This window comes from Mustela putorius, unplaced genomic scaffold, assembly GCF_011764305.1.
Source record: "Mustela putorius furo isolate JIRA1106 unplaced genomic scaffold, ASM1176430v1.1 tig00000275_pilon_pilon_pilon, whole genome shotgun sequence".
NCBI lineage: Eukaryota > Metazoa > Chordata > Mammalia > Carnivora > Mustelidae > Mustela > Mustela putorius.
The window spans coordinates 1,844,024-1,965,919 of record NW_025421341.1 but is presented as its reverse complement, the minus strand read 5'-3'; the positions used below and the strand labels follow the sequence as shown (position 1 = coordinate 1,965,919).

Sequence of the window (121,896 nt, the reverse complement as noted above, 5' to 3'; positions counted from 1 at the left end):
CACCCTTCAGCGAAGATAAACACTACTAAAAGCTTGTCAGCTCTTTTTGAGACAGGAAAAAGGATTCGTTCCTCTGCCTGTCTCCAGGAGATAGATGTGGACGTCGGTGTCCTTCTACAAAGCAGTCGATGAGTCTGAACAAGACGCAGGGGCAGCATGTTGATGCAGTGTGCTCAGAGGTGACGAGCTGTCTTGCGGACGGCAGTGTTTTCTTCATTATTCTGCAAACAAGACTTCAGAGATCTTTTCCAATAGGAAAAGAAAAAGAAAGTGCCAGGCCAAGGTTAGACATTAGGGAGGCATTGTGCCTTGAAGAGGACCAGCTAACCGATGAGGATAGAGTTTTCTTTTGCCTGAAGGGCAAGAAGCACTTTCTTAAAAAAAAAAAAAAAGAAAAGAAAAGAAAAGAAAGAAAGAAAAGAAAACAAAAAGGAATATCTTGAACATTAATTTAGATCATTCAGAGAATGAAATGTGCTTTAGACTGAATCAGAGTTCTTTTAAGAGCTATGTTACAATTCCCCTGGTGAAGAGTGAGCTGGCTAGTTCTTTGAACATAAGAGATGATTAGAGTTGTGAAAGTTTAAAAAAACATTATCTGGTCTAATTTCCTCTTTTAAGAGTGTAAGAAGATGAGGCCCAAAGAGAATTAATTAACTTCCTCCAAGTGACAGGGCAGAGCCAAGGCCAGCATTTCTATGCTCTACTGAATGTACACTATGGTAAACAAAATCACAGGACGTGTGTGTGTGTGTGTGTGTGTGTGTGTGTGTGTGAGTGTGGTGGGGGAGCAGCTGGGATTGAGAAGGAAACGAGTCTTCAGTCACCATGTAGTGGCCGCCATGTTCTTCTTTTAATGTTCCCTTTACTGTGTAATACTTAGGTGCGGCATCCTTTCCTGAAAAACACACGGCCACAATTTCCTCTGTGTCCTAAGTGGGACACCTCAAGGTGCCAATGCTGTTCTGTGAAGAAGGGTACTTCTCTACTCTTGTTTTCTCTCTTAAAAAAAAAAAAAAGATTGATATTTATTTATTTATCTCTAGAGGGAGAGAATGCAAGTGGGGGAGGGGCAGAGAGCGACTCCCCAGCAGACGCCGCGCTGAGCACAGATCCTGACATGGGGCTTGATCCCACGACACCCAAATCACTACCTAAGCCAAAATCAAGAGTCAGATGCTTAATCAACTGAGCCACCCAACATCCTTCTTTTCTCTTTTTTGCTCTTAAACTGTGTTTGATTGTCTAATGGACATCATCATCATCATCATTATTAATCTTATTATTTTATTTTATTTTTTCAAAGTAAAGTCTACCCCCAACATGGGCCTCAGGCTCACCACCCTGAGATCAAGAGTTGCATGCTCTACTGCCTGAGGCAGCTAGGTGCACTGTTATTTATTTTTTAAAAGTAATCTTTATACCTGGGTCACCTGGGTGTCTCCGTCAGTTAAGCATTTGCCCTCAGCTCAGGTCATGATCCCAGGGTCCTGGGATCGAGCCTTGCATTGGGCTCTCTGCTCAGTGGGGAGTCTGCCTTTCCCTCTCCCTTTGCCTGTCATTATCCCGGCTGGTGCTCTCTCTAAAATAAATAAATAGAATCTTAAAAAAAAATAATCTCTACACCTAACATGGGGCTGAACTCACAACCCTGAGATTAAGAGTCACATGCTCCACTGACGGAGCCAGCCAGGCAACCGTATTATTTTTTTAATAAGGTTTTTGACATTAACTAGCATGGTGCTCTGGCATCGATACATTGGACATTTGTTAGGAAATAGAGTGGCAGGTAGAATTGGCTGTTGCTTGTTGCTTGAGTGGCCTTTTTTCTTTTTTTTAAGATTTTATTTTTAAGTAATGGCTACACCCTAGAGGGGCTCATATCTACAGCCCTTGAGGTCGAGAGTCACAAATTCTATTGACTAAGCCAGCCAGGGACCCCTTGAGCGGCTTTTATTAATTTCAGTGGGTGCAAAGGGAATCCAAGGGCTGCAGCTGTACATCTTTCTTCTCTTGAAGAAACTTGAGCACCTAAGGGAGTCAAGACATTTGGTGAGAAATCTGCTTTGGTCCACCACCAGCAAGTAAAGCAGGGCACAGGGGTGGGTTAGGGAAAAACTCATTGCTATTTTCTTCACTTCTGGGTTCACCACTTACTTGCCATGTGACCCCTGAGCAAGTTACTTAATTCCTCAAAAACATAGTTTCTCCGTTTGAGACATAAGGATAAGAAGAGTGCCTACTCAAAGATCTGTTTTTGAACAAAAAGGAGACAATGTGTTAAGTCACCTAGCACCATGCTGAGTCAATAAATATCAGTGTTCTGCCCCTCCCAGCATCCCCCTCCCCCTTCCCGCAAACCCCGTGGCTCCCGGGTTGGCGCAGAGGTGGTGTCAGAAGCCAAAAGAGCTGGGGCCCCGTTGGTACTGCCAGTGGTGACCTTGTGAGCTGCAGCGTGTGGGTGGCTGTGGTGCACCCCCTTCCCCTGTGTACCTTCCTCTCCAGGAAATGACCCGCACTCAGTTGTGTCTGCAAGATTGAAAGGAGTTGGGGTGAGGAGAAGTTGTAAAGGTTTCTTGAAGTCAAAAAATGCTTCAAAAAATCCATGGCAGTTATGTGGCAGAGATTCAAGGAGATGAAATAACAGGAGTCCTTTGGGAGTTGATTAAAGAAAAATTCATTTTCCCCTACCTGGATCTGGATTTGCACAGCTCAGACTTAGGCATAAAGAATCACGATGCCACCAATGACTGGGTCACCAAGGCTGCGGCAGAAGCTAGAAAGAACTACGCTGGTGTCAAGTGTGCTACCATCAGCCGCGGTGGGAAGACGGCTGAGGAGGTCAAGCGGAAACAAATGTGGAAATCACCAAATGGCGCCGTCTGAAATATTCTGCATGGCACCGTCTTCAGGAAAGCTATTATCTGCAAAAATATCCCCCGGCTTGTGAACAGGTGGATAAAATCCACCATCACAGGTCGCCATGCTTAATGGGGATCAAGTAAGCCGTGTTGGTGTAGTTTGATTTTCCGTACTTTTTTTCATGACCTTTGATGGCTCAGAAGTTCTGATTTATATGTTTTATTCTTTTGTGTCTAGTCCCTTTAAGCGAGGTGCAAAATTGAGAGATGTGTATGTGTATATGTGTATATTTGGGTATATTTAGGTAGAAATAAGTATAAATAAACTTACAGATAAAAAACAAACATCCACATTAATATTCCCTACCGTTAATTTTAGTAGGAAGCAATAGTTAGGGCAAAAGGACTGGCAAGGATAGGGAAATTATTTATTTCCTTATATTTTTGGTTGTTGACATAGAGGCATAGGAGTGTTTAGACTGCTGATTATCTAGATTATTTTGAAAATTTTAGAGGGCAGTCAGGACACAAGCAGTAAAGAAATCAGAGCTGGCTTGGGGCAAGGGGACTCATGGTTACATATAAATCCAAATTTCCCCAGACTTCACCAGTTTATTATGGAAAGTGAAGTGAAATTGACATCAGTGCTCCGGTGTTGCTAGCTCAGTATGCCCACGGATGGGTCCAGCACTTTGATCCCTTGAAAAGTCCCTCTGGGTTTTAGAAGTCTTCGGAGATGTGTCACATCGCTCACAAACAAATTTGCTTTTCAGGGGAGCTGCTAGGCATTGCTGTGTCTGTTGGAGTCTTGTTTATTTCTGTAGGGCATTCTGGCATCAAGGTTCTGCTTTGGATCCCTCTGTAGGCCTCTGCCTTTAGGGACCATAAAAATAGCTCAGGTTGAAAGACGGTGGTGAGCAGCAGAGGAAATCATGTTCCCTTCATTTCGCCCATCCTTGTTTCCTGGTTATCCTTGATGAAAAACTCTTCTTCATAGTCTCTATTACCCCTATGCAAAGAAAGTTTTTAAAAAAGCTATTCAGAGATCTTGGAAATAGCTCAGCAAAACTCCTCTCCCTTCACAGCATGCCCGCGCGCACACACACACACACGCACACACACATGTACACACATAGAAACATTCAGGCTCATTTGCTTAGAGCTATAGGTCTTCAAAGACAACCTGTTTGTATTTACTTAAACACAGGGCACAAGCATGCGGATTCAAGTAAACAGTTAGATTATTTATGATTCTTGGATGACACAATTCTATTTAAACTGTAGCACCAATATACTGATATTCTGCCTTGGAAATAATTAAGTTTGTTGGCAGTAAAATAAATTTGGGCATGCGCTATTTCATTATCCACAAAAATTCTTACTCTAGCTCTGATTTTCCCAATGTGTTAGTTATTTAGGAAGGCATCCCAGAATATAAATCGTTTTCATATTCTTTCATTATCAGCTCATTTTTCAGATGTCTGTGTGAGGCATAACAGTTAAGGTATGAGATATGTTGATAGTGTTAAGAAATCCATTCCCATTCCAAAATGAATGAAACTGTGAGAGGGAGTGCAACAGCTTTTATCTGATTGATACGGATATACAGAATGATGAACTCTACTATTATACCATTTCTCTGGAAGAACATAAGCTGTTAGCTCAAGGGGTAGAAACCAATAACCGAACAGGATCATCTAGAAGAATATGACGTCTATGAGCATGAAATCAACCTTCAAATGGTCCGATTGTGCCCTGAACCAATAGTGATGCCTCCTTCCCTTCCTTTTGAGGATGGTATATAGATATACTCGTTAGAACCTTGTAAAACTGACTTCTGTATTTAACCTCTGTAGTCTATTGGAGGGATGACTTCTTTTTATACTCCTCCTTTGTTTTCGTTGGTTCTAAAACAAAGGTTTTAGGGTATTTTATCTAAAAATAATCTTAAAATGCAATATCCCCAGGACACCTGGGTGACTCAGTTGGCAAGCATCTGCCTTTGGCTCAGATCATGATCCCAGGGTCCTGGGACTGAGTACCACATCAGACTCCTTGCTTAATGGGAAGCCTGCTTCTTCCTCTGCCCGCTGCTCTCCCTGCTTATGCTGTTTCTCTCGCTGACAAATAAATAAATAAATAAAATCTTAAAAAAAAAAAAAAAAAAAAAGTAATACCCTCATTTTCCAGAAGAGGAAACTGAAGTCTAGCAGTCCCAAGCTATATACAAAAATCAGTTTTGTTTCTATTTACTAGCAATTAAAAATGGATAAAAACCAATTCTGCTTTGTATACCTGAAACTAATATTACACTGTATGTTAACTAATTGGAATTTAAATAAAAGTTAAAAAAACCCACAATTCTACTCACCATACCACAAAAAGAATAAAATACTTACTTCTAAATTTAACAAAAGAAGCATAAAATTTGTATACTGAGAAGTACACAACATAGCTGATAGAAATAAAAGAATAAAGTAATAGAGGATAATATTATGTTCAAGGATTGAATTGATTCAATCAGTTGTCCCTATTGTTAAAGGGACAGGTCTTCTCAAACTGATCTATAGATACAACACAATCCCTATTAAATTCCAACTTTTTTTTTTTTGTAAAAATGGAAAAACTCTTCCTAAAACATATGAAAATACAAAGGATATAGAAGAGCTAAAACATATTTGAAAAAGAACAAGTCTGGAAAATTTAGACTAACTAATTTAAAAACTAACTGGAGGGGAACCTAGGTGGTTCCAATTCTTGAATTCAGCTCAGGTCATGTTTTCAGGGTTGGGGGATCAAACTCCTCATCCAGCTTTTGCTCAGCTGAGAATGTGCTTGAGATTCTGGCCATCTGCTCCCCTCTCCACCTGCACAACTCATGCTCTCTCTTTCTCTTTCTAAAAATTAATAAATAAATCTTAAAAAAAAAAAAAAAACTAAGTGGAAAGCTAAAGTAATGAAGACGTAAGGATAAACATCAACAATGGAACAGAATGTAGTCCAGAAATAAACCCATAAATTTATGATCACTTGATTTTCAACAAAGGTGCCACAGTAATTCAATGGAGAAAGCGTAATTTTTCTTTTCTTTTCTTTCTTTCTTTCTTTTTTTTGAGAATGCATAATCTTGTATTTTATTCTTTCTGTATTTATTTATTTAAGTAGGCTCCACTGGGCATGGAGCCCAAAACAACCGTGAGATCAAGACTTGAGCTGAGATCAAGAGTTGGACATTTAACTGACTGAGCTACCCAGGGGCCCTGAGAAAGCATAAACTTAAAAAAAAATAATAACACTAGAACTGGATATTCATATTGAAACAAAATGAACCTAGCTTTCCTTGTTCACCATTAACAAAAATAGTTAAACTCTAAAGAATCATAGACTTAAATGTGAAGATTGAAACTATGAAAAAGCACAGGAAGAAATCTTTTAAACTTTGGATTAGCTAAAGATTTCTTATATATGATACTAAAAATCCTATCTATTACTAAAGAAAAAAAAAAAAAAGATAAATTGGACCTTAACAAAATCAAGGTCTTTTACTTTTCAAAAGACTCCATTACAAAAAGGAAAAGATAAGCCACAGACTGAGAGAAAATATTTGTAGATAACATATATGATTAAAAAGCCTTGCATCTAGAATATATATCAAACTCCTATAATACAAGAATAAAGAATATAATACAAGAATAAATAAGAATATAATACAAGAATAATATGAGAATAAAGAATAAATGACTCAATTGAAAAATGGTTTTGAGTAGACACTTCACTAAAGAAGGTAGACAAATGGCACATATAGTCATTGACAAATATAAATTTAAACAGAGTGAGATAGCATTGCGTACCATCTAGAATGACGATAATAAAAAAGACATAATACCAGTGTTGTCAAGGATGTGGAGGAACTTGAACTTCCATAATGGTGCTGGTAGGAATATAAAATGCTATAACTATTTTGGAAAACAATGTGGCAATTTCTTAACAAGTTAAATATATACTTTCCTAGAATCTACCCAAGAGAAATGACAACATATGTGCAGAAATTCTTTTCTGTAAATGTTCTGGCTGTATTATTTGTAATACGGAAACAAAACATGGAAAAAAAAATCTAAATGTTCATCAGCTCCTCGACATCTAAACAAAATGTTATGTTGCCATTTTGCTGAGTACCTCTCAGCAACTGTGCAATAAAAAAGAGTGAACCACTGACAGATGCAGCACCAGGGAGGAACCTCAAAAACATCATGAAAATTAAAGAAGCCAGATGCAAGAACTATGTAAGATTCCATTTATATGAAATTTCTAGAAAAGACAAAATTATAGCTTAAAAAAGCAGGGCAGATAGTTGTGTAGGAACTGAGACTATGGACCCTGGGAAACATTCTGGGATGACATAAATTTTGTTAAGACTGGACTGCAGGGATGGCTGCATAACCATGTATATTTTTTAGAATTCATTGAACTATAAGCATAAAATAGATGAATAATATGGTATGTGAATTATAGCAGAATAAAGCAGTTGAAAGCATATTTGAGAAGGGGATATACTGAGCATTGGTTGATTTTTTTTACTTCCTGGTATTCATTTCACCATATTTTAGTGCCCACATTGTAATTTGTTCCCTGTGGGGTGCAATCTGTGGACCTATCGAGTCACTCTCTGATCCCCAAGCCAAGTGGTAGACAGTATTCTCTTTTGGAAGAGAGAAAATTCTAGTTCAAACTCTCTTAAGAAAAAGTAGGTAGTTGGCAGTATTTGAAATCTACATACGATCAGATTCAGCTTTGGTGGTGGTGGTGGTGGTGGTGGTGGTGCTTGGGGTGGGGGACAAGGAAAGTCTCCCTGGAAACTTCATCAGAAACTGAGCCACTTTGAGTTTTTTTTTCTTCCTCTGGAGATATGTTGAGTTCCTGCTCAGTTTTACACGCCATCGTGAGGTACTGTTGGATGGGGACATTTGGATCTGTAATGTAAAAAAGCAGATAGGAGGTTACTGGGAAACTACAGGCTTCACTAGGGTGGACCGCCCTTGATTTTGGCGGCTTCACAGACTTCCACCTTTCGGTACTGGCGGTTTTCTTAGAGATCGTCTCTTTCTGTTTTGGAAAATGGGAACGAGGTGAGCATATGATTCTAGTTCAACTAATTAGATGTTTTGTTCAATAAATAGGAAATGAGTAGACTACAGAGAAGACTGTAATTGGTTTGAACAAATTCATTCAAGAGAGGGTGCCCCGCTGACTCCTGGAGCTCCCTCGGATCTGAGTGTTCAGCATCCCCATCAATTATATAAACTATCGCAAGTATTTCTAATAAATTCTGTTTTTGCTTAAGCCAGATTTAGTGAATTAGTAGCAAGCATTATTAAAATAAAACAGCCATTCTCTTGATGGAAATATGAACAAAAATAGATAATTGATGAAAAGATATGCTGGAAATTCTGCTTTTGTTTTTGGTTATGCACCACATTTGTGTTTGTCCTTCATGAGCATGTGCGAGAATGTGTATCTGTGTGCGGATGCACAATTATCATAGGTCAGGAGTGTAACTTTGGACATAGAAAATGGACACAGTGAGGGGTGCCTGGGTGGCTCAGTCGGTTAAGTGACTCTTGGTTTTGGTTTAGGTTGTGCTCTTGGAGTTGTGAGATCAAACCCCGTGCTCAGTGGAGTCTGCTTGGGATTCTCTCCCTCTCCTCCTCTGCCCTTTCCTCTGCTCGCACACCTCTTTCTCTCTTTCTCCCTCTCTCTCACTAAAATAAATAACTAAAATCTTAAAAAAAAGAAAAAAGAAAAAAAGGGGCACAGTGAGAATATCAGCAGGTAGTGCGAACCCTTTCAATACTCTGTATATTGTGAGCCTAGAAAGTATAGTTTGAAAAACATGATTATAGAGTTGTGGAAGCAGAATAACAGAAGCCCCTCCTTCGAAGAAAGTTAGATATCTTGGTTTAGTTATGTTAGTTAGATATGTTAGTTTGCTTTATGCAAGGAATCCACTTTAATGAAAAAGGAATTGTGGGGCCGAGGAGACCTAAAAGCAGTCTTTGTTGATTCAAGCCTTAATGTTGTTAGTCGCTTCTCTTTGATGATAAAGAAAACCATGCGAACAGAATCTATTAAGCCCAAAGACCCAAACAGAAAACTTCTCTTCTAACACATCAAGTCAAGACGACCTTTCAAGTAAGACTAAAACCTGGTTCTGCTCAGCAGTAATTGGCAGATTCCGGGGATAGGTTTCCATTCATTGTCAAAAACCGCAGACTCTCTTGCTCTCATACTGTTTCATCAGCCAACTAGAGCATCAACTTTTGTGTTGTCAAAATCATGAAACATATCTGGGTAATTATGAGAGAGCAGAAATGACGGCCGGCACAAATGAGGGTCCCGAACGTGTACTTCGCTTTCTTCAGACATAACCAAACTTAAAATTGATTTAAGCTAAATTCTTGGTTTTACGATTTATACACATTTGGAATAGACTTAAAAAAAAAAAAAAAGATGATTTTTTAAAAAAAATTCTACTGTCTCCTTTGGCCAAAACAAACAGGATATAAGTGCTTCTGATCATTTCGAAATCCAAAAGTAATCTGCACTTTGTTTGTGCTTCTACAATATATAGCCCTGCTCCTCTGTGGCAGGGGATGCAGTTATTTGCCAATTTTCTTCCTACCAGATGAGAGGAGGTGGAGGTCGGACCCTAGAGCAGAGCTCAGAGACCCCTAAAAGGCCACTGTTTGTTATGTCAATAATAAAATAATCGATGTAATTTTCATAGAAGACTTAATGAATTATAAAGTCATTTCTAAAACAAAAAATTAAGTCACTTCTATTCTGTCATCACTGATGAGATTTCACAAACAATAGATTTGCAATTGGAATTGCAAAGACCAGAGGAATCTTGGAGTTGGGATATTAATTGCATTTTAAACTACAGCCATTCGTTGCCTACCTATTGTGTGAAAATATCTAGCATATGGTTATTTGACAATACCTGAAATATAGCTGGATAATTTAAGTAGGGTTGTCGAAGTGTCAGCATCAGTAACTTGGTTTTGTTTTGTTTTTTATTGCAGAGGGGGACGGTATCAGTAACCTTTAACTAGCGTCCTCTTTCTAGACTAGCATTTTCCCAATTATAAATAAAAAGAAACTGTAATATTTAGGTTCTCTTGTTATAATGAAGAGGTGAACAATAATTCTCATATGTGTTTTGTGATAAGATGTGGCTCCTACTTGAGCCCTGCCCTTAATTTTAAGCCAAGAGATATACCTCTATGAAATGTCAAATCACTGGCTCTGAATCAAATTCTATCCAACGTTCCCCCATGTCATCAGCTGTCGTCCTCAGTAACAGGTGGGAGAGAATGCCCTACTTTCACTTTATCCCTGCTAGAGAGCTCCAGCTTGAGAGTCTGGCCAAGACTCAAGGACATAATAGGGAGTCTGGTTTCTGTAAAATAAAGAGATAAAATTCCTGCTTTGTTTCCTCCCTTTCTGCACCCCCAACTTGTCCTCTAACACATCCTTATTCCTCTCCTAGTCCAGTGATGTTTGCTAGAAGGGTGTCTTACCTTAGTGTCCTGTCTCACATCATTCAGTCTTATTACCATCCTGGCCTCATTAATGGGGTCATGCAGAGGTTTCATCTGCTTAGAGAGAGGAGTGAGTCTACCCAGGTAGCTCTTCTCTTGAGAATTCCAATTAACCTATTATCTTGATCCATCTTTCTATGTGGTTATTGGGTGTCTCCACATATGCTGATCCATTCTTTCTGTACTTGGTATGGTACCTATTTTTTTAAAGAGAGGGTTGCTTTCAATTCCCCAGATCTATTATATCCTCTTGAACAGATAAGTACAGAACTGTAATTTTTGGTTAGATATGCTTACCATATGAAACAGGACATCTTTGTATATCTGAAGAGAGGTAAAAACTCATATTTTGTGATTAGATACCTAACCATGTTAACAGTAATCAGCATTATAATGTTTTCATTGCTTGAGGACAAATATTCTATGAAGTTCTTTTCTTTCTTTCTTTCTTTTTTAAAAGATTTTATTTTATTTATTTGACAGAGAGAGAGAGATCACAAGTAGGCAGAGCAGCAGGCAGAGAGAGAGGGGGAAGCAGGCTCCCTGCTGAACAGAGAGCCCAATGCGGGGCTCGATCCCAGGACCCTGAGATCATGACCTGAGCTGAAGGCAGAGGCCCCGCCCACTGGGCCACCCAGGTGCCCCTGAAGTTATTTTCGCTGAAGACTGAAAATACATAAATAATTAAGAAGAACGATAGGCATTGTTGTTTGATGGTTTTAATGTAGTATCTCCTAGGTTCATGTAACAAACTGGATAACTCGCCAAGGTCCCTTTCACCTTTATAATGACACAGAACAGATGTTACTTTCTGGTTTTAAACAAGAAATCAAGTAAGACTCCAGCATAGCAGCAAAGAAGGTGTTAGTCTAATTTTATCAGATGAAGTTACCTTAATCTTTTTTGGTGGCCTGAGGTTTCACAAAGGGAACCGTAAAGTGCATAGTTTTCTATATGTTATTAAAGACATTTGAAAAGTTGATAGCATAAAACAGGTCAAGAGATAACAGGAGGACAAGAAGTAAGTGGGAAAATGCTGTAGGGAAAAGAAAGACCTAGGCAGGAACTTGCATGCTATTTTCAGTGAATACTGTGGTCTCAGAGATGATTACATTTCCTTAATAGGGGCTTCCCAGGTCCTACGGAGTTCAGGACAGGGCAATTTATTCTAATGAACAAGAAAGGAAAAAAGCATAAAAATTGCTGTTATTCAGTCATTTGGGAGAGAAGAGCATATTTTCAGTTTCCCCAATTCTTGGCGGAATGTTATATCTGATTTAACATATCAACTTGAGAATTGGCATCTGGCCTTCTATTCTCTCCTCCTAAGTTCCTTGCTCTAATTCTTTTTCAACTTCCCACCTTCCCTTGTTTGTGTGTTGACTCCGTTTTCGGAAGGAGCTGAGATTTGTCTGAAGCTTCTCTAACTTGATGTTCACCTTTCATGAGAGTCTGCCACCGAGTCTGGCCTTTTGGTATCTTCGGAAGAACCTTCCAAATGTCATTATCGGAGTGTTGGGAAGACCTTGTGTCTCCTGCGCCTCCTTTCTTTCCAAACCAATTCTCCCTGACTTAATTGCTAATGTCTGAGATTTTATCCTTTGAGTTTTGCTTCTACTGATATTAAAGTGCAGACACTCCTGGGAAGATCCAGTCGCTCACACTTTATTGTGAATGAGGCATGGGGGATGGACTTTGATAAAGAGGCAGAGAGCAAGAACTAGAGAGCCTGGTGATGGGTACAGCTGTAATTGCCACAGTGATGGTACAGTTGCTGAATGCAGGCTCATCTGCTGCTCTCCAGCTCTGTTAACATGGAGTCACTTTGGGGACGCCTGGGGAGTGCTCAGCTGGTTAAGCGTCTGCCATCAGCTTGGGTCACAATCCAGGGGTCCTGGGATCGAGTCCCGCACTAGGCTCTTTGCTCAGGGGGGAGATCTGCTTCCCCCTCTCCCTCTGCCTGCCGCTCCCCCTGCTTGTGCGCTCCCTCTGTCTCTGACAGATGAGTGAATGCAATCTTAAAATGAAACATGGAGTCACTTTGCTTACCGGAACCTCAGTGATCACATACAAAATAGAGAGTAATAATGCTTGTCTGATTTACCTAACAGGATTATTTGGAGGCTCAGTGATAGTATAGGTGTCACAAAAGATATGGAAAGTGCTCTGCAAAGTAGATACAAAATAGAGTACAAAAGTACAAACAAATTTTGTATGTACATACAAAGTACATACAAAATAGAGAGTAATAATGCTTGTCTGATTTATCTAACAGGATTATTTGGAGGCTCAGTGATAGTATAGGTGTCACAAAAGATATGCAAAGTGCTCTGCAAAGTAAAGATATTAAAGGACATGACCAAAGGGGAAGAGCAATGTGGTCAAGGCAATGTGAATCCTGGATACAACCGAGGTGGACCGGGGTGTCGCTTTGTCCAGGGTTCGTATGCTGCCTTCCTGTACATATCTGCGCTAAGGCCTGCCACTTCTCTTTTCTCTTTGCTTTTCTTCTCCAGGCCGGTCCATACTGGGTGAGAGAGGACGGCTCTTGAAGCACCAGTCACCCTTTGCCTTAAAGGTTTATCTTTGCCCAGAACCTGAATCTTCAATAAGAGAGAATTATTTAGGCTTGTGGAAAGCAGTAATTCTTTAGGAACACGCTTCTTCGAGGTCAAACTAGGACTAGAATCAGTAAAATAATATAGCAACATGGAGTGGTATAATACTTCAGAGAATACACTAACAGCTTCCAATGAAGAAGCCACCATGTAAACATGATCAGGCTGCTGAGGTATTAGTTATTCTTCTTTCTTGTTCAAGACGACCATTAAGCGCTGATAAATGAATAAATGCCTGCTACCACCCAGCCACGAGGACCAGACAGAGCTGTCCAGGTGTAGCAGGCAGAATAATGCCCCTGAAACACCCACATCTTCACTCCTGGAACCTGTTGAGATGCTATGTCACATGGCAGAAGAGTCTGTGCAAATGTCCTCAGGCCAGGGAGACAATCCTGCATTATTTGTGTCTGCCCAGTCTAATCACATGAGCCCTTAAACACAGAGAACTTTCTCCAGCGGGAGTCCGAAGAGTGAAACTGCGGTGAGAGGCATTGGAAGTGTGAGGAGGATTTGACATGTCATTTCTGGGTCTGGCATGCAAGGGATCATCAGCAAGGAACAGAAGTGGGCTTTTAACACGGGAGGGTGGTCTCTAAGTAGACAGCAAACCAAGAAATAGGGACCTACAACTGCGAGGAACTGAATTCTGCCAATAATCTGAATTCTGAACGGGCAGGGAAATAAAAAGTCTTCCCAGAGTGTCTGGAATAAGAGTCCAATCGACAGACACTTTGACTTTGGTCTGGTGAAATTGGGAGCAGAGAAACCAGCTGAGATGACCTTGCATTCTTACCCATAGAAACTGGGAGTCAAGCCACTGACATTTTGGTACCTAGTTATGGCGGCAGCAGAAACTGAGTACACCATGTGAGAGGCAGCTGGACGGCAAAACAGGGTTTGTTGTCTCCAATAGCCACCGTATGATCTTCCTTTTGGCCTTTATACTTGAATCATTATTTTTTTTCTGGTTATAGCATCTGAACACCTAACACATGACTCTTTTTTCTTAAGGTTTATTTATTTCAGTAATCTCTACGCCCAACGTGGGGCTCCTCTTCATGACCCCGAGATCAAGAGCCGCATGCTCTTCTGGCTGAGCCAGACTCAGCACGTGATGCTTTAAATCAGCGGATGCCTTGGTTTCAGATGTTGTAGACTAAGTCTGAATTCTTTTATTTTTTAGTAATTCCTCCTGAGGTCCCTCACGGTGAATTTTGTATACAGTTCTCTCTATAGAATGTTTAAAAAGTTGAGATAGAACATACGTTCAATAAAATGTTCTATTAACTGCATAACTTGATTTAAGTTTTCATATGTCGATGCCTATGGACCTCTACCTCGGATGGAGAGAGAGGATATTTCCATCGCTTCAGTGGGCGTGACTTCCATCACCACTGTTTAGGTGCGCCCGCTGAAATTCATGTAAATAGAATCATACAGAATGTGGCTTTAATGTCTGGCTTCTTTAGCTTAGCATGTTTTTGATATTCCTTCATGATGTTGTGATAGTAAAGTTTATTCTTTTTTTATAGTACAGTAGAGTATTCTACTATATGCATATAATGATGGTTATTTGGGTTGTTCCCAATTTTGAACTATTAAATAAAGCCACCATAGACCTTCCTGTACCCGTTTTTTTCCTTCTTGTTGTTATTTGTTTGTTGTTTTCTTGGTGGATATCTGTACTTGCTTTTCTTGGGTACATGGGTATGAATGGAATTTCTGGGTTATGAGGTTGATTAACCTCATAACTTCATAACCTCATAACCTCATGAGGTTATTCCAAACTCATGCTTCAAAATTGGTGAATTATGTCTAGCTGTTTTCATGGGATGTATTATTAGAAATAATTTTATTTTTACCAATAAACCAAGAACCTATAGGTATTGTAATATATGTATGCTGTCTGTATGTAAGTAGAATTCAATTTTTTTTTTTTTTAAAGTACCTACTCAGAAGAGCTGGGATTTAAAACAAAGCAGTTATACCAGAGTTTGATTTTTCAAAACAGAATGCTGCACTAAAGGCAATTTTCCTTGTCTCTCTATTACATTTGGCTTTGCAGCATTTTCTGGTCTACTCATCTTAAGACCTATGCTTCTTATCTGGTGAACTTTATTACCAGACATCACTCTTGGCATGAGGAAACACAGTGTGAGCATTCATGATTTCACCAAAAGTGCGATTTTCCCTTCCCTATTTCTGAGTGCTGAGGAGCCCAAACCTCTGTTTTGGAAAGAGGCTGGTTAAGTGCTCTTTGCCTTTGGGAAAGAGAGGTTGCTTTTACATCAGGCAGTTTGAATGGGCCTCCAAGAAGTCTCAGAGCACAAGTCACGGGCAACACATAGCAGCTGGTCATAGACACGCTTTAGTCTCAAGACTGCAGGTAATGTGGTTCTCCGTCTAGGTGATGTGAGGTGCTCCTTCAAAGGGTCTCCTCTGGACTGTGAATTGGCTCCAAAGCATTGGCCATCCTGCCAGAGGTTTCCCCAGACTCTTAGCGCTAACTCTGCTTCTTTCCACGCGCCTCCCCCGTCTTGCTCCATCCCCCACCTTCTCACATCCTCTTTATAATTCTTTATAATTCTTCTGTTGTAAAAGAAACTGTAGGTCTTACTTCCTTCAATCTTCCCTTTTGATCCTTTGGCAACATTCAGAAGTCAAAAAATACACATTACTGATTCTCCATTTTCTCCTCCTGGGGAGGAGAAAAGCAGAAATATTGTTACTTCATTTAGGTCATGGATTAGAGTTCTCTGGAGGAAAAGTATATACATGGTTGATTGTAAGGAATTTGTTCATAGAGTTATGGAGGCTGGAAAATCCAAATCTGCAGTGTGGGCTGGCAGGAAGGAGACCCAGGAGAGTTCATGGTACAGTTGCAGTTCCAAGGAAGTCTATTGGACCAAGAGTAACACAATCTTCTACATTCCTCTTGCTTGAGGAGGCTAGACTTTTTGTTCTATTTAAGAACTTAACTGATTGGATGAGGCCCACCCACATTGTGGAGGGCAAGATGATTTAGTAAAAATTTACTGACTTAGATGTTAAACTCATCTAAAGCATACTTTGAGTTGACAAATAAAATTAACCATCACATGTCATTATCTTCATGATCTCCAGGAACACACTGTAGCTAAACTGGGCTTTATCAATGCCCCTAAATGTCTCATTTTAAGGCAAAGACCACATTGTGGATTAAGATGATATGAATTTGAATCCCCATGATCCTTGGTAGCTGTGTCATTTGGAAAGATCTTTTTTTTATTTTTTATTTTTTGAAAGATCTTTAGCTTCAGTTATCATAGAGCAGTGGTTCTCAACTGTGGCAATTTGTCTTTCCTTCTACCTCCCCAGGAAATGTTTCATAACATGTGAAAATATTCTTGGTTCTTACAATCCGGGTGGGGGTGGAGGAGTTTTACCTGCATCTGGTGGGTAGAGGCCAGGGGTGCTGTTAAACATTCCCCATGAACAGTACAGGTTCCCAACAACAAAGAATCATCTGGCCCAAGATGTCAGTAGTGCTGAGGTTGTGAAAGCTTTTGCAGGAGGGAAGGTGATCAAGCTAAGATAGAATAAAGTTGGAGAAGACTGGAAAATGGAAAGGTTCGAAGACAAAATAACCAATAGAATGGCACTTAAATTTCAAAAGAAAATAGGAGCACACTGGATCTTGTGGTTTTTTTTTTTGTTTTGTTTTGTTTTGTTTTTTTCCCAGTTTCTAAATAGAATGTTAGGTAGGTAATACTAGAAGTTGAAAAAAACATTACTGGAAGTTAAGTTATTATTGAGAGAAAAGAGAGGAGAGCTCAAGTTACTAAGAACATAAGCAAACACATGAGGTATTTTATTAAATTCCTCCCTCATGTCATCGGCCCATAGGACACCACTAAGGTTTGATGCCCTGGGGTGACATAGCGAAGGTGACATCACTGTAAGCAAGTGTCACGGGTCAAAAGAGGGGGGCGAACCATAGTTAAGAAACCAAAGAGAATATTTTGTAAAAATATGTAAAAGGATAACTATAGTATGACTTACCAAATGCGTTAAAGTAATAGATTACTATTTTGTTAGTTCATAATTTATTCTGGCAGTCTGTTTAACCATATGCACAGTCTCCTGAATATGATTTAAATGTTAAATCCTAATTATGAAACTCTAATTCAAAACAATTTTAAGCAAGGCTGTTGAGAATTAATGTAATGCAAATCATGAAGTCACTCTCATTAGGGAAATGCACACTAATTTTAATTTTGGACCAGGTGTAAGCTTCTCTGAACTAATAACAAGGAGACCTAAATTAAAAATAAGAATGGTCAAAAACTTTAAAAAGATTATATTCTGCCAATTTAAGTTATCCAGGAATAGGCATTAGCTACCTAATCTTTCTTTCTTCATTTTAAAAAAGATTTTATTCATTCATTTTGAGAGAGAGAGAAGGGGCAGAAGTGGAGGGAGAGAGACAAGTAGGCTCCATTCCGAGTGTGGAGCCCAACATGAGGCTCCACCCCCCCACACACTGAGTTCATGACTCAAGTCAAAATCAAGAGTCAGTTGGCCAACTGATGGAACCACTGAGGCACTCCCAAAGATTTTATTTTTAAGTAATCTCTACACACAAGGTAGGGCTGGAATTTACAATCCTGAGATCAAGAGTCACATGCTTTACCGACTAAACCAAACCAGTGCCCCTACCTAATCTCTTTATAAATGATTCTGAGATGATTTAAAAATATATAGACTATTGAAGGCCTTCTAAACTTTTAGGACTGGTATGTTGGCTTTGTTAGCTTTTGTCTTGTCTCAATAGGCTTCCTTTGTACATACTGGGTTATTGTAGTCAACCAACTCAAGTCAGTGTGCTGTGAGGGTCACCACACATGCCCTTTCGTTTAAATTAATCATCCTCTGAACAAGAAGGAAGACAATTAATTCTATTGACTGAGTCAAAAAGAAAAATGAATATATCAAAGCAAGTGTGAAATTCTTTTCAGTTGGCATGCACAATGAATGTGGCTAATAATACCTCCTGAATTTTCTGTCAAGCAGATCAATATATCTCTTTATCCAATACAGTCAATATTGTAACATTTTTGAACCATTCATTCATTTTTCATCCACCTACCATTTATTGAAACCTTAAATTTGTGCTTAGTGATGGCTCTCCGAATGCTGTAGTCTAGGGGGAGAGATTCACGTTACAAGGTACGAATGTAACTCTCCTTCTATGAGATAGGGATTAGTGGTGGAGACCTGAAAGAGATGTACTTGGACAGGTAGCCTGGGCCAGAAGAGCGTGCTCGTAAATCCCTAAGGACATGGGGATTTAGTCTGAGAGGGGAGTGTTGCTTCATCAGAGTGGCAGCAGGGTAGTAGTGGGAAGTCATCTTTTCTGGATATATTTTAAAGGTAGAGCTAACAGGCTTGTGGATGGAATCAAAAGAGAATGGTTAAGAATAATTTTGAAATTTTAGCGAAAACAACTAGGTTGGGGTTGCTATTTACTGAGACTGAGACGATTGGAGAAGTAGTTTGGGAAGGAAATGTATTGGGTTTTGGACATGATGTGTGCCGTTCGATTTTCTGGTTGGAAATCGATTTTCTGGTTGGAGATTGGAAAGGGTACTTGGGACAAAATAAGCTTGAATTCAGGGGAATAATCTGCACTGGGCATTTACACTTGGAAATCTCAAGCTCATAGATGGTATTTAAAGCCATAAAATTGGGATAATTCCCTAATTAGCAAATGCAGAGAGCTAAGAAGGAGAGATGAGCTCTTTGGCAAAATCATGTGTAGAGGCTGAACAGATGAGGGATCATCTGTTCAGACCGGGAAGGAGGCCTACGAGGTTAGGAAGCGATTCTCCAGAGGGTGAGCGACCCACGACTCCAAGGGAAACAGTGTTGTGAGGACAGAATGGTGGCCTGGGGCAGAGGCGCCTGGCAGGTTTAGTAATAGGAAGACTGGGAATTAACCACCGAGCCTGCCAATGTGGATGTCACTGGAACCTTGACTAGAGCTTTGATTGAAGGGTTGGGATAAAAACCCGACTAACGTAGGTTCAGGAGAGAACGGAGGGTGAAGAAATGGAGAAAGCACGTGTAACCAGCTCTCTAAAGATGCTTCCTGAAGCAGCAGCAGAGAAATGGGGCAGCGGCTAGAAGGCTGGAAGTAGCTAGAGAAAAAAGTAGGGTCGAGTTTTCTTTTTTTAGTAAAGAATGGAGATGTTTTCACATGTTTATATGCTGGTGGGAATACAGCAGCAGAGAAAGGGGGAAAATGATGCAGAAGCAGGAGGGGCCATTTAGAGAGAAGTCCTTGAAAAGATGGGTTTTATTGCACAGATGGAGAAAGTGGCCTCACTGGGAGCAAAAATAGTTCACCTGCTGGAACAGGAGCAGAAGCAAAGTGATGGGTGTGCATAGCCGGGCTGGCAGCCTGGGTGGTGGGAACATGTTTTCTCCTCTGTAAGGGCAAGCATACGGCGCAGAATGCTTTCCTTTCACCTTGGTGGATTGTCATTTATATATTTTCTGTACTTTCCTGGAAGCCTAAAATGTTTTCAACCCTGACTGCCGTTTAAAATCCCACAGAGAGCTTTTGAAGAAATACAAATTCCTAGCCCCCCTCCCCTGCCCACCCTGGAGTTAATCAGTCTGGATACCAGTATTAAAAAAAAGAAAGAAAGAAAGAAAGAAAGAAAGAAAGAAAGAAAGAAAGAAAGAAAGAAAGAAAAAAGAAAGAAAATCTCTGAGCCATTGACAACCACTGGGCTAGATGATATAATATTCTGTGTAGAGTGAGTGCCTGGAAAATTGAGGGATTTTGTATGACGGTGGCATCTGCACCATAAGAAACGGGACTCTGATATTTTAGGAGGATAAAGTATGCCGCTACAGACTGAGTTCTCAAGGAAGCAGACCGTGAGACCCAGGTTAGTGTGCACATGTTCCTTGTGGAAGGAGAGGGTGCAGGATTGAGCTGAGGGGAAGTCAAGCTGCAAAGCAGCCCCATGATGTGCTCTGCAGACCCCGTGGAGAGACCGGGAGCCCAAATGCTCTGTCGGTGTTATCCTGCATCGGAGTGAAATGGCCAGGCCCACATAGATGGATCGGTCATCGGATAGGGATCTCCCTGGGAAGGATTTGAGCTAGGTAAGGGGCTCTCTGCAGCTGGGGCTGACCGTGCAGGAGCAGACAGCTAAAAAGCTCTCCTTGGACTGGGAGCTCGGGGGACAGCATCACAGGGTCCTCCACATATGCTTACGCCACAGGTCTACATACCTGGTTCTGGTCTATGAGACAGGCTGGTGGAAGACATGAGTGTCCCCTGTGAGTCCCAGGACGCTCATCCATAATGAGTCTTTCTGAGAAACACGTTTAGCTTTTTGAGTCAATATTATAAATTTTCTTAAAATTTTGTTACACGCATACACCAACATGGTTCACAAATCAACATTCTTTTACAAGTGCAACTGAAGAAATATTCATTTTTAAGTATACGGTTACTGGCTATGCTCAGCTCCACTTCCTGTGGTGTGTTCTCTGATAACAGAAGTATTGAAATTGCGAGGAAATTTTAGATGATTTTTTCTTCCTGTCAGTTAATTTACATTTTAAATGTGTAACAATTTAAAAGTATAAAAACAACTAGGAAGATGGATCAGTGCACAAAAACAGGATGCTTGGAATCCCTGGCAATGTTCATGATAATGAGGAAAGTTAAGAACCACCTGATATCAAGGAAGCCTGTTTTGTCCCTGAGGCACCAGCGAGGGTAGCAGAGATGAGCGCACCACTCCCACCAGCACTAGAAAAAGGCACAGAGAAACCAAGTGAAATGAGATATTAAGGGAGATATACTTAGATGTTTATTTAAAATTTGGAGCTTGTGATCGAGATGCAAATGTCTAAAATATGGTGTCTCTTGTAGCCATTACTGTTATAATCATATTTTTTAAAGTACACATTTTGAAGGAAAAAAAAATCAGAAGAAGTCTTGCAGTTAAATAGAGCCATCATAGCTAGAAGGAATGTAATGAAAAGCATAATCCCCATGCGAATGAAGACTTGCTTGATGGTCCCTTTGAGGTTAAATAAACGGAGAGCCCCTGCCTCATTGCTATGAAGCATTGAAAGGCTTCCTTTGAAAGCCACCTTTGGGAAAGGAGGAAGGGGGAAGAAAAGCCCTCAGGGAAAGGTATACTTCCAATCAACTGATATTTACTTGAAAGAGACTGTTTTAAGTAACAATATGTCTGTTGTCTTTACCTGGCGAATTTAAATGCAGCTTTTCCCTCCTTCCATCAGTGGAATTGGGTCTCATAATTCAATTTGTCATTCAATTTGTAATTCTGATAGAAATTAAGAAGACTACCTAGTTTTACTCTTCTGTGTATACAGTATATTAACTTTTTCATGTTGCAAATATATTATTTATTTTACTGAAAAAAGGAGTGATTCTCAAAGTGAGTTTAAATATTTAGTGTACATTTTTATGTGATGAAAATTACAATATTGATGATAAAATAAAGAATACCATCTGCCATTTTTATCCACTAGAAAAATGATTGGATAGTTTTACCTTTGAGAGGGAAAGACATTGTATCCTTGGCCATACAGATCCCAGAGATTCTACTCCTTACCAAATTGGGAGAGTTATAAAAATGTCCATTGACAAGGACCTAAAATTATTTTTTACCTTCCACCACTTTTGGCAACATTCTGGTAATGATTATTCTGACACAGCTCATAAAGAAATCAAAAAGCAAAAATGTTGCCATTTGTATCCACATACTTTTGTGAATCTCAGTTCTCAAAATATTGTGACACTCGTACCCAGAAGAGAAACTTACTGGGTGTCAAATCTGATATGTACAGCAGCAACAGCCTTTCATGCAACAGGATCTTCCCAAATTGTTAGTAATTTCATTAGTGATATATTCATGCAATAGCTTCTCATGTATTAATCGATGAGGAAGGTGGGAAACTTTCCTTGTTTTGTCTGATGGCAAGAAAAGTTAAACCTCCATGTATTAGTAGAAATTGGGTTATATCATGTAGGGGATAACAAGATTCATATGTATTTTAAAGATAAGGAAACATTCCAAATTAATTTCCAACTGTCTAGTTTTAAGTTAAAGCCCCCGAACTTTTTAGGAATAGTTCTCTCTAGCTTCTACTGTCAGTAGTCTTTTGATAGGGAAGTTTGAGAGACACTGAAATGGACAAATGGGATCCAGCAGATTTTTTATTTTTTTAAATAGGCTATTTTTTTTTTTAGAGTCGTTTTAGGTTTATGACAAAATTTAGCAGAAGGTACAGAGACTTCCCATAGAACTCCCCTGCTGCCACAGTTGCATCATCTTCTCCAAGATTGATACCCTCCACTCAGTAACACATTTGTTACAATTGATGAACTTATATTGACGTATCGTTATTGCCCAATATCTATAATTTCTAATAAGTTTCATTCTTGGTTTTGTACATTCTATGGTTTTGGACAAATTTATGTGTTTGGGAAGCAGAGTTGTTTTAAGGATTATTATTGTGATAGTCATATAGGCTGTGTTGTGAAATATGGTAGTTACTAGCCACATGCGGCCATTTGAATTAAAATTAATTAAAATTAAAAATTGAGTTACTTGGTTCTATAATCACAGTTCATGTGCTTAGTAGCTTAATTACTACCTATGGCTACTGTATTGGACAGCACAGATAAGGCACATTTCTATAATTACAGGAAGTTCGGTTAGGCAGGGCCAATACAGAGGATGGATTACAGAGAGGAAATCCTGGCAGCAGGAACAAAATTACACTTTTATTGATGTAGTAGTAGAGTATTAACTCAAAAAATGAGGCAAAAATTAATATGCCATAATGTTTTTACATAGTTCTGTTAGCATTTTTTCTTTTTAATGATCATAGTCTGTAAGGAAGAAGAAAAATGAGAAAGTGATTTATTATAAGTAAGTTGTAGTTTATTATTATTTTTTTAAAGATTCTATTCATTTATTTATTTTAGAGGGTGAGTATGGAGGGGTCGGGGGAGAAGGGCAAGCAGACTGCACTGAGCATGGAGCCTGATGCTGGGCTCCATCGCGGAAATCAAGAGTCGGCTGCTCAACTGACTGAGCCACTCAGGCGTCCCAAGAAAAGTTGTAGTTTAGGCTGAAGAAAGTATTTTGTTCTAATCATGGAATTCTAGTTAGAAATGACCTTTGAAATCTCCTTTCAAACTCTCCATTTGACTGAATCTACTTTAATTGGCTATTTGGTTTGTTTGAACACCTCCAGGAACTGGCGCACACGGTCTCCTGAGACATAACATTTCACCCGAAGTCCATTGCCCCTGAGGAATCACTGAACTGAGACTGCTGACTGGGAAGCTGTGCGTGTGGGAGGGTGGGGGTGTGATTCTAAGTGCAGAGTTCCAGTTAGGGTAGGAGCTGAGCCTGAGTAGCAGAAGGACGCCCGTGTTTTGTCGGAGCTCCGAACCTGAGAACACAGGCGGTCTCTCTTTCAGTTTCGCCCTCACTGTTAAGCAGGGGAAAAAATACCATCTGTAAGAGTCACAGGATAAAATTATATGGGTTAATGTGCTTTGAAAAATTGAAAGTGCTGTACATGTAGAAGGTTTTATTATTACAAAGCCCTGGGGAATTTTGGTGATACAGTCAATCCAGGAAAGCTGATATTATGGTGGGGAAACCCTTAGGGAGCTTAAAATTATTGTCTCACCAGGTCTGGCTTGCAAAAGAAACTTGTTAAAGAATAAGACACATAAAGTTATATAAGGTTTTCAGACCATGCATAAATGAAGGTAAATATATTCAAGGTCCAGGGGCTCAGAAAAAGTCATCTTCTTAAATATACTTCTTATTGGCTCAGGTAAGAACTTGAAAATTCAGGTCTATAAAGCAATGTGGAGAACTAAAACAGTACTATAAAACTAAATCTTGAATTTTTTTTTTTTAAATAAATGAATCCTCAATCCCTATGTTGATGTTTAAAAATTAACTTTGGGAGAGGCAAGATGGCAGAGGAGTAGCAGATTGAAATGATGTCAGATCCCAGGAGTTCAGCAAGGTACGTATCAAACCATTCCAAACACCTACAAACTCAACATGAGCTACAAGAGAAGAAGAGCAGCAATTCTAAGAACAGAAAATCGACCGCTTTCTGAAAGGCAGGATGTGTGGAGAAGTGAATCTGCAGTGACGGGAAGATAGACGGCGGTGGGAGGGGCTGGCTCCCAGCAAGCGGCAGAGCAGCAGAGCACAAAATCAGAACGTTTAGAAGTCTGCTCCACTGAGGGACGTCACTCCACAGGCTAAGCGGGGGTGGAGCCCTCGTGGGGACAGTGTGGTCTCAGGTCCTGCAGGGTTACAGAAAGATTGAGGTGTCAGTGCCTGGCAGCTATTGGAGTGGGGAAGCTGACTACAGAGTCAGAGTCTAGCAGTGAGCTTTCAGTTCGGCATTGCCTTAAACCATGAACCAAGGCACAGTGGGGCCACGGCTCTTCAAGCAGGGACCCCACAAGTGGCAGATCCAGGGAGACTCACCTTTCTCCTTCAGGAGGAACAGTGCAACAGGAATCTGCTGGGTTTAGAGACTCCAAATGGGGCTGTGTGCTGGAGGCAGAAATGCTTGGTCACAGGCTGGGTGAGCTCTGAGTGCGGCCAGAGACCAGGGGACAGGAGTGATTGCTTATCTCTGAGGGCACACTGAGAAGTGGGGCCCTGAGGTCTTGGCTCCTCTGGCCAGATATTGGGCAGCTGCCATTTTCATTCTCGTCCTCCAAAGCAGTACAGCAAGTGTTCAGGAAACAAAAGCTCTGACAGCAAATCCGAGCAGATTACTTAACTTGGTCCCTGGCAAAGGCAGTGCAATTCCACCTTAGGCAAAGACATTTGAGAATCAGTGCAACAGGCCCCTCCCCCAGAAGATCAGCAAGAACCTCCAGCCAAGACCAAGCTCACCGATCAAGGAGAACAGTGGAACTCCACAGCTAGGGGGAAACAACCCATAGAATTCATGGCTTTTCATCCATGATCTTTTAGTCTTACAAAGTTAAATTTTTTTTAATTTTATTTTTTTTCTAATTCTATTTTTTAACTTTTCCTTTTTTCTCTTTTAACATTTTAAACTAGTTTATCTTAACAATACCTTTCTTAAAAAAAAAAAAAACATTTTAATCCTTCATTGTTATAGTCATATTTTATCCCTTCATTGTATTTAACCTTATTTTTTGTATACATATAGGATTTTATTTTCTAAAAATTTCTGGGACACAATTTCTTTTAATAGATCAAAATATACTGTAATCTAGCATATGACTTTGTTTTAGTCTTTAGTCTGAGCACATACCCTTCTCTTTTCTTTTTTTTCTTTTTCCAACCAACTTATCAATTCCTTTTTTAGAATTTGTTTTAATTTTCATCTTTACAGTCATATTACATCCCTTCATTGTGTTTACCCTTATTTTTGTGTATATATCTATATCTATCTATATATGCATATATAATATATTTTATATATATGTGTGCACATATATATAAAAGTTTTTCTTTCTTTAAAATTTTGGGAGGTTGTTTCTTCTAAGAGACCAAAATATACCTAAAATCAAGTGGGTGGCTCTGTTCTATTCACCAGTCATATATATATATATCTATATATATATATATATTCTATATATATATATATCTATATATCTCATATATATATGTATCCAATACATATATATATGATTTTTTATTTTTAATTTTTATTTCTTTTCCTCCTCTTTCCTCTCCCCCAGTTTTGGATCTTTTCTGATTTGGTTAGCATACATTTTTCTGGGGTCTTTGCCACCCTTTTAGCATTTTATTCTCTTGTTCATGTATTCTTATCTGGATAAAATGACTGGGCAGAAAAACTCACCACACACAAAAAAAGTACAAGAGGCAGTACCGATGGCTAGGGACCTAATCAATATGGACATTGGAAATATGTCAGAATTAGAGTTCAGAATGACGATTCTCAAGATCTAGCTGGGCTCAAAAAAAAAGCATGGAAGATATTAAAGAAACCCTTTCTGGAGAAATAAAATACCTTTCTGGAGAAATAGAAGAACTAAAATCTAACCAAGCTGAAGTTAAAAAAGCTACTAATGAGGTGCAATAAAAAATGGAGGCTCTAACTGCTAGGATAAATGAGGCAGAAGAAAGAATTAGTAATATAGAAGACCAAATGATGGAGAATAAAGAAACTGAGCAAAAGAAAGACAGATGACTGCTGGGCCATAAGGGGGGAATTCAAGAGTTAAGTGATACAAGATGATGAAACAATATTAGAATAATTGGGATTCCAGAAGAAGAATCCCAGAAGGTGTATTGGAGAGAGAAGGGCAGAAGGTATACTGGAGTGAATTATAGTAGAGAATTTCCCTAATATGGAAAAGGGAACAAGTATCAAAATCCAGGAGACACAGAGAACCCTCTCAAAATCAATAAATATAGGTCCACATCTGTCATCTAATAATAAAACTTAAAAGTCTCAGTGACGAAGAGAAAATTCTGAAAGCAGCCTGGGACAAGAAGTCTGTAAAATACAATGGCAGAAATATTAGATTGGCAGCCGACCTACCCACAGAGACCTGGCAGGCCAGAAATGACTGCCACGTTTGGAGTCTGATTTGGAGCACTAATCTAGAAAAATATGCAGTCAAGAATACTATATCCAGCTAGGATATCATTGAAAATAGAAGGAGAGGTAAAAAGCTTCCAGGACAAATAAAAATTAAAAGAATTTGCAAACACCAAACCAGCCCTACAGGAAATATTGAAAAGGGTCCTCTAAGCAAAGAGAGAGGCTGAAAGTAATAGACTAGAAAGGAACAGAGGCAATATACAGTAAGTCACCTTACAGATAATACAATGCACTAAATTCAATAGTTACCCTGAGAGTAAATGGGCTAAATGCCCCAATCAAAAGACAGGTTATCAGAATGGATAAAAAACCAATGCACTAAATTCAATAGTTACCCTGAGAGTAAATGGGCTAAATGCCCCAATCAAAAGACAGGTTATCAGAATGGATAAAAAACCAAAACCCGTCACATATGCTGTCTACAAGAAACTCATTTTAGACCCAAAGATACCTACAGATTGAAAGCGAGGGGGTGGAAAACCATTTACAATGCTAATGGACATCTAAAAAAAGCTGGGTGGCAATCCTTTAATCAGATTAATTAGATTTTCAGCCAAAGACTATAATAAGAGATGAGGAAGGACACTATATCATACTCAAAGGGTCTGTCCAACAAGAAGATCTAACAATTTTAAATATCTATGCCCCTAACATGGGAGCAGCCAACTATATAAACCAATTAATAACAAAATCAAAGAAACACATCAACAATAATACAATAATAGTAGAGGACTTTAACACTCCCCTCACTGAAATGGACAGATCACCTAAGCAAAAGATCAATAAGGAAATAAAGGCCTCAAATGACACACTGGACCAGATGGACATCACATATATTCAGAATATTCCATCCCAAAGCAACAGAATACACATTCTTTTCTAGTACACATGGAACATTCTCCAGAATAGATCACATCCTGGGCTACAAATTAGGTCTCAACCAGTACCAAAAGACTGGGATCATTCCCTGCATATTTTCAGACCACGATGCTCTGAAGCTAGAACTCAATCACAAGAGGAATGTTGGAAAGAACTCAAATACATGGAGGCTAAAGAGTATCCTACTAAAGAATGAATGGTCAACCAGGAAATTAAAGAAAATTTGAAAAAATTCATGGAAACAAATGATAATGAAAGCACAACTGTTCAAAATCTTTGCGACACAGCAAAGGTGGTCCTGAGAGGAAAGTACATAGCGATACAAGACTTTCTCAAGAAACAAGAAAGGTCTCAAGTCCACAACTTAACCCTACCCCTAAAGGAGCTGGAGAAAGAACAGCAAAGAAAGTCTAAACCCAGCAGGAGAAGAGAAATCATTAAGATCAGAGCAGAAATCGATGAAATAGAAATCAAAAGAACAATAGAACAGGTCAATGAAACTAGGAGCTGGTTCCTTGAAAGAACTAATAAGATTGATAAACCCCTGGCCAGACTTATCAAAAAGAAAAGAGAAAGGACCCAAATAACTAAAATCATGAATTAAAGAGGAGAGATCACAACTAACACCAAAGAAATACAAACAATTATAAGAACATAGTATGAGCAACTATATGCTAACAAATTTGACAATATGGAAGAAATGGATGCATTCCTAGAGACATATAAACTATGAACCATAGTTCTGAACTATGAATGAACAGTTCTGAACTATAAATGAACAGTTCTAAACTGAACTGAATGAACCATTCAGTTCAGTTTAGAACTGTTTAGAAGACCTGAACAGACCCATAACCAGTAAGGAGATTGAAGCAGTCATCAAAAATCTCCCAACAGGGGCGCCTGGGTGGCTCAGTGGGTTAAGGACTCTGCCTTCGACTCAGGTCATTATCCCGAGGTCCTGGGATCGAGCCCCACATCAGGCTCTCTGCTCAGCAGGGAGTCTGCTTCCCTTCCTCTCTCTCTGCCTGCCTCTGCCTATTTGTGATCTCTGTCTGGCAAATAAATAAAATAAATCTTAAAAAAAAAAAAAAATCTCCCAGCAAACGAGAGCCCAGGGCCAGACGGCTTCCTAGGGGAATTCTACCAAACATTTAAAGAAGAATTAATACCTATTCTCCTGAAACTGTTCCAAAAAATAGAAATGGAAGGAAAACTTCCAAACTCATTTTATGAGACCAGCATTACCTTGATCCCAGAACCAAAGACCCCATCAAAAAAGAGAATTACAGACCAATATTCCTGATGAACACAGATGCAAAAATTCTCACCAAAATACTAACCAATAAGATCCAACAGTACATTAAAAAGATTATTTGGCACGATCAAGTGGGATTTATTCCAGGGCTGCAAGTTTGGTTCAACCTCTGCAAATCAACCAATGGGATACAATACATTAATAAAAAAAGAACAAGAACCATATGATACTCTCAATAGATGCTGAAAAAGCATTTGACAAAGTACAGCATCGTTTATTGATCAGAACTCTGAATTCAAAGTGTAGGGAAAGCCATCAAAGCCATCTATGAAATATCATCAAAGCCATCTATGAAAAACCCACAGTGAATATCATTCTTGATGGGGAAAAACAGAGCTTTCCCCTAAGGTCAGGAACATGGCAGTGATGTCTGTTATCACCACTGCTATTCAACATAGTACTAGAAGTCTTTAACTTAGCAATCAGACAACAAAAAGAAATAAAAGGCATCAGAATCCGCAAAAACATCACTCTTTGCAGTTTTCTTTTGTGGAAAACCCAAAAGACTCCACTCCAGAACTGCTAGAACTCATATAGGAATTCAGTATCATGTCAGGATATAAAATCCATGCACAGAAATCAGTTGCATTTCTATACACCAACAGCAAGACAGTAGAAAGAGAAATTAAGGTGTAAATCCCATTTACAATTGCAGCAAAAACCATAAGATACCTATGGATAAATCTAACCAAAGAGGCAAAGAATCTCAGAAAACTAAAAAGTACTCATGAAAGAAACTGAGGAAGACACAAAGAAATGGAAAAAGTTCCATGCTTGTGGATTGGAAAAACAAATACTGTGAAAATGTCTACTCTACCTAAAGCAAGCTACACATTTTAATGCAATCCCTATCAAAATACCATCAATGTTTTTCAAAGAAATGGAACAAATAATCCTAAAATTTATATGGAACCAGAAAAGGCCCTGAATAGCTGAAGGAATGTTGAAAAAGAAAACAAAAGTTGGTGGCATCACAACTTTCAGCTCTATCACAAAGCCGCCATCATCAAGACAGTATGGCACTGGCACAAAAACAGACCTATGGATCAATGGAACAAAATAGAGCGCCCAGAAATAGACCTTCAACTCTACGGCCAACTAATCTTTGACAAAGCAGAAAAGAAAGTCCAGTGGAAAAAGGGCAGTCCCTTCAACTAATGGTGTTGGGAAAATTGGACAGCCACACGCAGAAAAATGAAACTGGACTACCTCCTTACAACACACACAAAAATAGACTCAAAATAGATGAAAGACCTCAACGTGAGACAGGACCATGCACTTTGCCTGGTGCCAAATCCACTCTGTGGCAAACCTGTGATTAATGAACGAAAATTTCTTAACCTATTAGCTATCAGGGGACCACAGCTGGAGGTAGTAACAGACAAACACAACTTTTTTCCTGTCTTTCATGTCATAAAGGGCCAAAATAAGGGGAAAGAAATGAAATTCTCTGGTTCAAATGACGTAGTAGTGATGATGATGTGATTGTATCAGCTAAGCTTATCTAAAATTCATCTGATCATTCAACTCTGTGTGACATTTAAAACTTTATTTACTTTGGGATAATTGTAGATTCCTGTGCAGTCATAAGAAATAATACAAAGAAATCCCATATCTCTCACCTGATTTCCCCCACAGTAGGATAGCACAAATTGGAAACCAACATTGATGGAAGACACCAATTTTATTCAGATTTCACCAGTCTTGCATGCACACGTGTGTGCGTGTGTGTGTGTGTGTGTGTTATTTAATCCTATGCAATTTTATTACATGTGTACTTCATGGTCAATACAGAGAGCAGTTTCACCAAAAGGATCCTTATGCTACCTTTTAACAGTCACAGCCGTGCACCCTCAACCCTTAAGAACCATGTATCTATTCTCCATTTCATCATTTTTTCATGTCAAGAATGTTTAGTAACAGAATCATATAGTATGTGATCTTTTGAGGGTTGTTGTTTTTTTTTTTTTTAACTCAGTTTGGTTTCCTCAAGATCCGAGTTGTTTAGTATTTCAACTCCTTTTCATTGCTGAGTAGTGCCCTCTATTAGGATGCACCACAGTTAGTTTAACCTCTTGCCTATGGAAAGACAGTTGGGAGGTTTCCAGCCTTTGTCTATTATGAATAAAGCTGCTGCAAACATTCATGTGCAAGTTCTTATGTGAGCATAAATTTTTCTTTCTGATAAATGCTCCAGAGGGCAGTCTTTGGGTTGCATGGTGAGCACATGTTTAGTTTTGTAAGAAACTGACACATGCTTCCCAAGTGAGCACCAGCAGTGTGTGAGCCACTCAGTTTCTCAGCAGTGTTTCAGTACAAAGTGCTGTGCCTGGGGTAGAGCCTGTACTCTACAGAGGGGCTGGGTGGAGAAAGTGCGTCCTGGTCTTCAGGCTGAGTGCATCTGAATTTAGCCTCTGCAATAATGGATCTGGGGGAAGGAAGAGAAATACTGGCTTGCTCCTTCTGGGGAGACATCATAGCCCTTGACTGTGAGCCAGAGGGAGAGGGATTAATGTATTCTTGGCTGCACCCACTTAGAGCGGGAATTCTGCCATGCTGCGCTGGGAAGGGGCGAGGGGGAGTGGGGAGTGGGATGTAGTTTAAATGCCACAGATTCTTGCTGTTTTTACTAAATTTCAGTAGATTTTCCTTGAATAAATGTTCTTTCCAGAGACTTTTTTTGGGTAATTTTAGCAATTATGATTGTTTTTCTGAGCAAGAGTAAGTCTGTAGAACCCCTTGAGCCATGATTTTGAAGGGGAACCCAATACTATTGAGTTTTTACTAGATATTTATCCAAAGAAAATGGAAATACTCATTCAAAAAGATATATGCACCTCTATGTTTATTGCAGCATTGTTCACAATGGCCAAGATGTGGAAGCAAACTAAGAACCTCAGTGCCCACTGATAGATGAATGGATAAGGGAGGTATATGTATATAAAGAAATGTTACACAGCCATGGAAAGAGATGAGATAGAGCCATTTGGGGCAACATGGATGGACCTAGAGGGTATTACGCTAAGTGAAATTTGTCAGACTCAGAAAGACAAATGCCATATGATTTCATTTATAGGTAGAAATCTAAAAAAAAAAAAAAAAGTTACTAAAGAAACAAAAAGCAGAATCAGTCCTATAAACACAGAGAACAGATTGATGGTTGCCCAGGTTGGAGGTGGCAGGTTGGGCAAAATGGGCAAAGGGGAGTGGGAGACACAGGTTTCCATTTATGGAGTGACTACGTCACGAGAATAGAAGACACAACATAAGGAATAAATCATTATAACAATAGTGTAGCTACACTTCTAGTGAACATAGCATAATTTACACACATTGAATAACTAATTTGTACACCTGCAGCTAATTTAACATGATATGTCTGCCATACTCAAAAAATTAAAAAAAATACCATTGTGTGTCTTTTTTAAAAAAAAATTGATTATTGATTGATTGATTTAGACAGTGTGTGTGTGGGTGGGGGTAGGGGCAGAGGGAGAGAGAGAATCTTCAGATGCCCTGCTGAGCTCAGAGCCCCAAGCAGGACTTGATTCCAGGACCCTGAAATCATGACCTGAGCTGAAACCAAGAGTTGGATGCTTCACTAACAGAGCCACCCAGGTGCCCTGCTCCATGTTTTCTTCCTTCCTTCCTTTCTTCCTCTCTTTCTCTCTTTCTTTCTGCTTATGGATGTCTAATTACTCCAGCACCCTTTGCTGAAAGAGATATCTACCATTCTTCTGTTAAATTGCCTTTGCACCTTTGGCAAAAATCCATCAGGCATAATTATATTCATTTCTTTCTCTATTGTCCCCATTGTGTGTTCTGTTCCCTCGATGTGTGGTTTTATTCCTCCACCAGCACCACACTGGCTTCATTACCATAATTATGTAGTAACTCTTCACTTTGGATGGAGTGATTTCCTCCACTTTATTTTTCTTTTGCAAATTGGTTTAGCTATTCTAATTCCTGTGCTGTTTAGTACAAATTTTAGCATAAGTTTGTCCATATCTATGAAAGTATCTCAACCCTATTGAGAATTTGTTAGGAATTGTATTGCAACTATAGATCAATTTGGGGAGAATGAACATCTTTATGATATCAATCCACTTTTGAATTAATGGAACATTCATTTTTTGTTGTTTCTACAAATGTAAGTAAAGAATTGAGGTAGCTTCTGTCTAATTCATGGTAAAAACACATTGGCCTCCATTTACTCATCATTAAGTGAGAGTGCCTTTTTTTCTCCTGAACTGCTTGATTTTCCACATTAATGTTTATGAACACAACTTTTGTTTCTGTATAGACACAGGCATGGGTAACACAGAAGCTATGACTCTACCTCTAGTCAAACTATAAATAAATGTTTGAGTTTCTGGGTGAAAGTAGATTACTTAGCTAAATGACTCATGGATTGTAGCCCTCTAAAGAAGACTGTGAGCACATTAAACCTTCCAGAGCTCTTCAAGATGGGAAAATACGCTGCTAAGAAAGGATTTTTACTATACCTCTTCATTTAAATAGAGTCGAATTGAAATTGCTTACCTCAGTACCCTTTTCCATTTTGTTTTGCTGGTTATTATTACAGTCAATTCTATTTAGGTGAATGGCCCCACACAGGCGGAAGGGAAAATGGAGCTCTTGTGGCTGACAGTATTATTCATCCCAGCTGAAAGTTGGAATGCATGATAGCATTTTTCTTGTGGCTACATTTGAGGGTCACAGGAACCATGGATAGTTATGTATGCAGTTGTTATTATAGTCATCAATTTTTCTGCCTTAAGAATAAACACAAATCTCCAAGTTGATCTTAATTTTTTGCAGCTGCAGTTTGTTTTTTAGTGTCTTTTTATATTAAAACCTTCTCCATCAGCCAGTAGAAATAGCAATTTGATTCACAAGGTTTTTCTTCCTATGACAATTTATTGAAAGTTATTTTTGCTAGAGATTGGGGTAGAAGAAAGTACAGATGATTAAAACTCAGTCAGTAGGTTCCTTGCTTTAAACTAGAGCCAGCAAACTTGCTAACTATATTATTTGCATTGCTTCTAGTTTTAGCCTCTTTATTGAAGGCGGATGAATGTGAAAAGCTTTATTCTTGTGTGTTCAAATCACTCCCTGTATTCTATCACTATATTTGCTTTTCCCGGGTAAATTCACGGAACGCTCTTTGCAGTTGTTAGTCTACTTTCGGGAGTTTATAATAGAAAACTCAACTTAGTGCATTGACCTGGGTAACTGAAAAATCAAGGTGTAGACATAACTGGATCCAGAGGACCTAATAATGTCATAGAGTCTCAGTTCTTCCCATCTGGTGTCTCTGCTTTTCCGTTGTGTTGGCTCACTGTTCAGGCAGGCTTCCCTTCCGTGGCTGACAATGGATCAAGGCTTGTATTTGTGAATTTTCCTCTCCAGTTTCGTCCAGTAATGAGGACTTTGGTGTCCTGTAATAGATCTCATTGGACCATGTGTCCTTCCAGGAGCCAGTTCCTGCGGACATGGCTAGAGGAGGCTCTGGTTGAGTAGGCTGACTTCTGTAGCCAAGAAGGGTTTCCATTCTCCGGCTCAGGATGAGGAAAGGGTAAGGGAGTCAGAAGTCCATGTGTCTGGGGACGGATAGGGGTTACTGGATAGGCAAAAGTCAACAGTCGTCAACTATACCAGGTTCGTTAAAGAAATGATTGGATTATGCAACATAAATATATCCTCCTAAATTAACAAAAATGAGGAAAATTACTAAGGCATCTCAACAAAACCCATTTATACGGATGTTTAGTAAAGTGACAAATGTACAGCAGCAACGTAGGGAAAGGGGAGGTGAAGGGCATTTCCCTCTACTATTTTAGGTTCCCTAGCTGGGCTCTGTAGATCAGACCGGCAAAAGAAGACTAACGAGAGGAAAAAGAACAGAAGTGTGTTAACATGTGTGTCCCGCATACACATGGGAGCACCCACTGAATCATCCAAGGGGCTAGTTAGAACTTGTACTGATATACACCAGCTTATGCTAAATGAAAGAAAAGAGGTTTGGGGCTTTTGGGTGAGGGAGGCAAGTTCTGGGAAGGTGAGCAGGGAAAGTATGGCCCACAAGGGTTGTTTGGTAGGGTTTGTTAGGCTGATTAAAGTAGATTTCTTTTCCACTGATAAGTTCTTAAAGAGTCCTTCTCTTCCTGGTATGGGAGAGGAAGACCTTTTTACAAAGGACATTTCCCTTATAAATGTAAATTTCCTTTACAAAAGAAAAGCCTGTGGAGTCCCTGGGTGCCTCAGGTCATGGTGGGGTGGTGGGGGGTGGTGGGAAGCTCCCTGAATTAGCAGGGAGTCTGCTTCGGCCCCCCCCCCTTCCTTCTCTCTTCATCTCTCTTAAATACATACATTCATAAACCTGTACCCTGTTTTTTAGAGCTTTTTCTGTGTCTGCTGGCTCTCAATGGCTTTTAGCTCCAAATAATACATCTGCCAAAGAAGCTTTTTTGGGGTGGCATATTCTAGCACCTTCCAGCAACTTTTCCTCTCTGGGCCTTGATTTGCTCAAATATAAATGTAGGGGGTTGAGTAAATATTTCTTAGGTGTCTCAGCTCTAACACTCTGTCATTCCCTGATCAGCAGTCATCACTCCTGCTGAGAATCCTGTCTCTCTCAGCCTTGAAGGCTGAGGTGCATTGAAGGTAAAGATGTTGCATCTGTGAATGCCAGTAGCCTGAAGTATTTTCCACTTCCGTCAAGCGCTTCAGAGGACTGCACAGATATGCACAATTTGGAAAATATACAGCCCTCGTGTATAGCTTTAGGGCCCTTGCTTATTTATACACGGTGATAGGATCGAAGGTCCTATACGTTGACTTAAAAAAATATTCTGTTTGTTAATTCTCCGGTATGTATTTTGTTCAGAGGAATGTTAGATTATTGTAGGGCTGACTGTTCCTGTTTAGCTAATTTATCTTTCCCCGGCATTAGCTGCTAAACACTGAGATGGTAGGAGCCGGTTTTAAATGTAGGTAGGTCGTGATTTGTGAACACTTTTCTGAGAGAGCCATATCCCTCATTCATTTACTGAACAAAATATATATGGAGTGTGGACTACGGGCCGTGCATCATTTTAGGGAATGCAATGGCAAATAAAACGAATTCCCTACCCTTACGGAGCTCACGTCGTACTAAGGAAGATAAACAAATATGCAATAGAAGCCAGAGAGTATGATCCCAACTGAAGCGAGGCCACTGTTTGAGAGGGACTGGAGCGCTGTTTCATGGTCACTGGGAAAGACCTCTCTAGGAAGGTGACATTACAGCCGAGACAGAAGTTAAATGAAGAAGCAGGCCACGTCTCCTGGGGGGAAGGGAGAAGTGGAGAGGCGGAGAGATTATTCAGTGGAGAGTCCTTAAAGTGAGAAGGTGCTTGACATGTTTGAGGAACTTCAGACTGGCCGGAGCGGGGCGCGGGCCTGGGAGGAAGAGCAGCAGGCAATGAGAGCAGAGGAGCTGCCGGAGGCCCGATCACGCCAGCCCAAGTCAGGCCTTGCGAATTTTTCTTCCAAGTACAGTGGGCAACCTGGGAGAACTCTGAGGTGAGAAGCGACCAGATCTGGCGTGTTCTGTAAAGGACCTCTTGGGCTGCCTTATGTGAGGCAGGAGAAGCTGCTGTGGAAGCCCTCGCAGTGAGGCTGTCTCTCGCCTCCAAGGGGCAGCTTCCAGGCGCGCAGCCAGCCCTGTCCACTCCGGAATCCCCTTTGCTCTCTATTCTGAGCTTCTGTGAGCAGAACCAGCGGGTCCGCGCTTCTCAGTGTGAAGGAGACACAACGGTGTTTCTATCCCTACATGAGTGGATGGATGTGCTTACCAGTGTTGAAAGAAAAACTGAGGCATCTTACATTTTTAAGGGCAAAAATCAATTGGAATAGGGCAGCCAAACTGGAAGTGGTTAGGAGGGTACTCCACTGCCAGGAGCTGGGGAAAGACTTCTATAGAGAAGACTGGAAGTAAAGCAAGGAAATTATTTGACTAGCTATAATTTAAGCAGTTGCCTTATTTGGGAAAGTCTAATTGGCTTTTTGTGTTTGGTTGTCCTGAGGTTTTGATTTCTTTTCTTTTCTTTTTTTTTTTTTTTTTTTAAGATTTTATTTATTTATTTGACAAAGCGATCACAAGTAGGCAGAGAGGCAGGCAGAGAGAGAGGAGGAAGCAGGCTCCCTGATAAGCAGAGAGCCTGATGTGGGGCTCGAACCGAGGACCCTGGGATCATGACCCGAGCTGAAGGCAGAGGCTCTAAACCACTGAGCCACCCAGGTGCGCCAAGATTTTGATTTCTTATCCTTGGAGCATTTCAGGCTGAGGTTTTGTTTTACTGACATAGGCTACTGAGGCACTGAAGCCACACCACTCTCATGGCCTCCTTGTGTAATTCACTTACCACTATTAAAACAGCACCTTGCATGATGGCAGGATGCCGAGGTAAATGTTATTATGTTGTGAGTTGTATAAACTGACCTGGGATGTGACCACCACTTATAAGACTGGTTCTCTGGAGATGTCATTTCCAAGTTCAAATGAACTGATTTAAGAATTTTTTTTTTCTTAAGATTTTATTTATTTACTTTTAGAGAGGGAGAGAGAGAACCTCAAGCAGACTCCAGCTGAGTGAGGAACCTGATGTAGGGCTCGATCTCACCACCCTAAGATCATGACCTGAGGTGAAACCAAGGTCAGACACTTAAACGACTGCACCACCCAGGCACCCTGAATGCTTAATATCCTAAGAGTTAATTTGTAAGTTGATGCCCAACTTTTTTCAGAATCCAGTGCTGAGAACATTTTAGGAAAGTTACTAATACATTAGGGATTAAAAAGAACTAATGAATAACATGGGCATAAAACAGAAGTTAAGTTTTTTCTTTTTTGTGATAGAAAGCTATAATAATGACTCAAAACCCAGATGAAATCCAACTGATGTCTGCATAAGTCCCTTCTGAACCAAGTAAAACATTTTAAGAAAAGTAAAACTGAGGAACAAAATTTTTACACTAATCTTATAGTTAAGTATAAACCTTTGTTTAGTCTCTTTCTTACTCTCTCTGCTGCCCTGAACTAGGATGGGCCAGTGAGTTATATTACACTTTTCAGAATTGAACATCATTCTGTGGGTGAACATAGTGGGCATAAGTTCTCCAGTAGCCAATGAATTTTAGCAATTCTATTAAGTCTCTCATACGCTAACATGCTTGGTTGATGTCAGTTATGTTCTTGCAATGTTATACATGTAATAAAGACAATGCATAGTGGTTATATGCTCTTTGTTTTGGGCAAAAGCTCACTGGTAACTTTTTCTTTTACTCTTGTTGAATTACAGATGGAATGCCTTGATTAGTATCATTATGTCTGAACCAGATCTTTCAAAATAGTTCATGAGACTGTGATGTAGAATTGAATCAAAACCTTACTCAGTTCTCTGCATTCCATAAGGCATATAATTGTGATGTGAGAAAAAAAAACTAACATGCTTTTAATTAAATCTTGTAGGTTACTCAGCCCTATGGTTCTTATTTGGATAGCACCAAACAGATTATATCAATATCTCCCCAACTGTGAAAAGCATAGCTGGCTACTAAATTTCCTAGGGATACCCTGTTTGTTTTTCCAAGCCAGTGAGGGGGACTTCAAAATCTAGATCCATCTTTTTTAATACATAAGAATTTGAGTTAAACTGGAACTGAATGAAATATTTATTCACTTGATTATTTGACAGGAGAAATGACTAGAGAAGGGAAAAGAAATGCCAAGAGGTTGAAAGGCTACGTCTACAAGTACACCAGTCACACTTTCCTTTCTAGCTCCTCTTTTTACTACCAGGAAACAGTTGCTCTTGACTGTAGAATTTCATTAATTTCAAAAAAAATTTCATGAGGGTGGGCCGAAGTGGTCTAAAGTTAGAAAGAAATACAGATATCAAGTCTAAAAGCCTCTGACATTGAGAAAGGACAGAAATATTGTTCCCATATATAAGTAACTATTTTTTCTTTTTTTAAGATTTATATTTATTTGAGAGAGAGAGAGAGAGAGAGAACGCACACAAGTGGGAGGGGCAGAGGAAGAGAGAATTTGAAGTAGATACTGAGCTTCTTGATTTCAGAGAACATTTATAGAAATAGAAGAGTCATTTGATCGATATAAGAAAACTGTCATTTCTGTGTATTTACTTTTTTGGTAAGAACTAGGCTAAACTAGGTGCCAGACCATTGACCAGAAATGGAAGTTATGCTGGGGTGCCTGGGTAGCTCAATCATTTGAGTGACTGACTCTTGGTTTCGGTTCAGGTCATAATCTCATGGGTCTTGAGACAGAGCTCCGAATTGGGCTCTGTGCTAGGCATGGAACCTGCTTCAGATTCTCTCTTTCCCTCTGCCTCTCTCCACCTTTCTTTCTCTCTTTCTCTCAAAAAAAAAAAAAAAATTAATAAAGTAAAAAATAAAGATAAAAAATAAAAAATAAAGATCATTGTCTACATGTATGCATCCTGTAGTAGAGAGGGCGTTCACAGGGTTAACCCGATTTGACTTGTAATCACTTTTACTTGTCTCTTCAAGTTGTCTTATTGTTCCAGAACCATGGCATCATGTATTCCTATCGTCTTTTGCTTATGTTCACTTGTACAGTTATTTGACTAAAATTTTGGCAGCCCTGTTGAGAAAGAGAGCCAAAATATTCCAGACTCTAACACTTTTATTTCATCATGCGAAATACATTTTTGTCTTAAGATGAGACTTGGTTTTGCCTTTCTTCCTGAGATGCTTAGATAAAGTTAACCACATAGGTGTGTGTCTGTGTGGTCTTTTTCTTTCTTTAATTGTGGTTTTGAAAGAACTGATGCTAGAAATGTCTTGGTCTTCCTAATTTGTTCAGTGTCTTTTCTAGTACTATTAAATACATTGTCTTTTTCAAAATGGAGCCCATCTGTATCTGGATGATTCTTTGTTTCAGCTTGGAATCTATTGCAAGTACGTGCATGGGCAGGAAGAAGTCAAGTCTAAGGCTTCAGTCAAAGTGATACTACATCTTTAGGATAGAAAGATGTTAGGTAACATAAACCTAATCATTTCAGAGAAGATTGGGAGTTTAGAATTATGTAGGGTTTTGGTTTTTTTTCCATGTAGTTTATTTACTCTAAAACACCCTATGGCATGAACTTTGAGGAGCAGATCACCCTATAGTCTTTTTCATTTTTTCATCCAAGAATTTATAATCTGTTACCAACAGTGTGAATTTGGACAAATTACTTGAAATCTCTAAGCCTTGGCTAAAATTACAAAAATAATCATGTTTTTATAAGAATGATTTTGATAAGTATTCTTATAAGAATTAAAGAGTTGATGTACATAAAACATTTACTGTTATCTCTGGTACATAGTAACTTTTTAATAAATTAAATATGTTTAGCAATGAGACAATTTGGAATAACCCAATAATGGCTAACCCTCAGCAAACTCGGCCATAATACAGGTTTTTTTAAAAATATTCCTTTTTTTTTTTTTTTAAAGATTTTATTTATTTATTTGACAGACAGAGATCACAAGTAGGCAGAGAAGCAGGCAGAGAGAGAGGAGGAAGCAGGCTCCCTGCTGAGCAGAGAACCCGATGCAGGGCTTGATCCCAGGACCCTGAGATTATGACCTGAGCCAAAGGCAGAGGCTGTAACCCACTGAGCCACCCAGGTGCCCCGGCAATAATACAGTTTTAAGAAGTAAAATAATACTGCATTCAGATTTTGTTCCCTTGTGAAAATGAGTAATGACTTTGTTATTTTCTGTGTTGGTGTAAATACCAACAATATTTTCATTTTTCAAATTAAATTTTAGATGATTTATTATAGGCCTAATTCTTAGCTATTTTATTTAGAATTTTAAAGGTAGAATTATATTACATGCAAGCCACTATCTCTACTAATTTTATTTTTTTATATTGTACCAAAAGAGAGAAATTTACTAACATTGGATTTCATAATACATTTCTATCTGAACCTATCAAAGTACCATCACAAAGAAAGAACATGCATAAGAGAGTTATAGACTAGAATTTTTGTGTTGTGAACTGTAAAGAAATCCTAGTAGTTTCATGAAATTAAAACCCAGATCTTCCACTAGTTTTAATAAAAGACACATCTCTTGGTGAACCCATCTCTGATCCCAAGCTTACTTTTTCTGCAGTTTCTCTTGATTTTTCTACTGCTGCCACTGTCCTGACTTCATGGGGTTGGAAATTTATGGCCCTGCCTTCAAAACTCCAACTGTATATAACAGACCTTCTCTTACTTCTTCATTCTACCTGCCGTGAGAATGGGATATTCACACCACCTTCCTGGAAGCATCATCATACTTAAGCTTAGGATATAAAACAGGGGAAAGAAACAGTGTCATGAATCTTGTTGATCAGGCTTAAAAATTATGTGACTTTCTAGAGCCCTTCAATTCATAAGAGATGTTGGGGGGAGGTCCTGTCTACAATGTTGCAAATTCCCTATTTATCACCTACCAGTAGGAACCCCTTTGAGGTGGGTACTGTGATGTGTTGCCCAGACTCCCCTTTAGGATCAAGGCAGTTCATCATCACTGTTGGTAGATGGAGCATAGATGGAGCCTAGCATGAGATTGCAGTGTAATTGTTAGAACTTTCACTGGTGATAAATAGTAATTGTGATGCAACCTGGTAAAAAGGAATGGACTGGTAGGTATGCTAGGTAAGTATTTGAGAGGCTCAGGCAAAATTGTGATTTAAGGACTATTGAATTGGATGGCTGTTGCTGGGATGGATTGATAACATTAGGGAAGGACAATGAAAGCTAAGGTAAGGGTGAAAGCCAGAGGACCTCCTTGAGGTCATACACTCCAATGTTCTGCCAGAGTACGGAAATGGCTGATGATCAAACCCAGGACTTATAGGAGTGTCAGAATTCCAAAAAAGATTGAATTCTCAACCCTGGCAGTTCTGCTTTACAAAATCCAGCATGCTATTTGGGAAGGATTGAGATCTGGGATAGAGACATTTGGGTTGAAACACTTGCAAATCTTCAACCCTTACATTCCTTTGAACACGGGGCTTTTATCTTCTTTTCCAGGTCTTGCTTTAGACAATGTGAAGAGGCATTTGTTCACAGACAGCGTAGAGCGGATTTTTCCTTGCAAAAATGACATCTGCGTGTCCTCTCCACTCCCAGCCCCTCCCCACTCCCCACGCATTTACCCTGTGTGCCTCCTGAGCAATAGCTAGGTCAAATTATAACACAAAATGCCTGGGAAAGTGCTGGCTGGGTCTGCTAAGCAAGGAAGGGGACTAGAGAAGTTGCAGGACATAGTTAACATATACTGGTTGGAACTGGAAGAGTACATATGGGAGTGGGTTTTAAGGGTGCTGGTTCAAACGGCAAAGGAAATAAAGAGTGAAGGAGAGTTTATCAATAAGACAGAATTTAACATTCTGGCAAGGCCTCACAAATAATGGCCTTCTAGGTTGGATCCTGGAAGCTTGGAAAGGTGCATATTTTAAGAAGTAAAAATGCCAGAACTTCCATGACAAATAACAGAGGAAGCAATCAAAGGGCTCAGAGAATTTGGGCATATGGGAATGGACTTGTCATATAAGTCCAGGCTGCCCACCGGCTGACTATGTTCTGTGATAAGGGCTAGATAGCACTGTCTTTATCAAAGCGTAAGAGCATTCCGACTTCTGCTTAGGGTATCAGAAGCTGAGAAGAACAAAATTCTACTCTTATTACTACATCATCACAGTGGAAAATTTGTAAGATCACAACTTTTCTTAAAGACATGGGAGAGCTGAAGTTACAGGGTAAGAAACTAACCTGAAATCAGGAAATCTGTCATCTGTAAGGGGAGAGAGAAATTAAACACTGGCTTACCAAGGACAGGTACCGTCAGACACTTACAAACTTAAGATTACAAACACTAAGTAATAAATAATAGTGTTTTATTGCTGGGAGAGGGAAAGGAGCTTGGAGAGAGTTTCTCTGAGGCATAACCCAAATCCTAAAGCTGATGGTGGAACAGAAATTGAGTTAAATCAGGTTTTACCATAAACCAGCTTTTGCTCTAAACACAAAGTAATACTAGAGGAATTCTGTGCTGGTGGTGTACTAATAACAATGCAAAACCCAGCTCAACTTCTGGCCAGATTTACTCAACCTCCCATAATAAAGGCCTAGCAGAAAGAAAGGCATGCCCATTTCCCAGCACAAAAATAACTCACCTCCATCTTTCAACAATAAAAAATTACAACAGACACAAAGATGTAAAAAGAGTTAATCCACTGTCAGAAGACAAAGCAATCAACAGTAACTTTACTCAGATGTAACACGGGTATTAGAATGATGAATCAGTAAATTAAAATAATTAGGACCACTATGGTAAGGACTCACGTGTAAAAGGTAGAGAGCATTCATGATCAGTTGGGTAATTCTAGCAGAGTGATAGAAATTATGAGATCTCAAAACCAAATGTAAATGTTATAAATGAAAAAAATTTATAGAGATGATGAATGATTTTGATTGGTCCATCAATTGACTTGACACAGTGGAGAAAAGAGCCCATGAATTTGATGATAGCTCAATAGAAATTACAAAAATTCATATACAAAGATAAAAGAGAATGGGGAAAAAACTATCTCAGAACAGAGCAAGAACTATGGGACAATGTCGAATGGTCAAATATACATACAAGAGAAATCCTAGAAGATGGTGGGGAGGACATAAAACAACAATGACAACAAAATTGGGAGAAATAATGGCTGATACTTTTCCAAAACTAATGACAGAAACCGAAGATTCAATCAGACACCAGAACCAAAGAATATAAGCTTGATTAAAAACCAAACACATATACACAAACACATATACACACAGGAATCAAGATACATTACATAAAGAGGGACAAATATAATAAACTATATTTCTTATGTAGGAACTACATAAATCAGAATTCAGTTGACTGACATCTTAATCTGGTGCAAGAAAAAAACCCATAACCATAGTGTTACGATGAGTGTGGCACAGGATTGCTGAACTCAGTGGTGGCTCTCCTCTGTAGGTCAGGACTGGTGAAGAAGATGTTGCTATAGATCTGGGATCACTGATAACAAAGAGGATGAAAGAATCCTGAAATAGAAGTCAGGTGATGTACTTAACTCTCAGAAACATGGCCGATGCAATTAGTATAATGATCAAAGGTCAGAGTAGAAGCCAGGCATATCTGACTCACAGAGATAGAGCATGGCATTCCCAGGGGCAAAATAGATGGGTCATCAATAATGATATTTCACAATGTACACAACCAAAACAAATCAAGCATTGATGATCATGAAGCTAAGAGTAGCCACCCCAACAAAATGTCATAATCCCTTGCTCAGTTTGCAGACTTCAACCAATTCTCAGATACAGAACTCACTGAACAAAGGAAAGTCCAACTTCCTATGATGAAAGATCTTGCAACATTGACAGCACGTATAAAGAACAATGATTTCTCCAGTCCTCACCCAAAAAGACCCATGACAATTTATTTGGACAGCATATGCTTTGGAATGAGGAGTATCCAAACATATTGCTAATTTTTGGATATAGAGTCCAAGTTCACATTATTACCTGAGGACCTAAAGCATCATCTTGGCTACTCTGTTAGGGGTATGTGTGTTAGGTAGAATAATGTTCCCTCAGAGAGGTGCTAATTTCTAGAAACAGAATATATTGTGTTACATACTTTTACACCAAAGGTGTAAAAGTGCTTATTCTTCTATAAGGGTAACATTCAACAGAAAATAAAGATGGTTTTCCAAGAAGTCATATCTTCATATGCCAACCTTAACAGTACTCCTGGTTCTCAAGCACAGATTCTGCTTGTAAAGTCTCCTATTTTTATGGTTTCCTTTAGGGACATCTTCGTGGGAAGCTCATTATAGTGGCTGTTCTTATAGGGTCCTGGTGTTTTGCATCTTATCAAGTAGCTGACAATGAGCTCCATCATGCTTTGGTATCTGGGTAGCTCATCACTGGTATCATGGCAATTCATATCACGGTAGCTCTTGGTAGCTACCAAAGCCACTATTCATTTCCTCAGGAGAAGGTTTTTTTTGTTGTTGTTGTTGTTGTTTTTAGATACAATTATTTATTTTAGAGAGAGCATGAGCAGGAAGAACAGAGGGAGAAGGAGGGGCAATCTGAAGCAGACTGTGTTGAGGGTGGAGCCTGAAGAGGGGCTCAGTCTCACCACCTGAGATGGCAACCTGAACTGAAACCAAGAGTCCCATGCCTAATCAACTGTACCACCCAGGGGACCCTCCTTAGGAAAGGGTTTTTTTGCCTTTTTTAAAAGGTTTTATTTATTATTTTTTTAGAGAGAACACACGTGATAGTGGGGGAGAGGAGCAGAGGGGTAGGGAGAAGGGAAGGAAGGGGGGGTAAGAGTCTCAAGTGGACTCCTGGTGCTGGGAACAGAGCCAGATCTCAGGACTTGGAGATCATGACCTGAGTGGAAACCGAGAATAGGACGCTTAATCAACTGAGCCACCCAGGTGTCCTTCCTCCTTAGGAGAAGTTCTGATGAATTATGGTTTAGTAAACAAGATTATTATAAAGATCCAGAGATTGAAGTAAGGAGCAGGCCTTTTTGGTACCTATGTCAAACTTTTATTCACTTACAACCATTTTTCTCCTATGCTCCCTAAGTGTATCTAGTGAAAGTGTCAATGGTATAGAGCTGTGCTATCCAATATGGTAGCATTAACCACGGGCATATAACTATTTAAATCTGAATTGATTAGATTAAATTAAATTAAAAATTCAGTTATACAGTTGCACTGTCCACATTTCTCATGCTCAATAGCCACATGTATCTAATTGTTACCATATTTAATAGTGCAGATACAGAACATTTCCATCATCATAGGGAGAACTATGGGACACCACTGTTAACAAAGCTCGTGACTGTTCTCGTACGTGTTGGGGAACAGGAATTCCTGTCCCTTTCAACGTTCCTTTTAGCTGGACTAAGTGTCAAATTGACATGAGATAGATTAATAGGAGAAACTAAATTTAACAGGTGCACATATAGAGAATCCACATAGACATGGCACAAAGCACTCATTCACTTATGTGTCACACAGTATTACCAACAATTTTTTTCTATTTCATGTACTATGTAGCATTTTCGCCCTCACTTTAAAATTTAGACATGCACTTAACGTTTCCATCTAATAACAAGATATCAAAAGGGCTCAGTCTCTAAAGATCTAAGATGCATACTATACGAAAATATAAATAACATATGATTGCCTGTGATAATAAGCCTATTCTTCACTCTTAGAGGAATCATCAAATGCTTTTGTTAGTTGAAACTTTGTGTTCCAATTTCCTTAACTATCCCTGCCAATCTGTTTTTGTTTGTTTTTTTTTTAGCTCTTTAAAAATGTTGCAGAATTCTTTAAAAACAAGATGGATTTTTCTTCTAATAACCATTGTAATTTTCGTCAAGTACCGTTATGATTCATCTGCTCCTGATGGTGTGTCCGGCAAACCGAACTTTAAATGACCTTCTTGCCCTTATTATTCCGGCTCTCAGCCTCCAATTTTACACAGAAAATATAAAGAAAAGAGAATTTAAACCAGAGATTTTTACTGAGGCACACACAGCTTCAGCAGCTGCTGTTAAAATGGTATCATCAAATACCCAAACTGACAAAGACCCATGGGGTCTATTTTCTAATTCAGTCTTGGAGGAAATTTACAATAGTGAATCTCTATGGCGGTTGAGGTTGGCCAAGATTTAGATGACCCATTTCCCTTATCTAATGAATTCAGGCCTTGCAAACTTTGCAAAAGCTTTAAACTGACAAAATATCAAGAGAGTTGATGTGAAATTGAAAGACAGCTGGCACGGACTCAGAGCCTCTTGAGTTTAGTTCAGGAAGCTGCAAACTTTCACAGCTGCAAGACTGTCAAAATGAAGATTCTAGCATAAAGATAGTCAAAATATTGCTATTAGATGAAGAGCTTTATGCCTAAAGCCTTTACTCTACAGAAAAGATTCTTCGTTTCAAATAAAGAATGAACATGACATTTTTGCATTTCTCCTCATTTTTCTGAGAAAAATCTAAGGGAGAATGCTTCTATTGCCATGAACTTAGGTTTAAAAAAGTCTAATTAAAACTAAATTTGAAGAATTAAAAAAATTTTTAAATGATTTAATCTTATTCCAGGAAACAAAACCATGTTGCTGTGGTTTCCTTTTTCAAGCTGTCTCTTCAGTTTCTTGGTCTTGACAAGCCATGAGGGTAATTTAATACCGTGTTTTATTATGTGACGAGAAACCCATCAGGATGTTTCTAGGTAAGAGCACACTTAACAAATTATTAGGTAGAGAAACAAAGCTTGCTAGGTGTGGTGTTTTCAGGCAATAAACTGGATCATCAGTGATAATTTTTATATATCTCTTTCAAGCAAAGCAAAACCCAAACTGAATTGCAATTATGGCATAAATGAAGTTTTACTGTTGGGAAGATACTTCAACATTAAAAATATCGTTTGTTGAACAGTAATTACAAGGCTTATTGTTTGCATGAGAACTTAAAATTTTGGCTACATTTTCAAAGGATTTATATAGCCTAACATACTTTTAAAATAATTTAAATTATATCATGGATTAGCCATTTGTATTTGAAAAATGCCATTAAATTCACGCCACTAGTGAAATCTCATTGAAAAGAATGGTGTATGTAAAAGATAATATGAATGTAAAACTGAGGAAACTGGGGAGGGAGGTAGTCATTTAAGTTGTTTAAAATGCAGAAAAAATACATGTAGGCACTTGAAAATAATTTATTTTATTCTAGGAGTTGTGAGTCTTGTTTGGCTCTTGAAGTCTAAAAAAACATACTTCCTTTCAATCCTACTATGTATAATGAGAATCCTAAACTATGTGTAGTTCATATTTAATTTAACTACTTGTCAGCACCTTCATTTTGAAAATGGTTTTACTTTTTGTAATGTTATGGCTTTTGGGGTGGTGTAATCATAAAATGTTTGTTTATTTACTTATTTATGCAAACTAACATTCCTTTCTCCTTCTCTTCTCAAGCATTTTCCTACTTCCCTTAAGAACTTACCTCTCCCACCTTGTAAACAAGCTTGGTCAAAAGACCCTTGACTCTTCTTGGCTGGTGACCAAGATGGACTAATGACACTTTTCCCAGACTTCACGTAGGTAAAAGGACAAGCAGGGAAGTGGATTCATCCCAGTCGCGGTGCCCAGGCCAAACTGCCCACTCGGTCTTGCCACCCAGGTGAGAGCTATTCCGGCTCCTGTCCCGTCAGACTGGTTTATTCCTTGAGCTTCCTCAGGTTCTTCCTGCAAGTTCCTTTTCTGCTCAAATTGGGCGCAGGCCATTTGTGTTGCTTACCTCGAAGACCTGTCACTGACTCGTCGTCAAAGCATTCCTCCCTTGTTTGACTTTCAGCCACATTTCTACCTTACGTCTTGGTCAACTTTATTCTTTTTTACTTCACTCGGATTTTACCACCTCTCATAATGGCAAAATGCCATGAATCAGGGGAGCACAATTCTTTTTATTCGTTGCCAAATGAAGTCAGTTTTTATAATCTGAGTCTTGTCATGTTCAATCATCTTTCTGGAGTCCCTTCCACCTATGACACATATAAACTGCCTATTAAAATGTTTTTTAGCCATCCCTTTGCAAATCATGTAAATATTTTTGGAAAGACAGTTTTATTCCTCATTGCTGAGATAATTTTCTCACAGTTTAGAGATGCTTTTATAGGAATGAGCTTTCCAAAATTAGGAAGTTTATTTCTTGTGTTTCAGAAGAAAAAATAAACAAAACAATAAAAGAGATAGCCTCGCCTGATGCATTCTTATTCTCTGAGAGAATTGCAATCTATCATTTCTGATTTCTTCTTGGGAAACATGTCTCTGCAGAAAACATGGAGTTTTGTTTTACTTTGGGAGTATAGACTGAAGTTTGAAATCCAGGAACAAAGAAAAAAGTACAATTGTAGATCTCCTACAACTTTTACAGCATATTGCAAGGGCTTGAACTCTATCATAGTGAAAGAAAAATGAACATTATTTAGATGAAGGTTAAAAGGTAGAAATGTTATTCCGAGTGAAATTCTATAATAATTGAAATTTCGAGCTTCAGAGGCAAGTCAGTACTTCACCAGGTACTCTCCAAAAATCTTTTTTTTTAGGCTTTAAAATACAAATGCCTTTAGATTGTTAAACTTACATTTTTTTCAAAGGAAAGAAACCCCTTCTAGAATATTAAATGGGATGATAAAGGGGAGATTTTTGGCTAAAAGGAGATCAAATATTTTCTTTTATCAAAAGTTTGGCTCATTATTGCAAGTGAAAAGATCATGGAATAGCTATTTAAGATGACAAAGGGGCTGTGATAGCTTTAGTTAATGATAGCGCACAGCCAATTTTGTCTTCTGCCTTTGTACTTGCTTTATGAGAGGTCTCAGCATTGGTTTTCTTTTGTACTCTTCTTTTTGGGGGATTATAGAACTCAATTATTACAGGTTTGAAAATTGTAGAGGCTTTCCTCACATTACATCTAACTTTGTAAGGTAAAATTATGTACTGAGTTTTTTGAAAAGGCAAATGAAACTCTAAGATTGGTAATACACATCTGTGAAGTAACTTTTTTTAACCTTAGAAAACGTTGGAAGAACAGGGATGAAGGCTATCTGAAGAAACCTGTCTAGGAGGAGTGTATTAGTTGCCTCAGGCTGCCGTGACAAAGGACCCCAAGCAGAATGGCTTATGAGACAGAAATTTATTGTCTCGTAGTTCTGGAGGCCATCCGTCTTGAAATCAAGGTATTGGCAACAATGGTTGCTTCTGAGGGCTGTGACAGAAGGATCTGCTGCGGCCTCTCTCGTTGGCTTACAGATGGCCGTCTTCACCCTTTATCTTCACAAGACAGTCTCTCAGTGTGTGTGTGTGTCTCCAAATTTCCCCTTTTCGTAAAGACAAATCATATTGGATCAAGACCCCTTTAATGACCTCAGTTTAATCTGATTACCTGTCTCCCAATAAGGTCACATTCTGAGGTACTGGGGGTTAGGATTTCAGTATATGAATTTTGGGGTAAAGCAATTCAGCCTATAACAGAAGGCAAAGGGATGCTTAAAGAAAAGACTACAAATAAGTTTTTCCACGTGGCAGGAAAGAAGAAAGGTTCTTTTCTACATGCAATTTTTTTTGAATCTATGCAAACTAAGGGGCTTGCTGCTGAATGTTGTGGCCCTTGACTTTGCTCATAATAAAAAGTTAGAAGTGCTTTCCATCTCACTTGATTTATACCCTATGAAAGTTTCCCACTACTTTTTAATTTGATTTTAATTTTTTAAAAGATTTTAGTTATTTATTTAACAGAGATAGACACAGTGAGACAGGGAACACAAGCAGGGGAATTGGGAGAGGGAGAAGCAGGCTTCCTGCAGAGCAGGGAGCCCCATGCAAGGCTTGATTCCAGGACCCCGGATCATGACCTGAGCCAAAGGCAGATGCTTAACGACGGAGCCACCCAGTTGTCTCAAGTTTTCTACTATTTTTGTACTAATTTGGCAATGATCACAGAATGGAAATAGATCACATTGATTTCTTTTGTGTTGACTCAAGTCTCTGGCAAGAAGCAATGATCATACTGGGTATCATAGTATCATACACTTAAATAGCCTGTACCTACTGTGAATTTTCTTCCACTGACCTTTGTCCACACTTGGCCTTTTTGGCTTGGTTCAGCCAAGTGTCCTGGCTTGGGTTTGTTCTTCCTTGTAATTATCTTGAGAATCATCAACATGTGGTTTCCTCGGTGATGAAAGTAGAGAATCTTCTTCGGTGTGTAGCTGCTACTTTTATATTTTTGTCAGTGGAGCAAAGAGAACAGTAGCTCTGATTAAAGCTCAAGGAAAGGTGTATTCACTGTGACAGCTGCTGGGAAGGAGGGTACAGAGAATGTCCTTCTTCCCTGCAGCATGGCTGATAGTTCTTAGATGATCTGCACAGGGGACTTTTTTGGGTTTGGCTTTAGTGATAAAAGTGCCTTGCTGCAACTCCAGCTGACATCTTCTTTGACTAGATTGTGGGTTTAATTTGTAGTCGATAAGTTATTTGTACAACGAATAACCCCTTTTAAAAGCTATGAGATGAGACTCCTCCATTTTTAGAGGCTCTTAACTATAAACAGTCATTTTCTGAGTGTATGTTGCATGCTAGGCATCGTGCTAATAATGAACAAAATGCTGAATCCGCCTCTCAAGAAGCTCATAGTTCAATGGGTGAGAGAAGTTCAAACAGGAAATGAGAGTAAAATGTGATAGGGACAGTAAGAGAGGCATGTCCTGGAATCCAAATGAGCAGACTCCTTAGTCAAGTCTTGGATACTGATTTGGAATTTATCCACTCTTGTTTGGAATGAGGAGGAGGTGAGGAAGAAGGGGACTTCAAGTGGTCAGAACAGCATAGACAAAAGCCCCCAAACATGAAGACAGGTATGCTGGAGGAGAGAAAAAGACAGCTAGCCTGGGAGTTAGAAAACACCATGGAACGTACTAGGTGGGCAGGAGTCAGATCATGAAAAGCTCCTTGTGCATTGTTAAGATTGAGAGATAGAAGGCCTGGATCACTGCCTAGATTCTGTTCCCGAGTAGTAGTGTGACCTTGGGTAAGTTACTAAAAACACATCTGGCCCTTAACTTTCCAAAAATGGCTTGTAGGAGAGAGACTCCAGCTGTCATGTGGGCCAGGGCCTGTTTGCACTCATAACTGCTTACCTGGTGGCTCCCTCTCAATACTTGGAAAGATCTTAGAACGGTGTGACACAGCCTATGGGAGAGGTGGTACCCAGAAAAGACAGATTAAAATTCTTCTTTACGGCAGTCTGAAATATTGTGATTCATAATAAGAAGTATATATTTTGGTCTTTGTCTCCGTTTCTGGCAAAGAATTCCCAAAACTCTTGGAATTTCCTACCAGTAAGAGCAATAGGAGCATCTTTGTTAACATTGTTTGGTCTTCTGTCCTCCATTTCAGAAACAGCTCCGGAGCAAGGAGGTCAAAGAAAGAACTCATTATCCCGACAACTGACTTTCAACCACACCTGAGCTTATGTTAATGAGGTGACTTTTGTAAAGCTTCTAAGGATGGGAACTGGTTGCTAGGGGAACCAATCATGTGATTAGAGGGCTGGAGAGTTTAGACCCGCTCTTTGACCTCTGCGGAGGGCAAAGGGCTGGAAGTTGAATTAATCACCAAGGGCCAATGATTTAATCAGATATGCCTACATAATATAAAATCCCAAAAGGACAGGGTTCAGAGAACGTCTGGGGCGGTGAACAGGTGATGGTGCTGGGAGGGCAGCACCCCTGGAGAGAGCACGGAAGCTCCACACTACCCCCACACCCTGCCCTCTGCATCTGTTACGGGGCTGTTCCTGAGTTAAAGTCTTTTATGATCTACTGGTGATCTTGTAAGTGGATTGTTTTCCCGAGTTCTGTGGGCTGCTCTAGGAAATTTTACTAGAACCTGGCAGTGGGCAGGGGGACGGTGTTGAGGGAAACTCTGATAGTTAGTCAGTTGGTCAGAAGCACAAGTATCAAGTCTGGACTTGTGAGTGCCATCTGAAGGGGTGGAGCAGTCTTGTGGGACTGACCCTTTAACCTCCGGGGTCTGGCACCATCTCCAGGTAGAGTCAGGACTGAGTTAAGCTGTAGGACCTAGAGCTGGCATCACAGAATTGCCTCATGTGCGGAAAACCTACACACCTGGGTTCGGAAATGAAGTATGTTGTAGTAGAGAACCGAACGTGGAGGGGAAGGCAGAGCGTGTTTTCATTGAGAAGGTCTCAGAGCCAAAGATTGAATTATAAAAAATAGAGAAAGAGGATATCTCGCCCATTGAAGTGTCTCATGTCCCCTAGAAGTTTGAAATACAAACAGTGGTGCGTGCCAGCGCCGGCTTGTGCTGAGCCAGTTTTTACATTTTCAGGTATTTTGTTCGTTGGTTGTTAACAGAGCCATTATGAAATATTAAATGATATCAACTTACAATTAAATATACTGTATTAAAAACGAAGTAATAATTGCTCCAGACGACGGATCTCTTCCTATTTATTTCACTACATTTTATTATTACCTATATGCTTGATAGATCTATTTTATGTATATAGTATGATGCAAGTATTATAAAACGTTGATTTGCTTCACATCTCTTCTCAAGATGGTTTTCGGTGGGATTGTATACATAGCTTGAAATTGGCCATCGTTCAATCATTTACACCATGGGAATCTGCAAATGCTACAAACCAGGAATTCGATTTCTTTCTTCCCCCCTTTCTTTCCTTCTCTTCTTCCTTTCCTTACTCCTTCCTTCCCTACCTTTTTCTTTCTGAAAACACTCAGTAGCAGACCAACGAGTACAAGGAAGAGGAAGACTGACAAAGAAAGGTGACTAAACTGGGCTTGAGAAGGTCAGAAACAGGAAGAGAAGAGGTTCGAGGAAATGACTGAAAAGCATGGCTTATGAGACACCCAGAGAGTCAATATGTGTACTAGATGGTACAGAGTAGATTTTGCTAGGGCAGCCAGGATAGCTAAACAGGACAACCGACATCACCTGCATTCCAGAGTATTTCAGACAGTCCAGAATTGCCGTGGATGAAGTTAGAAACAAATTTGCTAAGCAGATCATGGATGGTTAATATATTGTGAAGGAACAATGTGTGTGTGGGCTAAGGGTGCGGTGGTCCCATTCTCTCCGACTTGCCATGCCTTCATTCCTTGGATCTTGCTGCGTCCCCAAGTACCCTTTCTAGTCTCACCTTCCCGCCCTGTATCTGAATATTTTACTGCGAGAGCTTTTGCTTTTGTTGCTGAGTGTTCTTAGAACTTTCCTATTCTTCTGTTCTTTTTTGCTTACTCTTTTACTCTTCTGTAAGTTTTCTACTTACCCTTTTCTTCTATGTTTTTTATGACCCTTTCCATGCACCAACTTCTCAGATCTCCTCTACATTGTCGCCATCTGTTTTCACCATCTGCTGTCTTCAAGTACTTTGAATCTCTGCTCAAAGTAGCAGCCACTTTGTAGCCGTGTACTCCTAATGGAGTTAACTTTGTGGAGCCTCAGTTTTCTCTTTCATAAAATGGGAGGGCTTTACCTTCCTCACAGATCATTTGTGAGATTTAAATGATGTATATAAGTACTTAAAAATTCTTGACACCTGGGGCACCTGGGTGGCTCAGTTGGTTAAGCAGCTGCCTTCGGCTCAGGTCATGATCCCAGTGTCCTGAGATCGAGTCCCACATCGGGCTCCTTGCTAGGCAGGGAGCCTGCTTCTCTGCCTACCACTCTGTCTGCCTATGCTCGCTCTCCGTCTCTCTCTCTCTGACAAATAAAAATAAAATCTTAAAAAAAAAAAAAAATTCTTGACACCTAAAACAATCAAGAAATGATAACTACTGTTTTACTAATGTTAGTCCAGACTCAGCATCCAACTAAAGTCCGTATCAGTGGCTGCAAACTCAAAGGCCTGTAAAGTCTAGTGGGACATAAATGAATGAAGTGGGTTGGGTTGGGAAGTGGCAAAGCTGGTGGCAAACTGCAACCTGTCCGAAAGAATCAAACACTTCTCAATTCCAGCCAGTTAATATCCCATGTAAATGGAAGCTCAGAGCCACCAGGTCTTTTAATTTTTCAGGATCCAGTAAAAATGGATATTTTTATAAGTAATTTCTTGATGTAAAAATAATGTTGTGCAGTATTGGAAAATAACACTTCAAAGAAAACAGGTCTATTAGCTATATTTGGCATGCTGTCCACCAGTTTGAAACCTCTGCAGGACATATTTCTTGAGATGTGTTTGAGCAGTTGGTTCCCTATTTATTAGCAGGAAATCCTGTCTTTCACACATGACGTAGCTGACTTTCTAGTAAGAGTATATTTGGAAGAAAATCTTTTTGGACTCAAATTCCATGGCATTTCCTAGATTAGTGTAATCTAACCACAGCCAGGCATTTGAAATTTTAGCAGCTTTTTAACCTCTTAGAAAAATCTTTTATTTCTTATCAGCTGTTCCATCTGGGTTATATTAGGGTGTAGATTGTTTTGAAAACCAGCTTTACTCAATTATAAGAAAAGTTGAGGAAGTTTGGGATGATAGGTTGGAAAGTTTAGTAGACCATGAATTTGATTGGACTTCATAGACCAATGGGCTAATACTTCTATCTTTGGCCGTAAGACATTAGGAAGTTACTTAACTTACATGGGTATTAGTTCCTTATTTGCAAATTAAGGGGCTAAGTGGACTAAGATTGACTTTACATTTCCTTCCAGAGTCATTATTTTGTAAACCAGTCTACTCAATTTTGGAGAAACTGATAACTGATTTGTTTAAACCTCCCCTAACTTTTGAAATATGGCATTTGTTAGAACATAGCTTAAGTTTTCATGTAAATTCATTTCAATTTAATATGCTTTCTAATTTTTTATTTTATCGAAGATTTTATTGAAGATAAAGAAGGGGATGGGTTTATTATTTGAGGGATCATAAGATAAGGAGTAGGTTTTCTTCAGAGATCTTGAAGTTTAGGGAAGAAAGAAAAAGTTACTGGTGGTAATAGTGGAGATTAAACCAAATAACTGTGTGACAGACACGTATTAGAGAAATGATAAGATAGATGAATTCCTCTTTACCACAAAGTAGGGAAAGGCTTTCTAACTGACTCACAATAAAAGAAACGAATGATAAACATGACTACGTAGAACACTCCCTGGCATGGCAAAAAATGCAATAAATAAAAGCCCAAGACAACCAACAAACTGGAGGAAATATTTAGATGTGCCATAAATAAAGGGCTAATATTTTCTAATATAGAGAGCACTGAGGCACAAAGGAACAAAAACCTGCTAGGAAGAGGAGACCATATATGAATACATAAGTCATACACACATGAAAAAACAAGATATAAAAATGGTCTTGAGGGCATTATGCTAAGTGAAATAAGTTAGACAGAGAAAGACAAATACTGTATGATATCACTTTTATGGGAGATCTCTTGAAAAACAAGAGAAAATTAAGGAAATGTCGTAGATTGGAAGCGTTTAAGAAAACATGGCAACTAAACACCATGCGGAAATTTGTATTACCCTGGAACACACACACACACACACACACACACTTGAGAAAAATTGGTGAATCTGAATGAGGTCTGTTCTTTAATTAATAGTATTGCACCAACATTACTTTCTTGCTTATATAAGGTGTTAACAGCAGGGAAAGCTGAGTGGAGGATATGTGAGAACTCTCTGTACTATTTCTGCAACTTTCTGTAAGACTAAAATTATTTCAAGATAAAAAGTTAAAAAAAAAGAAATACCATAAGGGCAATGCAGAAGAAACTGCTTGAAAGGGCTCCACAGAGGAGAGAGCCCATTCAGAAAGACTTCATGGCAGAGGTGGTACAGTACTGTGCTAGAGCTGCCATAACAAAACACCACGGGCCAGGTGACTTAAACTACAGAAATTTCTTTCTCACAGTTCTGGAGGCTGCAAGTCCAACATCAAAGTGCTGGCAGGGTTGGTTTCTCCTGAGGCTTCATTCCTTGGTTTGTAGCTGGCAGCTTTCTCACTGTATTGCCACATGGCCTTTTCTTTATGCTTGCTTTCTGTTGTCTCTTTCTTCTATATTAGGACCACACTCTGATGACCTCATTTAGCCATAATTACCTCTTTAAAGGTCCTATCTGCAAACGCAGTCACTTTGGGAGCTAGGCCTTCAAAATACCAGTTCTGGGGGAACATAATAATTGGCAATTATGAAGACTTTTGAAAGATAGATATTAGCAGTGTTGGGGAAATGTGTGGCAGTGATTTAGAGAAGAGCAAGTAGACTGGTGAATTAGGGTTCCCCAGAGAAACAGAAGCAATAGGCTATGCCTAGATATGTGGCTATCAGAGAAACAGCCTCTTATATTAGATTCTCTTTCAGAGCATGCACAGCCTTCTGGAGATTATTCGTACCAGCCCTGTAAGGGATTGCCACACAGCTGGTGCTATAACTGTGTCTTCAAAAGGCCCTGGCAGTATTTTTTTTTTTTTTTAAGATTTTATTTATTTATTTATTTGACAGAGAGCGATCACAAGTAGGCAGAGAGGCAGGCAGAGAGAGAGGGAGAAGCAGGCTCCCCGCTGAGCAGAGAGCCCGATGTGGGGCTCAATCCCAGGACCCCCGGACCATGACTCGAGCCGAAAGCAGAGGCTTTAACCCACTGAGCCACCCAGGCGCCCTGGCCCTTGCAGTATTTCATCGAGCTAGCTGTTCCCAGATGGTGGGAAACACGGTAAGACCACTGAATTCCATAACGCTCGGGCCCTTTGCTCCATTTCTTTTGTTAAGTGAGTTTCTTAACCAGAATCATGCTCTGTGAAATACTATGACAGTAGATAAGACATGCTCTAAGTCCACAGATGATAATTTTGGCAGACGTTTTGTGTGTATGGAAAGCAAATCTATATCCAGAATAAATATCTATTCTGGAAAGAACAAAACTCTGTTCCTTCCATGATGAAAGCAGTCCGATGTACTTGCATGCGTATCAACAGAACAGGACATCCTGTTCTCTTAATTATTAGACTCCTCCTCTGTTGATGTTGCCTTTGGTGAGCATTCACATGGGACACTAATGTCTTCCCATTTTTTGCCCATTCAGAGAAGTCTGTCCATATCCTTCTCCCACAGATTTCTTTGTCATCAATTTTCCAATCACGTTCTTTCTAAGTTCCTCACTATTCAGTGAAACCTTTGGCTACAGCCCATAAGTTGGTGTATGGTTGCACATCTGGCTATTTTCCCTTCTCAACTGGACATGCAGGTGCACCGCCCAAAGTTCTGCCCACTGGGAGGATTTCCCTTCACCACTGTTCTTCAGAGATGTCGCAGAGAAGGGCTGTAGTGCTATAGCGGTCTACTTTTGGATCATGTCTGTATATCATGCAGAACCATTTATAAACCAGGCCTGTGTCTTCTCTTCCTCTGTCAATGCTTCTCTGGGGCCAGAGCAGGCTGGGAGAGAGAAGCCAGTAGCAGGAGTGGGAACTATGAGTATTTGGACCACTTATCCACATAAGTTACTTGTACTTTCAGGGGCTTCTTGAGCCTGATCATGTATATACCACTTATATTTGATAATGAAGTCTTGCGATACACATCGAACTTTAGGGCTTGGTGGGCTAGACAGCACCTAGTTCATGAAAGGCAGCTTAGATAGCATAGTAACTTGGTGACCTGTGGTCAAGCTTTCAGTTTCTACTAAGGCCCAAAAGCAGGTCAAGAGCTGTTTTTCAAAAGGAGGGTAGTTATCTGCAGATAATGGCAAGGCTCCCAGATCGTAAAGGCTTGTGCTGCAATTCACCTACACAAGCTTGCCAAAGTCCCTAAATGGTATCTCTGTCTGCCACTGACATTTCAAGCATCGTTGAATCTGCTCCATCATATGGGCTCAGTGGGAGGCCAGCTTGTACAGCAGGTAGACCTGTTTCAGAGCCTTCTCTTCTTCTTGGCTTCACTCAAAACTTGCAGGTTTTCAGGTCACTCAATACATGAGCTGGAGTAACACACCCAAATAAGGTTGCCTTCAAAAATCTGAGGCCCGTGAGGCACTCTGCTTCTTTCTTATTATAGGAGGGTTCAGGGATGCAATAACTTCTCCTTCACCTAAAGAGGTACATCCCAACATGCCAATACCTTACAGCCATTGAAATTTTACTGAAGTAGAAGGCCTCTGAATTTTAGTCAGATTTATTTCCCATCCTCTGACATGCAAATGTCTTGCCAATAAGTCCAGAGTGGTTGGTACTTCTTACTCATTAGGTCCATTCAGCATAATACCATCAGTACAATGGACCAACATGATATTTTATGGAAGAGAAAGGTGATCAAGATCCCTGTGAACCAAATTATGGCATGCTACTACTCACTCCTAAAGTAAGACAATGATGGCATATTGCTGGCCTTGTGGACCCCTCTCCACTCACCCTTCCTGCCTTCTAACACACACAGACACAAGTGATAAATAAGTAGGCATGGTTCTTTTTTAAATGTTAGCACTCTTCACAACACAATCTTTACTCCGACAGTGTTCAACTATTTTATTTAAACACGGACACTGACATTTTATAGTGGTTCATAGCATCCCCTGAATTAATTTGATTCTTGTAGCTCATATGATAATTAATGAGAGAAATAGCACTTTGAGTCACTCAGTTGTGTAAGAGCAGTGTGTTTTATAACTTTTTCATCTCATAAAACAAAGCTAAATTTTTCCTTACGGTTGGATAAAAGCTTTAGACTGGAGTAAACCTGACCTAAGGCTCCAAGTTTATACGCCCAATTTTATTCCCTCTGTAAATTCATGGGACATTATGTGCATTCCCCCATGGGGTGTGAAATCTTAATCTAGTCAGGTGTTCATGCCTTTTCATGTAATTAAGTAATTATTTTTAGTGGATTAAAAATTTTAGAAGGCTTTGAAAAATGTTAGTAAAAATAGCAGTCTGCTGTGTTTACATCGAGTCTTAATCCTCGTTGTTCAAAGAATGTTTATCAGTTGAAGATATAGCAAATATTAGCATTTCTACTTTGCAGGCAGAGAAGTTATGTGATGCACTTGAAGTGATACTGAAAGTCAAAAGTGGGAGGTTTTTGTTTTTTACTGGAGCTTTTGTTAATTCTCTTTCTGCATTCTCCATTAACACCTTTCCCACTTTTTCATCTCTCCCAAATAAATCCATGGAAGTACTTTGGAGAAATAATATTAAAAAGGCGGTGGCTAAATTTTTAATTATCTTCAAAAGTGCTGTTTGAAAGCGGTGACTATTGCTATGAGTTACCAGTTTATTCTGTTATCAGCCAATTACTGACTCTTTTTATAATACATGCTGTGTCTTGCAGCCATATTTCACCAGCCTTCTTAAAATTCTATCAACTAAAACATATAATCTAAGTAAAAACAGTGTTTTTGTAACAGAGATACAGCTTGAAGTCAATTCCCTTGTCTCTCCCTTTTAAGGGGATCTTGTGTGCAAGATCGGTAGGGAGAGGTAGAGGGTGAGGGGGAGAGAGAGAATCTCAAGCAGATTCCCTGTGAAGGATGGAGACTGATGCAGGGCTCCATCTCATGACCCTGAGATCATGACTTGAGCTGAAATTAGGAGTTGGATGGAAACAATTGAGCTCTTATGAGTCCACGCCCTATAGGGTTAACAAGGTTAAAACCAGCAAAAAGTTTAAAGTTTACTTTTCAGAGAACTGTTTACCCCTAATCAGCTCTTGTGTCTTTTCAGACCCCACTAACAAACTCACTAGTTGTCACTGCGGACGTTTGGACTCAAGGTCAACTGATAATATTCCATCCTATGAACAAGCAATTTCTTAACCCAAGATAATGAGCCCAAATCTCCATCCAGTTTATATAAGCTCTTGGAGCATGCTCATAGCCTCTTCTCCTTGTCCTAAGATAATCTCACTGACGCCAGGGACTGAATTTTGTCTCATTCTGATGTTGAGCCTCTGTCTCAAAATGAATATGGGGTATATGGTACATATATGTTTGCTCAGTGTGCATTCTCCCTCTTCCTCATGAACGGTCCCAGGTTTCTCCACCCTTTTCATCAATATGTATGTGGTCTCAACCCTCATGTTTATAAAAAACGTGTTCTTTCCCCCCTTAGGGAGGTGGATTTGAGGCTTGTCCTTCCATCTCCTCCTTTGGCTCCCTTTCAAATAAACACTTTCCTTGGTATATGCCTGATATTTCAGTGATTGGCTTAGCTGCATGTTGAGCAGACACACTAGGGTTCTGTTACACTTAGATTAAAAGTATACTTGTGCAATGAGTAGGATAAACAAAAATCATTTATACCTAGTAGTAGCATAGTGAAAGGGAAAATGACATTTATAAATAGATAATGTTGAAACCTAAATGAAAAGAAAAGAAAGATTATTGTCAAAGGAACAATAATTAAACTGACATTAGACTTCTGTCAGTAATAGATGCCAGAAGACAAAGGAGAGTGATATTTTAAAAGCACTGGAGCTAAAGCATCATTCCAAATTGAAAGCAAAATAGGAGTCTTTTAGAAAAAGATTATATCGCTTTGCTACCCATAAATTTTTCTGAAAGAACTACTAAAGGATGTGCTTCAGTAAGGACAGAAGTAAACCTAGAGAGATGCAGAGCAAGAGAGAGAAATATATAATGTGAGCTGCTTGTTCTAGTCCCAAGAAACTTATCTTTTTAAAAAAATCAGAATTCTACAACACAAGTGGAGTTGCTTTTTGGACTGGTTACTATTCAGCTGCATTCAATTATAAATTAGCTATCAAAGAAAGCTCCTCATTATCTGGTAATTTGGAATGACTTTCATAAAACTCCCAGAGCCTCCAGTAATTCCTCTTCCAACTCCATTAACTTTCTAGTATTGCAATTAATTGGGAAGATCCATTTAAAAACAACTTGTTCATCACTTTTTGCTGAAATTTTCTGTTAAGATAGAGTATGGATGGATATAAAAAGATTAGCACTGAAATAACTCTGAAAAAATTAGGCACAATTCAATCATGTAGACTACTAGCTTATAGCTCCCCAAATTAAAAATAAGTAAAGTCAGTGTGAACGTAGAAGCACACACATACACACAAGATACACACACCGCATGCAGAGGATAAAACGGTGGAGAAGGGGACAAACAATTGATCCCGAATGTAGTTGGGTTTAGTTAAGATCACAAAAAATGAATGAGGAAAAAAGGATTGGCTCCGAGCAAAATGGTGTTTAAGAGATCAACAAGTCTTGATACAGCACAGTACCATGATTAAACAAACAATTCTGAACACTTCTGATGGTCTGCAACCTGTGTTAGGTGCTGAGGAGGAATTCAGAGGTGTGGAAAATAAAACCTATGGTCTCTAGAGGCAATTCATGTAGTGGGGAGACAGACATACATAAACAATTTCTCTAGTGTGGTTGAAAAAGGTGCTAAGAGAACGGAAGGAGAATTAATTAATTAATTAAAGAGAATTAAATTCTAATTAGGGGTGATTAAGAAAGTATTTCAGAGGAAATTGGTTTAAATTAGATCTTGAAGAATGGGTAAGAATTTTATATCAGGCAATGAGGACAGGCATTCCAAGCAAAGATACATAGGTAAGGAGCATGAGGAAAATCAAGCTCAAGATCCAGCTTTCCTGCTTACCTCCTTCCCAGGACTGAAGGCTCATCTCTGTTGGGGACTTCATCAAGTTCCCAGAAACAAGCAGATAGAAACATCTGAACAGAGGGGAAAATGAAGTGACCAGGAGTAAGACAACTCTTGAAAGAATGGAGGCAAGCAGAGAAATACATATGTATATCTGAAACTTCTGGTGTTTTAAAAATGTTTATAAGTGTCATCATGTTATATATATCATTCTGCAACTTTTTTCCCATTCAACTTTCTTTTTGTGACCTCTACATCTCTGTAAGCTCTGGTTCGTTTATTTTACCTTTTTGCTTACCCATGTTTCTATTTTTTTAAAGATGTATTTACTTATTTGAGAGAGAGAGAGTGAGCACCCGTGACTGGTTGTAGGGCAGAGGGACAGAATCTTCAAGCAGACTCCTCACTGAGCATGGAGCCCAACACAGGCTCAGTCCCACAACCCAAGAGATCATGACCAGATCTGAAACCAAGAGCTGGATGCTCAATCCACTGAGCCACTCAGGCGCCCCACCCATGTTTCTATTGATGCACCTGTCGTTTCTATTCAGTTTTTCAATATTATAAACAATGTTACTTGTATTGTAGAAATAACCTTCTACCTGTCTTCTAATACACCAATGCAAGTCTTTCTAGAGAATCTACCTAGAAAGGGAATGACTGAGTCAAGATGTATATGTATTTCCAACTTAACAGATAGGGTCTTTTATTCATCTATATCTCTTTCCATCTCCCTTCCACCATCTCTCTCTTTTCTTGCTACTCATGTGGTGGGTACGTAAGAGATATTCATAATTTTCAAGGTGGAAAGAAGAGAGAAATTTGCTGGGACCTAAGGTTTAAGAGGATTAAAATAAAATAAAAAAAGAGAAGTAAGACTGGCTTATCAAAACAAACAAACAAACAAACAAAAAACCAAAAAAAAACACAACAAAATCTTGCCATTTGCAACGATGTGGCTGGAACTAGAAGATATTATGCTAAGCAAAATAAGTCAATCAGAGAAAGACAATTATCATATGATCTCTCTGATATGAGGAATTTGAGAGACAGGGCAGGGGGTTCATGAGGGGAAGGGAGGGAAAAATGTAACAAAATGGGACCTGGGAGGGAGACAAACCATAAGAAACTCTTAAACTCAGGAAACAAACTGAGGGTTGCTGGAGGGGATGGGGTGGGGGTGGGTGGGCAGGAGTGTTAGGTGGCTGGGTGATGAACACTGGGGAGGGTATGTGCTATGGTGAGTGCTGTGAATGTGTAAGACTAATGATTCACAGACCTGTACCCCTGAAACAAATAAAACATTATATGTTAAAAAAAAAATTTTTTTTTCTCCAATGCTCAAACAAAAAACAGACAAACAAACAAAAGAAGTAAGACTGGCTTTAATTGATGGTCATTTGGCACCTGGAACACTGGGCCCCAGTCATTCAAGTAGCTGGTAGACTAGTGTTGGGGATAGACTTGGAGGCGAGGAGCATGGCTCTCCCTGAGAGATTGGTGAGTGTCCTTGGACTGGAGCCATGATGAGTGGAGTGTGCATGGTCATGCTCAAGGGCCCAAGTCAAACCTGGCTCTCATCAGGCTCTCTGAGTCTTTTGTTTTTAATTTTATTTATTTATTTGACAGAGATCACAAGTAGGCAGAGAGGCAGGCAGGGAGAGAGGAGGAAGCAGGCTCCCCGAAGAGCAGAGAGCCCTACGTGGGGCTCAGTCCTGGGACCTTGAGATCACGACCCCAGCCGAAGGCAGAGGCCCAACCCACTGAGCCACCTAGGTACCCCAGGCTCTCTGAGTCTTAATCTTTGGCTTAAAAAAGGAGGTGGCAATAAAAGTGATAGTAATACTTACTTCTGGATGCTGTGAAGATTTAACAAGAAAAAGTGTATGAAAGTGCTTCATACATGTACCTTATTTACAACTATTTGAATATGTTCGTATTGTGATCCTTTGCCTTTTTTTTCTATCTTTTCAGTGTCAGTCTCATAGATGTCATGCTATTAGTATTTTTTTTTTAGTTTCTATTTATTGATTGGAGACAGAGGGAGAGAGCATGAGCAGAGGGCGAGGGACAAGCAGACTACCCGCTGAATGGGGAGCTTGAGTGGGGTTTCAACCGACATCATGACCTGAGGTAAAGTCAGATGCTTAACCATTGGAGCCACCCAGATGCCTCTGCTATTAGTCTTAACATAATGTTTGTTTTCCTCTGAGTGCACCTTAAGTGTGGAACACAGAGCTGATCAATATACTCCAGGATTTGACCAACCATGTAGAGTGGGCCAAAATATCAATTTCCCAGTTTTGGATACTACATGTAATAATGCATTTTAATACCAGAACTATTTTGGCAGCCACTCCCAGTGTTGACTCAAATTGGGTTTAAAAAAAAAAAAGAAAAAAAAACAACAACTAAAACTTCCTAAGTGTCTTTGATACAGCCTGCTGTTAAATTAGATTTTTTCTATGCTATTATTAGGTACTTCTTTTTTTTTTTTTAATTTTGGCTTCTTTTTTTTTTTTTTTTTTAAGATTTTACTTATTTATTTGACAGACAGAGATCATAAGGAGGCAGAGAGGCAGGCAGAGAGAGAGAGGAGGAAGCAGGCTCCCTGCCGAGCAAAGAGCCCGATGCAGGACTCGATCCCAGGATTCTGGGATCATGACCTGAGCTGAAAGCAGAGGCTTATCCCATTGAGCCACCCAGGCGCCCCAGGTACTTCTTTTTTAAACTTGATTGTAATACTTTATAATTTACCCCCCACTTATTTCCATTAAACTTCCTTTTATTCAACTTAGACTTCTTGAGTTGTGGTTTGGACTCTGTTCTTCAATATGTATATTATTATTCTTTTTCTAAAACAAACTCCTCTGGATCATTATGTTTTATTCACTTAGGGACAAGCATGGAAAGAAATGATTATCTTGTTTTTGTCTTCTTTCTTTCTTTATTTTTTTTAAGATTTTATTTATTTATCTTACAGAGAGAGTGAGAGACAGAGACAGAGCGTGAGCAGGTGGGTAGAGGCAGTGAGAGGGAGACGCAGACTCTCCGCCGAGTAGAGAGCCTTTTTCGGGGATCATGCCCTGAGCTGAAGGTGGACAACTGACTGAGCCATTCAGGTGCCCCATTGTTTTCTTTCTTTCCGCCTCAGAGTCTGTCCTCCAGCTCTTCTCTCCTCCAGATGTCTCCATAGCCAACCCCTTACTTCTGTGGAGCCTTCCTTTAGTATTGGCTGCTATTTTCACCTTCACAACAAGATTTTCCTGACCACCCTGCTTAATACCGTAGCCCTCATCCTCTGCTGACCCCCATTTTGTTTCATAGCACTTAAAACCATCTAGTACAATATATTTTATTTTATATTAATTATCATTACTGTCTATCCCCATGCTTCATGAATACACGAATCTGCTTTGTTTACTGATAGATCCCAAGTTTCTAGAATAGTATTGAACACATTGTAGGCAATCAATGAATATTAATTGGCTAAAATGAATTTATTTCAGGTCAGTGTCGATTGTGATAAACCGATTTAGATGCTTCTTGAGCCATATTGATAGTGCCCATGCCTCTTGGATTCCCACAATCCATGGATCATCAGTGTTTAGTTTTTGATATATTGATAATTTGCTCTTTTTCACAGATATTTTGGGGAGAAGCTGAGAAAGGCTGAATCAGGGAATGTTAGATGCCATTTTATACCAGATATGTCAGATAGTCTTTAAATGTGATAAATCTCCCACCAAGTCATTGATAAAAATATTGATTAGCAGAAGCCAAAGATAGAGCCCTGAAGTACAGCTCCTATGATCTTCCCCTAGTCATTAATCTTTACTCTTTTGTACAGCCACTTATCCAGGTGGTGTTCACCTGATAGAACCATCTTTCATCCTGTGTTTCTCTCTGTGAGTCACACAGATGTGATGGTTAAAGTTGGTAAATATGGGATGCCAGACAAATGACAGTAACAATAAGGGCTAAAGTATATTGGGTACTTACTGTCTGCTGGGCACCGTGCTGGGTTTAGTATGCACCATATTTTATTTAATGGATTTATTCCACTTCTTTTCCTTTTTTTAAATGAGTGAGATCATAAAACTAGTAAGTGATGCAATGAGTATTTGACCCCAGACAGTCTGACTCCAGAGTCTAATCACTGACCCTATTACACTGACTTCCCTGACATGCATATTCTATGTGAATGTCCCTCACTCAACAGCGTAATTATTCTGACATCAAATATCTTTTGGAAAGTCTGCTATGTGCCAAGATGTGCACTAGGAAGGAGGGAGACAAATATGAATATGATTTGAATTCCCTGCAGAAGCTAAAAAGAAATTTAGAATTATGGAGTACGCTGCATGAATCTTACATCTATCTGCTGCAGTTATTTTGTTTTTCCCTTTTTTTGGTTGTTGATAATTAGTGATGACTTTCCCTTTATGCTAATTTGATACTTGGTTCCAAAAACCTTTTGGCAGCCAAGAGGCACAAAAATCCAGGGGATAAATACACTTCTCCTCAGAGGTTTCTAAAAAGCAGAAACTGGGGACACTTTCTTGATGGAGCCTGCTTATTTATAGTCCCACATAAATGCCAATCCCCTGAACCCTGAGAGGAGCTGTGCTTGAACAGATACCCCTGACCTGCTGCCAAGGTGCTGCTTTGATCTTCTGAGTCTTTCACTAAGTTCTCATGCGATCTCATCGCACTGCCCCTTAACTGAAAGCAATTTTCATGTTTTATATTTAAGCCTTTTGAGGCTCTGAGCCAGGTGGTGAATTAATTACATTTGTAGGTTGAGAAAAGATCCCAACTTTGTTGTTAAATTCAGCTAAAGTTAGAAACTTCTTTTGAAGGCTGTATTAATACCATTTAGCTTTTATTTCATAAAAAATCTATTTCAAAGGCAGTACATGGTTTAATGGCTGATTTTAAATGTTTTAGATAAGGATTATTATAATCATAGGTAAAAAATATGAAGGTTTGTTTTTTTTTTTAAAAATCAATCAGTGTCTTTTTGAGGCAATGACAAATTTTAGTGGAGGTAATATGGCTATGAGGTCTTCTTTTTGGAGGTAAAGGGGAAGTCATGTTTGAGGTTTATAGAATTTATACAGAGTGTTACTTCAACACACTAAACAATCTGGAGAGAATACAGTGCCAATAGCATTTTTCTGAGAGGGCGGGGTGGGGGACTTAAGAGAGCTCTGAACTTGAAGTCAGAAGAGCAGTTCTAAATCTTCTTTCCAGCACTTACTTGAAATCTTATCTTGGCAAACTCCTTAACATCACTGACTCTCAGTCGCTTTACTTATAAAATGGGAATAATGGTATTTTCTCATTATTGTTCTAGGATCCACTGAAATAAAGTTAATAAGTTGTCTGTAATGGAGTAGGTACTTAAATTGCTACAGGTATTTGAGCCTGCGACACTCAAAATACACTAAAAATTACTGTGGTTCTTGATACCCTGAACACTATTTTGCAGCTGGAAAGGAGAAGAGCATTACCCTCCTTCAGAAATGGAGAAACCCTATTTTAAATGACCTGAACCTCATCATTTGGAAAGAGGCAGAGAACCCTGTTTTCTAACAAATACCTTTCTTATGAGTTCCTGTTCAATAGCAAGCAATACAGTAGTAAAAGGAAAGGCCTCTCTTAAATCAAGTAGAATATATCTTCCTTGAGTGATTGAATGCAAACCTTGACTATGTAAGCATTTTCAGGAGAAGGTCATTGTCTATAGAATTAATTTTCATTCTTGGCTCAACAATGCCTACTGGCCGTCAGAGCTTTGTGAAAACCCCATCTGTTTAGTTAGGGACTGGCCTGATTGATGAGGGATTGACAGGAGTTGGAGGATAAATCCTGGCATCTAGAGATAAATTATTTAAGTGCCCTTTCATTCTGGGTAGAAACTAAGTCTCCTTGAAGACATATAATATAAAGTAGAAAGTGAAAACTTTCGTCTGAATATAGTAAATAATGGAAGCCCTAATAGATGCTCAATGAACTTTGTTAATTTTGTGATTTAAAATTTTTTTCTTTCTTGAAATTATTCAGATAGCTTTCATTTAATACATATAGGTCCAGTATACACTAAGTTTTAGAATTTCACTTTCTTACCGTTCTGTGTTTTATTCACTCTGTCTTCACATACATCAGCCAAGCCTGGTTTTGTATAGTTTTCATTCTAAAAATACATATAATATTTAAATCAGATTTATATTTTTAAACTATTCACATTCCACTCTGTGAGATGCTAAAATAAACTATCTCCTATTATCCCCAAGCCCATCCTTCAAGAATTTCTAGAGGTGTTTATCATTATTTCATATATGAACACATTTCATATCTCACATTGCCACTGTAGTTAATATATCTTTTATGAATTACTGTTAGCAAGCGATTCCATGACAAAGAGTTATACTGAGAGCACAGTCTAACATGTAAGGCCATCTATGTTTTAAATGATAAATATTCCAAAATTTAAATAGACTAAAAACCAATAATCATCTAAAAATACACAAAATTACTTGATTTTAAAGAAAGCCTACAATATACAAAAATAACAATTTGTTTCATTTCTTCTTAAAACCTGTGAGATGATTGCAGTAAACTATGTTGTATTTGATCGTTTCAACATGTCAACATCATATACCAAAAAATAATAGATAAATACAGTAAAATGCTATTTAACAAGCATTTATTTGGGTTCAGTAAAAGTAAGGAATCCTACAAAATATTAAACAAGAAGCAATGACCGAGGTCCTGGATTAACTGTGGCTGTCAGTCAAATGGGAAAGATCAGACACGAAGGGAAATAGTCTAAATACGAGGTAAAAAGTGGTAAGTATACAACAACGTGTTACTGGAGCTCAAGGAAAGAAGGATTTCTTTTTTTCCTTATGGAAGGAAGGAGAGAGAAGGGAGATTAAAGGCTCAGTGGAGGTGTTGTCTTCTGTGGTGGCCCACCAAGAAAGAAACAGAGTAGGAAATGTTAGTCATGAGCCTCTCCACCCATTGTGTACTCACCCATCTATCAGTCACCACTAAGCTTACTTCTTTTCCTTAGAGGCCAAACTTCCTCCTATTCCCCCAAACCTACCACACACTGCCATGCCCTTGTATTTTGGTACAGGATTATTTCTTTTCTTGGAATACTTTTTCTCCCCATTATTCTTTGCAAACTCTCACTCTTCCTTCAAGACCATCTAGAACTCTGCCTCCTGCTTCAGCAGTCTCTCAAACCTTGTCACTACTTCCTCCATTCCTTTACAAATTTTGTACACTCCCTTTTATAAAACTTAATCTGATTTGGCATCAGTTTCTTCATCTCTATTGGGAGATTCAAGAAACATGACTTATTTTATGTAACTATTGCTTATCACAATGTTTGGCACTGAGAAAATAATACATGTTATTTGAATAAATGAATGGGAGAATGTGTAAAATGTGTTGAGTGTGTTATATTATTTTGGTGCTAATTTACATGTCCTGATGAAAAATGAGGTTGAGCATCTTTACATGTGCCTACTGGCCATTTATATATTTATTTTTGTTAAGTGTCTATTTAAATTTTGCCAGTTAAAAATTTTCATTGACTTGCGTTGTATGAGTTTTCTATACTTTCTGGTTTCTTGGGATTTTGACTTAGTTATGGGGATTAATCAGATTGCAACCATGGTCACTTCCTTACTTCCTAGAGGTGGTAGATTGTGAAATAAATATGGCCCCAAATTTCTCCTTTCCTAGGGAGTGATATTGCCCTTCATCCAATCAAGAAAGAGATAGAGTCTACTTCTTCATCTTGAATTTTAGTGGGCCTGGTGACTTACTTTCTTTCTTTTTAAAGATTTTATTTACTTATTTGACACAGAGAGTGAGAGAGCACAGGGGTAGCAGCAGAGAGAGAGGGAGAGCTCAGCAGGGAGCCTGGTGTGGGGTTCGATCTGGGATCATGACCTAAGCCAAAGACAGATCCTTAACCGACTGAGCCCCCCAGGCGGCCCAGCCTGGTGATTTTCTACATTCCAAGAGAGTGTAGCAAAAGTGACATTGGAATGACTGCCGAGCCAGGGCATCAAGAAGCCTCACTTCCACCAGTTTCACCCGTTTGAATCCAGCTGCCGTGTGGAAAAGTCAAATCTTTGATGTAGCCCAGTTCTATCTCCTAGAGGATGCAGAGAGCAGTTTAGCTATCCCAGCGGAGACGCCGGAAGACATTCCGAGTCAACCTACTGAATCGTAACAAATTCCCAAGTAGTGGTTATTTGAAGCCACTGAGTTTTTAGGTGCTTTATCACAAATCCACGGGTAATGGATACACTGGGATTAAGATGCTCTCAAGAAGAGTTTCATTTATTGGGGTGAGTTTGGGCAAAATTAATGCTAAAGCATTTGTTAATGTAAAAAAAAAAAAAAAGATTGAATGGAAACTGAAACCTGTCTTATGACCAATGTTGTTTGAATTATCCACCCTATAGAGTGTACTGGGAGAGGAAGAACATACAATTTCATGATTTTAGGTAGTGTACAGACAATTGTAAGGTGCTATATTCTTCTTCTTCTTTTAAGATTTTATTTGAGAGAGAGAGAGAGAGAGAACAAACACGGGGAGGAGCAAAGGGTGAGGGAGAGGAACAAGCTGACTCTCCACTGAGCCTGGAGCCTGGAGCTTGGAGCCAGGAGCCTGACACAGGGATCCATCGTAGGACCCCGAGATTGTGTCCTGAGTTGAAGTCAGATGCTTCACCAACTGAGCCACCCAGGTGCCTTCTAAGGTGCTATATTCTAATCTCAGAGTAATATTTGGGATGTTTTTTTGCAGAAAAAAGTGAATAAATTAAAAATTTGTACCACATATATAGTGGTACAAAGAATATAGTATTCTTAGAAGCAGTCCTAAATATTATCAAAACACAAAAATGTTCATATAGATGCCAAATAAAATAAATTTTTCAAAGCCTCAAATGTTCTGACAAGTATTAATTCTCCTTTACACAATCTACAAAATTTATTAAGTAGATTTGCACACAATACAAGTAAGTTACCCTTGGGAGATAATAAGTTTTGAGAGAGTAAATTGTAAATAGAACCTCAAACATTTGATTGGATGAGCTATTATTTTTCCATGGGCCCTTCCTCTACTTGCTAACTCTATCATATTTAAATCTTATACATTTAAAAAATAGAAAATAGAGAAATGTTACTAAAAACATTTTTTTGAGTAAAGATGCAGAACTTTAAACATATATTCAAAGCATTTATCTAGGAAAATAGCCCCCCTGTGAATTACTGGTTGCATCACAGAGGTATTCCAAATAGCATCTGCGAAAATTCATTTAGTACAAAATTATGTTTCCCACCTACAAGACAATTAGAACCTAGTGCATGCATGGAGGAGTCTGGGAGGAAATTATCTATCAAGAATATCTCAAGGCAGTTGGCAAATATCCAGATTTTGGAGGAACCTAGTTAGTGCCTTGTTCTAACTATTGCAAAAGTAATTTTCTTTCTGAAATGGAAAATTAATGTAATGTTCCTGAAGGGAAACATTTAATAATAATCAAGTCAAGGCATAAGGCACCTGATTCCCTTCTGTGACCTTAGTCCTAATGTATTAGTAACCCTGAGGCTCTGCTCTTAACTAGATTGTGGTTCAGAGACTAAATCACTCAACTGTGAAGTTCTGATATTCTCCTTGCCCCTATTTCATATGATAATCAGTGTTGAGCTGATGGATATTGCTAAAAAGCACAATAAACTTTTCCCCATTTTTTTTTTTTTTTTACCAAAACTATGGTCCAGTAACATTACTCCATACTAAAAGAAAGAAAACACCTTAATGAGTTATGTTAAGATCATATTCTGGCTAATAAACTTTAATATATTTAAATCATCACAATTAATTAAATACCAAAACAGAGATAGAGAATATAGTTTGACATTTCATAAGAATGTTGTTTTGCAATAAAATATTATACCAATAGTAAAGGGAACAAATATAATTATAAATAAGTATATTAGATATTCAGAAAATTTGGTCACATTATTTTAAAATAAGTACTAGAAATGGCACTTAATAGAACTGAATAAAACAAATAGCCCTAAAACAAATAGCCCTTAATGGAAAAGATGGCATGTTTCAACTGAAGATATCTTAACAGCAAATTTTATCCTTAATTTGTTACTTTTTGAGCTCCAGTTCTATGGAATCTGGAAATCACCTGTTCCAACTTTCTACCTATGAAGGAATCTCTTCCACAGCATTAAAAAGAAATTTTATTTATTTATTTGAGAAAGAGAAAAAGAGAGAGCACAGGCAGGGGGAGGAGCAGAGGGTGAGAGACAAACAGACTCCCTCTGAGTGGGGAGCTCTATGTGGGACTCGATTAGAGGACCCTGAGATCATGACCTGAGCTAAAGTCCAATGCCCAACAGACTGAGCCACCCAGCCTCCCTTACAGCATCTTGTCAGAGTACTCATCCAATCTGAAATACGGTCACGGGCAAGAGAACTCAAGGATCCACTTCTTTATGTTACCGGATCCTTAACTGTTTGACAATTTAAATTTGCACCAGATTTTCCTACCAGAAGTCTTGGTTGTTCCTAACAGAGCAGATTTCTCTTACACAACATAGCCCTTCAAATACTTGTCAGCAACTATATGGCACGAGCAGATTTGTCTTTTAGAGAGATCACTTTGGTTGCTAGGTGGAGTAAACTGAAAGGAATAAGCTGAAAGAAATTTAAAAAGAACCTAGACTGACAAATTATAAGAAACGGGGAAAAAAAGAACAAGTTCTGGCTTCACATTCACAGGATGTCCAGTACACTATTGGGAATTTTATTTATGGTTGAGATGATAGTGAAATCGGCCAACAATTTTGGAAATGATTTAAAAATTATATTCCCACTACACACACACTAAAATGAACTAGAGACTAATTAAAGATTAAAAAAAATGAAACCATTAACATACTAGAAAAATTCTAGGACAATTAAAAAAAAATTCCTGAAATGGAAAAGTCTATCTTAGCATTATATCAAAACCAAAAAGATATATAAGAAAAGGGTTTTAATCTAATCATTTAGCAAATGTGAATCTTAGACTTCAAATTTGAATATATAGTCAACAAGACATTATTCCTTTAATTTCAACCTTCTAGCAGGTTATCAGAAAGTTCCAACCTTATTACAACTGAGGCCTTCTTCTATTCCTCAAAGTTGCATCAAAATCAGAGAAGCTTACGTGGTAGGTAAAAAATTAGGTGTGTTGCACCAGGGGATGATGGGATGCAAATGTCAACGCTTTGATTTTCTGTAGAATGTCTCATGGTGCCATTATCAATATTCAAGTCTATGTTTTGTCCTTGAAGTTGGGTAGCTCTCTCTGGCTTCTGTCTCATACAGGGATTTAGGGAACTAGCTGCCTTTGCCTGGATGCACATTCAACAGTCTCTGGAATCCTGCCACTTCCCCAGCATGAAAATCGAGGCAGCTCTGAAACCAGGCGTCTTGTCTCCAAAAATCGCTTTATAGTGGTGGAGAAACCCCCACTCTACCTCTTGTGTTTCTACTCTGCTTCTTCTCTCCTACCTGACCTCCCTCTTTTTATGCTATAACAGGCTTTGACAGTGCATTTCAAATCACTCAAATTATTAATAGTTGCAAAAAAGTTAATATTTCCTTAGGGACAAGGAAGAATTGGTCTTAAATTTTCTTAGGAAAAAAAAATTTGAAGAAAGGGAGGAAAAGTAGAAGATTGGTTTTCCATTTCAAACAGTTTTTGCATTCAAATCATACCTACAAAAAATTTTCAAACTTCTGTATAAGAAAAAATCATGTGAAAGAAGCCTTGGAAAAAAGCCTGGGGAAATTATTACAATGTATATGATAAACAGAGTTTTTACAAATCAAAATGCAAAAGACGGTATTTCATAAAATGTTGGCAAAGAACACAAACAACCAATCTAGAGGAAAAAATATAAATTATCATATTTTATACTTATGAAAGATTTCTTACCCTTACTAGAAATTTTAGAAATGCAAACTAAAGTAACAACCATCATTTCATACCAACCATATTGGCTTTTTAAAAAAAAAGTCAGTCTAAATACCCAAGGCAAGGACTATGGTAAGACAAGTTACTTGCCTCAGGAACAAAAAATTCAGTAATCAGAATAAATAAATTTTGATGGAAATTAATGAAAAAAATCTATGATGAACAAAATGTCAAAGTTTTAAATAAAGGCAGGATTCAGCCTTGCATTTTATATGACCTTAATCCTGGCCCTGCCAATAATGGTAAATATCAGGAGAAATCACACTCATCCCTACTATGAAAAGCCTACAGATTGGTGGGCAATTTGGCAATATATGTTCACAATTGAAATATGCATAGCCCTTAACATAAAAATTCTACTTTTGGGAATTTTTTATAATGAAGCAATATGATAAACAAATAAAGGTATCTGTACATAAATGCTCACTTAAACATTGTTTAAAGGAGCAAAACATAGAAAAGTGATAATTATCCAGATAAGTTATGCCATATCTCCTCACTTTGTCATACTACTGACAATTGAAAATGATGTGGGTATATATACTTTTACTTAGAAACTTGAGGCATGCTATAGAAGTAACTGGAAAAAAGGAGCTTTCGTTCTTTGTAGACAAATAGTTAAAAAAAAATGTTTAGGTTTATACACACACACACACACACACACACACACACACACACCCCACATCCATTCATCTATTTATCTATGTATGAAAGAAAATTTAGAAAGGTAAGCCTGAAGTGTTAACAGTGGTTTTCTCTGAGAGGGCAGAATAGAATTCTGGGTCTATTTTTTCCCTAACATCCTGAGTGATGAATTTTTTCCCTGATTTCTAAAGTTGTTTCTACCAAGTTGGAGGAAGAGTGAGAACTGAGACAAGAGAGTTTGCACCAAGGGAATAATTATAATACCCAAATTCCCATATCAGGAGAAAAACGTCTAAAAGCTGTGCAGCTCACTTATTGCCTCTTAGAAGATGGCATCTGAAAAAAATCTACTGTGGAACTGTAGCCCTTTTAGTCCCCAGGACTTTTCCATAAATCTTCTTATTTCCTTTTCTTTTGAACAAATGCATTTTCAAGTTCTGGATTTCACTTTGATTTTCCCTTGAATGCTGCAAAAATGCCACCCCAATTCTAAAGAAAGGGGGATTTCTTATGATTAAGGTGTCCCATGCTTATAGCTAAGGATTCTCCCATGCCAGTTCTTCAACCACAGTGGAGCACAGGAAAGGAAAATAAGCCAGCACCATGCATTAGAGCGTAGTGTCATGGGAGCTGGAGGAGAAAGTTTCAACAAATTGCTGAGCAAGGCCACATTCGGCAAAAATGTAAAGACGTGCAGACTAAGTCTTGATTGTTGGATTATGGAACTGAAGATCATTGGTCACTTTCAAGGGTACGTATAGAAGTAAAGTGTCAGGAGTCATCATGAAAGGATGTAAGAACAAGTTCGATGGGGTAAGAATGTGCTAAGAAGCTTTGGAAAGCATAATTTAAGTGAGAAGTGGTGGGAAGAGATGGACTTGCTTGACAAGATAGAGAAAAAAAAAACCCATCAACATTTAAAAAGACTAGAGGGAGGAAGATGTATTACAATGATGAATTACAGTGGAGGTACAAAATTAAATGAAAATAGTCTGGGGGATGTAGCACCTACTGGGATCCGAAACAAAATGTAAATGTGTACACCAATGTGTAAATGTGCCTGCTAATAACTGGGATCTTTCTGGTAGCTAGATCTTGATTCTTAGTTCCAGCATGAGCCCTGAAATTCTGCATTTTGAGTGAGCTCTGAGGTGATGCTGGTGCTTTATCTCCTCAGACCACACTTAAGAGAAGCATAAAGTCCAAACCCAGTGCTAAGCCTTGAAAGGAAAGACACCAACACCTCTTTCTCTGGGATGCCATCAAGGAAAGAGACATGCTGTAGAGAAATCAAATCTGAGATGACAAGAGATGAGGGAGTTTATACTAAATGACTTTAAGCTCCTTCATAAAGAACTGGTGAGCTCATTTGTTGGGAATTAGTGTGGAGAAATGAGGGCTTGGAAATGGTGGGGAAGTTTTGGAAGAACTGTTGTAAGACGCTTATTAGGAGATCCGGAAGAGATGAACTGTGTTTTTGGTGAGGTGCATTAATAACATAATTAAACCATGGAATGAAGTGTGGGCTTTAGGTAAAGGAAGTAAAGATGACTTTCCCCAATTAAAATTAATGAGATAAATTTCACCTGTGGTGGCCACAGTGCGCTTGCTAATAACTGCCTTAAAAGGCTCAGGAATGCAGTTCACCCCATCACCTACACGTGTGAAGCAGCCTACCCAACCCAACTGTTTCGATCTTTTCTGCTTACCTAATATTCAGCAATGAATAATATAAAAAACACAGCCTCTAGCTGTAATCAGGCTGCCAAGAAACAAACAACCAAAACAATATGGAAAAATGAGAGTCTCCAGAATCTTTAATGTAAGGGCAAAGAGCAATTTTAAATTTATCCAAGTTAATTTTTCCATAAGCAATTGTCTTTGTTGGCATTTACAGAGCATGTGAGCCCGACAATAATCCTTCAGGAGCAAATGGCCTAAAGAATCCCTAATGACCAGAAGGTCTCCTCGAGCCGGTTTGGCTCCGGGGTGCCTCATTTCAAAACCCACTTCCCCTGTCATCATTGCTTGCACAGCCCTCCATTGCTCTACACCCAGGACACTTTCTCAGATGTGGCCTTGGAGTTTGGTTCCAAGTGTGAAATGAACATTGTGAGAAATGAACCTCCCTTATGTGTTATTCGTTCATTAAAGATGGAATAAAAAAAGATTAAAAAGTCCCTCATTATTAGTAATTTTACACACTATGAAGTTCCCTGCTTTTCTCATCTTCTGATTATTTCTACCAGACTCATTCCCAAAACTCATCTGCCATATTCCTCACCAGGTCCTCTGAAGTCATTTTCCTCTTCATTGAATTAACCTAGTGATTCCCCTCAGATTACCAATCATCTCTCTGTTTTATAGTTATTTACATATCTTCTCTCCCATATTAAACTATTAGCTTCTCAAGAACAGAATTCATAGCTTATTTTGTTTCATATCCCCCTCTGCATCTAATTTTATTGTCGAAGGTTTTATCTGTAAGATTATTTATAAAGGAGTAATCCAGTTAGAGATTGACATGAAGCTAAAATAAATGGTAATTATGAAAATATGTTTCTATTTCAGTTCTGGAATTCTGTAAGCACACTCAAGGATACTATCTCAGTTTTCCCTATATCCTTCTATATTTTAACATCTAATTGCATGTAAAGTATGTGATATGCATTCCAAAAGACATTTGCAAAGGAACTAATCAGACCTATCTAATATACTTTTGATGAGTTAGATTCTGTCTCATAAACCCAAATGAAAAGTATTAAACATTACAGCACCAATTCCCCCCCCCCCCATCCTCAAACTACAGAGTGCAGAGATGGAGGAAAATGTTATAAATTTAAGGACAATAAGAACATGCAGAAAAAAAAATCATCCAGGTTTTTATAATCTTTTTGGATTTAGAAAAACATTCAGTGCATTTCGATAAACATAGTGAATACCATTTTGAATTTTATATGCAGGCATGCCTCATTTTATCATGCTCTGCTTGATTGTGCATCACAGATATTGCATTCTTTACAAATTGAAGGTCTGTAGCAACCCTGTATCAGTGCCATTTTTCCAACAGCATTTGCTCACTTCATGTCTCTGTCACATTTTTAAAAAAAGATTATTTATTCATTTATTTGACAGACAGAGGTCACAAGTAGGCAGAGAGGCAGGCAGAGAGAGAGAGGGAGCAGGCTTCCTGCGGAGCAGAGAGCCCAATGCGGGGCTTGATCCCAGGATCCTGGGGATCATGACCCGAGCTGAGAGCAGAAGCTTTAACCCACGGAGCCACCCAGGCGCCCCATCTGTGTCACATTTTGATAATTCTCACAGTATTTAAAAATTTTCATTATTATCGTATTTGTTATGGTGACTTGTATTCAGTGATCTTTGATGTGACCATTATAATTGTTTTGGGGCAGCATGAACTGCATTCACATAAGACAGTGAACTTAATGGATAAATGTGTGTTCTGGCTCTTCCCCCACTTCTCTCCCTCTCCTCAGGCCTCCCAATTCCCTGAGACACAACAATATTGAAATCAGGTCAATTAAGAACCTACAAGGGCCTCAAAGTGTTCAAGTGAAAGGAAGAGTCATAAATATCTCACTGTAAGTAAAAAACCAGAAATGACTAAGCTTAGTGATAAAGTCATGTCAAAAGCTAAGACAGGCTGAAAGCTAGGCCTCTTGAACCAGCTGGCAAAGTTGTGAATGGAAAGGAAAGATTCTTGAAGAAAACTGAAAGTGCTCCTTTGGTGAACATATGAAAGATAAGAAAGTGAAACAGCTTTATTGTTGATACGGAGAAAGTTTTAGAGGTCTGGTTGGAAGATCAAACCAGCCAAAATATGCTCCTAAACCAAAGCCTAGCCCAGAGAAAGACCCTCACTCTCTTCAATTCTCTGAGGGCTGAGAGAGGTCAGGAAGCTGCAGAAGAGAAGTTGGAAGCTAGCAGAGGTTGGTTCCTGAGGTTTAAGGAAAGAAGCTGTCTCTGTAACATAAAAGTACAAGGCAAAGCAGCAAGTGCTGGTGCAGAAGCTACAGCAAGTTCTCCAGATCTAGTTAAGGTCATCAGTGAAGGCGGCACACTAAACAGATGTTCAATGTAGACGAAACAGCCTTCTATTGGAAGAGGTGCCATCTAGGATTCTCAAAACTAGAGAGGAAAAGCTAATGCCTGACTTCAAAACTTCGAAGGACAGTCTCACTCTCTTGTTAGGGACTAAGGCAACTTGTGACTTTGAGCTGAAGCCAATGCTCACTGGCCTTTCCAAAAATCCTAGGACCCGTAGGAATTATGCTAAATCTACTCTGTCTGTGCTCCATAAATGGAACAGCAACATCTGAATGTCAACACTTCTGTTTATAACATGGTTTACTGAATATTTCAAACACACTCTTGAGACCTACTGCTCAGAAAGAAAGATAAAGATTCCTCTCAAAATATTACTGCTCATTGACAATGTATCTGTTCACCCAAGAGCTCTGATGGAGATATACAATGAGATTAATGTTAACACATGCCTGCTAACACAACATTCATTCTGTAGTCCATAGATCAAGCAGTAATTTCAAATTTCAAGTCTTATTATTTAAGAAATATATATGTATATATATATATATATATATATATATATATATATATATATACACATATACATATAGCTGCCATTAATAGTGATTCCTCAAATGAATCTGGGCAAAGCAAATTGAGAACCATCTGGAAAGGATTCCCCATTCTATATGTCATTAAGAACATTCATAATTTGCAAGAAGAGGGAAGAGGTCACAGTAACAACATTAATAAGTGTTTGAAAGACATTGACTCCATCCAATCCTCATGGTTGACTTTGAGGGGTTTGAGGCCTCAATGGAGGAAGTAACTGCCGATATGCTGGAAGTAGTAAGAGAACTAGAATTAGAAGTGGAGCTTGAAGATGGGACTGAAATGCTGTAATCTCACGATAAAACTTGAATGGATGGGGAGTTGCTCCTTATGAATGAGCAAAGAAAGTTGTTTCTTGAGATGGAATCTACTCCTGGTGAAGGTGTTGATATCAACAAAGGATTTAGAATATTACATAAACTTACTTGATGAAGCAGTGGCAAGGTTTGAGAGGACTGACTCCAATTTTGAAAGAAGTTCTGTAGGCAAAATGGTATTAAACAGCATTGTATGCAACCATCAACAACAAGGCAAGATTTCCCACCAGCAAAAAGATGGCAACTCGCTGGAAACTCAGATGGTGATTTGCACTTTTAAGCAATAAAGTATTTTTAAATTAAGGTATGTAGATGTTTTTTAGACATACTGGTATTGTATAGTTAATAGAGTTAACATAACTTTTATATGCACCAGGAAATGAAAAAAATTCATTTGATTTGCTTTATTGCAATATTTGCTTTAATGCCATGATCTGGAGCCGAACCAGCAGTGTCTCTGAGGTATGTCTGTATATTATATAGAAAATAGTTTTTAAAAATGTAGAATTGGGGGTGCCTGGGTGGCTCAGTGGGTTGAGCCTCTGCCTTTGGCTGGGATCATGGTCCTGGGGTCCTCGGATCGAGCCCCGCATCGGGCTCTCTGCTCAGCAGGGAGCCTGCTTCCCTTCCTCTCTCTCTACCTGCCTCTCTGCCTACTTGTGATCTCTGTCTGTCAAATAAATAAATAAAAATCTTTATAAAAAATGTAGAATTGACAGGACAGTTTGGGGTGAGAACAGTAATAAGCTCATTTTGCTGGAAAGTTCTAGAATAATTAATATAATCTCTTACCAGCAGCTTTCCAATATAACAGACTGAATAAAATTTTCAAAATGATCTAAAGCCTTTTATTTCATATGTTAGTATCACCTTACCACTCTACTGTATCAATAGTGGTGTGTCATTCTTTCATCACAGCTGAAGACATTGGTAATTAATCTCAAACATTTCTACTCTTTTTATAAATCAGTTCTAGTTTCTTGCCAATAAGCATAAGGTTTTCTTCAATGTATTAAAATACTACTGCTTTATCATAAGGAACATTTGAATTAAATTCAAACACAGTATAGCCCCATTCCTAAAGACATGCAAGTTTAAAAATATACAGTTGGCTAGATAGTCTCCCAATAGAACATACTAAATAAGGTTCACAGCATGCAATTTTTAATATATGGCATGTTGTTCCTAAAATGTTTTGGAAATCACTTCTCTGACAGGGGTAAATGTGTCTTCCATAATTATCTGTTATATGCCAGAAATTAGGGAATTTGTCTTGTACTATATGAATGGAATCAGGGTGGACTTATTTATGGTAGTTAAAATTGGAACTTGTAATTAAAAAATATGTGTGTCCTCAACCAGAAAAATCAAAGGCCATTTGCTGATTTGGGATTCTTTTGTGGACATATTATATACTGCATAAAATTTCTAACCTCAAAGTGTGGTGTGTTCATTGGTCTGTTGAAAAGTATGATAAACACCAGAAAGGGGAAAACCCCCACCCAAATTATTTTAAATACTATAGTTATTACTTTTCTCCATTGTTTCACATCTTTTGGTCTAAATTAACTTGGCATGATTAGGAGAGTAAGTCTAAGACTGTGATAACAAAAAAAAAAAAAAAAGGATTTTTATGAGCCAGATCTGAATGAAATATTATTATTACTTGTATAAAGTCAGCATGTGAGTTTTTAAAAATAATCTGAAATAACAATCTTAAGTACTTTTGCAGAGGAGTAGAATTTGTCTTTTTCAAATTATTTTCTGATATATAGTCATCATGGAGACCTTGAACTGTGCAGACAGTAACATTATCTTTTTGCTAGAAGTGTTACATCAACATGCCTCTATCTGTATAAGTGAATCTTATGCTTGGGGACATTAAGAAAATTATCAATTAAGATCATTGTCTTGAAACAATAGGCAAACTGCTTATCTTCTGTAGCAAGTGTAAATACTATCTTAAGATGTCTTGATAGGATCTGATCTTTTATTTCTCATCCATGACCATCCCAGGAAAGAGATTTCAAAATAGGAATCTTTCTATTTTTGTTCGCAGAGTCTGTACAGGCATTTGCTCCCACAGATGTTCCATATTTACACACAGGAAAGAATTTTCAAGCCCACCTCTGCTGATTAAAAAATGATGACGATACTAAAGAGCACTCTTCTGTTCCAGATGGAAGTCTTATTAAATGGCTCTAGATACCCATCCTTGTGAGCACTGGGAATATCTGGCCTAGAATTTTCTTTTGGTGGGCCTCCTCAAACTTTCCTCCACCTCCAGTCCTGCGGGACAAAGCTGTTCTGCTTGGTGCCAGAAATTTGCTAATTATTTGAAGACATTTCCTGGCTAATCATTAAAGAAGGTTTGTTAATGATGGTCTTAAAGAGGCTTAAAGCATCAATTAAAAGGTAAATAAAATTATTTTACTGACAGCTTATGTATCCAAAAATGATTGCTCTTTGTGAAATGGTAATGTTCAGGCACGACAAAATGATTTCTAGCGGCACAGTTACTTTATTGTTTAGTACTTAGGGGAGGAAAAAAAGTTAATTGAAATGTGAAAAATGTTTAGTAAGGAATTACTGTAATTTACCAAATATTGTTGACTCCAGTCACTTTTACAACTCGAATCTGCTGAAACACCTAGCAATTATTTATACATAGTAAAAAATTGTAGTGTTAGCTAATCAATAAAACATTCACCTCTTCTAGAAGCATTTTTAAAACTCCCAAGCAAAATATAAAAAGACTGTGAATACAATTGCACTGAATTTTATTTCTACTGAATATACAAATCCCATCAAGCATTTAGTTTTAAACTTTTATAGACTCTAACACTGTCACGAGAGTCAACATAAAATCAGTAATTTTTCTACATAGGAGTCCCTGCAGAGGGAAGAATGTTTCTCCTTGCTTGAAAGTATTTGCATGTCCTAAATAAATGGTTCAGACTCTGCTTGGTTCATTAACACGTTTACCAACTGAGCTGTAACTAATTGTGCAGTGAATTTAAACCATACCCTATAAACAGTAATGTATAAGAGCACCTAAATAGTAATTTAAATGCATCTGTTTCTGTAAAATAAATTTTAAATGATTTGGTTTATATTAAATATTCTGGCTCACCTGATTCAGCATCTCCCCATTATCATGTTTCTATTCCTGTCACTTTCATTACCAATCTTTCTCTTGTATATTATTTTTAAAGAAACACAGATCTTATTCTACATTATATGACCACTACATTATATGATCATTTTATAGACATGAGTGGCATGTTTCAATTGACAAAGGGAAAAATTCTCTTAGATTTTTCAAACAGGATAACCGTATTCTGTTAGAATAAAAAATGGCATGTTAAAATAAATCTGTAGAATAGTTGAATGAAGCTTTGAACAAGTTCAGGAAAGAAAATTTATTATTTAAGGGATTTTTTTTTCTATTGGTAGCTTTTAAATAATTTTTATTGTTATTTTTGACATTGTCTCAGTAGGAGAACGCCATTAGCCACATTTTACAAAGGAATGAAGGCTTGGTGTTTATGTGTTTTATCAGGAGTGAGCTAGTAATTCATCATTGTAGCCATCAAACCACTCTCATTAAAATTCTTCTCTTGCTGTCCCTCTTCTTCACTGTCCCATTCCTTATCCATGGTTACAAATGAGAATATAAGGATAAGCCCAGACTGCTTATTGTACTATTCCTTTCCTCCACATCTACTCCTTAGAACATTCCGCATATTCTCAAATATTGCTGAAATATTTCTAACTCTTATCACTCCCTATTTCAGTCCTATCAGAAATTTCCCAACTCCTCCTTTATAGTTCTCTTGACCTTCTCCAACCATGGGGCCACACGTGAAGCACGTACAGACCGCACTGCAGCGAGGATTACTTACACTCCCTCTGCCGGAGGTTCTAAGTCTCTTTACAAAAAGAAGATACACTGGATTTATCATCATCATTATTTATTTCTCAGGAACCCTTTAAGGTATATCTCAGGAAAAAAATTTAAGAATAATTTCAAGAAAAAGTTGAGACTAATTTTGGGGACCCAGGTTCCACAGAAAGTATGGGGCTAATTTTACATGAAGTACCTAAACTGGAGGAAGAAACTGTGTAGGGAGTGAGGTGAGGCCGACTAGGGAGGGGAGAGGGAGGGAGGGGAAGGAAGGAGGAAGAGACGTGTGTAAAAACACTAGTGGAAAGAGAAAAAAAGACAATATTTGTTCTCTTTTTTCAGGTTCTATTATTTGACAGAGAGAGATAGAGAGGGAACACAAGCAGGAGGAGTGGGAGAGAGAGAAGCAGGCTTCCCAATGAGAGGGAGCCTGACATAGAGCTCGATCCCAGGATGCCAGGATGCCAGGATCCCGGCATTATGACCTGAGCTGAAGGCAGACTTTTAACCACTGCGCCACGCAGATGCCCCTATGTGTTCCTTTTCTGTAAGATCCTCCTAAAAGTCATATGAAGATGAGCAATGTAGAAGCTGTTGCCCAAGTTGTGGGGTCAGAGTTGATGACAACGAACCTTTCACAACAAGATTTCAACTAGAACATATTGGTAAAAGTACACATACTTTGAAAGAGTCACTTATTCTCTGCATATTTTAAATCTATTTCTTACCCTTTTTTCGCACTTCAGTAATACCTATTTTAAGATGTGAGTTCTTCAAAGACAAGAAATACATCTGTTGTGCTTTCTTGGCATAGCACCTAGCACAGTAAATGGGGGTGTTAAATAAATACGATTAGAGGAGGAAAAAAATGGAGGAACAGTAATGATTGGTTAATCTCACATTTTGACCTATTTTTATCCTGTTAAGTTTTCTTTAATGAGACTAGGTGTAAACATGCTAGTTTATCTTACATAAATTCCCAAAGCTGATCTAATACACGCAAGAATATTCTGATTTTTTCCCTAGGTACTGATTATTGGCATTGAAGAACTGATATTTTAAGTGGATGAATCCCTTACCTTATAGAAAATTAGAATTCTGAACAACTTTGACCAGCTGAAAAGTAAATATAATGAAGCTCCTTTGGGATAAAAGATAATTTGATTTGTAAAGAAAAAATACGGCAAAAGAAAAATGCAGGAAATTTAGATATACAGAGATATCCATTAAAAATTATTGTTTCACTGGAGAAAATCATGGAAGCATACCATCTTGAGACAGTAAAGATCTTCTAGTCAAGTTGCTACTATGTACATGTAAGCACACTGGGGTGCAGATGAGTCAGATGACCTATGTAACTCAAAATAGCTAATAAAGTGGAAAGGGGGAAGTAGATACTAAATCTTCTGACTCCCAGACCAGTGCTCCAAAGATGGAACATTATGATGACAGATATATTTTCATAATAAATTATAGTGTTCAGTTTGTATCTCAACAAATTAAGAGACATGAAAAAATGAAGTGAACTTTGCAAAGATCCATAATGAATTAACTAATTTAAGGCTTGGGGATTTATAAAGAAGGCTTCAAGAATCATAGTGACTAAGTTTCAGGGGAAGCTTTACCAACTTTAGGTATATAATTTATAATATATAAAGATGGGTAACCAGATTTTTTTTTAAACTAAAGTCAGAAGAAGACACAAAACTGATGACAGCTACTAGCAAGGTATAAGATGGTTTCCTGTCTAATCATGTGAGAATTGGTAATTTTGGGGATATAAAATTCTATGCTAAATTTTATTTTATTTATTTATTTTTAAAGACTTTGAGAGAGAGAGATAAAGAGAGAGAAAGAGAGCGTGACATTGAGGAACAGAGAGAGAGGGAGAGAGAGAATCCCAAACAGACTGCATGTCCGGCCCAGAGCCTGACATGGGGCTTGATCTCACGACCCTGAGATCATAACTTGAGCTGAAATCAATAGTCAGAGCCTAACCAACTGAGCCACACAGGTGTCCCCTATGATAAATTTTGAACAGGAAAAAAAATTCTGAAAATCACTGAAATTAGATCATTTTTGGCATTACACTTTTAAATGTTAATGTTTGCTTGATGCCATTTCTAGACTTTCAAAAAAGATCATTGATTAATATATTTACAAGTTGTAACATCTAAACGGTAGTATATCTACTTTACTTTGGGAAAAGAAGATTTCCCTATAATGCTACAATAAGAAATATATGAAGATATCAAACTAGTGCCCTTCCCAAATTCTATATGATATGTACTTAACTAAGTGTAATATATTATATTAACCTCATTTTTAACTTCAGAAATTAATTCACTTCAAGAAGAGAAAATGGACCACTCTATGGAAAGGCAGCATAGCACAGTGTTTAAGAACCATGAGAGACTGTGGACTCTGAGAAACAAACTGAGGGTTTCGGAGGGGTAGAGGAGGGTTGGGTGAGCCGGGTGGTGGGTATTGAGGACACGTATTGCATGGAGCTCTGGGTGTGATGCATAAACAATGAATCTTGGAATACTGAAAAAAATAAAATTTAAAAACAATAAATACAAAAAAATAAAAATTACTAAACAATTCAGAAAACTAAAAAAAAAAAAAAAAAAAAGAACATGGATTCTAGAGCCAAATCAAAGCTGTGTCTTATTTCTGTCTCTTGCACTTATTATCTGTGCAAACTTGTGTAAAATACCTCATTCCTGCCTATGCCACAGACAGGAATCAAATAAGGATGATAATGGCAACCAACCTCTGTGGTTGTTATAAAGATTAAATGAGTTAACAATGAAAATCACTGAACTCTTTGAACAGTTCTTGGCACATACATGCCCGTTTATAGCAAAATCTTGGGGTATGGAAAACCCCATTAACAAAATTAGATACTTAGATTTACAAGTGTAAGGGTCTGAAAGAATGAAACTTCTGAAATGTTCATACACCAGAGAGTGGCACATGCTTTCAAATATGAAGAAAATCATGACAGATACTTGAAATTTGCCATTTTCATTTAATATTAAAAACATAAAATTCCCAGATTGGAAAACCTGTCTTTGAACCCATGCCCAAGGAATGGCAAATACAGTCCCAGCATGGAAAACTGGAACTTAGAGTATGACTCACACCTTCTTTATAACAAAACTGTCCCTTCATTTCCCCATACCCACCCCAAAGGAAATAGTTATGAAGACTTTGTCCTGAGCAAAAGAAAATATATTGGGTTATAACTTTAGTGTCTAATAAAGCAATAAAATGTTAAGAAGTTCTTACCCCCAAAAGAAACCAGAATTAATTCAGAGGACATTTTCATGGTTGATGGCAAATGTACAAAGGCCAGAGGTCATCTCTCTAAAAGATATCAGTCCACATCCTACTTTTATCATCCAAAAAACCACTGGGGTAATGGAGGGGGGGGGGAAGTGGGGACATTTCTTCTAAACAGTATCCTGCAGTAGAGTTTCAAGCAAACCAACTTTTCAGGATTTTCTGAGTATGTTTTCAGGATAATTTTTCCACTCTCCTCTTAGCTCCTCCAAATGGAGTGGGCTACATGGAAGTTGTTCCCTCTGCTTGGGATGAAGAAGGTGCCTATTAGGCAAAAAACTGAAGAGAGTGGACTTGTGAGTTTAGAGTGCTAAGCCACAAGGTGGGTGTCCAAAGGGTGTTTTGGAATTTACCACTATAAGGAGTGTACTTGCACAGCAAGGAAACATCTGGAGCCATTCCAAAGGCCTCTTATATAAACTGAACTGTATAATTTAAAATGTATAGCATTTTATGTCTATTATACCTGAATAAAGTTGATTTAAAAAGAAAATTTTAGTTTTTATTTTAGGAAAGATTCATATTAACAAAGTTTGAAATTAATCCAAAGTTTTGTTATCTCTGCCACTAGTAATGAGAAATTGTGCCAAATTAGTGTGGAAAATTCTTTCTCAAATGCCTTTTTGTATTACATGTCAAAGGAATGATATTTATTGTAACGTAATTGATGCTTCAATTGTACTACACAAAGGAAAATACTTCCTAGTTATATCAGTTCTAATAACAATTTGCATTTGCTCATATATACATACATTGTGAGATGTTCTGTCATGAAGGTTAAATAGGAGTCATGTCACAAATCATACATCAAAGGTTTTAAATTAGTCTTACTTTCCAAGAGTCACAATTCTAGGTTTTATATAATTTAGTGAAAAACATAGTGTTTAAGAAAATATTTCTTGAATTTTCCCAAAGCAAAATTGCACGATCTACAAGGAGAATAATTGCGTGAACAACAATTTTATTAGTCAAAATGGAATATATATTGTCAGAAAATACTCTTCAACTATAATAAGAATAAAAAATGACTAAGGAATAATTCTTTTGTTTTTTGAAGATTTTATTTATTTAGTTGACAGAATGAGAGAGAGAGAGAGAGAGAACAATCAAGGGGAGTGGCAGGCAGAAGGGGAGGGAGAAGCAGGATCCTTGCAGATCAGGGAGCCCAATGCAGGGCTCTATCCCAGAATCCTGGGATCACGACTTGAGCTGAAGGCAGACACTTAACCAACTGAGCTACCCAGGTCCCCTAAAGAATAATTTTTGATGTTATAATAGAAATTTATGTTTTCTTTTCTTAATTTATAGCCATTAGACTTAGTAACAATTATATTTTAATCTTGACAGACACATACTTGTATATAAATGAATATCCACACAATATATATGGATAACTGAAGCAAGTTTCAAGAAACAGTTATTTCTGTTTACTCAACACACTGGCATTTTCTATTTAATTTAGGTAAAAACGTTGGTTGGATTGATGCTTGATCAACACTGCTCTGGTTTTGGAGAAATTATTTGTAATTCCTTCAGAAGGTAAAGCAGAGGAAATAGCAGCAGGAAAGAATTCAGACGAAGAGAACGAAGACATTCTAGAATGTAATTAATAAATGTTGGTACTGTAATGGATGATCAGCGAATGTTCCATGAATCTTCAGAAGGACAACTGACAACTCTTTGCCCAGGATAATTCTCAACTGTAGATTTACCCAGATATGGTAGATGGACCAAATGACCTTCTGAGTTGCTTGCAGTTCCAAAAATATTCTAGAACTTCCACTTATTTAGTGATTCATGATGATTAGATAGTTCTGCTTTTTAATTATTTTCTATTGATTGGTGGTTTTGTTGTTGTTTCAGAATTTTATCTGCCCTTAAATTTATTCATTTTATCTTTGATGATATAATTTGATATAACCATCACTACGTGAATATTCACTTTCAAACAAGAGTTTTAAAACATATTCAGAGATTCTATTAGAGCATAAAGTACATATATATTAATTATAAATGCTTAAATTAAAAGGTTAAAAGAATATAGAATTTTAATCTGAATCATTACATATAATATATGGTCCAATAAATGAAAATGTATTAGAAAGCAAAGTCTAATTTTTATCTAAGTTATTGATGTCTAAGGATATTTTGACCATGACCTATATTTATGTCTCTTTATTTTCTTTTTTTATGTTATGATACTTTTAGTGTCCTTAATAGCCATGCCTGTAAAGCTATTATAAACTGCTTGAGACCCGTTAACAGCCCACTTTCATATTCTAAACCATACTCATGCCAAAACACGGTTTAATAAGGTGCTTTTGATTTTTCCCAATGGCAATTTGTTATATTTTGATATAACACATTTTCAGAAAATAAATATCCTGACTTGCTACCTATTTGAAAATATATTAGTTATTAGAAAGTAACAGTATTTCCATTCCACTGGTAAAAGTTGTTTAAATAATTTCATTAATCAGAACTTGTATAGTAAATTTGATCCCTGTTTTACTTGGCCATAAAATTGATAAGAATTAAATACAAGGGCATTCAAAACAAGTGAGGGCATAGCTCATAAAACTAAAGTTGACAATTCAAAAATAGCCTAGACTTTCTGATTAATCACCCGGAGTGGGATGCTGATAACTGCTGTGTCCTGTCAGTGTTTTAGAGGTGAAATCAGGACAATGGAAGTCAAGTGGCAAATGTTCCAGGCCACCTGGACAATGTGAATTATTATTATTTTCAGGTACAATGTTGTCTATGTTCCTCCCCGAGAAAATATCAGTTCTATTTTTTCTTTGTTTTGTTTGTTTGTTTGTTTGTTTTTTTCAGAGAAGATTATGAGTGAGGCATCTGGGGTTTTTCCCCCAATTAAATAACTCTGATTCTTCACTCCCATCTCAGGATGGAAAGAGTAGAAATCCAAGAAGGAAATCTATTTTGAGGTTATTATAAAAGTAAGTGAATTTTTCCCTTCATATTTAAAGTTTGAAAAAATGAGCAGAATATCACAATCGAAAAACACAAATGCTGAGCAGATACCTCACCAAACAAGATACACAGATGGCTAATAAACCTATGAAAAGATGTTCAATATCATAAGCTGTTAGGGAATTGCAAATTAAAATAACAATGAGATACAGATGTAGTGAAAAGAAGGACCACCTGTACCCCAATGTTCATAGCAGCAATGGCCACAGTCACCAAACTGTGGAAGAACCAAGACGCCCTTCAGTGGACGAATGGATAAGGAAGATGTGGTCCATACATACAATGGAGTATTATGCCTCCATCAGAAAGGATGAATACCCAACTTTTGTATCAACATGGACGGGACTGGAGAAGATTATGCTGAGTGAAATAAGTCAAGCAGAGAGAGTCAGTTATCACATGGTTTCACTCATTTGTGGAGCATAAGGAATAACAGGGAGGACATGGGGAGTCAGAGAGGAGAAGTGAGTTGGGGGAAATTCGAGGTGGAGATGAATCACGAGAGACTGTGGACTCTGAGAAATAATCTGAGGGGTTTGGAGGGGAGAGGGGTGGGAGGTTGGGTGAGGCTGGTGGTGGGTATTATGGAGGGCACGTATTGCATGGAGTACTAGGTGTAGTGCATAAACAATGAATTCTGGAACACTGAAAAGAAATTTAAAAAATAAAAATTAAAAAAAAAATGAGATACCATTATACACCTATTAGAACAGCCAAAATTCAGAACGCTGGCAATACCAAAAGTTGGTGAAGATGTGGAACAATAGGAATCTCATTCATTGCTTTGAATGAATGCAGCTAGAAAGCCACTTTGAAAGACAGTGTGGCAGTTTCTTACTAAACTAAATAAACTTTTACTATATAATCCAGCAACTGTGCTCCTGTTACCAGGGTCTTTGGCAGGTGTCTACCCTGCTCTCTGGGTGGACAGGACTGCCTCCATGACCTTGGTTAGCAGGGTGGTACTAAAACAAGTCTCCACTTCAAGGTCTTCAAGTAGGTCCTCAGATGGCAGACCTGTTAGGTACACAGATGGGGTTCCTCCCATTGAGTATGGTAAGGCTTCTGCTGAGTCACTGGGTAGGCCACTAGGTGGTTAGGATTTGCCCTGGATTGCATCTGAGAGGGGCTGCACCCGTCAGAAGCCTGCTTCAGGGTCCACGGTTGGGACTGAGGTCTATAGGACTCCCTCCAAGAGAATGGATTGGTGTGCACCTTGCTGGGCTTGTTGGTATACAGGAATGCCCTCAGACTGACTAGTAAATTTGGAGTTGGGTCACAGGGTTGATTCAGGATTCACGGCTGGATAGATATCAGTGGGCCTAACTTTGGGGGCACAGAAAAGCACGTCATCTGCTGGGTCCCTGTGTGGTCAGGACCACTCCCTGAAAGGGTATGGAGCCAAGTCACGGTACCATTTCAGGATTCATGGTGGGACCAAAGGCAGTTGATTTGCTTTCAAGGGGAACTGACAGGTGTGTCTGCCAGCCCATCCCCTGGTGACATGGACTCCTGGACCAGAGATGAAAGAGCAGGGTTTTGGGACACTTCAGCATTCATGGCCAGACTGAGTACTGAAGGGCCTATTATTGGAGGCAAGGGTAGGTGTGACTCGTCATTCTTCTTCCAGGGTCTCTTAACAGATGGTGCTGGTGGTAGGACCAAGGTCAAATGGGGGAGCAGCCAAGTCCACAGAGGGACAGTGCTGCTTCTGTGACTGTACTGGGACCTTTGTTGGATAGCCTGCTGCCTGGGCACCTGCCTGCTTTCTCAAAAGGACTCTCCTTGGTCTTGGACTCTATTGGGGTTTTGTCATCTCTTATGTGGATTCCAAAACTCCCACAAGAGCAAATCTCCAAAGTACAAAGGTACTTTTGACTGTAGGTGGCTACCAAATTATTGTCGCTAAGGCAGCATATGAGTGGGACCCTTCTATTCTGCCATGTTGCTGACCTCACCTCTCCTGAAAGGAATCTTGACCAGAAAAGTAGGTTTGGGTTTAATATGTTCAGCTCAGTGTATTTCATCATGCACCCAGTGAATTCGAAGTACAAATTTTACACCAGGGCTGTTACTCTACTCTCTAACGTTGCTTCTTCTCATGAAGATGGCTCAGCGGGACACTGGTGTGATCCCATGGAGGGCTGGGCTGTCAACCGGCTTATGCTCTTCTCAGCATCGTCCCTAAATTTTTTTGTGGTATGGTTAGTCTGTGCTGGCCTGTGGGGTGTGGGAGCCGGCACCTTCTGAGGGGTCACTTGCTATTATTGGTCACTTGGATAGCTGCTGATGAAATGCACGGCTGCTGCCACTTACTCTGGTCGCAAAGCTCCTGTCTTCCGCAGCCCCGTCCGCCGGACTCCTTGTTTCGCATGTGCTGCAGGTCTCTATCCACGAACTGCTGCGCAGGACGTGCCGGCAATGCGGGCTCAGGGTGCCCCTTCAGACTTACCCACTGTATCTCTCAGGGTTTTCCACAGAAATAGACCCAATAGGATGCACACTGCCTATTTATATCCTCACGTGCTTGTGGGGGCTGGCAAGTCCCAAATCTGCAAGGCGGGCAGGCAGTCTGCAGACCCACGGAAGAGCGGATGGTCTCGAGTCTGAAGACCATCTGGAGGCAGAACAGTTTCTCATCGGGGGACCCGGACCTCAGTTTTTCTCCTGAGCCTTGCGGAGGCTCGGAGGACGTGTACCCGCATTCCGGAAGGTCCCGGCTTCACTTAACGTGTGCTCGTCTCCGTGGGGACCACGTCTGAGGAAACCCCTATAGCAGCGCCTCCCTGGCGACTGACCTCAGAACTGGGCACCACAACCCATCCAAGTTGTCCTAGAACATTCGTCACCACATTCCTCTAGAACAGACACTTCATTAGTCGGTGCTGTCCTACCTCTGCCTCCAGGCTGGACACGGTGGGCGACGAGAACACCCGCGAGACGCTGTCCTATTCTGACTGAAACCTAATTGGGGTTACTTTGGCCCTTTTATCCTCTCGTACACTTACTCCCACTGGTGGCGACCCCGAGGGCTAGAGGGACTAGATCTTTCCCCGGGACCCAGATAACCTCACATCACCTTATCCTCTCCGAACGCCTCTTGTTCTCACTCTTTCGGAAGCACCACGGGCCAGCGGCGCTGGGTGACGCAGACACGTCACGTGGTGCAGCCGCAAACATCCGGGCACCCAGCCAGGGTGCGCGTGCGCCCTCAGGGAGACACCCGCGAGCCGGACTAGGGCGGAGAGAGTGCGAAGACCACGCTCGCCAGCCTCTCTGCTCCCGCCACGTGGGCCTGACGTGAACGCTGCTCCTCCGGCGGGAGCTCGGGACAAGCAGAGAGGCCGCGGTCACAAGAGTCGGGGTGTTTCGGTCCGCCGTCCTGGCAGTGCCCGGCGGCCAAGCATGGTCTCCCCAGTCGTGACAGTGCCGGGCGACCCCGGATCCCATGGCCCTCGGGCCTCGGACCGCGCCACCAGTGGGCATCTGCTGGTGCACAGCAGCCAACCCGGGGCGTCAGACGTGCGGAGAAGCTCCCTTCGGAGAGATACTAGTGCCCTGCACAAGCGAGAGTGTGGAGAAGGCGCCTGCTCAGCGGGTACGAGGGGCGCGAAGGCCGAGCATTAAAGGGGGGGGGGGGCAAAACAAAGATGGCGCCCGCGGAGGAAGTGTGTGAGGGAGGCGCGCGCCCGCAGGCAGGCCTCTGGAGGTGGGAGAGGGGGGCGCTCGCCCCTCAGGCCGACTTGCGGACGAGCACACGAGCCCCATTCACTCGGCCCCGGCCCTGGTGGCGCAGCGGCGGCCTCTGCTCGGCCCCGGCGGTGAGTTCCTGCGCGCGAGCCCTAAGAGCCGTCCGTTTCTCAGGTTGTCGGACTCCGGCGGGCGCGGCGGGTGCCGCTCTGCGGGCCGTCGAAGCCGGACGTCTTCGGGGCTTCTCTCTCTCTCTCTCTCTCTCAAGCTTGAGGCGTCCTATGTGGGGGGCAAACCCTTTGCTCCTCAGGGAGCAGCTCCTTGGGGAGAAGCTCGGGTGTGAGCGCCCTCCCGCCGGGGTTGCCCCGCGGTGACTTCGTGTCCAGTGTCCCCCGTCTGCGGCGAGGCGGCCTTGGCTGTCCGTCCGCTCTGCAGCCGTTGCTCAGGCCGTTGTCGCGCCTCCTGTTCCTTGTGTAGCTGCAGAGTTGGCGCGTGTGGGAGGCGGCGAGCCGGGCGTCGTCCTACGCCGCCATCTTGACCGCCACCTGTCGCCCGCAGGCGGGGTCGCCGCGCTCGGCTCCGTTTCCACAAAAGTCTAGTTCCGGAGGGTGGAAAACCCTGGGGTCTCTTCATAAACTGAGGCTAAGGGAAACTTTGGATTCACATCTTTATTTTGGGCTCAGAAGCAGAATGTACATAGGCTGTTTCTGCTGTGCAAATCCCAGCTCTCCCCCGGCTGTGGCTTCAAAGAGAGAAGAAGTTCCTACGCGAGCGAGTTAGCAAGAGAGAAGCCGCCTCGTGTGTTTAAAAATCATTTTCCTTGTCACACAACAAGGATGCGCTGGGTTTTGGAAGATTCAGAGTTTTATACAACTATACAACAGTTGGGGAAGCGTGGCCGGAAGACAAACAGCGACACAAAGAAATGTAAACTCGGGACGGGCCGCGTCCACAGTGGTGCCGAGGCCGAGCGGTTTGCTGTGCGGCCGCGGGGCGATCTGGGCGCCGCTTCCTGCGCCGGCTGTGCCACGTGCGTCTCCTCCGCCCTCCACTCAGACCCGCCCCCCGTGGCCTCCCCCTGCACCAGGCCCAGGCCTGCCCCCACAGAGCCCTGTACGTCGGTCTTCCAGGTCGGTTCCAGGCCACGAACAGGTCACTCTGAGGCTGGCACTGTTCCATCTGGGGGTTCGCAGTTGTTTGATAGGGAAAAGGCATCTTTGCAAGATCCATCCCGATGACTCCTCTACTTTGACCTTGGACTTCGCTGTGCTGATCTTTGAGGGACTGAGGACAGACAGATGTTTGGCAGCCTTTGGAGGATGCCACACTGCACCTCCGTTCTGAGTCAGAATAACGCTTGTAGGACTCATTGTTTAACTTTAAAATAAAACCAGTTTTTTTTCTTTTTTTTTTAAACTACTCACGGGCCCCCCAACCAACCTTCGCCATTTACTTTGTGACTTTAACAATGCAAAATGGATCAATGTGAAAAGTAAAGCAATTGTTGACAAAATGTCACAGTTATTCATTCTAATTCCTGCTGCATACAATAGGTATTCATCTTATGTTTGCCTAATCATTTTTGGAAACTTTACTTATTAATTAATATATATTTTTAGATTTATTTATTTACTATAGAGAGTGTGTGCAAGAGTGGGGTGGGGCAGAGGGGGAGGGTGAGAATCTTCAGCAGACCCCCTGCTTGGTGCAGAGCCTGAAGCAGGGCTCCAAAGGACCCTGAGATGATGACCCAAACCAACCAAGCATCCAACTGAGCCAACCGACTGAGCCACCAGTAAACCCATTCTTTAATATTTTTATTTACTTATTTAAGAAGATTTTTATTTATTTATTTGACAGAGAGAGAGTACAAGTAGGCAGAGAAGCAGGCATAGAGAGAGGGGGAAGCAGGCTCTCTGCTGAGCAGAGAGCCGGATTTAGGGCTCGATCTCAGGACCCTGAGATCATGACCTGAGCCAAAGGCAGAGGGTTAACCCGCGCAGCCACCCAGGTACCCGGTAATGTTTTTAATACAATTTTTACAGTTTGTGTATAATCACTCTCTCCTAAAAGTATAAAAATATATATAGATATTTCTTCAGCCAAGTGTGGATTGTGTTATTCTTCTTTGTATCTCCTAAGTTTTGGGAACAGGTGGGCATGTAGTGGATGCTGAATTTTTTAAAAAAATAAATTGTCTAGAAACAAAGTATGTTACTTAATAGTATTAGAAAATCTACATCTTTCTTTTCTCTGCAACACCAAATCCTTTCAACATTTTTATCTTAACCAGATTGACTAACTGGTAGGGAATATGAATACGGGGGAAAAGTGGGAAATCTGCAGTTTATGGAAGTCAGTGTGACTTAGAGTTTTAAATAGTTAGGTGTCACATTCCCATCTCATGTTTAAATGTTGTGGCCTAAGAACTTGTCATGTAGTCAACAAACTATGAAGACTGAACCCATGTAAATAAAATTTAGCACTGAATCAAATAAATGTTTGAAATGAATCTAACATTTATCTAATCTTAAGTAGTATTAGGCTATTGAGATACATATTAAGAAACTGTAAATAATGTAAAAACACAAGATTTTTAAACATTCAAATTAAGTGTTTCTGGGGCAAAGAGTAGAAAAGATGACCTTCAGTGGGGTAGGAGGGAGATAAAGTTTTCTTTTATCAGTAGGTTAGCCTTGCAGTTTTGTCTTCTCCCTTGTTCTGTCCAGTAACTTGACTGGAGGTTAGTTCATCAGCCTTCCCAGGTGAGTTCCTGGCTTTTGGGATATGAGCATAGCTCTCTTTCCAAAATGCCCAGTGCCTTTCCTTAAATGATTCTATTAAAGTGCTATGATTCCATTTATTCCCCAGCAGTAGAGCTTGTGTAGTTAGATTCTTTCATCATACAGAAAAGAGTAGTTATCACAACATGAATGATACAGCCGCTGTATTCATACATCCATATTCAGCGACGAGCGCATTAGCAGAGATTAGAGATTGGGCGTCTAATAATTTTTCAGTCTGAACACTTCTCAACTGCTCTTTATCTCCTGCTAATGTTGTTCTTGCCCTGAAGCCCACCATTCATTATATTGTTCTTTTCCTTGCTGAGGAATCCCATTACTGCTTGTTCCCATCAGTACATTTATATAAGACTCTTCAGAAAAATTACAAGGAAAGGGAACCACCGACACTTATGTCTTGTTGGCATGAACTTCTATCCACTTCAGTAGTCGTGTAAAAAAATATTGTGTATGAGGCCCATCCTAAATAAGTGCTCAGACATAGTATGAGTTCTGGGGAAAACAATAGTATCAAAACCAACTCTTCCTTCCAAACCCCGCAGAAACAGAAAAGGATATTCTGGGCAAGCATATCACCACTTGGCTGATTCTCAACATCCTAACACCCTTTCAATTTTCAGAAAATCCTCTTTCATGAGAAGGTAGGATGATCAAAAGTGTCACTCAGAAAATGCAATTAGTGATTTTCCTGTCTCAGCAGCTTTAAGATTACACACTAGCCTGAACTTGTTTCCTCAGCATATCTTACAAGCTTCTCGGCTGCTCCCGACCAATCCATAATTTTATAGTGGTGCAGTTGGTGTGATAGGCTAGTCCTAAATGGGTTTACTTAGAGACAATCTTATTTTGCTTCTGATGCCTTCCCTAGGTTATCTCCTTTTGGATACACATCCATCAAATTTTTTACTGCGATACTTCCTATGAAATTACAGCCCTCAGCACATAGCTTTAGGTTGTTTCTGATCAGTGCACCAAAACTGTAAGAAAGAACATTGAAAAAAAATGCATAGAGTTCAGTCTTCCTTTCAAATAAACATAATAGGATGAAATTACCTGCAGGGCCATTTTTATTCTGTATTCTCCCACTGTGTCAAATTCAGCTATATTGGACTTGGAAGGCTAAAGCTATGAAATGGTGACCATTTTTCTAAAAGTCATTTCTCTGGGCATCTCAGCGGTAGCCTCTAAAGTATATAGCGATCTTTTCCTGTCAAAAGGTCATTTCTCTCTTCTTTTCAATCTAATATTTTAACTGGTCACTCATTTGTTCAATGGTTGCAGAAGGTAGGACTAAAAGGTCTAAGTACTCACAATATTGAGTAAATAATACCATCTTATATACATGTATATGTGTGCATATGTAGTCATATTCACATACAAATGTAATATATATATATATATATATATATATATATATAAAGCTTCAAAGTACTTTAATTATCTCCTTCCATTAATCCTCAAAATAAAGGGGATGGATATTATATAAATTTTGCAGTTGCTAAAATTGAGGATCAAAAAGGTTGTGAGTTACACAGAGTTTTGAAACTAGGTCTTCTGGAAAATTTTTTTCTTTTTAAAAACAATATCACTTCAATTCTCAGCATTAGGATAACTTATTTAAAATAGAAGCTCTGGATGATAATTATGAAAATTCGTAAATGTACTTGGAATGAACTTACTATCATCCATGAATGTATGTATAAGAATTTGTTCATCAAGTCCTTGCCAGAAAATTGAGATCAGAGGAGGTGGTAAAAAGGAGAGCTAAGTTTTGATGGAGGAGAGGAAGCCCAGGAGCCCACTGGGACCAAATAGACTTGGAATGGAATGTCATAGACAGCATGGGGAATTTGACAGTCAGGGAGGGCTCAGTAAGGTTTTTTTTAAAAGCATTCGTGTCTTCAACTTATAATACCACATGTTATATATTGTAAACTAAGAACAATTAAATGATCATGTTTAAAAGTAATTAATTTCTTTTTGTCCTTGTTAGGATTAACTTATGTTGAAATTCTGAAAGTTTCTAAAATAGGACTTCATTTAGTCAGCAGTAAGTTATAATATATACTTAAAATCCCATACTACTGCTACTACAAAAATAGATTCTTATGAGTAAACCTTCCCCTCTACTTGCCCCTACAGGTAACACAGAATTCTGTGCTTTCAGCTTAAGGTGCTGTTAAGAGTAGAGAATTTGTTTATGGTTCTTTCTTTGCCGAGATAGTAGTCACGTTTTACGTTTTCTGGCAGAAGACTTTTCCGACACTAGTTAATGTGGCTTTGGTTTAGGTTCTGAGGGTCTATCTCAATCATTTTAGGCTGCTCTAAATTATATCATAGACTGGGTAGCTTAAACAACATTTATTTCTCACATTTCTAGAAGCCAAGATTAAGGTTCTAACAGATTTAGTTTCTTGTGAGAGGCCATCTTCTTTCTGGTTGCAGATGGCCGTCTTCTTTCTGTATCCTCACATGTGGCGGAATATGAGAGGCCTCTGGCCTCTTTCTCTTCTAATAAAGGCACTAATCCCATGAGAGGGGCACTACCCTCATTACCTCATCGAAATCTAACTACATCCCAAAGGCCCCACCTCCAAATACCATCACATTGGAGATTAGGGCTTCAACATAGGCTTTTTTTGTTTTTTGTTTTTTTGGTAAGGGGACACAAACATTCAATGATAAGCACGGTTACAGAATTAGACAAAATCTAATGATTACAAATTATTTTTTAGGGTTTCCTGTCTTACATTTTTGTTCAGAAATTCTTACCACCTTCAGTGAGATATAAGCCTTCTGAATAAAAACAAAATATAAATGCTTATATTTACCTTGTAAATATTGGAGGAGTACTAAAATCATTATTCCAGAAAAGTACAGGAAATGTATTGGAAACAAAGTAAGGTTGAATTAATTCTTTAACAGGAAGATAAATATCCTTGGGTAGGCAGAAATATCCAAGTTGTTCTAAAGAGTTTAAGATATATTTTCTAAGGCTGACACAGTGCCACTGTAATTAGAAACAGGTGCATATAAATTAGAAAAGAGAGAAGACTAATTGTTAGTAATGAACCTTTTAAAGTAAAACCTTTACTTAACAAAATGCATAATTAAGCATCAATGGCCAAAATGATGGACAGTCTTCTTTTATATGCAGTGGATTTTGGCTTAAGTTGAAGCCTAATTTGTCACTAGTCCTAAGAACATCATGGGTCCTATATGTTTATAAAAACAAACAAAACAGCGGATGGTTTTAGAATGCTGACTTTAATACGCATTAAAAAATGTGACATTTATTTATTTGAAAGTGAAAGGGAAATACTGAGAACCTTACGCCCAAGATTTAGTATCAGACAGCAATTACACGATTCCCCATAAGCAAAGAGGTCATCGCTCTATCCTGGAGCTGAAATTCATTGCAGGATTCACATCTTTTTGTATAGTTCCAGACATCTGCTGTTGCAATGATTATCAGCCTTGGTTTCACACTGAATTACTTGGGGGAGTTTTTAAAAATTCCTATGTGCAGGCTCATTCCAGGGTAATTAGTCTGAGTGTCCCTTTGTAGAGGTGGAAAGGCACTCAGAGACCCTGGAGGTACTGAGTCCTGGGAAAGATCATTTGTAGAGCTAGCTTGCCTGCTGGCCTTCTTTTCTTTGCCTTGCTTTTCTTTTCCTTTCTTTTCTCCTTCCCTCCCCCTTCTTTCTTTTCTCTCTTTTTTTCCTTCCTTCCTTCCTTCCTTCCTTCCTTCCTTCCTTCCTGTTTTCTAATGGATAATGTTCTCTCCTTTTCCCTTTGCCAAGAACTCCTTTGCCTGTCTTACTCTCAGTTACTTCTCCTTCAAGCCCAGCCCAGCCGCCACTTGACTGGGAAGCTTTCCCACAATTAATCAGTTGAATTTCTCCTCTGTTCTGTCTCCACTGTAGTTTGTAAAAAAATTATCATTGTCCTTAGCACATTTTCAGAGTTTGTAAATTATGCCTGTCTTTTGTCAATCCTTCAAAATTTTACAGGTCAGAGGAAAAGTTAAATTCAGGGAGCCGGTTCAGCATTGTATTCCAGCAGCTAGCAGAGCGCTTGCCCCACAGTAGGTGCTCAGATGTACATTTGTCGAAGTGTTTGATGGACTATCCTTAATGACCTCTGCTTCAGTTGACAAGTTCATTTGATTTATTCGTGTGATGGGTATATATATTCAGTAATTTTGCATATATGAATTCAAAATGATGCCATCTATGTATTGGCAGAGGTAATGGAGATGTGTTCTGCAAACCATGAACTTGTTTGACTCACAACCTTTTTTTTTTTCAAACTTGTGATACCTTTTAACCAGCTCTTAGCATCATCAAAACTTCTAAGAAATGTCTAGTGCTTATGACTTCAAACCAGTAATTTTCTGCTTGTTCTTTTGTGTTCTGTAAGCCATTGGGTAAATGATATATTTCAGTTTATGTCAGAAGTATTAACCACAAATTTCTGCTTTGGTTTAAAGAAATGTGTTTCATTTTTTTTTTCCCACTGTGAACATAAGCATTTTCACATTAAGAGTCAGCTATCCTGCCCTTGAGAGGGGATATGGTAATTTTCCAGAAAAGCACAGAGTTAATTTTTTTATTTCAATGGGAAATAAGTTGTCATAGACTAAAAATTTAAAAATCTCATTAGGAATAATATATTACTTGCAAATTATTAGAAAATAATTTTTCAAATTATTAAAAAACCCTCAACCATCTGATAGAGAATAATGGTACATCCATAAAATGGAGTAGGTTTCTAAAAATGTCTGGAGTAATCTATAAAATGTGCTATTTATTAAACATACCAGATGCATGGGTTGCCTGGGTGGTGCCGTTGGTTAAGCATCTGACTCTTGGTTTTGGCTCAGGTTGTGATCTCAGGGTCCTAGGATTGAGCCCTGCTTGAGCACGGAGTCTGCTTAAGATTCTTTCCCTCCCTCTCTGCACTGCACCCCCCCCATGTTCATGTGTGCACATTCTCTCTCTTTTTCAAATAAGTAAATAAATAAATAAAGACATCTTTAAATATATGTGCAGAAGAATGTGTAGGGTAAGTTTCTTCTTGGGTAAGAATATTGGCTTGTGTGCATAAGTATATACACGTCCCTGTATGTGCCGTGCTGATATTTTCAAAAAGAAACAGTGCAAGCATAAGCCAAAAACTAATAAAAATGATTATTTACAAGAATTTGAAGAAAACAGTAGGGAAGAGAGAGCAATGAAGGCTAGACCTTCATCAGAGTGCTTTGTTTTAGAGTTGGCTTGGGGACCATGTAAGCAATTTATGTCATTATAAACAAAATTAGGGATGCCTGCCTGGGTGGCTCAGTTGGTTAAGTGTCTGCTTTTGGCTCAGGTCATGCTCCCAGGTCCTGGGATCAAGTACCACATTGGGCTTCTTGCTCAGCAGGGACCCTGCTTCTCCCTCTGTCTGCCTGTCTCTCTGCTTGTGCACTCTCTCTCTCTCTCTGACAAAAAAAAATAAATGAATAAACATCTTAAAACAAAAACAAAATTTATTTAAAAAGAAAACAAATCTATCTAGAAAATAGAGACCAAACTAATGAACTAATAAACTAATAAACATAATTCTGTGTCTGTAAAGAATAAATTTCCAGTGATTTTAGAACACAATGTTTTAACTTTATAGCACTAGTGAGATATAAGGACAAAACCACGTGAAAATTTTAAACTGCTTTCAATGGTATTGCAGCTGGTAATGTTGGCATTGTTACTTTATTATTAACAGATGCATAGATAAATAGATAGGATAAAGCAAGTAAGTAATTATGTTAATGTTAGGGACCAGGATATTCACAGTAAGAAAAAGAAAATATAAACTCTAAAATCAAAGACGCTGAGTAAAATTCCTGTAACTGTTAACTTGTGAGATATATGTGCTTATTTATTTTTCTCAATCTGAAAATACCTGTTTTTAGGTTTGTACACTGAAAAGCCCTAGAAGCAATAGTTACAATGACTATTCTAGAACTCATGGGCATCTAAGTACCATTTTTCCACTAAAAAAACACGCCAAACCAAACAAAGAAGTCTCTTTAGAGAAATTACAGATTGTAGGTCGGGTTAGGAATCATACAAGAGGAGTCTGGGACATCTTGTCAGAACAGATAAGAGAAAGCTAGTCGAGCATATTACAATCAGGTCAAAATCACACAGGAGCCAACCTGAAGGGCCCCCCTGGCCAGAGATGAGGTGAAAGAATAATGAATCACAGTGCAGTGAAACACTTAATGATACACACAAACAACAGCAAACAAGCATAAAAGCAGAAACACAAAACCCTTTTAACAGCTTTGGAGGTAGCTAGGGCGTCAAATCCTTTTCTTGAAAATTGATCAAAGGGTGGATTCAGCTATTTCTCAAGCAGTTTTTCTTATGGGCTGTATTTCAGAATACCTAATAGTTTACTTATTTCTAGAAGAAACCGTTGCTATTAAATTCAGAAGGAATGCTAAATATTACCATTTTATAAGCCCTAATGGAATAACAGGTTGAGGCAATAATCACAAATGGCTACTAGAATCATTAAGTGAAAGGGTGATGGGGAACTTGACAGTGGATGGACCTTCTTAATTGTGGACAGTAAGTGGGCAAATGGAGGCATGTGCTTCCTAAAGTAAAACAATAATGAACATCTCCATGCATGAAGTATTCTTGATAAAAGAAAAAAAACCCAATTAATAAACTTGAATTAATAAGTCCTTTAATTCTAGGTTTTAGGAAATATAGAAGATAGAGAAGCATATTGAACATCATTATAAGGATCCAATTAGCTAAATACAAAATGGAACAATTCTATATACAATGACACAGTTTCTTTAACAAAGAGCATTTAAAAAAAAAATGAGAGGAGGGGGCGCTTGGGTGGCTCAGTCAGTTAAGGGTCTGACTCTTAATTTTGGGTCAGGTCATGCTCGCAGGGGTGTGAGATTGAGCCTGGCATTGTGCTCTGCACTTGCTGAGAATGGAGCCTGCTTGATTCTTTCTCTCTCCTTCTGCCCCTCACTCCCCCATGTTCTCTGTCCCTAAAAAATAAATTAAAAAAAGAGGAGAGAAGAATGTGATAGACTGAAAAATACTTTATGAGGTTTATCAACCAGTTGGATCTCAATTCCTGATTTCTACCAAAAAACTAGAAGGGCATTTTCAGACAATTGGGGACAATTTAATATGGGCTGGTTATTAGTTCATATTAAGAAATAATTGCAAATTTTGTTGAGTGTGGTAATGATATTGTGGTATGTTTTAGAAAGTTCTTTTATGATAGAGATATATGTTTATGAGTATTTATGGGTAAAACGACATGCTTTCTAGAAGTTACTTTTAACACACCTTAGAAGAAAAGGTAAAGGGATAGATAAAATTGGAACAGCAGAAAGTTAATAACTGTTGGAGATGGTTGCCTGATATGCACACCCATTAGACAATGATCTCTACTTTTAAAAAAATATTTTAAGTTTTCCATAACAAAAAGTTAAAATACATAAACTCAGAATGATCAATTTGCATATTATTCAAAGAAATTAGTAATCTCATTTAGACAAAAAATGACAGGTCATTCGCAATATAACATCTTTTATTGTCTTTTGATCATTACGTATAGCAAAACATTTTTTTAAATTAAGGAACTAAAATATTTTAAGGAATTATTATCATACGGTTATTTTATTAATATCAGTGAGAAGGAAATGAGTCACATTGAGCATTTTTTAGAATTAACCTTTGCTTTTACCATTTAATGGAGTTGTATATAAGGTTTCCAGACAAATTCAGTAAAAAGGAATGACATGATGAATGATGTTTACTCTGGGTGTGGGATGGTGGTAGCACTAGTAGTGTATTTTTGCCTTTCCTGGCTTATCGCTTTTCTCTGCTCCCAGGCACCTTCAACATTCATCATCACACGATAGGACATGTGATGTGTGACTATAGATCAGGACTAGAATTGTAAAGATGGATGAGGGTCTAGATATTAAGAATTTATAATGCCATCTCTAGTGCTATCTTGTTTATAATTTGAGCCAAATTACTTCTCTATTAACTACCATATATTTGAGATAACTTTTTTCCAGGAGTGACTTGAACTGCACTTGGGCAGGTTTTTTTTTTTTTTCCCCACCTATATAAAATGCAGTTGAGATCTATAAATACAGCTTATTGCCATGGGGGAAGAATAAAATGAACTGGAAATCATAGGACTCAAAGAGACCATTTTGGACTTATTATGGTTGAGCCTAGTCTAATCTAAACCAAATGTCCATAGGCACTCATGAATTAATCATTTCAAGTCCCCAAATGATGTGACATAACAGAGTTTAAGAACCCAAAGGATGAATAAAAACAAACTCTAAAACCTACTGGAGATTATATTAAGAAAGGGACAATTTTGTCGCAAAACTTCTCTGTTCTTCCCAAATCATAGTCTTTAGAAATGTACAGGTTGTTGGGAGGGTTGGTGACTCCAATTTATTGAAAAAAATATAATCAGTTTGAGTGACATAAAATGCATCAAATTTGGGGGAAAATGAAGCCTTATAATTGGTGAATTAAGATGGAATTTAGAAGCAAGACCATTTTATTTCTAATTCCAAACCTGTTGTGTGTCTGCTTCAGAGATACTTGGTAGACTTGCAGTTTAGGACGCTTTAGTTCTTAACAAAATGCAGTGACCAATTATATAACTTATAATTGCCTTACAGGTGTTTCATGGATAAGAAATGGCTTTCAAGTACTTTTGCTTTTTGAGCATATCGTGAAACTTGTATATCTTTAAAATTAACCACATTGAAATGAGATGATGAGTGAAGTGTGACCTGGAGATGGTTTTAGATGTGTGCCTCTCTTACAGCCCATTTTACTTTGTTGGTTGAGGTATCACTCTTTTAAATAATGTTTATTTTCAGTGAAATGTCAAAGGACATATGCATCATTTTCTGACCTTTTCTCTCATTTTGAGTAAGCATAAATAGAATTGCTCAAGCAGTTGGGGTATAATCTACAAATTTCTTATCTTTTACAGAACATAGAAAAGCAATTCTGTTTCAGTCATCTCTAAATTATGGCCACTTCTTGGATTTTAAATAATTAAAAGGTATAGAAAGCAATTCTTTATCATTTTTCTTTTACTTTTCAGCTACTACAAGTGTCAGGTTGTTATTGATTGTCTAAATTATCCCCAAAGGATACTATCTTCATACTGTACCTTATGTTTCTATTTAAAGGTGTATTCACACATCAGAGATTTCAAGGAGAGCTCGTAGAGCTGACTGCCAAAAGCTAAAATTGCTTAGCTCCAAAGTATGATTGTTGTAGACCAAATCCTAGAAGACCAAATGATGATGCTGTAGATGATAGAAGGGAACCAATATTTTTTGAGTACTAAGTGCCAGGAAATTTCCAACATCATCTGTCTCATATAATCTTTATGCTAATCCTGTGAGAAGGATACCAATACCCTTTCTCCTTCGCATGGGTCAAAGTGGGGACCTGAGAGATGAAGCTTAGACAGCTCACAAGAACAGAAATCCGCCTTCCTCATTAAAGTCTAAATGAAATACTGTTAGATGGATCCTTCAGAGACCTCACATGTAAGATATTTTGTGAAATCTGTACTCAGATATTAGAGTTGGTTGGCAGATATTTTTCATAGACCTGGGTATGAGTTTTCATCATTCTCCAGTTTTGTTCTGGAGGGGGTTTCTTTATTTTGATTTTTAAACACACATACGTATTCAAGTACTTGTTCATCATTCTCCTGGGTCATCAAGTTCTTAGTAATTTATATTGTGTATTAGTTTAATTTTTTAGAATCCTGAGCATAGTTTTCCCAATAATATAAAATGTGAAGCGTACACATTGAACATATTTTTCTCATTCTTCATCCCAGAAGGAACACAGTGCTTCAGTTTCTACTTAGGATTATTTTGTAGGGGATGACTGCCATTTTGTCTAATGAGAACAAAATAATGAACTAGGCAGCAGTTAAGGAGCTAGTCTTTTAATGATTATCTCCCTTATCGGTAGGAACTCCCCCATAGTCTGGAGCATATTAATACACTTCACTGAATAATTCCCAAGTCAAGTAAGCACCACCATACACCAAATGTTTCTTTAAGTCATTTGGAAAAGGCAGAAAGAGGCCAAGTGATTTCCAATGACTGCTTCATAAATAGTATGTACCTAGATTGATATTTTAAATTTTAGACTGCTTGAATGTATGAAATTCATTTATAAAATTTATAATGGTCTTTTAATGGGAAAAAGAATAACACTTCCACTTTGAAGGGATTAGTGCCTTTTCAGAAATATAAGTGTCTGATATATATGGATTTTAATTTAGTTTTAATACCTTTCACTGGAGTTAGGTTCTAAAGTAATTTTCCTAGGATCTAGAAATGTAACTAAAGTGAGTTCTAAATAACCAGTTCAATGTGCTGGTTATGATGGTGTGATTACTCACGAACCTCTGAGTTACCATGTTACGCTGATAAATTTTGTGGTTTGAAAAATCATTTCTGTACTCTAAATGAAAACCACTACAATTACTTCACCCCTGAGGTGTTTTGTTTTGTTTTGTTTTGCTTTGTTTTTGAACCTTGCAGCTAATTAATCTGACATGTTCCTCAGCTCTGTCTTTCTTGGTTGCCACACCCAAGTATCTATGTTCTCATATACTTCGCAGTGCCTTGTCCTTCCATTCCTTTTGGTCTGTCCTTTTGTGGCTGATTTCTTCCCCAACTCTTTCTATAGGGACCTGAGGAACTCCTTTCTTGGTAAATGCATTCATTGATCTTGCTTATACATTTAACTCAGATAATAACTTCTGGGCCTTCTGGATCCTTCTAAGATCTGGCCTACAAGAATCAGTTACCCTAGCGGGGCGGGTGGGAGGTCGGGGTACCAGGTGGTGGGTATTATAGAGGGTACAGATTGCATGGAGCGCTGGGTGTGGTGAAAAAATAATGAATACTGTTTTTCTGAAAATAAATAAATTAAAAAAAAAAAGAATCAGTTACCCTAATAACTGATACCTACCTTGATCCAGTGAATACTAAATACAGAATTTTAAGTTTTTTACAGGCTTACATTAATAAGCTAATTTCTCGAATGGAGAAGCTCTACGGGCTCTACAGTTTCCACATTCTGTGGTATGTTCTGTACTTTTTTCCTCTCTTTTTAAACTCTCCTATGCTATGTGCACTACATAGCAAAATCATTTCAAAACAATTGCTTTTCAATGAAGCTTCCCTTTTCTGCCATGGTGTTTGCTGACACTGTTTCCCTGCACTAGAGTATAATTCTCTACTTTTCCTTACTTTTTAAACCATGACATTGTTTAAGATCCAATAAAAATCTCACCTTCTCGGGGCACCTGGGTAGCTCAGTCGGTTAAGTGACTGACTATTGATTTAGGCTCAGGTCATGATCTCAGGGTGCTGGGATTGAGCCCCATGTCGGGCTCCACATTTGGTATGGAGTCTGTTTATGATTCTCTCTCCCTCTCCCTTTACCCTTCCCCCTGCTCGTGCTTCCTATCTCTCTCTAAAATAAATAAATAAAAAAAAATTTTGGGAAAAAAAAATCTCACCTTCTCTAAGAAGTCAACTTTCTCACCTTCTCTAAGAAGTCAACTTAGATACAACAAATTTGAACCAGACACCCTTCCCATGGACTTTGAGCATACTTTGCACTCTCCTGCATGGTCTATCTTGTATTATATTTGATATGTGCCTGTATTTGTTTTCCACTTGGTTGCAAGATTTTTAGGATCAGAGACTTTCCATAAGTCATCTATGAGCCCTTGGGATGATAATTCTGAACTGGAATCACAGTAGGTGTTGTAGGCAGGGGTATCTTGTTGTTAGAGAACAGAAAAGCACTGAGAAGTGCTCAACAAGAAGGGTATTGTAAGGACAACTGGTAAAATCGCACGGGAATATAAATACAGGCGCCAGAGTATATACAAGACCCTTGGGAACTGAACCTGGGAAAACATGAGAAACTAAGGATTTTGTTTTTTATCTCTTTCTCTCTCTCCCTCAGGGGATGCATGGCCTGTCTCATTTCCACCTCATGTTTTCTCTGTCAAACCAGCTTCCTCTAAATCTTATGGCACAATGCCTCCACTGTTCTCTCCTGGACCATACACAACTTGAATCTCTCAGCTTTTATCACTATCTGGCAATTTTTTCTATATTCTCTTAGTTCAGGTTTCCAGGGGGGAGTGCTTATAATTCCTACTTTAAAGCCCAGCTATAATTTATTGTGGGTTGCTGGGCAGACTAAGAACTGGGTACTTTTTTTTTTTTTTTTTAAAGATTATTTATTTGTTTATTTGACAGAGAGAGATCACAAGTAGGCAGAGAGACAGGTGGGTGGTGGTGGGGGGGGTGGGAAGCAGGCTTCCTGTGGAGCAGAGAGCCCGATGCGGTACTTATCCCAGGACCCTGAGATCATGACCTGAGCTGAAGGCAGAGGCTTAACCCACTGAGCCACCCAGGCACCCCAGAACTGAGTACCTTTGAGTCCAGTGTGGTCCCTTGTCTAAGCTGTGCAAGGAGAGGAAGGGTTGGGAGCCCATAAGATATAAAGCAGGCCCGTTAGTGTTAAAGGGCCTGTTGCAAGCTCTCATTGTGCCAAAGACTCTGGAAATGCTTAGCACAGTAGATCTCCTACAAATAGTTATTGAATTGAATTGCTCTGAAACCTAATAACAAAATTTGGTTAAGCTCTTACCACAATAATTATTTTTTGCTCCTTAAAGAGTGTGCTTAGAATAAAACACTTCATTAAGTACTCATCCATTCAAACTTAATTATACTATTTAATCATTTTCTATTTATAAAATTGATTTGTTCATACATAGTTCTGTGATTACATGCTAAATGCATCTACATTTATAAATGATAGTTCTTTAAAATGGTGTATAATTTGATATTTTAAGTTCTAGATCTTGAAAGTGTAATAATTTTGTCCTTTTTTTCTGAAGATCAGTGTCAGATTGAAAAATATAAACATAAAAGAAAGTCTATTAGTTCACATTATCTGCATATTGTTTACTTTATTGTTTTATAGTTACATGTAGGGAAGTACTATGGGATTTCCATATTTAAAGACACTTTGCTGTTAGAGCTGGAGAAATAATAAATACTAATACTTAGATTTACAAAGTTGTGAAGGTTGGGTGAGATAATGTTTGCCTGGAACATAGAAAGTATTCAAGAAATGACATTATTTTCAAACACATAGCTCTCTCATTGGTTTCTCTGGACTACCACTTTCTTCATTTTTCTCTCTTGAGGACTTTTCCCCCATATTTTTAATCTGATCTCTTGCTAAATTCTCCAATATGTTGTGACATCTTCTTTATTATATCCTTTTAAGACTTTCCAGTCTACTTCTATGCCTTTGCTATTTATTTTTTTCCCCTCTTGGAATGTCCTACATTCTTTTAATTTTGATAAATTCTGTACTTGTTAAGGCCCAGTTCAAATAATACCATTTTAGGAGATATAGTGCAGCAGAGTGGAGCAAGTCTAGATTCTGATGTCAGAACACTTGGGTCTGAATTCTTACCTATAGGTTACACCTTGACCTTGCACAGGTTGTCTAATTTCATTTTATTCATCTATGAAATGGGGATAAGAATATTGTTATAAAATCTTTCACACATACCCTAGCCCATGGGGATATCTTCCTTTCTGGTTTTTCTTCTTAGTCTATGCATGTAGTGGTATGATATTTTTTTTCTTGTCTTTATGCTGGCCCCATTTCATATGAAAAATATGGTTTTATATTTTTAAGGAACATATTAAGATAAAAATGTTCTGCAGTTTTAGAAGACCAGATTTTAACATTTGGAGTTAGCAGCAACCGGATAACTGTCATTTAGTATTTAGTGAGGCTTGATTAAATCGCAGGACTTAGGGAACTGTTCATTTCTGTGATGAAGTATCCTTAAGGTAGTCTTGACCTCTCCAGAGAGCCAGTCCTCTGATTCATGGCATGTCCACCTTGGATAACTGCCATGATCTTCTCTGAGTTTAGTCTGATGAAAACACTGGGAGGAAAGAGACCAAAATGGGCCTTTGCTCCCACTGTTGTAGTATGAATTATTTGCCTGGATAATTAGGGTCTAAGTGCTGTCATTATAGAGATTAAAGGCTGCTCTAACACTTGCTGAGGTTTCCTCCTAGTTTAGGTACCAGCTGCCTCCAAGAGCAGTGAGGCAAGCTGCTGAAGATAATGGTGCTGCAGCTCTAAGTGGCTTCCAAGCAAGAGTAGGATACGACTGCTTGATTTAAGTAACAGCAACTGAAACAAAGACTATTTAGGCTGCAGGAAATATCATAAATGTGTATGGATTATTGTGGGTATAAAATCTTGATATTTATCACAACATTGTTGTTCTGTTACAGTTAATAGTTCTTCCAAAGGAATAAAGAGGTTCCCCCCCCCCTTATTGGTAGCTGAATAGAATAGTAATTGCTTTATATCCCATTTTCTTTTTTTTATATTCGTTTTTTATTTACATTCTAGTTAGTTAACATATAGTGTAATCCTATGATATTCAGGAATGTGATTTGCCGATTCATCACTTACATATAAAACCAAGTGCTCATTACGAGTGCCCTCCCTAATACCATCGCCCACTTAGCCCATTCCTCCCCTACCTCCCCTCCAGCAACCCTCAGTTTGTTCTCTATAGTGAAATAGTCTGTTATCTTTGCCTCCCTCTTTTTTTTTTTTCCCCATCCCCTGTGTCTATGTGGTTTTTCCCCCTAAATTCTACATATGGGTGAAATCATGTGATATTTGTCTTTCTCTGACTAACTTTGCTTAGCAGGATAGACTGCAGCTCCATCAGTGTTGTTAGAAATGGCAAGATGTTATTCTTTTTGATGACTGACTAATATTCCATTGCATGCATTTACCACTTCTTCATCTGTTCATCAGTTGATGGACATTTGGGCCCTTCCCATAACTTGGCTATTGTTGATAATGCTGCTGTAGACACTGGAGTGCATGAGCACCCTCACATCTGTATTTTTGTATCCTTTGAGTAAATACTTAGAAGTGCAATTGCTGGGTCATAGGGTAATTCTATTTTTAACTTTCTGAGGAACCTCCATATGGTTTTCCATAGTGGCTGCATCAGTTTGCATTCCCACCAACAGAGTAGGAGGGTTCTTCTGTCTCTGCATCCCCACCAATATCTGTTGTTTCCTGAGTTGTCAATTTTAGTCATTCTGACAGGTGTGGGATGGTATCTCATTATGGTTTTGATTTGCATTTCCCTGATGATGAACGATGTTGAGCATCTTTTCATGTGTCTTTTAGCCGTCTGGATGTCTTCTTTGGAAAAATATCTATTCATGTCTTCTGCCCATTTCTTAACTGGATTATTGTTCTTTGGGTGTTGAGTTCGATAAATTCTTTGTAGATTTTGGATCCTAACCCTTTATCAGATATGTCATTTGCAAATATCTTCTTCCATTCTGTTAGTTGCCTTTTATTTTGTTGATTATTTCCTTTGCTGTGCAAAAGCTTTTTATCTTGATGAAATACCAATAGTTCATTTTTGCTTTTGTTTCTCTTGCCTCTGGTGATGTATCTAGTAAGAAGTCGCTATAGTCGGGGCACCTGGGTGGCTCAGTGGGCTAAGCCTCTGCCTTCGGCTCGGGTCATGGTCTCAGGGTCCTGGGTTTGAGCCCTGCATCGGGCTTTCTGCTCAGCAGGGAGCCTGCTTCCCTTCCTCTCTCTCTCTGCCTGCCTCTCTGCCTACTTGTGATCTCTGTCTGTCAAATAAGTAAATAAAATCTTAAAAAAAAAAAAAAGAAGTTGCTATAGTCGATGTCAAAGAGGTTGCTGCTCGTGAACTTTAGGATTTTGATGGTTTCTTGTCTCACATTTAGGACTTTCATCCATTTTGAATTTATTTTTCCCTATGGTAAAAGAAAGTGATCCAGTTTTATTCTTTTGCATGTCACTGTCCAGTTTTCCCACACCATTTGATGAAGAGCTATCCCTTTTCCATTGGATATTCTTTCCTGCTTTGTAGAGATCAGTTCACCATATAGTTGTGGGTCTGTTTCTGGATTCGCTATTCTCTTCCATTGATCTGTGTGTGTGATTGTGCCAGTACCATACTGACTTGATGACTATGGCTTTGCAGTATAGTTTGAAGTCTGCAGCTGGGGTGCCTCCAGCTTTGCTTCTCTTTTTCAAGATTGCTTTGGCTATTTGGGGTCTTTTGTGGTTCCATACAAATTTTGGGATTTTTTGTTACAGCTCTGTGAAAAATGCTGGTGGTATTTTGATAGGGATTGCTTTGAATGTGTAGATTGCTTTGGGTAATATAAACATTTTAACAATATTTGTTCTTCCAATCCATGAACATGATGTTTTTCCATTTCTCTGTGTCTTCTTCAGTTTCTTTCCCAAGTGTTCCATAGTTTTCATTGTACAGATCTTTTACCTCTTTGGTTAGGTTTATCCCTAGATATCTCAAAATTTTTGGTGCAATTGTAAGTGGGATCAATTCCTTATTTATTCTTTCTGTTTCACTATTCGTGTATAGAAATGCACCATTGATTCTGTACATTGATTTCTATACATTGATTTTGTATCCTGTGACTTTGCTGAATTTGTATATCAGTTCTAGCAATTTTTTGGTGGAGTCTTTTGGGTTTCTTTATAGAATATCAAGTCATCTACAAGTAGTGAAAGTTTGGCTTTTTCCTTGCCAATCTACATGCTTTTTATTTCTTTTTGTTGTCTGATTGCTGAGGCTAGGACTTCTAGTAGTATGTTAAATAACAGTGGTAAGAGTCCATATTCTTATCTTGTTCCTAACTGTAGAGGAAAAGCTCTCAGTTTCTCTGCATTGAGGATGATACTAACTGCAGGGTTTTTGTATGTGGTTTTTATGATGTTGAGATATGTTCCCTTTATCCTGGCTTTTTTTGAGGGATTTTTATCAAGAATATACGATATCAGATGCTTTTTCTGAATCTGTTGGGAGGATCCTATGGTTTTTATTCTTTCTTTTATTAATGTGGTGTATCATGCTGGTTGATTTGTGGATATTGAACCACCCTTTCAATCCATGAGTAAATCTCACTTGCTGGTGGTGAAGATTCTTTTAATGTATTGTAGGATTTGATTTGCTGGTATCTTATTGAGAATTTTCATCAGGAATGTTGGCTTCTAATTCTCCTTTTTAAGTGGGGTCTTTGTTTTTGGAATTAAGGTAATTGTGCTTGACTTTAAGTTTCATAGTTTAGTGGCCTCATAAAATGAGTTTAGAAGTTTTTCTTTCTTTCTTTTTTTTTTTTTTTTTTTTTTTTGGCACAGTTTGAGAAGCATAGGTATAAACTTCTTTAAGTATTTGGAAAAATTCCCCTGGGAAGCCATCTGGCCCTGGACTATTGTTTGTTGAGAGGTTTTTGAGTACCAATTAGATTTCTTTGTTGTTTATGGGTTTGTTGAAATTTTCTATTTCTCCTGTTTCAGTTTAAATAGTTTATATGTTTCTATGAATTTATCAATTTCTTCCAGATTGCTTAGTTTGTTGGTATATAATTTCTATAGTCTCCTATAGTTGTTCGTATTTTTGTGTTGGATGTGATCACTCCTCTTTCATTTGTGAATTTATTTATTTGGGTCATTTCTCTTTTTGATAAGTCTGGTTAGGGGTTTATCAATTTTATTAATTCTTTCAAAGAACCATCTCCTAGTTTCATTGATCTGTTCTACTTTTTTTGTTTGTTTCTATATCATTTATTTCTGCTCTAGTCTTTGTTATTTCCCTTCCTTTGCTGGGTCTAGGCTTTATTTGTTGTTCTTTTTCTAGCTTCTTTAGATTTAAGATTCTGTTATGTATTTCAGACTTTTTTTATTTCTTGAAGTAGGCCTATATTGCTATACACTGCCTCATAGGACCACTGTTGCTGCATCCCAAAGGTTTGGGGCTGTTATGTCTTCATTTCTGTTTGTCTCCATGTATTTTTAAAATTTCTTCTTTAATTTGCTAGTTAACCCATTCATTCTTTAGTAGGGTGTTATTTAACCTCCATGTATTTGTTGTCTTTCCAAATTTTTTCTTGTGCTTGACTTTAAGTTTCATAGTTTAGTGGTCAGAAAATATGCATGGTATGATCTCAGTCTTTCTGTACTTGTTGAGGCCTGATTTGTGACCCAGTATGTGATTTATTCTGGAGAACGTTCCATGTTCACTCAAAAAGAATGTGTATTCTGCTGCTTAGGATGAAATGTTCTCACTTTATCTGTGAAGTCCATCTGGTCCAGTGTGTCATTTAAAGCCATTGTTTCCTTGCTGATCTTCTGCCTAGATGATCTGTTCATTGCTGTGGGTGGGGTGATAAAGCCTCCAACTATTACTGTAGTATTATCAATGAATTTCCTTATGCTTGTTTTTAATTTATTTGTATATTCAACTTCTCCCAATTTGGGGGCATAAATATTTACATTTTTTCAATCTTCTTGTTGGATATACTCCTTTATTATAATATAGTGCCCTTCTTCATCTTTTATTACAGTCTTTACTTAAAAATCTAGTTTATTTGACATAAGTATGGCTACTCTAGCTTTCTTTTGACTTCCATTAGCATGGTAAATGTTCTCCATTTCCTCACTTTCAGTCAATAGGTGTCTTTAGGTCTACAGTGAGTCTCTTGTAGGCAGCATATAGATGGGTCTTGCTTATTTATCCATTCTGACACCCTGTGTATTTTGATTGAAGTATTTAATCATTTATATTTAGAATGATTATTGAGAGATATCAGTTTAATGCCATTTTATCACCTATAAAGTCATTGTTTCTGGAGATTTTCTCTGTTCCTTTCTAGTCTTTGTTGCTTTTGGTCTTTCTTTTCCACTCAAAGAGTTCCCTTTAATATTTCTTGCAGGGCTGGTTTAGTGGGCATGGAGTCCCTTAGTTTTTTTGGGAAAATCATCTCTCTTATTCTGAATGATAGCCTTACTGGATAAAGTATTCTTGGATGCATATTTTTTTCTCATTCAGCACATTTTGTATATCATGCCACTCCCTCTGGCCTGCCAAGTTTCTGTGGTATATCCCATTTCCTTAAAGAGATTCTGGCTTCTTGTGTATGTATTCTAATAAAAAGTTTACTATCTACTAGTTTTTATTCTGTATTGCAGCCAGGTGTCCTAGAGGTGTGACTAAACATCTGCTCCATTGTCTGTCCATTTTGGCTACCATTTGTGAAAGGCAAAAAGTTACCATTACTAAGGGTCATGGGGTTAGCTCTCAGCTCCACCACTGACTAGGGTTGACCTTGAGCCTACTGTCTAACTTCTCCATGTCTCAGCGTTCTACCCTGTAAACCATCAAAAAATTCCCAAGAAATTAAATGAGTTAATACTTAGAAAAATGCCTAGCAGATAACAAACACTCAATAATTGCTGATTTTAATATTCTTATTATTATTGAGTATGTACAGCAACTGGCTTTTAATCCATATAATAACTCTTTTGGAAGTAGGTTTATAATAATTAAATAGAATTGGAAATTCTAGTTTAGCAACATTGAAACACAGATGCAGTGACATAGCTAGTAAATAAATGGTGGAGCCAGAACTCAAATGCTAGTCTGTTTCTGAAATCTGCTCTTTTCAACCACTCTGTTCTAGTCTAGCATCTGTTTAAAAAAATTTCTTCACTATGTACTATATGCTAGTCCTTTTTAAACATTAGTTAGTGCCATTTATGACAGTCTCCCCAACGAAGATGTAAGTCTGTATCTCCTGTCTTTCACTAAATGCCTGCAGTAGTGCTGAGCTTAAGATCAGTGTTTACTAATTCCCGTTGATGTACCAAATCTATTAATTCTAGAGGAGTCACTTCACAATGTCATAACATCCTTTATGGAATCCATCTCTGTGCTCTCTGGAGATTATGATTAATGAGTCAACGGGGAGAAGAACTGGCTTAGCAGTAAGGCTGGGCTTCCCTTGACCCTGCTCTCATTGTGTTCCTCTGCCAGATGTTAACAGGAGCAACTTGGAGGAGCTTCATTTATTTCTCTGTCCAGCTTATAATAACAGGTAGAAAAAGTAGACCAGAGTATGAAACTGTTTATACTTAGGATTTAGTTGAATAATTAAATATATAATCTGCTTAGAGATTAGTATTTCCAAATTTTGAACTTCAGAATGAACGTACAAGGACTGGGGGTAAAACTACTGCTGTGCTTAGTGCCAAAGACCTAGTATTCATGCAAGCATCTTTGCATACCTTTCAAGCTGTGGCAGAGGTTTCAGTGTGTGCCCGTGAACTCCTGAGTGGTTCAGTGGTCTTGATTGCTGATGTAGCTTTGGAACTATTACCATATTTAACCTAGTGTTGGCCCACAGCACAGTGAAACAGTTTGGAAGGACAGTGAGGCAGTCACTTTAATGATTTAGTTTTTGTTTTCCCTCACTGTGAAAATTTGTGTTTTTAACATATGGATGGTTTCCTTGGTATCTTTTGAATGATTCCCTGTTAGGACCCCAAATTTTAAACTCTAGTGAGTTAAAAATTATCTAAAGATATATTCTAAATACCAAAGAAAGGAAAAAAATTAGAAAAATTATTTCATAAAAATTGTGATAAATGTTTTGGTCAGAGAAAATATTTGGACTTTAAATACATGGTAAAAATTTAAAAACCTTATATTTCCTTTACCCAAATTGTAAGAAAATTTTATATTAAATATTCATTTTTAAATGCATAGCAAATAGGAGTCTGAATTAAAACAAAAAAATAAAAAGGTAGGAAAAGATAGATTTCAGTTAAAAGATAAATTCCTGGGACATCACCCTTTTGATTCAGCAATTCTTGTGTGATGAATACCCAAGATGATTCTGATACAGGTTATCTGGTTCTTAATCTTTGAGAAAATTAGATTAAGTGCATATTGTATACTTTAAAGTTACTTAGTGAATATTTACCTCATTTTATATGAATTACAGTGTTAACAGAGTGCGATTTCAATTTAACAATGATGATGGTAGATGATAGTAATGAGTCCTTCAACAAATATTTATTCAGCACCGACTCTTTTCTAGGCACTGTGGTAGATGATGGGGATACTGCAGTGAAGAAAATGACAAGTCCTTGACCTGAAAGGGTTTACATTCTGGATGGGAATGATGAAAAATAAAGAAACAAATCAATAAATGTCAGAGGCTGACAAGTGTTATGAAGCAAAATAAAGCAAAGTAAAGTGAATAGAAGTGGGGCATTGCTCTATGATGATGATGGGGAGTCAGAAGGGAAATGATTTTTGTTGAGTACACTTTATCAAGTGTTTTGTTTATTTTTTCTTGTTAATCCTCAGAACACAGGGAATTAGCATGCATTATTTTTATTTTGTAGTTGTCAATTCTAAGACCTCTGAAGAGTAAATGATTTACCCAAGGTCTAAGAAGCAAATGTTCAAGTCAGAGTCAAACCCAGGTCTTTTTTTTTTTTTTTTTAAAAGATTTTATTTATTTATTCGACAGAGAGGGAGAGAGCACAAGTAGGCAGAGAGGCAGGCAGAGAGAGAGAGGGAAGCAGGCTCCCCGCTGAGCAGAGAGCCTGATGCAGGGCTTGATCGTAGGACCCTGCATGACCTGAGCTGAAGGCAGTTGCTTAACCAACTGAGCACCCAGGTACCCCCAAACCCAGGTCTTGTTGACTCTGCTCTACCACCCTGTTCTCCTTGTCCTCTCTCTTACCCAAGTACCAAGTATCTAATGAGTGAATGAGTTCATTAGCACTTTTCAGTATACAAAGTATATTTCCATACACACTGTATACTATATACATATTCATACTATTCATAATAATCCCAATGATATAGTGGTATTACCTGAATGATTTTTAAAACATTTTTAATTTTTTAAAAATTAAAAGAAGGATTTTGAGAGAGAAAGAGAGAGAGAGAGAAACAGTGTGGAGGGGCAGAGGAGAGGAAGAAATAGGATCCCCCTTGAGCAGGGAGCCCTATAAGGCGCTCAATCCCAGAACTTCAGGGTTACAACCTGAGCCAAAACAGAGGCTTAACCAACTGAGCCATGTAGGAGCCCTATCACACTGATTTTAAAGAGGAAAAAAACTGAGACTCACAGAGATGAAATGATTTCCCTAAATTAGAAAGTGGCATGTCCACAGGTTCTTGACTCTAAAGCCTTTGCCCATTCTATAAGCCAAAGGCCAAATTAGAAGTGATATTTTTGGTGTTTTGGAGTGTGATCTCTTGAGCTGAAAGATTGGCCTTTGAACCCTAGTTTCAGCTTGTGGTAGTATTTGACCTTGGGATTTAAGCCTCAGTTTTCTTCTGTGTAAAATGGGGGTAATAACAGTATTTAGCTTGTTATAAGGATTAAATAACCCAACACTTCTAAAGCACTCAAAACAATGCCTGTCTCACGGTGCTATATAAAAGTTAGCTGTTAATATAATGTTGGGGAGACAAAATTAACCTATAATTAAAAGTCATATATGCTATCCTGTTATTGTTAAATGATGTGGTTCTGACAATAATTACAGCAGAAGTTCAAAAATAGGTTTAGCCTACACCTGTACTTGGCCTCCTAGATCTCTAGGAGTATGTCGGAGTTTTCAAAGGCCCTCCTTACCCTGCCTTTCAAGTTTTTGGTTAATCTTTCATTCACCTGAACTCTCATCCACCACCTCTCGTAATTGTGGTATTAACCAATTTCCTCTGATTATTTTTGACTAATTATCTTTGGGGAAAATGTTGTTTGTACAGGGCAAGCTCTGAGTTAGTTCAGTGAAGCCAGTGAGTGAGGTGATCCGGGGAACTACTGGGTACATCAAATAATGTCCATTCTCTGGGAATGGGGCTTTGAAGAGCTCCAGCACATTCTGCCCCATCCATTGGTTTCTAGGCTACCGTGATTTTTTTTTTTTTAACTGTGATTGTGTGCTCTTTTTTTTTTTTAAAGATGTGTTTGCTTATTTGACAGAGCGAGAGAAAGAGAGGGCACAATCAGGGGGAGCACCAGAGGGAGAGGCAGGCTCCCAGCTGAGCAGGGAACCCAATGCAGGACTCAATCTGAGGACCCTGGGCTCATGACCTGAGCTAAAGGCAGACACTTAACTGACTGAGCCACCCATATGATGCTGTTTTTTTTTTTTTAATTTTTTTTTCAGTGTTCCAAAATTCATTGCTTATGTACCACACCCAGTACTCTGCAATACATGCCCTCCATAATACCCACCACCATGCGCACCACCCCAAAACCCTAGTTTGTTTCTCAGAGTCCACGGTCTTTCATGGTTTGTCTCCCCCTCCCATTTCCCCCAACTCACTTCTCTTCTCCATCTCCCAGTGTCTACTGTGTTACTCTTTATGCTCCACAAGTAAGTGAAACCATATGGTGATTGACTCTCTCTGCTTGACTTATTTCACTCAGCATAATCTCTTCCAGTCCTGTCCATATTGATACAAAAGTTGGGTATTCATCCTTTCTGATAGAGGCATAATACTCCATTGTATATATGGACCACATCTTCTTTATCCATTCTACCGTTGAAGGGCATCTTGGTTTTCTCCACAGTTTGGCGACTGTGGCCATTGCTGCTATGAACATTGAGGTACAGTTGGCTGTTCTTTTCACTACATCTGTATTTTTGGGGTTAATTCCCAGTAGTGCAATTGCAGGGTCATAGGGTAGCTCTATTTTTAACTTCTTAAGGAATCTCCACACTGTTTTCCAAAGTGGCTGCATCAACTTGCCTTCCTACCAACAGTGTAAGAGGTTTCCTCTTTCTCTACATCCTCTCCAACACTTGTTGTTTAATGTCTTGTTGATTTTGGCCATTCTAACTGGTGTAAGGTGGCATCTCAACATGGTTTTGATTTGAATCTCCCTGATGGCTAATGATGATGAACATTTTTTCATGTGTCTGTTAGCCATTTGTATGTCTTCTTTGAAGAAGTGTCTGTTCATGTCTTCTGTCCATTTTTTGATGTGATTACTTGTTTTGTATGTGTTGAGTTTGAGGAGTTCTTTATAGATCTTGGATATCAGCCCTTTGTCTGTAGTGTCATTTGCGAATATACTCTCCCATTCCATGGGTTGCCTCTTTGTTTTGTTGACTGTTTCCTTTGCTGTGCAGAAGCTTTTGATCTTGATGCAGTCCCAAAAGTTCATTTTTGCTTTTATTTCCTTTGCCTTTTGAGACATATCTTGAAAGAATTTGCTGTGGCTGATGTTGTAGAGGTTACTTCCTATGTTCTCCTTTGGAATTTTGATAGATTCCACATTGACCTCATGTTGAGGTCTTTCATCCATTTCGAGTTTATCTTTGTGTATAGTTTAAGAGAATGGTCGGGTTTCATTCTTTTGCACATAGCTGTCCAATTTTCCCAGCACCATTTATTGAAGAGACTGTCTTTTTTTCCACTGGATATTTTTTCCTGGTTTGTCAAAGATTAGTTGACCATAGAGTTGAGGGTCCCTATCTGGGCTCTCTACTCTGTTCCACTGGTCTATGTGTCTGTTTTTGTGCCACTACCACACTGTCTTGGTGACCACACTTTATAGTAAAGCTTGAAATCAGGCAACATGATGCCCCCAGTTTTGTTTTTCTTTTTCAACATTTCCTTAGCAATTCAGGGTCTCTTCTCGTTCCACACAAATTTTAGGACTAATGTTCCAGCTATTTGAAAAATGCCGGTGGAATTTTGACTGGGATGATGTTGAAAGTATAGATTGCTCTAGGCAGTATAGACATTTTAACAATGTTTATTCTTCCAATCCATGAGCATGGAATGCTCTTCCATCTTTTTGTGTATTCTTCAATTTCTTTCATGACTGTTCTGTAGTTCTTTGAGTACAGATCCTTTACCTCTTTGGTTAGGTTTATTCCAAGATATCTATGGTTCTTGGTGCTATAGTAAATGGAATTGATTCTCTAATTTCCCATTCTCTATTTTCATTGTTAGTGTATAAGAAAGCAACTGATTTCTGTACATTGATTTTGTATCCTGCCACATTACTAAATTGCTCTATGAGTTCTAATAGTTTGGGGGTGGAGTCTTTTGCATTTTCCATATAAAGTATCATGTCTTTTGCAAAGAGAGTTT

The 121,896-nt window shown here is 38.6% G+C and overlaps 1 long non-coding RNA gene across 1 annotated transcript; it reads right to left on the bottom strand.

Moving 5' to 3' along the window:
* Positions 1–3,275: 3,275 nt before the first annotated feature.
* On the bottom strand, positions 3,276–68,492 carry LOC123391679. The gene is made up of 3 exons (XR_006606384.1): positions 68,424–68,492; positions 7,639–7,831; positions 3,276–3,870 (listed from the first exon to the last, which is right to left on the bottom strand). It is a non-coding gene; the product is annotated as an uncharacterized LOC123391679 (long non-coding RNA).
* Between the last annotated feature and the right edge of the window lie 53,404 nt (positions 68,493–121,896).